The sequence below is a fragment of the Phaenicophaeus curvirostris genome, chromosome 4 (genome assembly GCF_032191515.1).
Source record: "Phaenicophaeus curvirostris isolate KB17595 chromosome 4, BPBGC_Pcur_1.0, whole genome shotgun sequence".
Lineage (NCBI taxonomy): Eukaryota > Metazoa > Chordata > Aves > Cuculiformes > Cuculidae > Phaenicophaeus > Phaenicophaeus curvirostris.
Genome location: NC_091395.1, coordinates 12295952 through 12417847, shown reverse-complemented (window position 1 = coordinate 12417847; position 121896 = coordinate 12295952). Strand labels below are relative to the sequence as shown.

Genomic DNA, 121896 nt, shown 5'->3' with positions numbered 1-121896 from the left:
TTCTGTGAAAAATTTTTCCCTGATGTCCAGTCTGAACCTCCCCTGGAGGAGCTTGGCCATTCCCTCTTGTCCTGTCCCAGCTCCCTCCTCTGCACAACCTCCTTTCAGGTAGTTGTAGAGAGCAATGAGGTCTCCCCTCAGCCTCCTCTTCTCCAGGCTAAACAACCCCAGCTCTCTCAGCCGCTCCTCATAAGACCTGCTCTCCAGCCCCTTCACCAGCTTTGTTGCTCTTCTCTGGACTCGCTCCAGAGCCTCAGCATCCTTCTTGTGGTGAGGGGCCCAGAACTGAACACAGGATTCGAGGAGCGGTCTCATCAGTGCCGAGTACAGAGGGAGAATAACCTCCCTGGACCTGCTGGTCACGCCATTTCTGATCCAAGCCAAGATGCCATTGGCCTTCTTGGCCACCTGGGCCACTGCTGGCTCATGTTCAGTCACTGTCAGCCAACACCCCCGGGTCCTTCTTTCCCACTTATGAGCCGGTTTTGTGACTCTTAACTCAGTTGGTCGAAGTAATGCCGTTCCCTGAAAGCTAACTGCACGTTTTTGATAAGTCTTTTCATTTAAGCTAAATAAAAAAACATACCACCTTTTGCACGAACCCCTCCCCGTACCGGCGGGGCGGGGCGGGGCCTCCGCCGTGCGGGGGGGGGGGGGGGCTGGGGCGACAAGATGGCGGCGGCGCTGAGGGCGGGGGGGGGGCGGGTGGGGCTGAGGGGGCGTGGCCTCCGTCCGCCTGGGCGGGGCTGGCGGGGCAAGATGGCGGCGGCGCTGAGGGCCGCGGGGCGTTTGCGGCTGGTGTCGCGGTCGCCGAGCCTCGGTGAGGCGGGGGAACGGCTCGCGGTGATGGGGAGGCTGCGTTTGGCGAGGGCGAAGCCGTCGCTTCTCTGACCCCGGGGCGTTGGGCGGTGAGGGGAGGTGGTGGTGTTGTGCCTTGTTACCCTTGTGGGAGGAAGGGTGGTGTGGACCTTTAGGTGGGAGTCCCAGAAGGAAAGGAGGGATTTGATACAGGAAGCGGTTCCTATTACAAAAAGTGGAATGTTTTTGATTTAGGCTAGAGTCAAGTTTCATCTCGGTAAAGGGTTGGTTTTTTTTAAGTTAGGCAGAATGTCCCTTTGGTTTGTATTGGACGTTAGGAAGAATTTCTTCAGCTTCCAGGGTTCTCAAGCACTGGCAGAGGCTGCCCAGTGAGGGGGTCGAGTCACCATCCCTGGAGGTGTTTAAAAGGTGGATAGATGAGGCGCTTAGGATGCGATTTAGTAGTGGGCAGGGACTGTTGGAGCTGATGATCTTAAAAGTCTTTTCCAGCCTAATGATTCTATAGCACCGTTTCTGTCAGTATTTTCCCAGACACTGTCCGTTCTCTGGAGTTGATAACACCTTGTGTGCAGTGTGATTGGTGCTGAGCAGGTGTCTCTGCTGCCATCACCTCTGTTTGCAGCCTTTGCCCATCTCAGAGGCAATGTCGGGCAGAGTTGGCTCCAAAGCTCCTATCAGCAAGAGTTTTGACTCTTGGGAAGTTCGTAATAACATTAAAATTAGCCCTTGGGAAGTAATAGAATATGCACAAGATTTCTGGGAAATCTTATCCATATGCATGCAAGCAGGAAATCCATTCTGTCCCAGCTCTTGTCTTGCTGTGCACGATTTATGGAGATCTCTCCCCCATGTTGCCCTGGCCTGATAAAGGGTGCTTGCTTTCTAAAACTCCAAAATGAATCTTCAGTTTATTTGCTGGCACTGCACCGAGGGTGGAAGCTGTTTATAGGAAACACCGGGAGATGCTGCAGGGTGAAGGGATTTTGGCAAGGGGAAAGGCACTGCTGTAAGATTCCTCTATCCCCTCCTTCCTTCCTCCTGGGTCAGACAGTGCGTGCTACAGTGTGTCTGCAATGAGTGAGCAGTAACAGTGCCACGGGGACCACTTTCTGGAGAAGTGGGCCAGTGTGAACCTCATGAGGTTCAACAACGCCAAGTGGAAGGTCCTGCACCTGGGCTGGGGTGATCTATGGCCAGCAGGTCAATGGAGGTGATTCTGCCCCTCTACTCTGCTCTTGTGAGACCCCACTAGAAGTTCTGTGTCCAATTCTGGAGTCTCCAGCATAAGAAGGATATGGAACTGTTGGAATGGGTCCAGAGGAGGCCACAAAGATGATCAGAAGGCTGGGGTACCTATGGGGTGAGGACAGGCTGAGAGAGTTGGGGTTATCAAGCACTGGAGAAGAGAAGGCTCCAAGGGGAACTTATAGCGATCTTTCAATACTTGAGGGGGCTACAGGAAAGCTGGGCAGGGATGTTTTCTAAGGGCATGCAGTCATAGGACAAGGGGGAATGGCTTTAAATTGAATCATAGAATCATAGAATAACCCGGATGGAAGAGACCCACCGGATCATTGAGTCCAGCCATTCCTATCAAACACTAAACCATTCCCCTTAGCACCTCGTCCACCCGTGCCTTAAACACCTCCAGGGAAGGTGACTCAACCACCTCCCTGGGCAGCCTGTGCCAGTGCCCAATGACCCTTTCTGTGAAGAATTTTTTCCTAATGTCCAGTTTTTCCTAATGTCCAGATTTTCCTAATGTCCAGGAAGGGGGAAGATTTAGATTAGACGTTAGGAAGAAACTCTTCATAATGAGGGCGGTGAGGCACTGGCCCAGGTTGCCCAGGGAAGCTGTGACTGCCCCATCCCTGGAGGTGTTCAAGGCCAGGTTGGATGGGGCCTTGAGCAGCCTGGTCTGGTGGGAGGTGTCCCTGACCATGGCAGAGGTGTTGGAAATGGGTGGGCTTTAAGGTCCCTTCCAACTCAAACCATCCTATGATTCTATGACATGGTAATTTGGTTTATTCGAGGTTTGTGTTGTAGTTTGTTTGTTTGTCTTTTTTCTTCCCGATAGTGTGAGTGTCAGTGATTGACTCTATTGTCCAAACCTGGAAAATGTTAACGCGTTTGTTATTTTCTGTCTTTTTAGCTTTTACTCGCTCTGCATTTGTTGCAAAAAGACGTAATTATGACCAACCAAACTGGCTCGGAGTTGGCCTGGCTTTTGGCACCAGTGCTGCTTTGTGGGCTTTTGTAAGTGTCGTCATTTGGTTTTGTTGTACTCAACAGTTCCCACACCACAGTGATCCGCAGGCAAGGACTATGATCCACTAGGTGATGGGGTTAACGGGTGGTCAAAGCAGGTGTCAAGACTGAAGTACGATATGTTGAATAGTTATATTTTTCCAAATCTGCGTTGCGCTCTTCTTTATATAAATGAACATCTTATGAAGCTCCTCTCTGCTGCAAGCTTAAAGCCATAAGAGAAGATTTAATTATTCAAGCCTATTGGTTTGAGGCTTTAACACTGTTTTCCACAGTAGATCTTAAAAAAAAAAATAGAAACCACCTAAGGATTTGCCTAAATAACGTGTTCACTAGGCTACTGATGTATTCTCTTCTCCCTTTTCAGCTGTAGTTAATTGACTAAGACCCCCTTTTCATGAGCAAAATGCAGAGAACTTGGAGGCTCAATGTTCATAAAGCAAGGAGGGTGTAGTAGCTCTCATAAAGGAATGTGCAGAATAAGCAGCCCTTCCATGGTGACAACACTTTTCAGGGTGGAGTGGTTTCCCTTTGGGGTTTTCCCCATTTTTGGGGTGTTGGTGGATTGATTGACAGTTGGAACCTCCACCCTCTCTCCCAATCCACCAGCAGAAAATGTTTGAGAAAGTTCTGGAAAAAATGCCTCGCTGGACAACTGATAATTCACAGATAATTTACTCTGTATTGTCGCAGTTATGTATTGGTTCGTGCTCCAGTAATAGGCATTTTATATTCTATAGGAATCTATTTGTTCTCTGTTTACAGCTTGTATCCTATGGCTGTTTATCATATACTGTTCTTTCGTAGCTTTTCAAGCAGCATAACGAAGATGTGATGGAATATGAAAGGATAAAACAAGAGAGACAACATAAGTGTACAGGATGTTCGTAGCAAGTACGTATGTACAGATGCTTTGACTTAGCTGAACACAAGTCCTGCAGATCTTTGACTTCTGTTAGAAACCAAGATTTTGGACTGATTTATTTTGTTCTCCTATTACTTTCCTTCATACTTTACATCTTGGCTTTTGCTATTCTTCTGGCTCATTCCCAGTTTTGGAGTGATTTATGTATTCATTTGTGTGCATATTCACTGCTGACTTTCTCCATTGGACATAAAAACTTTTGGAAAACAAGACATCCCTTACTGCGTCTATAATAAATTTATGTTGCAAAGAGAATGCCTTGCAAGCGCTTTCGTGGCAAGGAGATCAAGGACACTAAAAATAGCTTAGCTTTACCTCTTCTTTTATTTAACAGGTCTACAGTGGGAAACATTCTTTCTCAGTTTCACGATACAAAATCAGTGCCCATAGACTTGCGTTAAAATGCAAAGTGCATATGGTGGTTGTCTTTTTCAGTGTAAAAAACATGATTGTGTTTCTGCCAGCTAAAAATTCTATTAGGCATTGTGGCCTCAGAGAAATTAATATCCCACATGAAAGAACTGCTTAAACTCGGTATAGAAAGACTCGTAATGTCGTGGGTTTTTTTCCCCTAAACATTCCTTTCCAGCTAAATATGGAGTATGTTGTGAGATGTTTCTAATTTCATTTGTTGTATCAATTTTCCTTGTTGCTGAGGCTTTTTTTTTCTTTATTAGGTTGAGGATATACTCAGAAAGAAGTAACCTGCTCACTGGTTGACCTACAAATAAATGTGCACAGCAGAAATAGAATGTATTTAAATACCTAGATGTTGATACATTTAATGTGGAGACCTATGAAATAAACTGAAAGAAACTTCCAAAGATGTTTCTCGCTGATTATATTTGATTCTGTTGTCCTGAAATCATTTATGTGGTGTTTCCGTTTCAAAGTGTATCAAGGTTATGTTTAAAACTCACTTTATTTTGGGAGGTATATTGCAGATTTGGTTCAGAGCAAACTCAAGAAATATTCCTGAAGTGTTCTCTTGCCTTGCCATCATTTTCATTGCTAAATTTATAAAATAAAAGATAAATAAGTAGAATAATGGGAGTTATGGGAAACCATGAAACTAATCTGTACAATGCTGAAATGTGCATTTGCTACTTCACATATCAAAGAAACAGCTTTCAACTTGGTCTTGACAGGATAGGCTTTCACAGCTTGACCCAGTGACTTAGAGATGCTGTAATTAAAGTTACACATTTTTGCAAGCTAGACCTAATTCCTCGAATGCTGCTGTTTTTCAGTCTTCTGTGGTCTGGATGGGGTTTTGTGGTGGTGGTTTTTTTTTTTTTCCCTAGAGCAGAAATTAAGCTTTGTTGGAGGCAACAACAATCAGAGGTGGCACACCTTTAAATTCCATGTAGGTCTTTATTGTTTCTCCTTTACAGGAACTTTACTTTGCTCTTTGCGAGTTTAAATGTGTTCTGTACGTTCAGAAAGTGAGGATGAAAGCTCCCTCTGGAATCCTGGTGACAGTTTAGCTGTTCTGCAGCTCATTGCTCTGCCCTTTCCTATTATACCCAGGGAGGTGGTCGATTTACCTTCCCTGGAGGTGTTTAAGGCACGGGTGGACGAGGTGCTGAGGGGCATGGGTTAGTGTTTGATAGGAATGGTTGGACTCGATGATCCGGTGGGTCTCTTCCAACCTGGTTATTCTATGATTCTATGATTCTATATACGTTCGGCCGAGAACAGCTGGTTTTCTATCCTACAGCTCTCTGGGCATGGTCCTAGGTGGAGCCACGGCCGGCTCTTCCCCACAGGTTTGTTCCTTGGAAGTGCGGTAGTTCGGAGCGGTGGAGGGGGCAGTGTCTGAGGTGCCTTACGCAGGGATCATCCCTACCAGCGTTTCTGGAATGACCGAAGGGTGTCCCTGACCGCGGAGCTGCCGGGCCGGGCTGCAGCCTGAGCGCTGCCCTCGCGCACCAAGGTCAGTCAAGGACAAAGGAGGGAAGAAGTGGGTAGCGACGCGCGGCAGAGCAGGGCACTGAAAAATCACCGAGGGACCATCAGAGCCACCTCTAAAGAAGGGACCAAGGGCAGCAGCGAGGAGGAGAAGAGCTGTGTCCCCCGCCGACCCCGGCCTTGAGGCGCCCGTGACACCCGCAACGTCACCCCCTGCTCGGGGCCCGACTTCCTCGGGCGTTTTACTCCCCTAGGGGCGACCTCCCGGTGCTTAATCCCCGTGTCCTTCGCTGCGGGCGCACTCGCACCCCCCCTCCGCCTTTCCCGTGCGGTTCCAGCGGGGGGGGCGGGGCTGGCGGAGGCCGCGCCCCCGTTATAGACCCGCACAGGGGACCGCGCCCCTTTCCCACGTAAACCCCGCCCCTCACCCACAAGGCCACGCCCCACCCATAGCCCTGCTAAGGGCAGGCCCCGCCCCCTCGTCCCTAGGCCCCGCCCACCGCTCGAGCCTCCGCCCCCTCGCCGGTGCCCGCAGCCCCGCGCCGTCAGGCAGCCCGCAGTGCCCGCTCCGCTGCCCGGCTCCTTCGCCGCCGCCGCCATGTACCTCTGCAGGGCCGCCTCGCAGGCGCTGGCCTCCCGCCTCAGCAGGGCTCCCTCCGCCGCCACCCGCCTCAAGCAGCGCGGTACGCCGGGGGAGCGTGACTGCGGGGACGGCGAGAGGTCAAGGGGACGGCGGCCTTGGGGGGGGTGGGCAGGTGCGGCGGCGGTTGGGGGGTGGGGGGGGGGGCGGCGCGCAGGCAGTGCGCGCGACAGCGGCGCGAGGGACGGGGGCGCGTGCACCACAGCGGGGCGGGATGGGGGGGGGGGCGCGAGGCGGGGGCGCGCGAGGCGAGGGCGGGGGCGGGGGGGCGCGAGGCGGTGGCGCGAGGGCGGGGAGGGGGGGGCGCGAGGCGGTGTGTGAGGCGAGGTGGGGGGGGACACACGACGACGCGTGAGAGACGGTGGCGGTTGCGTGTGGGGTGTGTTGCCCCCCCCCCCCCCCACCTCGTTGTCCCCCCTTTCCTCACACCCCGCTCATGGAAGGGGAGCCGCAACCCCCCACAATCCCGGTTCCCCCCCCCCCCCGCCCCGCTCCTATCGAAGACCTGCAGGGATAAAAGCGGCCGGGCGCCCCCCGGTGCCGCCTGGCTCGGGCCCGGGGCTCCGTGGCGCGTCGCGGGTTGTGTAACCGGTGGCAAAAATACCCTCCCGCCGCCGCCCCGCGGGATCCCGGGCTCGCCGGGCGCTCTCCTGCCGGCGCGGTGGCCCTGCAGAAGGCGTTCGTGAGAAAATTTTCGTGAGAAAATGCCGCAGAAGCTGCCTCTGCGTGCGGGATCCGTTCGGATGCGTTGAAGAAGAGTCTGGAAAGTGTGTCGCGAGGCAGATGATGCCAAACGTAATCTGGCAATATTTTGAGATTAAGACTATTTTTGTCGCTACCGATTGCAGTGCCCGGAGCTGGTTTTTGTTCAACGAGGCGCTTCTCGTCCGTACTACTTACTCATCTGGGATAAAGTCATGAAATTCAGCTGAAAATTTTGTTGACCGAAAGAATTACCGGGTCTTTTTGAGATGTACCAAAGCCCCAGGCTACTGCAGGCATCAAAATGACAGAAGCGAGGCAGAAAAATAAATGGCCAGAGCTGCCATTTTAGCAAATATGTACTCGATCAGGGATAAAATTGTGTAATCCTTCCTGTCTGCCCTGTTGGCCAATATTTGAGGTTGTGGACGTGTATTTGAACGCCAGCAATCAATTTGGGAATGGAAGATGAATTCAATTTGAGAGTGGAAGGTGAATTCAAAGGAAAAGGCTTTTCCTCAAAGTGCTCTGTTATTAAACTGGGGAGGACTCAGTACCTCTGTTGATCATGACCGCAGCAAGACTGAATAAAGACTGATTAATTATTATCTATACCTTAAGCAGGGACTTTCTTACATTCCTTTTTTTTTCACATTCCTTAGGTAGTTCCTTGGTCTATACAGGCTGCATCCAGTACTTGGAAGCTGATCAGCAGGCAGTGTAGTTCACAGAAAATCATGTACTGTTAGGAAGAGCTCAGCCGTGTTCAGTTAGGCACCACACCCTCCATTATTCTTATATTAAACATCGCTAACCTCTACCTCTCTGTTTTGTTACATCTTTTTAAGTCATCCTTATTTGTATGGGAAATTTGTTGGATGTTATTTGTTGGATGGGACCTTGGGCAGCCTGATCTGGTAGGACATGTCCCAGCCCATGGCAGGGGTGTTGGAACTAGATGATCTTAAAGGTCCCTTCCAACTCAAAGTATTCCATGATTCTATTTCATCAATTAATTTTGTGATCATATATTAACAGCACTTTACATCAATGTCAATAATGTTTTTTATAGCACCTCTTCGCCAGATGTCATCTGGGAGCGTTCCTGGCTCTTCTGGAGAGACCATGATTTACTATCTCCTTGCTGGTGTTGCTGCTTTTGGTGGTTTATTTTATGTAAGTGTTTGGGGACGTAGCTGCTTGTGCTTTCTGAGTTGGCACGGTGTAAGGGATGTTCTGGATTAAAGAGTATATCAAGACACAAACGTCATTAGAAAGTGGGTGAAGTAGCTTGCAGTTAAATACAGCGTAACTTAAAAATGAGTTCAAGAGAACTCATCGAATGCCTGTTGCTCACCTTACTGTTTACTTTGCTGTCTCCTGCTGTTGTCGTTCTTAGTGGAAAACATAATCATACTATGTGAAATGAATATGTCCAAAGGTGGAGTAAGGCATCTACCTCTAAGCCCTTGCCTCCTCTTGTCAACCACAAACAGAAAGAATATCTCAAAGCTGGCAAGACAGATGTGAAGGAAGCTGGCTGAAGCTGCAAGGGGAAGATTATGAACCTCGTTAATTGAGGCACAAAGAAAGAGAAGAATATTAGTTACTTAGAAAAAACATGTTAAAGTTCTGTAAACATCTACTTTTGTCAAGCTTTTCAGTAATCATTCTCTTCCCTGCATCTAAATATGTGAGAAACTGCTTCGCATCCCTAAACTCTCCATTTCATAGCTCCTTCTCTCGACCCTTCCAAGATTTGGGATAGTGGCTAGCACATCCCAGAGAGGTACATGTTTCCTTCTCCCACAAAATAATCCTCTTGAACAGTAAGTAGCTTCTACTTGTTCAAATTATCAAACTTGTGTGATTGCATACCTGGAGGAATAAAAAATTATCTTGCTGTCACAGGTTTTTCATAAAATAATCTGACTCTAATTGTCTTTTGAAATACTGTGTGCCATTACTGAAACACTGCAGCACTTGGAAACCCGCACGGTCTATTGTAATTGCTTTTTAACAATGGAGAAATATGAAACGTATAAACATGTTAGTATAGCAGAATACTTTTTTTTTAGCCTTGCTTAGCATGATCTTTTTAAGATGAGCAGCGTTAAAACCCCTTCTCTCTCTGTCCCTCTCCCTCTCTGTTCTTTGTGTTTGGTAACTTTGTAGGGATATAGCAATAAGTTTAGGTATAATTTCCTTTCAGGCCTACAGAATAGTCAGTTCATCTCGCAGCAACTATATTGAACATTTGAATATTCTCCATGAGAGAGCTGAGGGGCGGAAAAAGGGTGAGTTGAGCTTTTCTCTCTTGTTCCCTGGGGTGCGTGAGGATCTGGAATGGATTTCTAGATTGTCTAATCAGGCCTTGACCTTGCCCAGGTCATTGTCTGAGCCCTCTGAGTGGGAGTAAAGAAAAGGGTGGTTGTGCAGTGTTCTGTTGCAAAGCTAATTCTGCACAAAAGTTTGGGAAGAGACTTAATGTTTAGGCAGCGCCTCTGGTGTGTGATCAACCTGCAGGATGGAAAGAGTTGATATGCAAACCATTAATTGTGTATTGGGTATTTGCATTTGATTTACTGTAAGCTTAATGAAACTTGACTAAGTGCATAAAGCTGTCAAAATCACTTTTGTTCTTTTGTTTGTTGCGGGGAAGGAGATGATAATTTTTTCTCTGTCATTGGAATGACTCCAGGCCACATGCTATCAGGGAACACAGTTTAATAAGAAAAAAAATACGTTTTTTAAAAGTATAGTCATTCTTGTTCCACAACTTTTATTTTGTCCTTTTACATTTAGGATTAAATGAAAAGCAGACACCACCTAAATAAATGGCAGATCCTTACTTAGCTCTTCATGCTTAAATAATTAGACCGTGTTAGTTCAAATACTTGTAATGGAATGTTGTCTCTGTCTACATTAATTAGTGTTACAGCAGCATTAATATAAAAGATAGAACTTTGGCAAGCGTGGTCTTGCTAGGAAGAGCGATTAGAAAAAGTGACTTCTTCAGGATCTTTATATTTTTATTTATTTGTTATTTAGAACATAAATAAATTAATGAAGTCATAGCACTTGAAGCTCTTCGTTATTTCTTCTGGTGCTGACATCTAGAGAATTGGTTTAATTATATTTGCATGTACACAGAGCATAGATTTGAATAAAGTGTGCTGAGTTTAAATCTTTTTTTCAATGCAAGAACATGCTTTTGAATTGTCTGTCTGTAAAATTATTTCTTCTGAAGTTCAGTCTTGAAGTTCCACTATGTCTCCATTACATTCAGAACTTTAAAACTGCGGATTTTAAGATTTAAAATAGCAGAACACTCTTAATTTCCTTTCTCTTATGGAGCTGGAAGCAATGCTGTTTTTAAATCTAATTCTTTAAATGCTGAGATTCCAGCTGCAATTTTAATGCAATCATTCCCTGTCCCTAAAATAAAAAAATCAAACCAGGGCCAAAGTAGCTGTTTTCTTGCAGTGACCTCATCATCTGCTGTTCAGGGAAGAAACAGGGGGTTACGCTCATTATGTTCTGACTGACATGGTCAGAAGAACGTGGTAGATGTGAAAACATTAAGCAAACCTTTCAGGGCACTGAAATGATGCCAGTATATTCCCTCTTTTCTCTTAAGGTTCACTTCTGCAAGGTACTGAGTTCTAACCCTAGTCTAGCAAAATGTTTTGAGTGGGATGCCAGCAGTCAGTGGTGCTGTTGGCCCACTGAAGGCTATGACTGAGACTGGGGTAAGAGTACTCAGTGCTCTGTAACTTGATTAATTCTGACTTCGGGTACTCTCCAGACATCCCATAATCTGACACCTCGTGCTGCTTAGTAATTTACGTAAGTGTCACAGCCAGTGGCAGTTGATTGCTGCCACCCTTGTTATTCACTGTAAGAAGTCCAAAACACGTCCGGCAGCACATTTGAAAGGTGTTTCCTATATTATGTTCTGTATTGGACTTATGAATAGTTGCTCAACCCAGAGTTTTTAATTGGATTTCTGAATAGCCAATTCCAATTCACAAGGCACAACTACTGTTGAATCAGCTCTTTTTTAAATCCTTCTTCATTCCCAACTGTATTTTCCCAAGAGAGGTTTCTGTTCTTACTTTTCCTATGGAATCCTCTCTGTGCTTTCTCAAAAGAATTAACGTGTCCTTTCCTCCCCTTTTTTCCTGTTCCCTGTGTAGTCATATATTTGTGTGTATCTCGTCACAAGAGTGTTACCATAGTACTGCTTTTCCCAGAAGTGCCACCACAGGTTTTTTCCCCACTCTATCTTTAGATCGAGTTAGTCCTTACACTTTTTCAAAGTAAGCATTGCTGATAATGGCAATTAAATTCTGTTCTCAAAGTAATCTGATATTTTTTAGGGTTGCATAAAATCAAGTTAAAAATAAGCTGTAGAACAGTGCTGGTAACAATATGAAGTGGTGGATAGAAGAGCAGCATGCCAGACAGCACATTCATGGCATATTTGCTACATGTCCTGTGGTAAGAGAACTTTCTAGGTAGAAGAAATTAATGCTAGGGAGCAGCTGATCAGAGAGAGACTCTCCTGATGGGAATGACATTTGTGGTTTGTCATCCCGAGCAAGATTCTCCCCTTGTGTTCAAACCCCAAACATCTATTCTAAAGAAGTGCATGTAGCAAACAAGGCTATGAAAACAACGGGAACAATCAAATGCTATTCTACACTTGTTAGAGGGTTGAAGTGATATTCAGTTGTATTTTAATTAATGGCATTGGACATTTTAAAAAAGATCTAATGGCAAATTTTCTGTAGCTCTTGTTCACTGAGAGCTACTCTCAAATTTATAGAGGGATTTTAAAAAGCCCGTGGCAGAAGCCCAATTCGAAGTAGCAGTAGGAAATCTGGGACATCATTTGAGCTGTAAAATGATGTTTACCGTGCAGAATGTTCTACTTGCTTATTTAGTAAATATTGAGTTTTGTCTTCCATTTGCATGTGTCTCCTTTAAGCTTGTTCCTAATCTCCTTCTTTTTTAGCAATGACTTTTCTTTTTTAACTTGATGCAAGCTGATTCAATCTTTCTAATTTATACTCTGCTTTTACACTTTCCAGCCTAAAATACCAGGGAAATCTCTTTCCAAACCCGAGGAAGTTAAATACAAACAAAGGACAGTCGTTCACCATTGCGTACCTTGCAGCCTACCTTGGGATGACTTTATACCTTCTCTTGTAAAACTCCGTACTTGTGAGACTTTAAAAGAACTACCTGTGTTTGCAAGGCCAAACCATATTGAGCTCATTACTGAACCTGCTTTGTAGAAGGCAGTTCTGAGACTGAGAAGCTGGCCGTTGGAATGAATGCACTCCATATCTGACTGTCCAATAAAGTGTTCTGAATGCTGAGCTTGGCTGTTAGTCTGTTCTTTGTGGAATCGATTTAGTTTTTTTGAAATACGGCATTCTCTTAAAGGGACATGGTCAGATTGCATAATGGAAAGCTTTGATTTTTACTGAGCAATAAATGATCTTGTGTTTAATCCTGAACACAGAAAGATAGGCTTCACTAGCATGAGAAAACCAAGAATTCAGATTGATCTGGTTAGTCTTTAAACATATATGAAAGAATAAATTAAATTCTGACTATGTCTCTTTAAGCTCTTTCCTTTCTTTTCTCACTCTATTACAAACTTTATTTCCACTGCTTTTTTTTTCACATGGTGAGTTGGTTCTAGTGGTAAACTTGCAAAGAACTCTAGATATATAACTGTTGTTAACTTGGTCTTAGTGCATGTTTGGTGATTGTGCATCTTTGTGGCTTTGTGCTTAGTTTTTAAATAGTTTGGAGTAGTGCATGACTGGGAAGCACTGGATTTTTCAGATTGTAAAGATTCTGACCCACATCAGTGTAGACAAGCCTTTAAAAGACGGCTGGGACACGTAAAAAGAAAATGGTCAGTCATAAGTGGTTGTATCTACAGTAAAGTGAACACTGACCACTTAAAATTAGCAAGTTATATTCTTACATATATACTCCTGTTATATCTACTGTTTTCAGTAAGGCCCCCCTGTTTTATTCTGCCTCACAGATCTTGCGTTTCTTACTTGAGTGCTGTGGCTCTTAGAGTGGTCACAGTACATTCCATATAGCTTTAAAAAAGGGTGAATAGGGATAGCAAAGTACCTGTGCCAGCATAGACTAAGAGATAGCACAAGACCCACCTGAAAACTAGACCCTTGTGGGGCTCGGGTTTGTTGTAGCTGTTGCCAGCCAAGATAGCCACCTTGACAATAGTCCTGTGCGAACTGAAGGCTCGTCTTGGCTTAGAGCGTTTCTGAGCTGTGAGCCTGATAGATAGTAAACTCCATAAGAGCTTCCAAGCAAATGTCTTATTCCCAGTGTGGTAACTCCACTGCTGGGTGCAAACTGGATCTAGCTCCTTGTGGTGCCTGTGGTTGCACTATCACTGGCCCTTTCAGCAGAGTGGGTTTGGAGCAACACTTGTTGGGGTCTGTTTTTATCTGTCTGCACTCCCACCTCTTGCAGTCACTTGCTTCAAGCCACAGTTTCTTTTCTTATTACACTGACGCACTTACAAAGCTCAGTAATTAAGAATATGGTTTCCTCATCTTGTAAACATCTGTTTTGGTGCCACACTAGACAGTACTATTACACATATATTTCTTGGCTTTGTTTGTAGATTCTGATTCCAAAGCTTAGCTTCCCATTTTAAATTTAAATGAGGATGATGGTAGAAAGTAGTTGGTGAATTTGTGTTGCATGCATGCACTTTACTCTCTTTATTGTATTAAATAAATCCTTAAAAGGTGATGAAGAAGAGACGGCTGAAGTCACTGAAACAGAGACAGCCACGGAAGAGGCTGGTGCAGTAGCTGCTGCTGAACCTGCAGCACAGGATGAGAGCACTGGGGTATCCCCCGAAACTGGAGGGGAGAGTGACTTACCGGCTTCAGACGCACCCCCTGCTGTGGAAGAAGCACAGCAGGAAGCTGCTGCTACTTTGGAAGTTGCTGCTAATTCAGAAGTTGCTGCTAATTCAGAAGCTGCTGCTAATTCAGAAGCTGCTGCCGTACAAGGTTAACTTATAAATGCAATTTGTGTGTCTGTGTGTGTGTGTTGTGGATTCTAAACCTCTGCCTCTTAATACAGAACATTAAGAACAAATTCACTGTTCCTAATTGAGTTTGTCCTGCAGTGATAACTAATTCAGGTGTTACTTTGACATATCATGAGCATAAAGTAATTAAGTTTATTAAATCACTGTCTCTAGAAGCGTGTAGCCTGTGGCACTGGTCTAAAACCAGCAGAATGACAGGTTCATTTTACTACACCATTCTATTTCTCTTCTTTAAGACCTGACATTAAGGTGAGTGTGTAGTATCATCAGTTAAACAGTTGCTTCAGTGACCTAGTTCAAAGGTGTGTTAAGGGAGCTAAACACTTTATTTCACTGGCCATTTCTAAGATATTCACACTGAATAATTACAGCTGTTCTAAGTAACTTCAACAGAATCTTGCATAGCAACCAAAACGCTGTCATGATCTCAGTGTTAAGGATACACAAGGTTAAAAAGTTTGAAATTCAGTAACACGTCAAACTGGTATTAAACATGTATAAATTAGTGGCTACCTATTCAGTATTTTGAACTGTCAGGGTGTTTGGAATATTTTGGTTTATTGTACATTTAAAAAAAAAATCACAATAATACAAAAGCAAACCTAGCCATAAGTTGCAAAAACTACAGGATTAGAATTTAAATCTATCTATCTATTTGTTTCTGTCAACCTGTAAGGATAGCACAATGGCTTATCTGCTTATCACAAGCATAAAGCAGTTGCAGTTTCTCAGTTGATAGGAAAGCATCAAACATTTACATCTGGTGTCTTCAGTTAAGAAACAAATGAAACAAAATCCAACAAAAAACTTGCCAGCCTGTCATGAGAGAGAAAGTTCACTCCTTGCTTTGAAAGGGAAGATTTCAGCGTGGCTGGAGAAGATCTGAAAACCACTGAAGCGGTTTTCCGCTTGATTTAAACATGGAATCTTGACTGCACACCTATGTTTGACTTCCTTTGAGAAAACAAACCACCTGCTTGAGAGGAGATATCTAAAACACCGGTCAAGAGATTAGAGAAGAGAGATTAGAAGTATTTTGACTGCTAGTATATGGGAGGTTATCATAGCAACTAGAAGGGTATTAGCAGATTCTGGCATTATTTTCGCCTTTTCCCTTGGTGGCTTCAAGGAGGTATGGATGCCTCCTAACTGCCTTTTTAACAAATGAACTCGAGAAATGGTGCAGCACTTCAAAGAGCTGGCTTCGGTGAAAGGTCTAGATATGAATTTTTAATTCAGGTGTGAATAGCTCCTCCGCTTATCTGCAAAACAATCCACTGCAAATAACATTTTAAAACAAGATTTGATCCGACCTGCTAAAAGTAATATAACTAAGAAAAGGTATAGGTAAGTATATTTGTAGTGACTATTAGTGTGTATATATAAAAATAATTACAAGGTATTAGCTAAAATACCTACAGCCTTAAAAATTTCCATTTCTATGGAATATTTAAAAAGGAAGTCTGGTGTTAAAGTTAGTGAATTAGAGCTATTAAGAGATAGAATATGTTTAAAAATGTCTTGCTACGTTTACCTTTTGCTTTAGGCAGCAATTGCAAAATTTCATTTCAGGGAGTGGGCGCTTGCTTGTATCTAGGAGGGGTTGAATATTCCCATCACAGTGCTCATCCAGGAATATTTTTTAATTGTTGGATAGGATCTTCTGTGTGGAAGTTATTTCTGCTGCTCTGTTGAAGAGAAAGCAGCTATCATCTACCCTGAGAAATGTTGTGCGCAAGTGGATTAAGTCAGATAATCTAATTCTAGACTTCATGTGACTTCATGTAGTCAGTGGCCACTATTTTACAAGAGGAAATGGGTCTTATAACAGTTAGTACTGGTGTCGACTGGGAGCAGGTGGGGTATTCAGAAATGGATGATTTCTAGATCTATTTTGTCTGGCAACAGTCACTGAGGAGAACAGCACTAGAACACCACTGCTGTTACCTTGATATTTATAAGGGATTCTGAAGGTCATTTCAGGTGTCCTTTGTCAAGACTTGCTGCAGTGGTTGTTCTTTGCTCCCTGGTAAAGCCGGCAGAAACGACCCTGTGGGATGTCACATGGTTGAGAAGCTCTTGCATGTTGTGTCAGCTCTCTTCCTTCAACCCCTAATCAGGATATGGCATATTAGCTTGATATTTCGTATCAAGGAGCAGAAGCCGTACTTCCACTCAGTAATTACTAGTTTCTAAAGGAAGGGAGTGTGCTCCTTGATCTGATCTCTTTGGCATTTCTGGGATGTAAAACAGTTCTCTCATGGCACAGGTCACCTGTGAAGACTATTGTAAATAACCGTTGTGAACAGGTGTGCCTGAGGCAGGCGTGAACGCTGTAGATCCCGTAAGCAGTTCATGTGAGGTTCCCCCGGGGCTCTGTCTCACTGTGGCTGCGGCGTAACTGGAGTCCTGCCCTGGGCAGCTGCAGAGGCAGCAGAGGCCCTGCCACCAGGTCACCTTGGCGTTTGGCCGCTGCTCTCCTCCAGGCCTTATTCAGAACTTCTCTGCTGTCCATGTGCCAGTTTGTTCAGCGTTTACCTACAGTCAACAGCTACTTGTGGTTTATTTTTATTTTTTAAAGAATGTTACAATTAAAAACCTTCCAGTTTTGTATTTAAGCATCTTCATCATTTGTCTTCCCTCCATTTAGAGGGGGAAAAACTGTATCTGCATTTTAACTGAGGTAGACAGTTATTTTTCTTTCAGAACTGCCAAGGGAAATGCAGGCTTACTTTGAAAAAGAATACTTTTAATAATTTTTATTAGTATTCTTGGTAGCTCGACGTTACTTCTGCAGATGAAGGTGCAAGTATTTTTATCATTACCAGTAAACCTCTGCTTATTCAAATGCAATTGTTTCTTTTAATCTATATGGCCTTCTGTAATGTGTTTGAAAGTGCAAGGTGCCAGCAGAGGTTTGTCTCCAGCTCCAGGACACATGCATGCATATATATGCATATATACATACATATACATATAAAACAAACATGTGTTTACACATGGATGTGCAAAAAACCTATAACAAAACAAAAAAAACCCCACCAACCTTGGAGGTAGATACTTAATCAGGTATTTTTCAATTTTAGGAAGTTCAATTACAATTGTATCTGGCTGGAATTTTATCTTTGTCTCAATTTAAGCAATTTACAACTCACTAATGGTATCTGAGATTTTGTGAAATACTGTTGCCAAAAAAAAGTACTGCGCATGTAACTCTGTTCCCAAGGTTTTAAATTCCTTTATATTTGAGTTTTCTGTACCTGCTTATTATTTGAGCTGTTGTGCTGTCACTCCTGCTTAATGCCTGATGTTGCTAAGTTCTCCTGATGATGCTTTTCTCCTTTTAGTGTATTCTGTGTCTGGGGACCATAAATTAAGATCAATTAGTCTTCAGATAGAACAAATGCTGTGAAGTGCAGAGACTGGCAAGCTGCTGCTTGGATTCAGCAGTATTATTGCATCTGTGACTTCTAGTTTTTGAATTGCCGCTATAAACTTTTCTCCAACTCTAGTATCGAGGCTTGAGGTTTTGCTTTATCAACTGGAATACCAAAAGCAATTAGCCTAAACCCCTGCTTTACTGGACTCCTGGTTTCTGTAGTGTGGGTTCCAATTTTGTAAGTATTGAAGGATGTGGTTTCTCCTCTGTTATTTCAAACACTGTCTGAGCGAGTAACTCGGTTTGGGGAGGATTAGTGCGCCAATGTGCCAGTGTTTTCCATGTTAAGCTTCAAATGGCATTACAGTGCTGGTTGTCTGCAGCCTAGAGAAACAAATATAGGCTTTACTGGACAGGAGTCACTGCTTTCGGGACAGGATTTTGCTGACCCAATCGCACAACGGTGCCAAGCAGACAAACCCCCTGGACACGATCAGAGCGCATTGCTTTTGCTTGGTAAGTTACCAGACTCTGGGTGCGTATTGAAATGCTCTGACGCCAGGAGTATTTTGATTATTGCTGAAAAGTCCTCAAAGCAATTTGCAGTTGTTTGTGCTTATTCAGAGGCTTTCAGAATGAGGTTGCTCAGTAGAACAAATGCATCCTTCTAGGCATTTGTTTGTGTGGTGGAAGGAGAAGCTGTGCAACCTGCAGCTCTTTACAACCTTGGGTCGTGGGTAAGATGCAGCATGGATAGGGCTGGACAGACCTTACCTCTTTTGATTCATTGGTATCACTTGTTCACAGTTGGACCCTGTGAAAATAACTACAAGTTTTTTCTCAGCCTTGCTTGTATAGACCACAAGCACCTCGTAACAGGCCCCTTACCTGACACTCTCATACATTTAATGTTGTGGCATGAAATGGGCCTCCAGGTGCAGGCTGGTGTAACACAGGACAGGATCAGGGAAACTGCTCATATCACCTAATGGAATCTGTGATTAATTACCTCCAAAATAAAGGTTTCCTATTCTGAATCTCCTTTTAGAGGGTTTTTCCTGCTCTTCATTGATTGCGGTAGACTAAGCTAGCTAAATTAGGCTCTTGAAAGTTGAATAATGTGAAATTATCCTACTGGAGAAGTATCCATTTCTGTGGAACTTCTGTTGGATATTTCTGCTTTATGTTTATCACTGTACTTATCTGCCCCTTGAGCTGCTGCCGTTTATCTTGCATCTCTCTGATTGCCATACGCTGGCTGCTAGTCTCTTCTCTCTTCCTTCTGTTTTTCCTTCACAAAACTGAGCTTGTAAAGGAGTCGTCATAGCTTAACTGGAAAATCTCTGTAGGAAGAATGTGAAAAATGTTTAGAAGAGGCTTCTGTAGAAGTTATGAGCACCTAAAGACACAAGTTGGTAACTGAAAAGAATGTTCAGTTCTGATCAGTTTAGCTGAAAATAAAATTTTACAGCATGCACTGGGCTGGGGAGGAAGATTCCAGTAAAAAAGGAAACCCCTCTAGAACGTCCCAGTTAAAAGTGCAAACAAATAAGTGAGGGAGAAGGGAGAACTAAGTAAGATAACTTTCTTCCTATCTGTCTGTCATAGAAAAAGGGGACAAGTAGCTTCTCAAATAAAGATTAATGCTGGTAAAAGGATATAGAGTGAATAATGCTGAAATGATTGTCACTGGGAAGGAGAAAATGGACTTAGTGTTTCTTACTAATGCAGTATTTATAGCTCATCATCAAGAGTTAAAATGAATCCTAAGTAATGTTATTTCTTTAAATTGGAAAGCAAGAACTCCCTTTGGTCAACAAAGCCTGTTAGCACTTACATTGCTTAAAACTCTATTACCTGTGTAATTTGAAATATTTCTGTAAGTACAGCACAGGAAAGAAGACAATTAGTGTCCTACTTCAGAGAAAATAGCTTTCTGTGTTCCTGGGGTGGCAGTTCAGACCAGAATGGGGATGATGGGCATTTTTGTGCTAATTTTTGGGCAGTGTTTCTTATTGCAGAGAGAAGCATCCTTTTCAAGGAACAGCATGCTGAGCTGTGGTTGCTCCTTTGTAAACAAATAAGTGGGTAAAACTTGGTGCATGAAGAGCATTAAAGAAAATGCCTGACTTTAATTAAAAGTTTTTTTGAGAACTTCTGAAGAATTTCATGCATCAAATTAGTGGTGCGCTTTCACATGTGCTGTTTGTGCTAACTTGCAGTAGCTTTCTTCATGATCCATTCCAGTCAGTGGGTGTTTTAAACAACCGGCCAACCACAATGTCAATTGCTTCTCATTGCTTCAAATCCTTGTTACAGAATATAGAACTAAATGCTTGAAATTATATGAGGTGTTATAAAGTGTTCTGGATTAATGTGGTATGCACTGTTATGTTTTTATTCGGACCATTACAGACATCTCTGAATCTTTTAGCCATCCATGGTAGAATAAGCTCTCTTGAAATGAGTCTTCTGGTCATTAGTACGAACTAATGAGGCTTTTCTTAGGAACTGGTGACCTACATTAGGCACAAACAACCTGTGAAATATTTGGTTGATTGAAATTGTTTCTTTTTTTGCTGTACACTGTGAAGAGGATACATTTGTTTTCTTAAAAAATGTACTTTGTAATGCCGTGGTTTATGCTCTCAGCTGTACCTCATGGATTTTTATCTGGATTACTTATGGATGGCTTGCAAAAAGAAAGCTGTCATATTTTTATAGTGGCAGGATTATTAGAAATCCCAACATTCCTTTGTTCATCAGTTTCTCAAAGACCTTGGGCTCTAAGCCGCTGGTTCAGCTTTCACTTATGGAATAGATAAAATACCTAAGAGAGAGAACTCCCGATGCCCACAGACTAGAATGATCTTGCTGGTTAGGAAAGGCTGAACCCTCCATGTCCAAACAACAGGGTTGTCAAGCCAGAATAGTTCTGCAAATGATTTCTTGAGAGAACTGTGGGCTTCTAGCATTGCCGTTCCAGTCCTGTGTGTTCAGGGACCTGGTCAGACTGAAAAATGATCAGTGCTTTTCTAAATAATCATTAGATCCCTGATTTGGTTTAGCATGTAGAGCTGATTAGTTTATTTTTTCCTGTCTGAAGCTCAAGTGCTGAATTCGGTGTCGATGAGAGGCAGTGCTCTGTGGTTAACCATCCAGTAGGTTTTTTTTTCCCTTTTTAAGCCCAATGCTTAAGTGTTAAGTGTTTTTTTCCTTTCTGAAGCGATCAATAACTTACTCTAGATGGTTATAATCTTAAACAGTCACGGAATAAAATGCCAGTGAGCAAAGAAATAGCATTTCAAGTAGTCCTGAGTGACGTTCCTGGTGTTCAGGATGTTCCTGGTGTCTTCCTGGCCACAGAAACCTGACACACTTGCTCACTTTACAGTGACACATCCACAGTTTTGCCTGTTTTGTCCCAAACTGACATAGTAATTACTATTTCCCCTTCTTTCTGCTGCTGAGGCGGCTGATGGTGGTTTGAGCCTCTGATAGTGGAGGGAGGAGGTGCTGAACCCCAGTCAGCAGTACTGAGCGTGGCAGGTGGCTTTCGATATAAGGAAGGGGAGCTTAGCTATTGCCACCACCTCAGGCTTTTGATCAAAATTCACTGCTGAATGAACTTCTCTTCCATTTTCCTTAAAGCCGATGATGGAACCAAAATACATTAAGTTGATCTTAAAAGGGGTTGCAGTTCCTTACTGCTGCTGCTGTGTTCTCCCCTGGGCTGGATCTGAGGGTACCCCCACCTCTTGTGCTCTATTTTGAAGTCTCTCTCAAACATATTCTTGAATTACTCTTGCAACGTGGCAGAATTCGACTTTTAAAAAGTGAATTCTGCTGCCAGTGCCTCACCACTCTCATCATGAAGAAATTCCTCCTTATGTCTAGCCTAAATCTGCCCCAGGTCCCGACACCCTCAGTGGACCATGCTGAGGAGAAGCTTTATGTAAATGAGAGCATCACATTCTAGTACGAGTGCTTCTCAAAAAGCCTGTAAGTGAAATACTGTTTCTGCTTCCACAATCAAATTATTATATTCAATTACTTTTCTTTTTTCCCCATTGAAATTAGCGTGTGACACTGGTTATGTTATGGGCAGCTTGAAATATCAAAGCCTTGTTTTGCACTCCGGCTTTGGTTTGTGCGCTCCAGGCAGATTCCATTCATATTATGCCGGCTAACTTGTATTATTTTAGCTTTATAAAGCCAAATTCTTCTGCAAAGAGTATTTTTTAAAGTAATTGAACCTGACGTTCTGCAGTGCAGATACCAGCCTCATCTTGACTGCCTAAAGAAAGAATTCATGATGTGAAGGTGCTGCTTTAAGTGAAATGCTTCACTCTGAAAAGCATATTTCTAAACATCTTTAATAATAGCAGGAGACCAGTGCTTGCACAGAAGTTTTGTTGTTGTTCCTAACTGGAGATATCACTTCTAAAATGAATCAAAGGGATTAGGATTAGTATCACAATATTATAGTTTTAAATATATTGGTAAAGAAATGCACCATGGGGGGAAAAATATAGGCTGCATTCTTGAGAAGGCTGTGATGATTTTGTATGATCTTGTCATGAAACTTCCGTCCTGGAGTGAGGAGAAACCCACCTCTCCCCATGAAAGAAAAGAATTGAATATAGCTTTCATTTTAAAATCTGGAACAGGTCTCTTCTCCATGTTTATTCTAAATAAGGAGAACATGCTCACCAAGACACTTAAAAATACCCGGTAAAAGCTTAATATCCAGTAAGATTTAAAAGTATAACATACAAGTTAAATTATGCCCACAGGCTATTTATATCAGTCATCTATAAAATGATAGATACTAAAAATAATAAAGTTTAAACCCAAAAGCACACTGAGCAAGGAGAGCGTTTGTAGTGGGGCTGGGCTGATTGGCCAAAGGGGGTAAAACTTAGAATCATAGAATCACCAGGTTGGAAAAGACCCACTGGATCATCGAGTCCAACCATTCCTATCAAAACTTGCTGTAGGAGTGAAATTCTGAATTCTGAGAACCACCTTCCTCCCCCTCTGCTTATTTAAAAGTTTTGGCTTTTGCTTCTTTTACTGCTGCTTTCCTTCCTCTGCTTTTGCACATTAAAAAGAAAGGTGTATTTCTTTTACAGGTTACAGTGCTTCACCTGCATAAGGGAGGAGGAAGGCAGTTCTTTATCCCGATAGAATTTCATTCTATATGTATGATGAGTTCATTTGTATATGTATGATATATATAATAATAAGTGTTTTGTTTTCTTAACACTTCATTGCTAACTACCTGCTAGGTCAGTGGAGGTGGGAAGACCGAACCCTGGCGTTAACATGGTTGATTATTTTGAAGTCGATTATTTTAAAGCAGTTGTTTACATTAGCAGTCTGGAAGCTTCAGTGTTGTAAGGGAAGGTCCCTCTCTCCAGAGCAGCCCGAGCTTGCTTGGACAGCGCGGCAGAACTCCTCACTTCCATTTTCATGCCTACTTCTCTCAGCCATGCTGAGGTGACTGTAAATACACAGAATAAGTAGTCAACTATTTGTTTCTTCTCCTTCTTAATCTCATGTATCCTACTGGTTTCTTCAGGAACTCTGGTCAGGTAATCCTGACGCTTGAAATAATACATAAATATTGGACAATTGGTAGTTTGCTTTGTTAGCTGTCACGCGTGGTGTGTGGTATGAAACACAGCTTGGAAAATCCAGCTTTCTGAGCACTGAGTGCTGAAGTCTGATAATACGTACCCTGTAGAAATGCTGTCAATCAGGAATAGTATTTTCTGCAAAAATTCTTGCAAGAACCAAGTCCTTGGTGCATTTCAGATTCCGCTTCTCATCATCGGTGCCAGCTTGATTTGCTCCACACCTCCCTTTCACCTGCCTGCTTCAAGATCATCCTACAGCAGATTGTTCCCTAGAGGATAGGACATGACTGCCAGCATGAGCTGGTTTAATCTCAGATGAGAGCTTTGCATTCTAGACAAAAATCGAGCCTAATTCTCAACAACGACTTCCCCCCAAAAGCTGGAAAGCTTGTTTTTAAGTGCTTGAAACCTCTGGGGGAAGAGGATAGGCAAGCAGTAGAATCTGGGTTCTCAAAGTCAATTCACGTACATCAAGGTTTATGATGTTTTTATGATGATGATGAAAAAATCAGTATGGGGGGAGTGTTTTTTATTATTAGCTGGAACAAAGATGAGTCAGGGCATGCAAGTCCCTGCTTATCGCGCTTCTCTGTTCTGCTGGGGGAATGCTGAGCTCGCTAATATTCAGATAATTCAATTGGCCATCACGAGGATGCAGAAGCGCCCTGCGTTTGGAATGGTTTCTGTTCTACTGTGAATGCACAGAAATGCAGGTTCCTGCGCCCTCAGTGCTGCAACTGTGGCACTGGTAAGAGTGAAAATTGTGTCTTTGAAGACTATAGACATAACTATTTTTATACAGGAAGCAGTATTTTCTTTTCTCCCACTGCAATGATAGGGATAGTACCCTAAAAGTTGTATTTCTAGGTGGATATTGTGCTAATAAGCTACTGGGACTTCCTGATGCTGCTGCCTTGTTTAAAAAAAAAAAAAAAGAAAAAGCTTAAAACCGAAAACTTAATTTCCTTTTCTCTGTGAAATCAATTTCCTTTTCTATATTTACTGAACTCAAACCAGATGTGTTTTCATAACATAAATGGTTTGGTATTGTTTGGTGCATATGTAATGCGCTGCTGGTGCTTGCCCAGTCATGTTTTGTTCCTGCTTCTGCAATTTGAAAGGATGTATTTCTTCTCAAAATGCTTGTCTCGTAGAGCAGAGGAGCTCAAGAGCACTCGAGAGTGCACGTAGCTGTCCTGGGCAGAAGCAGGCGATAGATTTGTTTGGGTTCAGTGTTGCACGTAGGCGACGGGTATTACAAAGATCTTGAGTCACGTACTGATGATTGCGCAGTGGAAACATTTCCAGGGGGTCTAATGAGCCTGAGGATGTTTGTCTTCAAGATCCTTAGCATCCTAAAATCCCTTTGAATGCTTTCAGAACATCTGCTGATGCAATACGTAAAGCCTAACCCCTCGCCTACAGGTGGTAAACGTGATCAGTTTGATTTCTCAGAGGCTTGGAGTTCTTTTATATTATCTTTTGTTGAAATGGCGAGAAAGTGAAGCTCCTAATTCAGATCTGTAAGTACAAGAGTATACAAATGCCTCATGAAGTTGAAGAAAACTGTAGCTGTGGATACTGGGACTTAGCGCCTTATCTTCCATGATTATGAAAAACTAGTCATTGTTGTACCAGGCGTAGATTAAAATAATTTTTAAGAGAAAGGGTGTTAATGCAGGATTTTACATGGAACAACTGTGAGAGATTAAACTGGACTGAAAAAATATGAAATTAATCCAGATTTGAAAAAAGGAGCGAGGGGAGGAGGGAGGGGGAATAGCAGCAATATTAAATTGAACATCTAGGGAAACAAAAAAAAATAAGTACCCAAGCTTCATATTGCTTTGTGCTGCCAGCTGATCAAGGAATGGGTGTGAAAGCCGTTTGAATAAAAGCATCGGCTGGAGTTTTCTGCAGTAACCAAGGACAATTACTCATAGGTACAGGCAGGGGTTTTCAAAACTGCAAGGCCTGTCACAACAAGGCCCTTTGAATTTTAGGGAGTGACAGCTACTCTGGAGCGACCTGGATGGAAACGTTGGGAGGAATTCATACTTCGTTGCAGTAAATTGCCTGTCTGATAACTATAAAGAATACTGCACACCAGAGACAAATCGTTCAACACAAGTGATATGTGTTAACGTTTGTTTTCAAGGCAGGTATTCCTGTAGGCAGCAAATAAACGAAATCCCCAATCAAAGGAAATTAGTTTGTACCAAGAAGCGGGAAAGTTCACATTGCTCTTTCTACCTTGCTAACTGATCTACTCTTCTTAGTGCAAAAGAAATTAAAACACTGAAACATCACAACAAATAAAGAAAAATTAGCAAGATGAAGAACTATAAGCTGGAGAGCAAGTTTTTAGTAATAAAAACTGAATGTTTGATGCTACTCAAACCCAATAGCCTGTTAGCACAGCAAATATATTGTATGACTCCAAGTCATGCTAGCCACAAAATATCCGATGTTCTGATTTTCAAATGTGCTGGGTTTATTGCAGAGCTGTTCCCTGTAAAGACAAAGGTAGTGATTCCTGATCTATTTTTCTGTTGCTTCTTCAAAATTCAGTCAGTACTCTCCAAAGTAAAGTGACAGAGTTGAGGTTCAGAATATGTTATATTCAAATAGGCGCAAGTTGGTATTTGGAATAGATAGGGTGCTAGCTCTCCAAAACTCCTACTTGCTGCATTTATTGAAGCTGTTTAGTTAGCTGTATTTAATATACAAGTAGCTTAGCACAGGACACAATTTCTAACAACAAAGTCCCTGCAGACCTTATCCTGGTGAGCACTTAAGGTGTGTGAGGATGGAAGGCATGTGAGGTTAGAAGAACATGGTAAGAGAGAATTTACTCAAGTGAAATTTAACATGTAACTGCTGGTTGATGTGTTTGTTCTCCCTGTAACTCTTTATTATCTGTATTATCTTGTCTTTGTAAGGTTGAGTGTATGCATAGTGCTCAGATTAGGATTATTTCCGTGGAAACTTTACCATTGTTATCTTGCACATCATTAAGAGTTTGGCAGAAATTAGAAGATAAAATGAGAGTACCTGCAGGAGAATATACGTGCGAGAGGTTACGTAGCTTTGTCTAAAGGCATGAAAGTAGCTTATGTTTGTAGCTTTCTGCTCCACGGTTGGGGAGAGTCAGACTTTCCCTGGAATTCCACTTGCAAACTTTCATTTGCATGGTAAAATTTAATCATCTGATAGATCCTATTGTCCTCAGTTACTTCAAACACATATGTTAGGCAGGTACTTTGTGCTTTGTGAGCCTTGACTGCTCGCCCTCGTTTATGCCAGTGAATGGAAAGACGAGACAATTATCTCTTTAATTTGATTCATAGAAACTGTGAGTGAAGTCTTGGATGTTGCAGCTTCTGCCCACCAGGAAAAATTAGACAGTGTCGAGGAAAGCGTAGCCTCAACAGCTCAAGAGATTTCCGACACAGCCTCAAGGAGCCCGGACGCTGAAGCCGAGGAGTCGGGGCAAACCTCAGAAGGTGCAAGAGTCCTGCTGGGTCTGAAATGTTTTGTCTCTGTGAAGCACGAATGGCTGTTTGCACTGAACTAGCTGGGAGAGTGTGCAGAGCTCAATGTGGCTGCTAGCGATGACTGTGTTTGGCTTCATAGTTAGCAGAAAACGTAATTTTTAAATTAGATGCCGTGCAGTAGAGTAGATATTGCTAAGCTGGATCGCAGAGCGGGGTGAGCTCAGTGCTCTGCTGAGTGGCTGGATGTCAAGTTCACCAAGAACAAGGAATTCTCTCATGCTGCATGTGATGTAACACACTTTTTAAATGTCTGACTTAATCTGACAGATAAAATTTTCTTAAATTACATTGCTGTAAAGAGAAATACAGTGCATGCGATATCTGTAAACGGTACAGCGTTTCAGTGAAGCTACGAACGATCTTATATTGCCATAGAAGTTGAACAATGTAATTGAGTGTAGAGAAAAATGTGTGTTAAAATCATCACTGCGGAGAATTTCAAAGGAGTTTAGAAGTTTGGCCTCTAAACTCTTTTACAATTAGAGTTAAAAAGCCTAAGAGGCACAATATCTGTATACCTAATGTGACTTTGTAAATTGTATCCCTTTAGTCCGAAGGATCCTTTGGACTGAAGGAAACAACTTACTCTACTATTTGTCATTGAATGAGTTGTTTTCAGTGTTTCTCATTGGTGTTTTGTCTCTGTTTTCAGATTCCGTAGAGGAGAAGACACCTGACGAAGTTGCTAAGGAGTCCTAAAGGTACACAGTATAATTGCAGTATGTGGTTTCCTGTTCTTCACATTTCTTTTTTCCTCAGTTAGTGGCAATTGCAGCATGTGGTAATTCTGCACATGCACACTGGTGGTAAGGTTGTATTTCTGCTCCCAATACGTATATTATAAAAAAGAACTTAACTGAAGCGTTTCTTATGGGTTGGGAACCATTGCTGGCATCTTATAGAGGCTAGGGAGCAAACCTTTTCTGTATCAGTTGTCATGCTGAGTGTTAATTTATGGCTTTATTTTAGTCCCATGGAAACTGGATAACGATGCAGGAGCTGTAGCTTTCTTCTAGGCAAAAATTGCTCTTTGGACATCGGTTTAAATTATAGATGTACTGAATTTCTGGATTATTGCCCTGTGCAATGGAACTCTTCTCTTGTTACCCTCAGTGTAAACGTGGTGAAGTTGTAACCTTCCGGAGCTTCTTTTTAAGACATTTTTTTTCACAACTAATCTCTCTGCACGTTTAGTTTGTGCTAATGAAAATCACTCTCAGTTAGCTTTATTACTTTTTAGAATAAAAAGCTTTATCCACAGTATTCTTCCTATTTTGCTATTAGTGTGACTCCCCTTTTCAAAGTGGACTGTAGGATGGTGATAGAAAGCTGAGGGAATAACAAGTTTGGTTGAAATATGAACATGAATCTTGGCAGAAGAGATATTAACTAGAATAGAAACAACTGAAAGTTAAGCAGCTCAGGAATTCTCAAAATTACTTGCTGCTAGTTACCAATTCATGCACTAATTATTGAAGCAGCAGTGCAAGAAGATAAGGGAAGAGGAAAGAAAGTTATTTTTCATTATATTCTTAAAACATGTGTTCTGAATACACTTAGGCAATCCTATCATTATGTTCCAAGTCCTTTGCAAATGTATGTTTGCTTATTCCATCATCCACTGCAGTAAAAAAGAAGATAATGCCTCTTATCTTCTTGTCATAGAAGGTAAATATTGTTCTTAAACTGCACAGTCTTCTTCCACATTGTCTTAGCATGCATAAATAGGATTAAAAAATCAAAGTGAAGCCAATCCCACAGTTATAAAATAATTTAGGAAATGCTAGCATAAGATATATTCCTCTACTAAGTAGACTTCTTGTGCTCTATTGGGAATAATCTGATCTAGTGGGATGCCTCTCCACATGGCAGAGGGGTTGGAACTACATGATCTTTAAGGTCCCTTCCAACCCAAACTATCTTGTGATTCTATGATAATGGTGTAAAGGGGAGCAAATATTTAATGAATGTGAGTGAGATGTGCAGAGAAGGTGCGCCTCTCAAAGCCGTTTTTCCCTCAAAGTGAAAGCTAAGGGTGCCTGAGGATATCACATCAGAAAAATACGTTACTGAGAAATTCTTCCTCTCTGGGACACATCAATGCAGTGATACAGAGAAAGCAATAGAGTTAGGAATCTCTAGTTTTTCCTGTAAACACCTTGCAACCCTAACAATCGTTGCATTGTTATTCCAGATTTTGATTTGGAGAACAAATACCCAATGTATCCAATTGAATTAGTGAAGGCAGAGATGGTAACAGGAAGGGGTGGCCATGGGAGGGAAGGCAAGTTAGAGGAAGCGCCTTTGATGGAACAAATTGAAAATAGGTGAAAAATAGATAAATCTGCTCATAGCAGAATACGCATCCACTGAATTCTGCTTAGGCTTTTTTTGGCCAAAAAAAGGAAGTCTTTTTATGAATATAGCATCACAGGGTTACAAAAAATGTCTTTTACAACAATCTGATTCAATCTTGTTGGGGGGGAAATGAAAGAGAAATGTTTATAAAACATTTTATTACTTAGTGCTGGAAGGTTGCTGCTGAATTGAAAGGCAGGCTGACATTTTCCACTTTTCAAGTCAAGAGCCATAATGCATTCCCAGTTAGGATAGAACTAATTTTTTTTTTAGTGCATGTTTTGATTGTAAGCACTTTAGGGTACGGACCTGAACGTTCGGTTTTCATTAAAACAAATGACCTCAAGTTGCACCAGGGGAACTTCAGATTGGATATTAGGAAAAAATGCTTCACTGAAAGGGTTCTCAGGCACTGGCAGAGGCTGCCCAGGGAGGTGATGGAGTCACCAGCCTTGGAAGCCTATAAAAGAAAGGTGGATGAGGTGCTCAGGGATAGGGTTTAGTAGTGGACACAACTATGGCTGGGCTCGATGATCTCAGAGGTCTTTTCCAACTGAACAATTCTATGATTCTGTGATATTTGGGGGAATTAAACAAAAAAAATCCAAAGAATTTTGATGTGAGAATCAAATAATTTGTGAGAATCGAATTATTATCCAGTTCACTTTTTACAAAAAAGATACTGGTTATTCAGTGAAGGGATGGAAGTGGTAGTAATGGATGAAATCCCCAGGTGAAGCCTTGAATAAATGCTGAGAGCATGCCTGAGTAAGTATATGCTTGTATTCCCCTTTCCTTTCACAGCACAGCAGTTCTGTGTGCGTGTGGCTTTTGGCTCCAGATTCACACTGCTATGAAGCTACTTATGCCTGTAATCTCAGCAAGCAGAGTTGTTTTACTTCATGCCTAAAGTTAAGCAAGTTTGTAGGAATAAGGCTTAGCGAAATGTGTCCAGCACGCAGGGAAATCCACTGATGCCTGAGCAACGTGGCTGGAGATGAGGGATTCCTTGGAACTGGGCTTTGTTGGTAGCAGAGCAAGTTTTCACAAGCCATCAGATAAGCACCATTTACACACAGTCAGGTTTATATGCTGTAATTCACTTAGCTGATAACCTGCAGTCAAACCTACAGTGTGCTTTGAAAAATGCTGTGTCTGTTGATAAATGTCATGTATTGTTGCTTCCTCTAAACCAGATTCTTTCTTTCTTTTTCCTAGTAAGCAGTGCTGAAGGCTTTGAAAAGTTTAATGGAAATATTTGTGGCAATCAACCAGCTGATTCCCGTGTGAAACCTCATACTCTTCCTTGGAGACATAAAAGAAATTGTGCAGTTTGTGGTTCCATGCACTGCTCATTAGGACCAGTATTCATTGCTGCAACAGAGAACCTAATACGATTTAAGTGGGTTAGAGAGACGCTTCTGTGATTAACATCTTTGCTTTAGGAAGTAGCATCCAGTAATAACTGTCAGAGCACCACCCAGCATGTAATAAATACACGTGCTAAGAGAAGCAGTAGACCTATCAGAAACCAGGTCAGGTGAACTTTAGGACTTCGTTGTCTCGTTACGTAGATTGTTTCCTTACTTTCGGTCCAAACTGTGGTGCAGAATTATACCATTGTAACATTCCATGCTAAGATACAAGCGAAAGGTTTTAACTAAGTTAAAATCTTAAAAGAAATACCTGTTAGTATTATTTCTAAATTGGGTCACGTGGAAAATAACAACCTTGTTTGCTCCCAGGTTTGGATTTGCATTTGTAAGCATAGGTTATGTGCCTGTACAAGACCTAATTTCCCCTGCATAAACATTTTAGACGCTACCCTTCTGTGCACAATAACACCCAGGAGTGAACATTTTTAAAGCTCCTCCTTCAAGAACAAAACCTGTTTGCAAGTAGTAACAATAGGTACTTTATAGCATGAAAATCAAAATAACACCGGTTGAAGTTATTGAATGAGGCGGTGGCTCCTACCTTGGGGGTGCCGGGCGCCGTTCCTACCAAACCTTATTCAGGTTGCTGTAGTCTTTCTGTGTTGTTCTGTCTTAGCAGTGATGTGCAGTGGTGGCCTAACAACACGGAGGTCTGAGAGAACACTCTTTCTTGTTCAAATCACCAGCGATTTAGGCTGTGGTAAAGCAGCTCCTCTCCGAGCGCTCGCAGATGGGCTGCAAAATCCCCGTGGAAGGTGATGCTGCAGGTGTTCAAATGGACAAAGATTCTTAGGGACTAATAAAGAACAGAACAGCTAAATAATCTTATCATCTTAGTATCGTCTTACTAATGAACAGTTCTAGCATGAATAATGGGTTTGCATGAATCCTTACTGAGACCCCACCAGCCTAGAAGCATCACAGCCATCACAGAAAGGCGATAGTTCTAAACCAGGGCCAAATAAGGTTATATTATATACAATTAATGTGGGAAATGTGAACCGTAAGGTGTATCTGACTGCTTTCTCTTCAAGCAGAACTTTGGAAGAATGTTGAAAGGGAAATTACAGTGTTATGAGATTCCCACCCATGGCACGAAGAAACACATGCTACTTTCCCCCATCATAAAGCAAATTATAATAGCATTCCAACAAAAATACAGCCTTTGCCCCCGTACCCGCTTGGGAATAACTGGAATAATGCAGAGGCAAAACGAGGCTCTTGAGCTTCAAGAAGCCATACCACAGCCTTCTGCCTAAAGGATAAAGCCACTGTGATTAAAAGCAACTTTTGTAGACAAAGCTACTGGAATAAAAAGTCTTTACTGATATTTTGTTGGATTAGAGTCTACCTTTATTTATCTGGTCGATTAAACACCCTGTGACAGATACATACTCGTAATAAGAGTTCCATTTCCTCGTTTTCACCAACTCCCAGTGAGATAAACTGTTTCTCACCTCTGCAGCTGGCAGGAGGGCTTCTGAGATTGTAGGCTTCGCTGAATCACTGAATCGTAGGATAGTTTGGGTTGGAAGGGACCTTAAAGATCATCCAGTTCCAACCCCCCTGCCATGGGTAGGGACATGTCGCACTAGATGAATGTCCCCTTATCTCTGTAACTGCTCTGGTATGTGGCAAAATATGGGAACAGATGCCTTAAGCCCAGCCTGTGGGGCGCTTTCTAAAGCTTTTAATCTTCCGGATTTCAAAAAGCAGAAGCGTTGCAGGATAACCTGTGCATGTGCTTTATGGCAGAGATGTTTTTTTCCCCCTTTCAAAATCCCCATTACTCTTGAAAGCCAAAGGAGCAAGGAATATACTACAAACTCTAGGTGTGGTGACACACAGGACAGCATGGTCTGCTTCAGCACTTGATTATATCCTAGATGAACAACAGAGATACTTTGCAACTCACAGAGGGCTGCTCTTCAAAATAAACAGCCAATAACTGCATGTAGAATGCCTTGTTGCTCAATCAGATAATCTCTGTCTTACTGGTTTTGTTGGTCCATAAGCATCATTGATTGCCTCAGTGAACAGTCCCTCCCCAGCTTTCTTGTAGCCCCTTCAGGTACTGGAAGGTCGCTATAAGGTTTCCTTGGAGCCTTCTCTTCTGCAGGCTGAACAAGCCCAACTCTCTCAGCCTGTCCTTGTATGGGAGGTGCTCCAGCCCTCACATCTTCTTTGTATCCCTCCTCTGGACCCATTCCAATAGTTCCGTATTGTTCTTATGCTGAGGATTCCAGAACTGGACATGGAACTTCAGATGAGGTCTCACAAGAGAGGAATAGAGGGGCAGAATCCCCTCCCTCGCCCTGCTGGCCACGCTTCTTTTGATGCAGCCCAGGACACATTTGTTCTTCTGGGCTGCGAGCGCACATTGCCGGCTCATGTCAAGCTTCTCATCGACCAGCACCCCCAAGCCCTTCTCTGCAGGGCAGAGAAAGAGGAAGAAGGAAAAGGCTTGTTCTTGACAGTATGCTTAAAGGTCTGAGTAAAATTTGAGATATCCCAATTTGTCCAAACTGCTTCTCTGCAGTCAACCAGTATCCGTGAAATCAGCAGGCAAAGCATTTCACCTCCCTCTAGCACCTGTCCACGGGACAGATGACAGCCAGTGGCTGCTGGCACCAATTCGCTTAGCTGAAATGCTGAAGACAGGTGAAGTCCATCTGACTGTTTCAGTTTTACTCTTCGCCTGATATGACGTCAATATAGAATTGCCGTTTTATTCTCATTTGCTACTTAAAAACACAAGACAATTACCTAAAAAAATAATTCGAACTGCAAATTGGTCAAATCTGGAAAATGTGAGAGTGAAATACTTCAACCAGGATTTCTTGTGCCTGTGTGCAAGCTTTGATGACTTAAAAAAAATAATATTTTTTATCTGTTTTTCTGGAAGAAAACCAACCAAACCAAGCCAAGAACTGAAGCCATGCTTTGTTTTTTTGTTTTTTTGCTTCCTTTTTTCCCACCTGCCAGTCTCCCTCCTTTTCGCTCCCTGATAAATTTTGAACTTCCCTTTCACTGGAGAGGAGGGAAGGACACAAAGATCCTACCAGCTGAGCAATGACTGAGATCATCAGTAGCTTATTTCACTGTGTGTGTCAGCAAATGCAGACAGATGACATAGCAGAGAAGCACTTTGGTGGTCATAACAGGCTACTGCAGATGCTGGTTCCTCTCTGCTGGTGGTTGTGTGGTCAGAGACTGAACCGGCTGCACTGCAGGAGGAGAGCTGAGAGGGCACAGGCTGTATGGGACTGGGGGAAGCCTGACAGAAGAGGAAAAGCTGAGAGAACTGGGTTTGTTCAATCTTCAGGAAAAAAGGCTTAGGGGACACCTTATCAACATGTTCCAGTAGTCAAAGGGTGGCTACAAAGAAGATGGAGACTCCGTTTTTAGAAAGAGTCACATGGAAAAGACGAGGAGTGATGGGTACAAGTTACTCCTGGGGAGATTCCAATTGGACACAAGAGGAAAATTTTTCACAGTGCAAAAATAATCTTGGAATTATCTTCCCAGGGAAGCGGTGGATTCCCTGACACTGGACACTTCAGATTTATGTGGACAGAGTGCTGGGCCATCTTGTTTAGACTGTGCTTTTGCCAAGAAAGGCTGGACCAGGCGATCCTTGAGGTCCTCTCCAACCTGGTATTCTATGATTATATGCAGGGACGGAAGGCATTTTGTGTGAAAGGACCTGGGAGCTAGTGTCAGTGGGTCTGTGGCCCATGGATTGGCTCTTTCCCATTGCCACACAGACAGTTCTGCTCTTAGGAAAGACATTTCTTGTTTGCATGGTTTGTTCTTGCCCCACTCACCTGCTGCAGAAGATGGAAGATGTGCAGGACAATGCAAATAAAGTCCATCCCAGAGTGGTAGGCATCAAATGACATCACAGGAAACCAGATTCTCTTGCATTATGGTCTTTTCTCCTTTGTCAGGGATGCTGGGGGAGATGTTGTCTCCTCCAACTTCATTGAGATGGGAAGAAAGGCTAAAACTGGAGGTTTCTGTGCTGGAATTGCTCCTGACATTTGTTTGAACTACAGGTAATTAAACAGGTTGTTGAAACAGCATGATTTGCTTAGTGGTTTAGCTATCTGCAAATGTTCTCCACTTCCTCTCCACAATTTACCAAACACAAATGATGGTTTTAGCAAGCTCTGAAATGCTGTTAGCAATTGATATTCACCAGCTCCTGTATAACAAACAAGTGGGAAGATTCTATGGAATATGAGACTCTTCTTCATGTGGTCTGTTAATTATTTGCATTAGCATCACATGCGGATTCATTGTCTCCTAATCACCCAAAACTCTTGCTTGTTTAGTAATGAATGGTTTTCCTTATTTTAAACCTTCATGACAATGATCTTTCAAAAGATCTATGGGGAGCTCTGCTTATACCCTTGGAAAAGCATTATAAATTGCTATATTTGCTGTGCTTCATCTCAGGAAGATCAGCTGTCTGTACGTTGTCTTCTCAGTTTGGCACTGACTGCAGTATGCAAGCCAATTCTCAATTAAAGAGGAAAACAGAGAGAATAACGAAAGAGTAGAGACAGCAATATGTATCCTATTTCTCTTTCCCTCTCTGCAATTAAATTAAATTACTGAAGTCTGTGGGGATTCATTGATCACCTTCCCATAATATGATTTTTTTTCTGGCTGCTTTCTTCCTGCATAAAGCTATTTTCTTTCTCAGGGGTTACCGGGAAATGCTATTCTCCATTGAGGGCTAATTGAGAATAATTAACCATTGGGCAACATGCATTCACATTATCAAGCAGAAGAGGGCACTACATCAAAAGCAGTATGATTACTAAAACCTAGAACAGAGAAAGAATCCCCTATCCCCCAAAACCTGAAGCTGAACAATACAGGAAGAAATGAATAATGTATGCTATTTGTTGGTTTTATTTTTTCACTGAAGAAAATTGGCTCGAATTTTCTGATCTTTAATTGTAGTTTGGAGAAAATCCAAATCATACAGATCCTTTTCATTCTGCTGTTGTAGTAAGTGACTAATTTCCAATGCAAAGTATCTGGTGCCGAGGCTGTTTTAATACGAGAGAAGCCAAACCTGCAGTAACCGTTGAAGGCTTGACAGTTCTTGTCAGTGGGAACACAATGAGGCTGGATTTGAACGTCTTTGTTTCCATCTAAATGATTAATGAAGTTCTGTAAAATCAAAATTGCTGCAGGCTTGCCCTTTTCATTTATTACAAGTATCAGCAGCAGAAGGAGGTTACATGAAGTGTTTGGCCCTGAGAGAAGGACTTTGAAGTGTTTGAAGTTGTTACGTTAGGAGAAAAACCTTAAAGGCTTGGTTTCCACTCCCTGCCATTTGCTTTCAGTGTGTCTCTTCTCAGAATCTTGTCTTTTATACCAAGATATCGTCACTCGGGCACTGTCCACGTGAAGACATTTACTAATTGCAGAGCTTGGAAGTTCCCAAACGAAAAGTAGCTTCCAATGCTGAAATAATAAGCTATGAAAGATAACTTAGCCTTTGATGACAAGTCTTTTTTAGTTTTTCTTGAAAGCCAACAGTTGAAATTAGATAGCCCCTGTAAGAATTTCTTCTCGCAAAACACCGCAGTTTCCGAAGTGTTTTCCTGTACCAGAAGGGTCCCTTGTGAGCATTTTGGTTTCTGCTGTGTTGAAATTAAGAAAATCAACATCACATACATCCCGTGTACTTTTGGAGTGAAAATGAGGTAAAGTCCTCTTTCACACTTATTCTAACTTAAGAATTCTTTTTTTTTCAGAAAGATTGGAACTGCTGTGTTTAAAAATATATGTAACACAGAGCAACAAAGCGCTGTACTATCTTCCTTTATATCCCCGCAATTCCTTCTTTCTTAAAAGCAACAAAAATTCATTCAAGGGTAAAATCCTGCCCCTGAGAGGCTCGTTTCGGCATTGCATTGCTCCCCTGTCCTGATCATACAACTCCCACATCAGTAGTGGCATTACAACCCCTACAAAGCTGAGGATCAGAGGCTTCTTGTGCTTATCTACTTCACAAGCACGGTAGCATTGTAGTTGTAAGGAAAAGGGGTTTGTGCATTTGTTTCTTTGGTTTGAGGTCTTGTCTTGTCTTGTCTTGTCTTGTCTTGTCTTGTCTTATCTTATCTTATCTTATCTTATCTTATCTTATCTTATCTTATTCCTATGCAATTAAGGGGAAGTTATAAGGAAACGGAGTTATAAAGGAGACGGAGTTATAAAGGAGATGGAATTCAGGAAAGATTAGGATTAGACATGCAATTTAAGGGACTTTACTGAAAAATGTAAGCTGCTTTAGTAGCCTACAGCATAAATAAAATCAAGGAGTAGATAGGAAGTTTAGGTAAGTTTGAGTTAAGCTGGCACTAGCCATGTGTATTCATAGCATGGAAACCTTGCATTTAGGGCTATAAGAAGTCTGAAACTTTTTGTTTAAGCTGTCAGATCTGGAATTCTTCACAGACAGAATCCTTATCTGGTATTTGTGCTTGGCAATAGAAATACGCAAACCATCAGATCTATAGAGCTCAAATTAGGTTCCATATCCCTGCAAAAATAACTCCAAAAGCTGGTGAGCCCTGTTTGCGTGTGCCAAGCTAACCTGATCCCCAGCCTGGGCTCAGGAAGGTGTGTTCCCTTCTGCCCTGCAGGCAGGAGTGGCTGAGAGAAATGGGATGCCTGCCTTTGTGAAGAGTAAATATCAATTTTCTTCCTGGGATTGACTGGTGGTTTGATCAGCACCTTGCAGTGGCAGGGACTGAAAGCACTGGTGCCACCCTCCACTACTGCTCTGTCATGGGTTTGTACCTTTTGTACCAAGTATCCCTGGAGGTGTTTAAGGCACGGGTGGACGAGGTGCTAAGGGGCATGGTTTAGTGTTTGATAGGAATGGTTGGACTCGATGATCCAGTGGGTCTCTTCCAACCTGGTTATTCTATGATTCTATGATTATTACAGGACTTGGGGAAACATACATCACTTTGCCATACATGAAATAGATATCCTGTGGTCTTTTCTGGACTCAGCATCTGCAGTGTTGCTACCTGCAGTTGCCTGGAGCTGGTGCTAAAGATCTGCTCCAGCTATCAGTAGAATGTCAAAATAGCCTTCTCCATTTTGGATCTGTCCAACTTGATCCACTTCATAAAAATCCATTGGCAGGATAGATGAGGAACTGGTCTCCTGACTTTCGTTCCTGCTCTGCGCTGCACTATGAGACTCAAAGATATGACACTGTTCATATTACTCCTGCTTCTCATCATTCTGAGTACTAAGAAGGATATGGAGCTGTTGGAACAGGTCCAGAGGAGGGCTACAAAGATGATCAGAGAGCTGGAGCACCTCCCGTACGAGGACAGGCTGAGAGTTGGGGTTGTTCAGCCTGGAGAAGAGAAGGCTCCAAGGAGACCTTAGAGCAGCTTCCAGTACTTGAACAGGCTACAGACAAGCTGGGGAAGGACTTTTTACAAGGGCAGGGGGGGATAGGAGGAAGGGGAATGTCTTTAAATTGGAAGGGGGAAGATTTAGACAAGACATTAGGAAGAAATTCTTCACGATGAGGGTGGTGAGGCACTGGCACAGGTTGCCCAGGGAAGCTGTGGATGCCCCGTGCCTGGACGTGTTCAAGGGCAGGCTGGATGGGGCTTTGAGCAGCCTGATCTGGTGGGAGGTGTCCCTGGCAGGGGGGTCGGAACTGGATGATCTTTAAGGTCTCTTCTAATCCAAATCATTCTATGTTTCTGTGATTCTATTATTCTATTTTTCTACCAGCAATAATTGTTGAGCTCTCAGGTCACAATGTAATACCTTTTTCTTCCCTTGGTAGGGTCTTAGATGTCACCTCATATAAAAGCAAGGCCATTCAAATGTTGTGCTAGTGAAGTGATGGCTTTTAGGGCAAAGAGATACAACAAAATATCCATCTCAAACAGCCCATTAGGAATTTCCTTCCAGCTGGCAGAGACAGCTTCAGTAATGTGTGAAGCACCAGCCAGTAACATCCCTAGTAGCAATCTGACAATGAATATCCTAGAACCCAACTGTTCGTTTTAACAGGCATAGGGATTGGATTTGGGCCCTGATTTCTACAGACTATCTTTATTTTGGATATTTTTATGCTTAGAGCTTCCTTGAAAATGCGGAGTTCGTAGTTTTACAGTCAAATGGTGACATAGTATGCACAGGGGAAAAAAAACAGTGCTTCTATCAGGATGCCTTTTAAGTGCTATTAACATGTGTCCCACGGCTCCACATTCCCCGTAGCTATATACCAAGAAAGCTCTACATAACACTTGGTTTACCATGGATTTATGGTCTATATGGAAGTTCCATTGCTGTCTTTACCTCTGCAATCCCAGCTGTATCTTCTGTGGTCCCTGTGATCCTTTTGTTTGTTTGACAACTGAAATTTCATATTGCTTAATGTAAACTAGCAGCAAATTCCCTAATTAACAGCGTCCATGTGTATGCTTTATTAAATGTCTGACAGGCTGCTTAGCATATGGTAAGACCATAATTTTGCTGCAATGTGTGCTTTACTACAAAGCGACTGATAAGTCTGAGTTTACACTTCAGCAGTGGCCACTTAAACCAGAGGCTGCTGGTGGCACCATGTATTATTAATATCGCCTGACATGTCTTTGGAAGGAAAGAATCTCCAATGTTTCCATGCTTCACAGCTCAGGCCTGATATTTTTAGGGCTCTCTTTATTGCAGGGAGATGTTTGTGCCACCCCTGGGGAAAAATAACTGTCCACGTCATGTATCATGGAAAACTGCAATTTGTGTGTAACCTGTAAAAGCCACTGAGATTCCAGGTCATAAAGACAGCTGAAAGATCCTGTTTCCTTAGGAAAGGAACCTGACGTCCTGAAGATGCAGAGGAAAGAAATACCCAGATCAAGTGCATAAGCAACAGGAGCCAGACCTGTAGAGCAGCGGGTGGTAGCGTGCCTGAGGAATCGAAATCAGACGTTGTAGAGAAGGACACAAAAAGAAGAGCCAAGTAGAGGTGGGTGGTGGGATGGAAACCGAGGTGTAGCAGAGGAGTACTTTTGGTCACTGATGAAGGTGAGGAGCCTGTGCACATGATCGTTGTGTACCGCTGCTCTGACCTACAAAGGAATATCTCAGAGTTTTGCAATGTATGGGCACAATGAGGTCCGAATCAGTTTGAACAGAAACCTTCAGTCAAGAGTTCCTTTTCAGCAATGAAACTATAATGCTTCCTATTCAGCTAAAACTCTTCTGTTTATTACTGTGAAACATGAAGAAGGATATGCATAATGGTTAAAGCCCAATATTTGTAAAGGAGAAAGCTAATTTTGTCCTAAACCACTCAGACCAGGCTAGATCAAGACTGTCTCGATATGTACTTGGTTTGTCAGCAGACTCTGATGATGATGTATCTCATATTGACAAGGGAATGACAAGTGCTACATTATAAATTCGTCTAATTTAAAATCCTACATGGTCTGAAGGAGATGGCTGTGACTGAAGAAAATGGGAAATGGACATTTCAGAATTGCCCTTACAGGTCACTGGCTGCAATGAGTTCTGTACACCTAAGGGTCCACAGCTGCTCAGACACATGGACAGCTCACTCCCTTGCGTACCAGCATCAGCCGTAGAAAACAATTGTACTGCTAGAGCTCCATGCAAACCTTGGAGGGATTTCATAGAATCATAGAATGTCCTGAGCTGGAAGGAACCCGTGAAGATTATCGAGTCCACCTCCTGTTCCCGCACAAGACAGCCCCAACATTGAAACCATGTGTCTGAGGGTGTTGTTCAAATGCTTCTGGAATGTTGTCAGGCCTGGCACCATGACTGCTTCCCCGGGGAACTGTTGCCGTGCTCCACCACCCTCTGGGGGAAGAACCTTCTCCCAAATAACCAATCTAAACCTGGCACATCTTCCTGCCATTCCCTTGGGTCCTGTCATTGGTCACCAGAGAGAAGAGATCAGTGCCTGCTCCTTCTCCTCCCCTCATGAGGAATAGGGGGGACCACTGGGCTGAGACCAATAGCATGAGGTTTAACAAAGCCAAATGCTGGGTCCTGCACTTGGGACACAACAACCCTGTGCAGCTACAGACTAGGAGAATAGAAAGCTGCCTGGAGGAGAGGGACCTGGGGGTGTTGGCTGACAGTGACTGAACATGAGCCAGCAGTGGCCCAGGTGGCCAAGAAGGCCAATGGCATCTTGGCTTGTATCAGAAACGGCGTGACCAGCAGGTCCAGGGAGGTTCTTCTCCCTCTGTACTCGGCACTGGTGAGACCGCTCCTCGAATCCTGTGTTCAGTTCTGGGCCCCTCACCACAAGAAGGATGTTGAGGCTCTGGAGCGAGTCCAGAGAAGAGCAACAAAGCTGGTGAAGGGGCTGGAGAACAGGCCTTATGAGGAGCGGCTGAGACAGCTGGGGGTGTTTAGCCTGGAGAAGAGGAGGCTGAGGGGAGACCTCATTGCTCTCTACAGCTACCTGAAAGGAGGTTGTGGAGAGGAGGGTGCTGGCCTCTTCTCCCAAGTGACAGGGGACAGGACAAGAGGGAATGGCCTCAAGCTCCGCCAGGGGAGGTTCAGGCTTGACTTCAGGAAAAAATATTTCACGGAAAGGGTCGTTGGGCACTGGCAGAGGCTACCAAGGGAGGTGGTTGAGCCACCTTCCCTGGAAGTGTTTAAAGGACGTGTGGATGAGGTGCTGAGGGGCACGACTTAGCGACTGACGAGAACGGTTCGACTCGATGATCCGGTGGGTCCTTTCCAACCTAGTGATTCCGTGATTCCCCCTCTCTCCACGGCCTCGCACACAGCCCCTCTAGCGCTGCTCTGACGCGTGACCCTCAGGGCGCAGCCACTACCCCCCGAGTCCCCGTCCCCCTTTCCAGCCCCCCCGCGCATGCCCCTAGCGGCGGCGGCGGCGCGCGCGGCGGGGCGGGGCCGTTTGCACCGCCCCCCCCCCCCCTCCTCGCCAACCCCCCCTCCCATCCACCTCCCTCCCTCCCTCCCTCCCCGGCCCCTTCGCTCCGGGTCCGGCTGTGCCCGGGCGGCTCCCACCGCCTTCCCGGGAGCGCGGAGGAGGCAGACGCGCGGATGTACGGCGTGGGAAACGGGTAAGGTGGGGGGGGGGGCTGCCCCACCGAGGGAGGGGTGCGCGATGCGGGGCGAGGAGGGGGCGTGGGGATGCAAGAAGCGATTCCCACCCCCCCGCCCCCCTACCCCCTCAACCGCGAGGGGAGCGAAGTGCTGCCCGGGGAGGGGGCGCGGGGGCTAGCCGCGGGGTGCGAGGAGCCAGCCCTCCGTGTTGCTGGCCAGGGGGCTCGGAGCTGCTTGGGGGGGGGGTGCGTGGGGGCCCCGCAGCCCCGTCCCCCGCTTGCGCTTTCGGTTTCGCGCGGCGCTTGGGCGCGGCGGGGCCGCCCCCCCCCCCCGCCCCGGGTCCCCGTTCAGTCTCGCCCGGGCGGCTCTCGGTGTAAACACGGCCCCGGGGCGGTGTCGGGGGAGAGGGGGGGAGCGCCTTGTTTACCCCGGGAGAAGATGGCAGCCCCGGCGCAGCGCCCTGACAGCGCCTTTTGCCCCGCATCCCGACGCGGGGCCTCGTAGCCGAACGCGGTGCCCCGACATAGCACCCCGCATCCCAGCACAGCGCCCTGAGCCCCAACACGGCACCCTCACAGCGCCCCGTGCTCTCATACAGCGCCCTGAGCCCCAACGCTGTGCCCTGACAGCACCCTGAGCCCCAACACGGCACCCTGACAGCACCCGGTGCCCAGACACAAAGCTCTGAGCCCCAACATGGCACCCTCACAGCGCCCCGTGCTCTCACACAGCGCCCTGAGCCCCAACACGGCACCCTGACAGCACCCCGTGCCCTCACACAGAGCTCTGAGCCCCAACACAGCACCCTGACAGCGCCCCATGCCCTCACACAGAGCCCTGAGCCCTAACATGGCACCCTGACAGCACCCCGTCCTCTCACACAGCACCCTGAGCCCCAACATGGCACCTTAACAGCACCCCATGCCCTGACACAGGGTCCTGAGCCCCAACACAATGCCCTGACAGCACCCAGGGCCCTGAGCCCCAACGTGGCACTCTGACAGCGCCCCGTGCCCTCACACAGCGCCCTGAGCCCCAACATGGCACCCTGACAGCACCCTGTCCTCTCACACAGCGCCCTGAGCCCCAACATAGCACCCTGACAGTGCCCTGTGCCCTGATACAGAGCCCTGAGCCCCAACATGGCACCCTGACAGCACCCCGTGCTCTCACACAGCACCCTGAGCCCCGACACAGCACCTTGACAGCACCCCATGCCCTGACACAGGGTCCTGAGCCCCAACACAATGCCCTGACAGCACCCGGTGCCCTCACACAGGGCCCTGAGCCCCAACATGGCACCCTGACTGCGCCCCGTGCCCTCGCATGGAGCCCTGAGCCCCAATATGGCACCCTGACAGCACCTCGTGCCCTCATACAGGGCCCTAAGCCTCAGCACAGCACCCACTGTTTCAGCACAGTGTTCTGAGCCCCAACACGGCACCCTCTGCCCTGTGCCCTGACACAGCACCCTGACGCACCCTGAGCCCCGCCATGGCACCCTGACAGCACCCTATGCCTCAAACCATCTCTCTGTGCTCCGCAGTGCCCCGACACAGCTCCCCGACAGCCCCCCGCATCCCCAACACCCTGCCTCGTATCCTAACAAAGCACCCTGCACCCCCACACTCGCCGACCCTTTCCCCCCTCACAGCGACCTGACACACTGCCCTGAACCCAAACATTCCCCCCTGTCCTGACACTGTGCCCTGACTACAGCACCCCACATCCCAATGTGCTGCCCCGCATCCTGACACTGCACCCCCAACACACAGCCCCGATGCGGTGTCCTGCATCCCGACACATGGCCCCGACGCAGCGCCCTGCGCCCCAAAACCACCCCGTGCTGCCCGTGCCCTCGTGGCTGGAGCTGGGCATGTTTGTAATCGTACACGACTGCCTATAAAATGCTGTGCTGAGGGAGCTTTAGTGGTCATGTTTATCTTTTAGCTTTTTGAGTGCGTCCTCTCATGTCTCTTCTTCCTCATTTTTATAATACAGTTCGTCATCTGCGTGTCCTCTCCCTGTTGTGTTCCCTGTGACTGTGTTTTTTAACCATTCAACTTATTTAGTGAAGACTCCTCAAGCTCACCAGCTGTGAGCTTAAAGACAGTCAGTTTGTGAGGAGGGTTCTCTGTCCGCTGAGTTCATCTCTTGTCACGCTTTGAGTTGTCTGCCTTCTGTCTGCTGATAATTACTCAGCTTTGTTGCAATTTCATCATAAAGCATTTTGGCACTTTCTGATTATCGTATACATACATGAAACTTTGAGAGCTTCCTGGTCAAGAAATGAAACTCTGAGAGCTTCCTAGTCAATACCATGAAATGAATCATAGAATCATAGAATGGTTTGGGTTGGAAGGGACCTTAAAGATCATCCAGTTCCACCCCCCTGCCACAGGCAGGGACACTTCCTACTGGATTGGGTTGCTCGAAGCCTCATCCAACCTGGCCTTGAACACCTCCAGGGATGGGGCATCTGGGACTTCTCTGGACAATGTGCCAGTGCCTCACCGCCCTCACAGGAAAAAATATCTTCATTGTGTCTGCTGTAAATCTTCCCTCTTTCAGTTTAAAACCATTTCCCCTCACCCTTTCCCTGCACTCCCTTATAAAGAGCCCCTCCCCAGCTTTCTTGTAGGCCCTTCAGGTACTGGAAGGCTGTGCTAAGATCTCCCTAGAGCCTTCTCTTCTCCAGGATGAACGACCCCACCTCTCTCGGCCTGTCCTCGTATGGGAGGTGTTCTTGCCTTTCTGATCATCTTCGTGGCCTTTCTCTGGACTAGTTCCAACATATCTATGTTGAGCCCAGGGATATAGCAATGTAAGTATCAGAGAATTCTTGAGACTCAAAACTAATGCTCTTAACAATAAAATTTCAAAGCAATTCAGGTATTTTTGTAGCCTAAAAAATGTAGAAATAGCATGTTTGCGTGTTTCATGCTATGACTTTGAAAGGAGGCAAAAGCGTGAGCACGTGATTTGGGGAAAGCTTGGAGAATGTAAGAATTTTAGATCACTTTATGGAACTGTCTGTTATTAGGGTACGTTGAAAACCTCATATCGTTGTTAGAGAGGGGAGGACACAGAGCCATCCATTATGTTAAGTACTCCTGGAGAGATCTGGGCAGTGGCTGTTACCACAAAACCTCACTGATTTTCAAAAGTCTTAAATGAAATATGTGTCCACAAAACTGAATGTGATGAGTCTGATCCAAGATCCTCTTCCTCCCTCTCCCATCACTCCATGTCTGAGAGAGGGCAGGATCAGTTGCTTTAGGGAAGGTTCAGGGAACAGGATGGTTGGTTTGTATAGTACCTTCGGTGACATACTCTTTCCATCTCTGAGGTTTCAGTTTTACCTGGTTTGGAAGATCCCTAAACTTCAGGCTTTGTGTGTGTCTTTGTGTTTAATAGTCAGGTAAGCCATTCAGGGGCTTTACCTCCATAAAGCTGTTTAACTTAAATCTTGTTCTTTTGACCTCTAGACTATCCTATGAAAATTAATTATATACTTTATGTGCCCTGCTTCCTTTTGTCTGTGTTGGTTTTTTTTTTTTAATCTGCATCCTTACTACTTAATTTTGTTGGTCTCTGCTCTGTTGATATGTAAAATGATGAATAATTGCTCCCTACTCTAGCTTCTGGGGGGGTGGAAATGGATGTGAAGGACCGACAGTTGACATGCTGGCAAGAGAAGTGCTGGTACAAAGTAGGGGTACGGATATGAGGCTTCCTATCAGAGAGAAGAGGAGGTTTAGGGGATGTTTAAATAGAGAAGCAGTGGCAAGAGAGCCTGCTAATAGGATGAAATAGGGGACAGTTCAGAAGCCTGCTGAAGTCACAAAGCTTTTTTCAGAATATTAGTAGCTTTTAAGTGATTATAAGCTTACAAGTTTTGGGGCTCATCGGCTTTAGCTTTTGAGGTTTCAGAGCAAACTTTGGATGGTCAGATTACCAAACCAAATATACATGAAAGGAGTTCCTCTAGTTTCTTACTGGATTTTTCACATCATTTGTTTGATCCAATGTAGTAATTTCTGTGCGTTCAGCAATAAAGTTATTGCCTTGTTGTATGGAAACTTCTGAAGTGTGATGTGGCCAGCACTCCTTGCTTTGACAATTCCTCATTTTGATTTCATTTTCCATAACTTTAAGCGATTGGTGTAATTTATAAGGCGCTCTAAATTGCATGGATTGAGGGCTTTGTTCCCCTAACGTTGTGGATGCAGAGATGTACTGTGTGTCCTCTATTTGAGCATTCCCCTGATTCTTAAGCTATTTACTAGTTAGGTGTGGTTTTGGATTTTTTTTTCTGTCAGGTTTTGCAGTAACTTTTTCACTTTTTAGACTTGTTCTGGGTTTCAAAAAAAAAAGATAATTCGCCGTTTCTTCTGCAAATGTCAGTGTGGATCGGTTAGAGCTGTAAAAGTTACCTGGGAAAATGTCTTGAAAAAGAACTTTAAGTCAACATAAAAAAAAATTTAGCAGTGTACACTATGGTTTATACGTACTGGAGGGGTAGTAACGTTTACTGGTATATTTGAGGTGTTGCCTATGCAAGAGCACCTCTGTGCCCTTGGAAGCGTTCATGGGATTCTGCAGTGATCTTGGCTGATATATTTCTCTGTGTATAACTAATTCCACGTTCAAGCTGACTTCCTTAACTTTGTTTTCTGATTAAACCACAGGGAGGCCTTTTTGAAAAAAAGTTGTGTGTGATGCTACTCTGGCTGCAGTCTTGCTTTTGCGGGTGCATCTGTGTAGGTATTGGCATAAACCTTTAGGATCCTATCCCTATCCCTAGGATTTGCCATGCCAGCTGAATAAAAGGGGGACATTGTTCCCAGTACTCTGACATTTCTTCTGAGTGCTGGGGGAGCAGCTGCCTCTGGTCACTGCTGTTCAGTCGGTGGTGCATTTGTCTTGTTTTCATGTGTGGATAGGAGTGCATGCATTTTATTTTTTTTCAGGTGTTGATTTTGTTTGTTTGTTTGTTTTAGAACTTAATGAAAGTGCACTAAAACTATTCGCAGATTTATATTTAGAGGTTTGTTTTGAAGCCAGTACTAAATAATTTCACTTTGAGTCTGGCCTGGCAGAGGTTACTCTCTGCTGTCCTTTCCACTCTGTTTTTTCAATTATTATTTTTAATTCTGTTGAACTGCATGTTTACTTCTCTATTAACTTGATAGGTGCTTATGCACAGAAGGGTCGACTTAAGATTCTGGGGTTTATGGCACTACTGTGCGTTCATCGCGGTTGTGATCTGAAGGGTTTTTAAGCTCTGGTAGCTGCTGAAAACGTAAGAAGATGGTTTGGATTTCTTGTAGGCAGATGCTCGGGTACATAAATGTAGGCCATATAAATGTACTGCTAAACATATGAATAAACTGATAGGTATTTTTCAGCCTTTATGATGACTGTGCTGTAGCCTCTACATGCTGTAATGTATCTTCTTGACCACCTGGCCACATGAAACCTATCAAAAAACTGAATCTTCTATCTCTTGAAGTGGTGAACAGAAACTTCTTGCTGTTGGGCAGACACTGTGGCTTCATGATCTAGATTTTTGATTTTTTTTTTTTTCGGAGTGGGAACACCTAGGTTTATTTTTGTTTCCCAGCAGATGTCTATAAAAATAACAGATGATGCAGCAAAGCTGTTTTCCGTGTTGTAAGGGATATTCCAAATGTTTCAGAACTAGTTTCTTTCTCCATTCTCCCTGACCGGGAGGAACAGGAGTGGATGTCAGGTCTGTAACAAAATGGTTTGGTCATCTCTTTTGGAAATGTTAGGTGTTTTTTGGTTTAGCTCTGATTTAACTCTGATGTCATTCTGGTTTTGGCTTTGTTAAATTTGAAGTATGTGCTTTTCTGTTGTGATTTCTTTTTTTTTTTTTTTTTTAAGTCCGTCTGCTCAGTGCCCTATAATTCAAAAATAGTCATGCTTTGAACCAGCTTCTATGCTGGCATATGGTATCACTGGGGTATCACGTCTTATAAACCTGAACCGTCTCTTACTTTAAAAATCTGAGTCTAATTGTCTTTTGGCCACTTCTTTTTCTCAGTCAGCCTTGGGAAATGTGAATTTTGGAACTCAATTCTGAAAGTGGCTAGGCAGTTTTTTACAGAAGTCAGATTAATTGTGACTTGCTAGGGAGAGGATGGGAAAGAGATGCAGTGTTGTAGTGAAATTTGAGGGAGAAGCGAGAAGAATTCCACAAGGGCATAATGTTTAGGGAGCGGGGAGATGCTTAGCTGGTTCATTCAAAACAGGGTGCATCTGCAGGGATCTAACATACGCTTGGCTGTGTGAGCTGTGTTTGTCTTAATTTAGGACTTCTAAACCAGACTGATCCGAAACTCTTTCGACTTCCCACCTGCTGGCCTTTTTCCCCACCCTATCAAGTTCTAGAAAAGGTTGCTGAATAGCAAGACTCTGCAAGAGTTTCAAATCCTTTTATATAAAGATTCTGTGTCTTTTGTTTATTCTTTGCCTGGACTGTTCTGTGCCATAAGGCTGCAGATAACGTCCTTTTAATGAATGTGGAGATGTAGCATCTCACTTATTGTTCTGTTTCTTTTCCCTCCAAGGTTCTCGCTATGAATTTCTGCTGGAACTGGAAAATGAGCATTACGATTTATGTTTTTGTATTGCCCTATCTTCACTTCTGTAGGTAATTGGTAATTCGTGTAGAGATAAATCAGCGCAGGAGCCATCTAAACTCCTCGTAACCTAGGAGACAGAGAAATAGCAGCTTTCTGACATAATCTGATCTGGTACACAGTATTAAGTGTTTTCAGTTGCTACAGTTTGGCAGCTGTTTGGCCACCTGTGTGGGATTATAGTACATAAAATATGGATATACAGTACATTTGGTCTAGTATATGATCGTTTTATTTGCATTAATGTACCGCCCGAGAACCAAATTAGCTTTGTGACGTGCTTAAGCTATGCAGAGATGCTACATGAAGCGCTGTGTGTTCTTTCATAGATCCACGTTCGAGTTACGGGAATAATGGTGATGCATTAGTTGGAGGCTGGGCTTCCAAATTAAAATATAATTTCCATTCTTTGGACTTCTCTTTTAGGTTGTGATTGCTTGACAGTGTTTCTAATGTAGATGGAAACCTGTAGAAGTGGAAAAAATTCTGTTTCAAGTAGAAGTGATTTTTTTTTTTCCTTTTTCGTTCTGATTGATTATTCTAGTGCATTCAGCTTTTTTTCCTGCTTTATGTATTCTTTTGAAATAACATGGTAATTGACAGGCGGGGAAGGAGGAAGCTTTTTGTACTAAAGGCCTGGAGGGTGACAGGCGTATTTGGCTCCAAGGATACTTGTTGAAGACTTTCCAGCTTGAATCTTATTTGGGGAGCAGAGGAGGTCTTTGTTTCCTTTTTCATCAAGGAAAATATTGATAATTAAAAAGTGGTGCTAGCTTTACAAATGAAATAGTGGAAAATAAAGTATTACTGCATTTTTTTTTTTTTGTGCTATTACAAGTGAAATTTTTTTTGGTATGAATCATACTTTCTCATGTTAAGTTGACTGCCTGTGTAAGCAAATAATGCCTTAATTTTCTTTCTTTCTTTTTTAATACATTGCGGATTTGTTTCCTTTCTTTTGGAATATATCTTGTGCCTACTATGACTGATTTAAGACAAGCTTATGTTCTTCAGCTTTCTTTCACGAGGATTAGTCGCCTGAAAACCTGCTATCAGAATTTATTCTCTTTTTTTTGTGTGCAAGAGTGAAAAACATGAATAGCTTTTTCTGTCAATATTTTTTGTTTGGTATGGTTCTTTTTGTTTTTTGTTTTTTTTTTTTTTGCGTTGTTCAATGTGTTTTTATAGTAAGCTGCCATCCATTGAGTGGTTGCTGACTTTCTGTGCTAGGTTAGTATGGTGACATAAACGATGCCTTTCTGGGCATATTTTTATGGCATACTGGAACATCCATAATAACTTGGTCAATGAAACTTTTAAAACAGTTTTTGCATGGTTTTTTGAGTTGACATCCCACTAGAGAAAATAGTAATAGTAATTTTTGCTAGTATACCGAAACTACTATGCTACGGAAGATTTCCATGCCTATTGGAAGTCCAGTTATTCTGCATGAATCTGAGCTAGTTTTTCCCTGTATGTGCAACATGAATTTAGTTTAAGCTGGCAGCTTGCTATTGAAAAACAGGCTCACTGAGTTTACCTCCTGGAGTATTAACGATAAAGTTTTTTCTTCAGTATGTATTGGAAAATATATTGGAAGATCTTATTTTCTTGCAGACCTTGGTGATTGTACTGGCTTTCTAAATGGATGGATTTTATTAAGAGTGTTGGGCTCAATTCTGTCTTCTGTTACAAAGCATTGATCTCAGTGGAGTGACTTGCAAGGGTAATTGATATCAGATTGGGTTCTTACATCTCATGTGGACTATGTGCTTTCTGTTGAATGACTAAGAAGCCAAACTTGTTGGTTTGCATCTTGAAATAGTAAACTGCTCCTCACAGCCCAAGGTTTATGAACACAGATTATTTGTCTCTTCCAAAGACAGGATATGAGTAATAATATTTATTCAGAATAAATAAATAGCAGTTGTTTAGAAACAAAGCTCTGCTGTTAATCTAGTTCTAAAGAGATTCACAAAGATGGAGGTTATATGTCTTTTGGGTCCACAGTATACCCAAATCAAAGTATTATGTTGAGGAATTACTTTTTTTTTTTGACTCGTAAGAATTTATTCTCTAGGAAAGAAAAAAGAAGGAGGAACTGCTACAGTGCTTTTTATTTCAAAGAAAACTGTGTATTGGAAATTAGATATGTGTTTGTGAGATGTGTATTACATATGCTTTGATTTTAAAAGGCAATATGTTTGAAAGCTTTATGAAAATAGTTATGAAATGTTATGAAACTATAGCTTTGTGAAGTTATTGTGAAAGCAACAGAACAAAGACAAAAACGTAATTAAAAAAAATCCCAACCTGCTAACTCAAATGTGCGTCTCAATAACTTAGTTGGTGTTTGACATCAATGGGATATTGGCTGATGGGAAATACTGTAGGAAACTATTTGTTTTTAAAATTGTGTGAAATTTAACAAATTGCAAAGAACCAAACTGAAACCTTATTATTTTAGTATTAAAAGTTAGTGTGAAACTTGTGTTGTACAATGGCATTCGGTGTTAACTTTGAAAAGGTCACATCTGTTGTGTTCACCCACTGATGCCCTCTTTTGATGCAGGGATGTAGCATGCAGTTTCTAAATGTAGGAAGACTTTTCAATATAAACTGCAAATAACTTAACATTATTTTGTGTTTCAGGCACTGCTGCCTAGCTGCTTAACAGAAGCGGATTGTGGATTTGAGTCTTTGATCATCTGAGGCTATCAGCATCACTGTCTTTGGGATAGATAACAGCTCTCAAAGCATCTTCGGGGGATGCACCATGACATCAGCAGTGATTGACACTGGAGGTCCTGGCCGGGAGTTGGACAGCAACGGCATAAAAAATGAGGAGGTTAGAAAAATAAATAGCATTTATTTACTAACAAGTGTTACACCTTTTATCTTAATTGGAAAGAAAAATCTAGTGTTGTTTTTCACAGAGAAGTGGAAGCAGTAAGTTTTGAAGTCTGTAGTACAACTGTAGACATACAAACTGTAGGTTTACAAAATGAAATTCTGTACTAAGCACGTCATTAAAGACCTCAGATGTATCTTGTTGTGTAGAATGTGATCAGGAGAACTATACAAGGACTGCTCTCAAAGTTAGCCAACACAATGTATTTGTTTCTATTTTGCATCCTTATCGGCAAATAATAAATACATTCCACTGTGCTGTAGCTTGTAGTAAATTGAATCTGGCAGGGTTCCACTTCTGCAAGACTTTAACAGATTACATATGTTGTTAGAATTGTATTCATCCTTAAATAAATAGCAGTGGGCATATGGGCTTTGAAGTAGCCAGTTCTTTTGTGATAGCTTACCTGCTTAATCCTGAACATGAGAGTTCATAAGGTACAGGTCAGATACAGGTATATTGCAATACGCATCCAAAGCAATAATGATGATTCGTGGAGCAGAGGGAGAAAAAATACTTTCCACGGCTGAATATCTTACTTGGAAGGCTTGCTCTTTTTCAATATCTTAAAGCTGTCTGATGGTTTAAATTTTAAATGCTTAAAGCCAGGAAAATGTCTTTGAGATTCAGGAAGGTCCTTTTGATAAGCTATCTCTTGGTTTTTACCTCTTGCTTTAGAAGAAAATTTCTTTAAGACTCTTTAAAATTATTGTTACTATTCCATAATATATGTGAGAGCAGAAGAGGAAAATATCGATGTAGAGTTCAACAGTGCAGTACTTAGTGTTTTCTTGGTTTGTTTTGTGTTTTTTTTTTCTTTCTGTAGGAAAAAGAGCCAGTCTCTGAATTCCCAGCAGTGATTGTGGAGCCAGTTCCTAGTGCCAGACTAGAACAGGGTTATGCTGCTCAGGTCCTGGTTTATGATGATGAGACTTACCTGATGCAAGATGTAGCAGAGGAACAAGAAATTGAGACTGAAACTGTGGAAACAGGTAGACTTATTTTAATCTTATTTTCCATGCAGTTGTCTTTCCTTTAGAAGTCCGTAAGGAATATGACTTTGTCTTTACCCACAGAATGGAGATCTTCACCTGGGTTCACATTCCTTCCTTTTAGACTCAGTCTGGCTTAGCTTCAGTGATGGCAGGGTCGAGGCTTGGCAAGTAAAAATGTCACTTTAGGTTTAGGGCGTAACACCCTGTACCCTCATGAGTAGGCAGATCTTCATTTATGTCTTCGTTACCTGTTTCTGCAGGGGGTTAGCTGGGCACTGAACTGTGTGGTTTTAAAAATCAGCTGAGCCAGGAAGCCGGTTAGAATTCAGTTTTACGGTGTGTCTGAGCCAAAGAACTACAGAGCAGTGGGCAATATGAACTGCACAGCTGTTTGCTCTCTCTTCCAACTCTTCCCCTTTCCCACGAGCTCTATCCTCTGTCCCTTGCTATCCTGCCTTTTTGATCCAGGAGTGGTTTTATTGCTGGTTTAGGGGCAGGAGCATGTGGCAGAGCCAGGGGAATGGAGCTGGACTGTCCTTTTATGGGCAGAAACCCTGGGAGATTGAAATTAACTCAGCTGTGTGGTAAAATAGCAGGTTACTAACGAAGAAAGGAGTAGAGCTTTGGTGTTAAAGCCGCTGACCTGTTTAGAGATGAGCATGTATCTTGCTGTAAACCACTCTCCAGAGAACACGATCAGGAGCTTTGAACTTCCCAAGGGAGAACAAAGTCCATTTAAGCTGTTGGAACAAAAAAAAAGCTGTGCTTCTGTGCGAGCCTAATGACATCTGACTGCCAGGCTGCTGCTGTGCTGCCATTCCTTTTATCCCTCCCACTTGCTTTCTTGTGCTGCTTCTCATACTTGTTGGATCCTTTTTATCCATTTCGGTGTGCTAATTTGGCGAGGAGAACTAGCAGAGAAGCTTTCAACTGTCTTTTTGTTGGGTTAACTTTCTGCTGGATTAGCACGCTGACATGGCTCAGCCGAGGGCCTGAGGGGTGGGGAGTACACAGAGCTGGAACCCAAGGGAGGACAGGTCCTCTGGCGCTTGATACTGAACTGGTGAGACCACTTGACAAGAACATGGATAGCGTATGTTCCTGTCCTTGGGCTGCCTAATTTAGAGTTGGAGTTTGCTTTCGTGGTGTCAGGCCGGCAAAACAAAGCTGACAGACTCTTCTCTTAGTCGCTTGACTTTCCAGCCCAGTAAGTATGTGCCTTTGCATCAGATTGGGTAGTTTACATTCAGATTTCTCCCTAAGCAGTGGATGCAATTGCTCATACATTTTTCTGAATCTGGATGTTAGTCTCCTGTAGCACTGCATCGAAAATCACTTGTCAGCTTCGTAAGATGTACGTGATCTAATGGTTCAGGTTTTGGGAGAATACATGCAGTTCCTGTTTACTCAGATGTGCTTTGGATTAAAGACACTAATAGAAGTTCAACAACATAATATAAAGAAAATACACCAAGTGTGTGTGTATGTGTGTACATATATATATTTATTTTTAATTACGGTAATAAAACTTCTAAGGCTGTGGTAAGTGGGAATTGAGATTATATTTTGTTTTCCAAGAGACTGAGTTTTATAAATTTGAAAACTTTTAGTAGCTTGTACTTTGAATCCTTTTGCGTTCACATGTGTTGTTTTTATAAACTTTTATAAACTTTAAATATGCTGCTTCTTGTAAGATTTTGGTAGATTAATGGGTAACACAACAGTTGTTCTAGGATAAAGAATTACTGCAAATGAACTTGGTTTTTAAGTATCGTTTTGTGGCTCCAGTAAACTGGTCGCAGGGACATTAAAAACTTGTAGGTCTTTGGTAGGAGTTGTATATTAATTTATTGTTCAAAGAAAGAAACACGTGGCTGCTTCCAAATCTTGATATTTCCAAGTACAGCATAGGATAGTTTATGTGATAATTTGGTGAGTTTATGACAGGCGATGGTAGGAGAGGTTGTCTTGACTGCAGATAGTTTGGTGGAGTTTTGTGTGTGTTAATTTCATAGTAACTTTCACTTTAATATGCCCTTAAAAATATAGTATAACAACATAATATTAAGATCAGTTAGGATATTTAAAATTTCGTTTTAATAGTTTTGATATAAAAATTAATGTGCACTAAAAAGCCAATTTACAATAGTATACAAGAGAAATTCAAATTGCTGAAGATTTTAAAAGCTATTAATGAGTATTATAATTTGTGAGCCCAGAAGGTCTTTGGAGAAAGGTAATCTTCCCTTGCGTAGCCTTTTCCATGTTTGCAAATTTTAATTAGTGTTGGTATAGTGTATGCACCATTAATCCAGTGCTGTTTACATGGTGTAATTACACATGACAGCAAGTAATGATTCTGCAGCGTGCTTGTGTCTGATGTTGGTGAGAGAAGTGCTCAGCCTCGTCTGTTCTGAGAGGGGCAGTCTGGTGGGGCACGGGTTCTCACACGTTTTGGGACTGTCAAGACTCTTTCTGAATTAATTGCTCATACACAGAGGTAGAAATGAGTGGAGGGAGCATATGAAAGCCCTGAGGAATATTCATTTTGGTAATGCACTGTTAGTAGCAATGAGTTGCAGGAGTGTGAATCTGAGTGTATTTTTTAATTCTTAATTTTTGTAGGGGAAGAGATAGATCTTCTTCTGTGGGTAGGAAGCAATTTGATGTTGGAGGGGTGGTAGAATGTGCCGTAGTAAATGTTAACAAGAAAGCAGGCTAAAGCAGAAACAAGTATCAAGGTATAGGTAGATGCAATGATAGATATTTGTGTATCTTGGGAGAAAAATCCATTGTTGTTAAACCAGTCTCCATTCTACTCTGTGGTTTGCTGTTCTGTGATTGGATTTGAGGCTGTGTGGGCTGTAAGGACTGTCAGCGCTGATCCGAGGGCAGAATCAGGACCTGTAATGTTGTTTTGTATTAGAGAAGTTCTTGCATTTATGAAAACACAGTTCAAATAAAAAGTGCTATATCATCATTATAAATAGCCATATCTATAAATACTGATGGATTTTTAGTCAATTCTAGGAGAATATGGTGGGGGGGGGGTTGCCAATCAGACCCCTGGCAGGCTTTTTACCACTAATCTGTCTAGTTTCATTAATCAAGAAGGATCATTAGTTATAATTAATCCTTTAATTGTAAAATTAATCCATTAACTATAAAATTAAAACTCAGGAGTCTTTTAGCAAACAAGAAAGACTTAATGGTTCAAGTTATGTTTTTTTTGTCCTAGTCCAGAAATAAATGCTGGTCTGCTTGGAATAGAAAAAAATGTTGACAAAGGATTTTTCTAGGACAAACAAAAAGTGGGAGTTTTGATTTTTTCATGTGACCTTATGACGTTGTCAGTGGAAGGAGGGCCTTTTGTAATATTTGAAAGAGAGAGTATAAGCTTCAGATTGTCACAGTGTTTAAATATCTTTTCCTATGTGTATGACATCATTCTTAGGAGCGGTACCTTTATAGACTGCTGGGGACTGAGTTACAGTCTTAACATTTTGTTTACTGCAGCAGTGTCATAAACAATATATCCTAGTTTACCTAACAACAGAAGCTGCTGTTTTTAAAGCGACAGTCACTTTGAAATTATTGGTTGCTATAGTGCTGATTGTCTGTCACGACGAAGAACCCAGAGCGTGGATGAGTAGGTGTGTTAATGGGATTATCTCATCTTTGGATTTAATGTATGTGCAGTGCTGAGGGTACCACAGTTGTGATCTGCAGATCTCATACATGGATGATGCCTAGTCTTTTAGTTAAATAAGGCATTAGATGAGTATTTAAGTAGGATAATGCTGTTTTAAAAGTGCCGAGTTATCTGAAGCGTTGTCGCTGAAATTATATAGTAGTTTCTGAACACCATTTGCACTGATCTCATGCCTGCACTGGTCCTGCTTTTCTTCTGTGTTACCTCACTTATGATGAATTTGCAAAGCCAGTGTTGTTTGTTGCTTACAAATCTTGTTGAACAGCAGACAGCTATTAAGCAGATGTCACCTAGTGTAGTAAAGCTGGATGCCTACGAGAGGGATACCAACATCATATTGCCAATATAGACCTTGATGTAATTAATTCAGTGAATCTGGCTTCTCGTATCAGTAGTATTTTCCCCCCTTATTTTTTTTATTAATTGCCAAATTGGCAAGTACAGGTTTGGAATTTCCTTCTCACAGCTTTAAAGAGGAAACAGTAGTGCTTTTGAGAAGCTGAGATATTGTTTGACTTGTGAACTGTCACCACGTTTTTAAACTTGATGTTCCATCAGAAATCCTCCCTGTGATGCAAGTTGAAAATTTGTTTTAATTCTAAAAATGTTATTGCCACAGGGAGGGTAGAAGATCTGCATGAAAAAATGGGGATCTGAAAATTAGCCCCTCCAGGATTATGATCTGATGGAAAAATATTGAGCTACAAAGACAACAACGATGGTATGTTTGTCTATAATCTCTTAATTTTTTTTTTTTTTGCATCAGAAGTTCAGTTGAAACTGTTGTGTAAATTGATAGTCGTCCTTAAGGAGGGAGGAGGTTGAATAAGGTGATTTAGGCTTAGCTCCTCCTCTAATTTAAACAATTGCATGAATAAAAGATGTTCTTTAAGACAAATCCTCTTTTACAGAGGAAGTTTCAGGTTACTGCTTATACTGTTAGCGCTGTGGGAACCACTTTTGTATATCTATGTAAAGTCTGTAGTTATTACTTGTTCTTCTTTCTGCCTCTATATGTCTTCTTTGTGATGTTTAAAACTGCTTCCTTTTTGACCTCTTTTATGTGAATTTGAGCATATGAACTCTTTTGTTTATCTCGGATAAATTTTCATCAGTTGTTAAATATACCAAGGACTCGATATTAGATCTGGTTCAAATCTTACCTTTGATCGTAGCACGTGTGTGTAGGGGATAAACAGAACAATGTTATCATCCATTCTGTCCAGTCATCATTTGATTAAAATGCCTGTTACGAAAAATGAGTTAACGCTAACATCTGGTGTACCTTTGGTTAGTGCTGACGTATCCTGTCGACTGAACTTCATTTCCTTGTCTTGATTAGAATTTTACAAGTGGAGAGCAGTTTGCTTTTGAAGACTATGCTGCTTACAAAAAAGAGTTTGGACATTCTAACAGCTTGATTAAACTCTCAGCTAAAGTAGGTACCGCCTTTGTCGAAGAGCTAAGATGAAGCCCATTAGCTAGACAAAAGCAAGATAAAACTTTGCGTGTAGTACTTGCTCTGCTGCAAGAATTAGATGTCTCGAACGCATTCATGGGTTAAGAATTTATCCTTTGAATGTGACTTAATTTTATTTTCAATGCCATGCTACTGCTACACTGGTGTGAGTTTGCACTCTGGCAAGAAATCCATTGTAGTTTTGCTGGTGAAATATTGGTGACCGTGAAAGAAAATGATCCCGCTGCCGGTCTGTGTGCTGTTGTATAGCACTTGGAGCAGTTATGCCAGGGGTGTATACATTTGTTCTCAGTAATGTTCATAATTCAGGAACAAAATTCACCTGCAACTTAAAGTTTAGGTCATCTTTGCTGATGTTTCCTTTAACGAAAAGAGCAGTGCGGCTGCTCTATGGACAGTAGTGTTTCTGCGTAATGGTAACAGCCTGGTTGTGGTGTCCAGTTCTTCATAGATTTCAGGTTTCTGCCATGCTGTGTTCAGTGCTTTGTACTGAAAGAGCACCGCAAGACTTGAGTATGTTGTAATACAGCCTGATTTAAACACACACCTGAGGCATGAATTTTATTTTCTGAGCCTGATGTGAGGCTAATCAAATGGCTTGCTAGTGCACGGCATTATGGGTTGGACTTCAGATGTACAGACACGCTCTTTCTCTAAACTCCCAACTCCAGCAGCAACTGGGATTGGGAAATGGTAGGATGTTACTTTGAAGATTCAGCCACAACATTTTACTAATGTAAGCTGAAAAATGTTGTGGTTTGTATCTGAAATTGGAATGCAGCGTGCCATGCCAAAAGCATCGTGGTATGAGCACACGAGAGCTAGTGGTCTTTATTGATCAAAGCTACTGTGACAAGCTTGAAAGGACTAATTTTTAAAGGTGATCTGCATGTTAAAAGGGAGATTGTAGTTGACGAAAAAAAATTCTAGGGTCACGGTAAAGCCATATGTGTTCATAAGGACTAAAAGTCCTGCTCAAAGATTCCTGCTCAGTGGGCTTCTAGAGTAGACATTTATTTATCAGAGAAGTCTTAAGGAATGGTAAATGCTAGATTTTGAACTCCTTGGTGCTCAACAGTGGCACAGTTTGCTTGCCAGCCTGTTACCAATCTCAAATGCTGTCAGTTTTGTCAAATCATGCAACATGCTATGCCTGATTTTTAATCATCTGCCCTGAAATGAAAGCATTTCATTATAAGGCAGGAAATTGCATGTGTCAGTATTTTCTTTTGAGGCAACCAAGTTTTTCTCATTCCACGTTCACAAGTAATAATGCTGAAATTTAGGCACTTGCTGCTTTGAGTAATTCCTTTTCTGTGTGTCAGAGACAGTATCAAATACTAAGAATGTGTTTACGTTTCTGTGTGGAGTCGCTGATTGCCGTAGGAATGGTGACACCAGGATCCTGGGTACACTTAAAGGTGCAGTTTGTCAGAACTGGGGGAAAAGCAACTTTACATAAGAGAATATGGGACAGGAGACTGACAATTCCTCAACAGCCCTGGAATGCTGTGTTAGTTCTGAGGACTGTTCGGGGAGGTGTGTAAGATAACGGGTGATCATGTTGCCGTCCACTTTTCCAAATCAGAAACCTTCCAGGATTTCATATTCTTGAGTTTCTAAATCCACTCTCTTGCATACAGTTAATCACATCCAACTTCTTCTTCTCAATTGTTTTCAGTCTGACAAAGAATGGTGCTGTTGAGGGGATCTGTTCCTGTATATTTTTTCTACCTTTTTCATGGCAGAGAAACATAAGTTAATCTGCAGTTTCATGTGGTCCTTTTATATTACAGTAAATATTTCTTGCCAACCACCACTCTTTAAGTAGGTTTTGTAGCCTTCTTTGTTAGCCTTCTGTCTGGAAAGGAGGCTTTAAAAGAGATTGAGAAGGTAAATGCATGCTTCCGTCTTTTCCTATTGACTGTCTTTTTTTCCCCTGAAATAGAAAGATTTTATTAGCATGACAAATCAGTGTTCAGCATCAAGTACTGGAAACCACATAGTGTAAACACGCAGAGCTTCAGGGGGAAATCCCATTCGTGCTTAAAGACAGTGTTGTGCTGTAATACTAGTGTAAATAAGTTGGGCAGAGGTCAAAATTATCGCTTCATAGATGGATTGTAGTTGCTGACATTATAATCTTGAAAGACTTGGTATTTCTGCAACTGACTGGAATCCCTCGGGCAGCCAGAGATAGTTTCCCTCTGTGCGATCAGAGAGAGTGAAGTATCAGAATAATGTGAGCAGCTGTTCAAGGCTGTGAATTGGCAAATACTGCGCTACGCCTGTGCTCGCAGTAGTAAATAAATGCCGCGTAGAAAACTGATATCAAACCAAGACCTTGATGTTTTGTACTCTTTATTCATTTTGGACTCATCATGTTGGTCAAAAATTACACACGCAGATTCCTTGAATGCATTTATTCAAGGAGTCCGCATATCTTAGGCAAAACGTCAATTCTTAGGCAATTCTGCCCGTAGGGGGTAGAGAGAACAACTTGGATATGAGTCAAACACTTCAGTTTGTGGCTGGCAGTAAACAGTCCTCACTGAATTACATACTGACAAGTTAAGGCAGCAAATGCATCTTTTCCAAAGTATGTCAGTTTGAATTCCTGTTGACACAAGTCTGGATTTTCAAAGGTATTCAATATCTTGGTGCACCTCTTGATCTGGATCTGAACTGACAAAATATTCTGAACTGTGTTTTATTGCTGTGGACGTAACTGCTTGAAGAGAGAAGTGTGGGTAAATTAGGATTTTGAACAACACTAAGTACACAGGACAAAGCAATGTGAGCACACAGTGGTTTCAGCATGTAAGCTGTTCTCCCCAGACTACAGTGTGTGAGGATTATACTTCCAAGTTGAGTATGTTTTAAGGAAGGGCTATGAAGTTTTATTGCGCGTTTAAGTGTTTACCTACTTAAAATGCATTTACTTGTCCTCGGGCTTGTCTCCACTAGAAAAACGTCTGCTAGGGAATACAGCAGAGTCCTCTAGTGGAAATATGCTGACAGAAGGAATTCTTGTTAACGCTGCTGTTCCACCTCTCTGAATAACAGAAGCTGACAGGAGCACTCTGCTGTTGGCAAAGCTGTATCTGCATGAGAGCGTTTTGCCGTCACGGTTGGCTGGAGAGTGCCTTTTTTGTCCATGCTTCTGGCTGGAAAGAGCTCTGCTGGCAAAACTTTAGGACACACTTACCCTTAGATACTGTGGCTTGAACGTGAGCGTGAACGATGTTGTTCATGGGTCCCGTTCGTTATCTGATGAGATGATGAACCAATTCAGTCCTTACAGCCAGGGATAGATGAGTGAAGTCTACAAACTGTGCCTGCATTTTTATTTGTGTGTATAGTTATTAAGTTTGTACTCCTGGAAAGCCTTTAGCGTTGTGGTAGGAGTACAAGGTACCTGTTAGAGGTGATTCGTGATGGGTGTGCTGGGGAAAGTGCTTCTGAATTCTTGCTTGTGATCTAGACCCTAGGACTACTAAAACACTGGAGAGGGGAGAGAGATTCCTTCTTGTCAGATTTATGCAGCTGGTGCCCTTGACCTTTTTCTAATGGAGCTGTGAAGCTGGTGTGCACGGGGAAATCTCTGGGCAACAAGTGGTTGCTTGATCCTTCTAACAGTGGCTTTGCAGGGTCTGGTCAGGTGTACAGGGGGTTGGTTAGTGAAGGAGTGCCTGGGCCTGATCTCCATGTGGGACATGCTTGGCTTTTCTTGGCATAGCTACTCTTTGTGTGCAGCTTGGAGGTTTTAATCGGAGAATAAGCTTGGAGAACACTTCCTTGTGGTTGTTGCTTCTGTCTGGCTGCAGGGACCTGGCAGGGGAAGCTGTGGCATCGCTCAAACTGGTTGTTCTTCAGATGGGAAAGAGCACAACCCTAAAAAGTGGGGGGTTGTTGGTTTTTAATTAAGAGAACAATGCAACTTCTTTCCCACAAATCTGCTTGGAGGCTAGATTTCATAGAATCATGAGGTTGGAAAAGACCTTGGAGATCACCAAACCCAACCACGCCTGTCCCCTACCAAATCATATCCCTAAGCACTTCATCTACCTGTCTTGTGAATGCTTCCAGGGATGGTGGTTCAACCACCTCCCTGGGCAGCCTCTGCCAGCGTTTGATAACCCTTTTGGTGAAGAGATTTCTTTCCTGATGTTCGGTGCTTGATAACCCTAGAATGACAGAATGGTTTGGGTTGGAGGGGACCTTGAAGATCACCCAGTTCCAACCCCTCTGTGAAGGGCAGGGACACCTCCCACCAGCCCAAGGCTCCTTCCAGCCTGGCCTTGAACTCATCCAGGGGTGGAGCAGCCACAGCTTCCCTGGGCAACCTGTGCCAGCGCCTCACCGCTCTCACGGTGAAGGAATTCTTCCTTATGTCTAGTTTATATCTCCCCTTCTCCAGTTTATACCCATTGCCCCTAGTCCTACCACTACAAGCCTTAGTCCCTCAGCCCCTGCGGGCGGTGCCGAGGCGCTGCCCCCCCACCCCTTTTTCCCTCCCTCCTTCCCTCCGCGCGCGGGTGCCGGCGCGGCACTTCCTGTCTGCGCCCGGCGGCGGAAGGATCGCGCGCGCGCGCCGCCCATCAGGAAGCGCCTCCGCCGCCGCTGCTGGTGCCGCCGCCGCCGCGCGCCGCTCCATGGTCCGGACCTTTTCTCCGGCAGCGCTAAAACATGGCGGCGTCCTTACACGAGGGACCCACCAACCAGCTCGACCTCCTCATCCGAGCCGGTAAAAGCAGCGGCGCCGCCGGGGTTGGGGGGGTGGTGGGGCAGAGAGAAAGGGGACGGGGAAGGGCGATCGCTCTCCACCGGCAGCCCCGCGGCGGAAGTTGTGGCGGGAGTTTTGCGCGGCGCGGGGAGAACCAGGAAGTGCGAGAGCCTTATTCCCCCCTTCCTCCTCCTGCTTTCTCCCTCTTCCCCCCCCCTCCCCTCCCGTGCCCTTTTAAACTCGGCGGGGCCCCACGTGTGCGTGGGGTTGGGGGGGGGGTGGGGGTGGCGCCCCCTTCTTCCTCTTCCCCCCCCCCCCCCCGACTCGCGCGCTGCGTAGCGGAAGCGGCGCCTTTGGCGCGCGCGCGCGCGCGCGCGCCCCCCCTACCCCGCCAATGGGGGGCGGGGGCGTGGCGAGCCGGAAGCCAATGGGCGCGCGGCGAGCGCCTGGCGCGCTCGCCGCGCGCCCATTGGCTGCCGGCTCGCCCCGCGCGCGCTCGCCGCGCGCGTAAACACGGAAGTGGGGGCCGCCCGCACGTGGCCGCCCCCCCCTCCGGGTTCCGCGTCCTTCCTCCCTCCGTGTCCCTTGTGTGTTCAAAGACGAGGCTTGAGAGGCTTGGTGTTCCTTGTGATAGTCGCATTGCGGTCAGGGATACAGTTCACGCTATCAGGATGCCCCATCTGTTTAGTTATTTGTGGGTGTAGGTGGTATCACGTGGATTTAGGAGAGGAATCCTTTATCCTAAGGGGTTGTATGAATTATGCCTTGCCTGCCGGCCTCGGTGTTGACGAAACTTTAGAGTGTTTGACAGCTGTGGGAGGAAAACTGTATCAAAATTATTACTCTATAGAGTTATAGAATCATAGAGTCACTAAGTCCGAAAGGACCCACTGGATCATTGAGTCCAACCATCCCCATCAACCACTAAACCATGCCCCTCAGCACCTCGTCCACCTGTGCCTTAAACACCTCCAGGGAGGGTGACTCAACCACCTCCATAGGCAGCCTGTTCCAGTGCCCAGTGACCCTTTCCATGAAATATTTTTTCCTGATGTCAAGCCTGAACCTTCCCTGGTGGAGCTTGAGGCCGTTCCCCTTGTCCTATCCCCGTATCATTTGGGAGAAGAGGCCAGCTCCCTCCTCTCTACAACGTCCTTTCAGGTAGTTGTAGAGAGCAATGAGGTCTACCCTCAGCCTCCTCTTCTCCAGGCTAAGCAACCCCAGTTCTCTCAGCCACTTCTCATAAGACTTGTTCTCCAGCCCCCTCAAGTTATCTCAATTGCTTATTGTAAGAACAACTCTCAAATGACTTTAGGAAGATGTTTTGGCTTTGTAGCTAATGTTTTTCTCAATATTGGTCTGATAACTTACATTTCAGAGGGAAACAAGTGTTTTGAGATGATTGCATCCATCTTACATTAGTCATGTCCGTTACGCAGTGGGTTATATATCATCGTTAACCTGTGTGCAGCTGGAAGTCCCTTGAACTCACAAAGCCAGGCTTAGGAAATACTTAAAACCTCGAGGAATTGTTCTTCAGTTTTTGAGCAAATGTGTGCCATAAAACAAGCAGTAAACTGAAAATGCCCTCTTTACCAGTCAAGTGTTGCATACTAGAAGATTTCTGGGTATTACCTGCATAGGCAATTCAGCTGTTTTTAATTAAAGTGTGGCTTAAGCACTGCGACTACCTTCCACTGCTGTTTACTATGGTGTTTAAATGCTGAGATAAAACAAGCATGTGAACACCAATAAACTTTAATGAGGGCTGTTTGTGTGTAGTAATTCTTGACTGAGTTCCATGCTTGGAATTGTGAATTCTTCATTAAAGTGTTGCTTTGGTTGCCTGATAGTATTAAAGGATAAGCTATTATAAATCAGGTGCTACAGTTAAGTGTTGACCTTGTAAGTGCAGACATTGATAGCTCTTCGGGTAAAGAGATGGGGAGGTGTAGTGCAGTTTTGATAAGTACTGTTTTGAAAATTTCAGTTCCATTTTTTTCCTCTCATCACTTGCTTTAATTTGTTTCGCTGCTCTTTATGTTTTAGGTTAAAACTTGGGGCATTGTTACAAAATTGATAGGTTGCCAGTATTCTCTTCTATAAAGCTAAAGTATGACCCTGTCAGACTTAATTCCCAAGTTTGGTATTTTGAAACAGCTGTTGAGAGCCTTGGATAATCTACTGTACATGGTATTTGTTTAGAAAGTGGAGCTAGAAGACACTAGGTCAATAGTGAAGATAGACACCAACTATCCTAGTTAACTGTTTGTGTTTTAAAAATTGAAATTATTTTCCTTCCTAAGAGGTTTAATTCTTTTTCTGAAAACAGACCAGAAGCATTTTTAATTAACTGTTTAAAGTAAAGTGTCAAGGCATCAGATTGTTTCATAAAAGCAGTAAGACGGGATTCGATTTGAAAGAATGAAAGATAAGTGGTGTCATTGGCTTTGATGTGTTCCAGATGGATAAAATGCAGTTCTCGTGTTTCTCAGTTACCGAAGTCTGAAAAATCTGCTTCCATCTCTTTCTACTTTGCTTCATGTCTGTATGTGTTTTTCTTCCTGAAATGAGTGTATAAAGTAGCAGCTACATCTGAAGTTGCTTACTCAGGCAATACTGTTTATTTTACCTTTGTGAGTCTTGTATGTAGAATCATAGAATGGTTTGGGTTGGAAAGGGACCTTAAAGGTCATCCAGTTCCACCCCCCCTAACGTGTGCAGGGACACCTCCAACTGGATCAGGCTGCTCAAAGCCTCATCCAACCTGGCCTTGAACACCTGGAGGGATGGGGCAGCCACAACTTCTCTGGGCACAGTGGCCAGTTCACAGGAGTTCACGGTGCAAATACAACAGAAAATTTTTGAATTGGGCATTATTAAAGAAATGGCTCATACGCAAGGTTCTTTAGTTAGAAACTTTTCTGCTTGCTGCAGTATGGTACTTGTACATCGCAGCCTTGGATGTACTGAGAGAAGATTAAGGTTGTTATGATGTGTGTTTGTGTGGCACAAGATGTGTGAGCCTGAAAGGTACTGTGTGGTGATAACTACCAGGGATTTTTCTTTGGTGGTGGCTTTTGACTGAAATCGGCTTTTTTAAATTGCACAATTCTACTCCTTCAGTTTGCATTTTTTCCCCCCAGTCTTTATTGTGAGAAGAGCTACCAAGTGTTGCGATACCAGCATCGTTTGTTGATGACACTTGCTTTAGTCCTCCAGCAGCCACCCGATTCTCCCTTGTCCCATCCACTCTGAGGGAACCGGTTTCCTCACTTCATCTTTTCGGATACCTTTCCTAGCTGTGTTTTTCATTAGTATCACACCTTCAGACTTAGCACTCTGACTTGCTGTCTTCTAGTAACTAGGCTTTTTCTAGCTTGGCAGAAAGACAGTTTATGTAAAATGCATTGAGATAGGAATCTGCAGTTTTCTTTTTCCAAATGCTTTGATGCAGTAAGGTTTCCTGAGCACAGCTGAAAACTCCTGATGCTCACTGGATCAGCCTCTGAGGCTAAAACTGTGGGCTGGCTAAAGGAGAGTGTAGCTAGCTGAGAAGGCTTCAAACTTGGTGGCAGCGCTCGTGTTAGTAATTATTTTACTAGCTTTGTTTTTGGCCATGTTAGTTTAGTTTAACTGCTGTGATAGACAGCCAGCATGTGTGGTGTTTCAGCCAAAGCCAGAAGTGTTACTATTTTTTGCTTGATGTTTCTTAGGTGGCAATTTTAGTGGAGCCTTAAGTAACTTACATTGGAAAAAATATTTGTGAAGTTTGTATTATCAAATGTCAGGGGCTTTTGAGGAGCACATCATGCTGGTTTTGTTGGAAATGGAAGGGTTATGTTGAGCAAAGGTCATGTGGCTCCGGTGTACCTTGGCTCTGTTGTTAGAGCATTGCAGCTGTAGTCCTCATATAAAAAGTAGGATATGAAAAGTAGGGAAGTAGGAAAATTTTGTATGTTTTTAAGCATTTAGGAGTAGGTGACTTCACTAAGCTAATCCGGTACTCTCTTACAATAGAAACTTGGGAACTGCATTTGAGTTTCTTTATGGAAGTCCTTTATATACTGAACCTGGTCTCTGCACAAAAGCAAGCTAGCTAGTTGTCTCAAAAATGGTAACCAGAAACAGAACTGAGAATCATACAGTGCTTGCTGTGGGGGAGGCAGAGGGGTTGGTGGAAAAGCTTTGCTGACATGCTTTCAATCTCCTTTCGTACTTCATAATAATAGTATGTTAAATGCGGTTTGTGCTCTCTCATTTTGATATTGGTGTAGAATTGATACGCTTATAGTGACTAGCTGAATACTGTTCCTGTCTTCCGATGTTCAGTGGAAAGTTGTATCTGGTAGATGAGGGGAGACTTAGCAATCAATTCCTGTGCAACTGAAGCGCTTCTTTAGAAATTAAAATTTAGAGGGTTTCCTGCAGGGCCACTCAGTTTTAGTGCAGGTGTTCAGCCTCCAGACAGCCTGCACTGCTGCTTGGGAACAAAACGCCTTCCCCTGATATAGGGAGCACCCAGGACCTGCAGCTGGGGCAAGGGCTCACAGTCTGAAACTCTTCCTGATTGCCACTGATTGTCCAAGGGACAGTGTGTGCGATAGAGACCCTTTCCTTTAGAGTGATTTTTCCTCGCTCTTAGGCTTTTGTTGTTCCCAGCCTGGGGCAGAGTGGTGGTGGAATGTCGGCTTTATCATGCAGTTACTATTCCAAAAGATAAAGCCCCCTAAATAGCATCCCAGGAGAGGGCTGTGGTGGGAATCCAGCACCCAGCCAGCGGGTGGGCAGGTTCAGCGAGGTGTTTCATTTGTCCAGAATTTGACATTTGTGCATCTTCCAGGTTTTGTTCACTCTCAGCTCCTGGTTTAAGTGTTCAGTCTGCTGGCCAGTAGGTTTTGCAAGTTGTTAATCTTTGCATTTAAATAAATTGCAATATACTGGAAGGTTTTTTTCCCCATGTGAGCTGTGTGAATCTGCTTGTATCCAGTATTTTCTTAAATCGCAAGCAACGTCAGCAGTATTTTTCCTGCTTTTCACTAAACAAACCTTAAGTTGTTTCTTAGGCGTTTTCAGTAGCTGGATAGGTGCCTTGAAGCTCTCCTAGAGAATTATTGCCGAATCCTCTTTAGTTCTCTGACGCTGGAGATAGGTGACCCTGCTGACGCTAAAGATAGATTTCCTGGGCTGCCAGCTGCCTCACTGGAGCGGTTCAGCTTTGAGCAGATGGCCATAAATGGAAAGAGCAACTGGAGAGAGCTGGCGTACCTTAGGGAGAAGTGTGGATGATGTGCAACAGGTGTTTCTGCAGTCACCTCTCTTAAGAACCTTTGCAAGGGTGAGGAATATTGAGTTGTCCCTGAATAAGGTTGTAGCTTTAATTGCTAAGTTGGGGTTTGGTTGTTCTTTTTGGTTTGTTTTTTTTCTCTCCCGTTGCTGCTGTGTTCAAGTTGCTGTGATCTGCACTGTATCAAACTTATATGTGCTCTCTTGAAGTTGCTTTAAATTGTTTTTGATGAATTACTTAGTTTTCATAAACTTTCAGAACTTGGCAAAAAAGAGACTTTTTGGCCTCTTCCTTAGCTATGGCTTAAACCCCTCCTAGTCCTGCGTACTGTTTATTATGCTTTGTTCTTTTAATTTTAACAGCCAAGCCTGCTAAACCCAACTGACAGATATTTTTGATGTCAGAAAATGAAACTGGATATCTCTGTTCTGTAAAGTGATATTGTATTTTTATATGTATGCGTATTTATTTATCCCGATAGACTGAAAATCTGAGGAGAGGTGACCTTTAGATTTTAATGGGACAATATTTGGAGATGGTACAGCTTCCCTGCTCTGTTAGTTTGTAACTGTCCTCATTACAATCTGGTTTGTTCTGGTTAACTTGAAGGCAGAAGACAAATCCCAGAAGCTCTTGAACACCTCATAAAATGAGGTTGGTTGCGAACCAGCAGTCTAGTTTAAGAAGTGGCAGTGTTGTTTCTGCTTGTCTCGTGTCTTTCCTATACATTTGTGCTGACAGGAAGGTGTAAAAGTTGTGAAGACACTTGACAATTTTTGGATTTTCGTCGTTGAGTAGCAATACATATGGACTTTTATCAGTAATCTGTTCTACGTGGTTTTTTTTTTTCAATCCCTCTACAGTGGAAGCATCGGTTCATGGAAGTAATGTGCACTGCACGGATAAGACAATCGAAGCTGCAGAGGCCTTGCTTCATATGGAGTCTCCTACCTGCCTGAGAGATGCCAGGAGTCCTGGTATGTCAGCCGCAGTTTCTGCTCTGTGAGCCATTTCTCCTTCCTCTAATTAATTAGTAAAACCAAAAAAAAATGGAAACCTGCTTCTGTGGAGAACTGTGTGCTGTTTAAAACATTTTGCTTACTTATTTCAAAACTTGATTTCTTAAAGAGTTTTTACGTGATTTCTCCACCCTGTAAGAAGCATGCTTACGTATGAATTAAGAGATTATTGAGTACAGATCCTTGAGCAGCTGCACATTTAAACTTTTCAATCTGAACGTCAGGAAAGAGTTTTTGATTGTGTGGGTGACCAAGCACTGGCACAGGTTGCCCAGAGAGGCTGCAGAGTCTGCTTCCTTGGAGACGCTCAAAGGCCGTCTGGACGTGGTTGTGGGCAGCCGCTACTAGGTGGCCCCTGCTTCAGGGGGTTGGACCAGCTCCCTTCCAAAGGTCGCTTCTAACCTGGACTATTCTGTGATTCTGTGAATTTGACATTTTAAATTGGTAAAACAGAGAGTTATTTTAAGGGAAAGTACTTTTATCGGTATTTTAGAAAGAATATCTGGATACACTGTATTGCAAAGTGGTATCAGTTTAAAAACCCCAAAACTTTCTCTCGATGATTACTTGAACTTGATGTTTCTTCTTCAGTTACTTAATATAAATTGGGTGAAGTAATGGTCAAACTGGAACCCAATAGGTACAAAATAAGAAATGGAGATCAGATTAAGGATCAAGGATTAGGCTCCGATTTGTTTCACTTAAAGTTGAGTTTAGTTCTAAAGAATATTGGTGCAATACTTGTCTCATGGCTAACAATGCCTGCAAGTGTCCATGTTTTTGGGAATTGGATTAACTTTCTAGGTGGCAGGTTCTTGGAGCAGTCTTGCTATACTATTGCGTATGCTTTGTTAAAAAATAATTTTGTGTAAGAGACATTCAAATAATCAGATAGAAACTTTATCAGGTTCTCTGTTTTTTCTGTCTTCCCTCATAGTGGAAGTTTTTGTCCCTCCTTGTGTGTCAACCCCAGAATTCATCCATGCGGCCATGAGACCTGACGTGATCACAGAAACTGTGGTGGAGGTGTCAACGGAGGAATCTGAACCAATGGATTCGTCTCCTGTTCCAACTTCCCCTGATATCCATGAACCAATGAAAAAGAAAAAAGGTACGTGTGGCTCTTTGTAGAAGCAATCTCAGAATTTATTTCTCATGTGCGCTGCTGCGGATGATGTGGTTGGTACTGGTAGAGATAGGCTAGATGATCTGACGTCTCTGCTGATAGAATCAGACTGTTTGAGTCTGAAATACGAGTTCTTGGAAAATGCAACAAGAAAAAAAGTAGCAAGAGAATGGGCTTTGCTGAGCAGTGGAGGAAAATGATGTTTTTATTGCTGTGTTTTTTAAGCACAGTTTCTGAACTGGAGGAAAGGTAGAGAAGGATTCAAAGAGGATTTGTGTGGGTAACTATTGGTGTCTGAAATAAGGATATATTTGACTCAAGTGTTCTTCCAGTGAAACGGCAGGCTAAATACTAATGTAAAAAACCATAAAGCAGTTTACAAAATCAGTACAAGCTCTGCCTTGTGAGGTAAGTATCTCATTTGATTGGCATGTCTTGGAGGAGAAACTATTCACAACAGTGTGTCAAAGTGTTCAGCTACCACATGAGAAGCTGGCATCTGCTGAGGTTTCTCCCTGGTCTAACATTTTTCTTGCAGGCATCAATACAATTCATATAACTGTAGGAACACTGGTTTTAATAGAACTTCCAAGCATGCTAAGATGGAATATTTATTTATAATTTAGATTAAAAAAAAGCAATATAGTGATATAAATTAATATCTGCGAGTTTTAGATTCAATGAAAACACACACAACAGGTAACTAACTCTACTGGAAGTTACATCAGGAAGAAAATTATACTTAAAGATTCGCTGTAGCTATAGTCGTACACTAGATTGAAACTATTTCTTTATATTCTGTTTATGGTCACTGCTGGTCAGATTGTGTTACAGGGCTGCACTCAGGAAGGTTTAGGAAGATTATTTTGTAAATATTTTTTCCTATTAAACAGTCCAAATTCCCACTCTTGTGTGTAAGGTTATTCAGCTGTAGTTACAGAGCTTTAACTTTGGTCTTCATTATTCATGCTTTTTGAAATACAGCGTGTAATGAAGACATTTTTTATGAGCAACAATTAATGCTCCTGTGGCTGAGGTAGTAAATTTTCAAATTTACATTTATAAATTTGAAAATTTGAAGATTTGTAATTTTATATTTAAATTTATAATTTTAAAATTTGAAATTTTAAAATTTATAAATTTGAAAATTTGTCCAGCAAGCTGGGCCAGCAGGGAGCTGCAGGTAGGCTCCCAGCACAGCCCACAGTGGTCCTGCATCCCTGAGGTCGTAGGTACCATTTGTAGCCCTGTGAATCCTGTGCAGCACCACCTGCATGCCCAGTGGAAGCTTTTATCTGTAGCGTTTAATGTAGAGGTGCAAGGTGGAAATGAACGCTTATGACTTCAGTAATAAAATTCCTTAGGGAAACTGATTCCCATACTAGAAAGCCAAACCCAAAGCTGAACAGGAAATAATAAATTTCAGAGTAAAACAGGCACTGGGCTGAAAGAGTGCAAATAAATTCAAGTTTACTTCATACGTTGGATGCTTACCTCACTTGCTATTAACTTGTCTGAAATCGAGTTAAATCTGCCTATGAAATAAGCAACCAAATCTTGAATTAAACTACATGTGCAATAGTAGTAGTTTAAGAGTTTAAGTTTATCCATATCTGTAGCAAGGAAATGGCAGGGGGAAAAAAGCAAGAACTGCTTCTTTCAGCAAAGACAAAACTATAAAATACTTTTATTCTGCATATGATTAATATTTTTTCCCCCATGTTTTCTGCGCAGCTGGCCGTAAACCGAAGACCCAGCAATCGGGTATATCTGATGGATCTCCAGATCTAGGCATAAAGAAGAAACCTAGGGAAGGCAAAGGTATATTTTTCCATTTATCAAGTCTTTAAAATCATGCAGTACGTGTGTATTGTATCTGTCACAGGAAATACGCAGACCTTTAATAGTTTGGCGGATGAATTTGGACTGACTCTGTTAGAATTTTATTTTTATTCTATGTTTGCGCATTTTTTTGTATAAGATCTGGCACAAGGATGTGTGGAACTGCTCTGCAAGTGCCCTGTAATGCATTCTGCAGTCTAATCTTTCATTAGCTTTGCTTTGTGCTTATTGACTTGTGCTGGCTTTTGTTAAATTACTATTAGGCACAGAATTTGTTAAGCCGCTGCTGAAGGAAGGCTTCTCAAGTAGAGGCAGCTTATGGGTGTTCGTAGTGGTGATAGCTGAAAATAATGTTTTCTTAGTTGATTCACAGACTTCAGTGGGAATATGTTGCCTGACTAATAGATTCAGTTTGGCATAAGGGGAAGAACAAATGATGATAGGTTTCTTTACTGGTTGAGTGAGGGATTTTGTGCAGGAGAGTTATACTTCCTTAATGTTTTTCTTGATAAATAGTGGGTCCTTTCATGGGCTCCGAGGCCCTGTGATTCACCCAGCACGGCGACACCGGGTTATTTGCTCACAGGTTACCTTTGAGATGGCATACAGCGTATCAGCTTTTCCCCTGGTTATAGGTGCAAAACTTGGATCTTTTCCCCAGTCACTGCACTGAAACTTGTTTGGAGATGTTGCCGTGGCTAGGAGAAAGAAAGTTGAGTGACTTCCAGTGGCAGGACACTAGCTGGAAGAGCCTGCAGCGTCAGCTCCACTATGATTTTGCAATTTGTTTGAAAGCAAGCTCTCTGCTGTTTATGTAATTCCTTTTATAGCTCCTTAGTTGTCAGTAGGGCAAGGAAGAAGGGGTCTGATGTCATGCAGATGGTAGCTCATGAAGCAAACTGCACAAACAGTAATTGAACGTCCCTGCAGTGGTCAGTGTTGCTGTGTTTGACTGGGGGTAGTGGTGGACCTTAATGAAGTTCTGGAGCTTTTGCATCTCCTGCACTTAAAAGCGAAACCAGAAATTCTATTTATGAGGAGCTGAGGGGGAAACAGAAGGTACGAGTACTTGAAGCAAGAAGTTGTACTAGCTTTGTATCTAGAAGGATGCGGCATACATTTCTGCAACATATGTTTGGGAAGAGTCAGAACAAGGGTTTGGTGTGAGAGGCCCAGATTCTGGACAGGAGGTTATGCTACAAATTTAGCACAGTTGAGTTTCTTACTGAAGGTTATGTGCCTTTTAAAAATTACTTATTTATATCCTCCTGTCCTTCAGTGTCATAAAATGCAGTGGCGCTTCCATTCCCTGTTTAAGCCCATATGAGAAGAAGATTCTGAGCTCTCCTCCTGCCTCTGCTGAACAGACGTAGGTTGTAGTGACTTGGAGTGCCCTCCCACACTTCTTTTCAAGAACTGAGAATGGGTGCTGGATTGAAGAGGCTCCTGTGCTATAAAGCAGATCACTTGGATTAGCTCCTTTCAGAATGTAAATATTTATGGAAGCTTTACTAAACTTACCTGAATGAATGAGTATGTGCAGGTTGCATTAGATATTGTCCTCCGTGTAGCATTTGCACGTAATGTAGGACATTTGGAGTTATCTATATGTGAAGAACTTTGTTACCTTTGAAAGTGGGTTTCTAACGTTTAAATGCTTCCCCTTATAGGAAATACAACGTATTTATGGGAGTTTCTTCTGGATCTTCTCCAGGACAAAAATACTTGTCCTCGATATATTAAATGGACTCAGCGGGAGAAGGGAATCTTTAAACTTGTGGACTCGAAAGCTGTCTCCAAACTATGGGGAAAACACAAAAACAAACCTGACATGAACTATGAAACTATGGGAAGAGCTCTGAGGTAAAAACTCCTATATCCTTAAGTTATCTGTTGTAACTTTCAATCTGGTTATTAATTTTGCTTATAGAAAAGTAACGGTTTTGAAATTATAGATCTGCTCTCTTGCTGACTTAGCTGTTTAAAAAGCATCTGTCTTGCAGATCCTATTGCTTTTTATGTTGCCCCACCTAATTTGTATTGTAATTCCTGAAGTACAACTTTGAAAGGTCAGGTTTTTTTCAGCTAGATCCTTTAGATGCTTTGTCAGTGTGCTCTGCCAGCTTCTTTCCATACCTTCTCACGTGGTGGGTTTTACCGTGATTACGTCAGATTTTATTAGCTTAGAATAAGATTTTCTTCAAAATCTGTTATTGTGTTGGTTACTACTTATTGCACTTTCTTGCAGATATTACTATCAAAGAGGAATCCTGGCAAAAGTTGAAGGGCAGAGGCTTGTGTATCAATTTAAGGAGATGCCAAAAAACATAGTTGTCATAGATGATGACAAAAGCGAATCTTGCAATGAAGATTTGTCAACGCCTACAGATGAGAAGTCATTGGAAAGAGTATCTTTATCTGCAGAAAACCTTTTAAAAGCAGCAACCTCTGCACGTGGAGGGAAAAATTCCTCTCCGTTAAGCTGTACCAGAACAGAAAAAGCAATCACCAGAGTTGTGAATATCGCCTCACCAGCGCATGATACATCGTCATCTCGTCCCTCAACTACCACTACTACTGTCCCAGCAACGACAGCGCCCAGGTTTGAAGTCATGGAATCATAGAATAGTTTGGGTTGGAAGGGACCTTAAAGATCATCTAGTTCCAACCCCCCTGCCATGGGCAGGGACACCTCCCACTAGATCAGGCTGCCCAAGGCCCCATCCAACCTGGCCTTGAACACCTCCAGGGATGGGGCAGCCACAGCTTCCCTGGGCAACCTGTGCCAGTGCCTCACCACTCTGATGGTGAAGAAATTCTTCCTAATGTCTATTCTAAATCTGCCCCTCTCCATTTTATACCTGTTCCCCCTCGTCCTATCACCACAAGCCTTTATGAATAGTCCCTCTTCAGCTTTCTTGTAGGCTCCTTTCAGGCACCGGAAAGTAGCTATAAGATCTCCTCGGAGCCTTCTCTTCTCCAGGCTGAACAAGCCAAACTCTTTCACCCTGTCCTCATATGGGAGGTGCTCCAGCCTTCGGATCATCTTTGTAGCCCTTCCCCAGTCCTGTTCCAATAGCTCCATATCCTTCTTATGTTGAGGATTCCAGAACTGGACACAGTACTCCATTTGAGGTCTCCCAAGAGAGGAATAGAGGGGCAGAATCACCTCCCTCAACCTGCTGGCCACGCTTCTTTTGATGCAGCCCAGGATATGGTTGGCCTTGTGGGCTGCAAGCGTGCGTTGCCGGCTCGTGTTGAGCTTCTGATCGACCAGCACCCCCAAGTCCTTCTCTTCAGGGCAGCTCTCAATCACATCCTCCCCCATCATGTCCTGTAAATGGGGATTGCACTAACCCAGGTGTAGGACCTTGCACTTGGCCCTGTTGAACTTCATGAGGTTCTTGCAGGCCCACTTCTGCAGCCTGTCCAGGTCCCTCTGGATGACATCCCATGTGTCTTGCGTTCAAATGTCTTGGGTTCATCATTTACTATCGATAAGCAATATTTTGGTTGGGAAACTGACTTCTAGTTTTTGCTTTACATTTCAGATGTTGGAAACGATTTCTGATTTGGAAGCAGCAGTGTAGCATGATAAAATACTATAGAAGTCTAGCTTATGATACCAGAGCCAAGTGTCTATATGCTTGCCCTCCTGCAGATTCTCAAATTCTGTAGAGAGAAGGAAGGGAAAAAAGATATGAATGCTGCTGAATTTTTGAAGTCCTGTTGCAAGATGTGCCAAAATATTAGGTGTTTTTGGGGGTTGGATTTTTTTAATGAGCCTATTAAAAATCCGCAAATCCTGGATTTGTTTATACCTGTTGTCATTTCTAATGTATTTTGGCTTAAACGCACACATCTTTTATTTTGCAGGACTGTACGTGTGGCAATGCAAGTGCCTGTTGTTATGACCTCTCTGGGGCAGAAAATCTCAACCGTGGCGGTGCAGTCGGTAAATGCGGGGTCACCGTTAATCACCAACACCAGTCCAACAACAGCAACAACTCCAAAGGTAGTAATCCAGACAATCCCTACTGTGATGCCAACCTCTGCTGAAAACGGAGACAAAATCACAATGCAGCCTGCCAAAATCATTACCATCCCTGCTACGCAACTTACGCAGTGTCAGTTACAAACAAAAACAAGCCTGTCTGGGTCAGGGAGTATTAACATCGTGGGAACCCCGTTGGCTGTTAGAGCACTAACCCCAGTGTCTATAGCTCATGGGACACCAGTAATGAGACTATCGGTGCCTGCTCAGCAGGCATCTGGCCAGACTCCTCCCAGGGTGATTAGTGCAGTTATAAAAAGTCCAGAAGTTAAATCTGACACAGTGGCTTCAAAACAGGAACATGAAGTGAAAACGCTGCAGCTTGTAAAAGAAGAGAAGCCGGCAGATGGAAGCAAGACTGTGACCCACGTAGTAGTAGTTAGCACGCCCTCAGCTATTGCGCTTCCTGTGACAATGAAAACAGAAGGAATCATAACATGCGAGAAATGAACAATAAGTTGCTTCCAGCATGGACTTGGAGACTCTTACGGTTTTAAATATACTGACATAATTGGGGGAGGGAAGTGGATGTGATCGCCAAGTCGAAAAGGAGAATTTTGAAATGTTAATAAATGTGCATATATTGAAGACTTACTGGAAAAAAAATTATTTTCCCGTGTTTCAGTGGGAATTGAAAACCACATTGATATGCTGACAAAAACTGCCTCTTCCAGCTGGGAAACAGCTGAACCTACGGAGAAGGAAAGATAGAGGGACTGAAAAGGGACCAAACAGTTAACTACGTTACCTGTTGCCGAGTCACACTAAAACCTGGAACACTAAGAGAGAGTTGTGTGAGAGGTTTGCCTTGGTTTTTAATTTTCAGGGGGAAAAGAAAGTCTCATTGTTACAAATGGCAAATTTGATGCATTTTATATGCATACCAGCAATTAATACTGTGTGCCCACAGTACTCCACTGGTGCTATGTGAAAAACTCTGCTACTAGGTATTGTAGAATGTGACATAAAAGAGAAGATTAAAGAGCTTCTAAAAGAAGACAGAGCCCTAGAGGGATTTTTTTGTATCATACAGCTTAAGCAGATTCAAAATGAAAGCCTTAGACTGATTTTCAGTTATCTTTCTTGAAATAAGCTAATGGCTTGTTTGTGTAAAGCTTTTTTATTAAAACAAATTTTTTAAAAATCTTGTACCTAGCACAGTATTGTTATAGAACTACATGTAACATATTTTGTATGGTAGTTAAAGGTCTGTCGAAATTTCTTAATTGTGGACAAAATAGCAGCAGGCTTTCTGCCTTCTGCTGTAAAATGCCTGCGTCTCTCACTTAGCCTCGACATCCGTCATACATTTCAGTTTCAGCTCTACTCTGTCACTTGGAAGGTCACGCCCAGCATGAGCTTTTGTCAGGTAGTTCTAAACCTGTACTTTTTTTTTTTTTTTTTTTTTTTAGTTAAGAGGGAAATACCAGTGTTCAGAATGAACTATAATAGTTTGTATATTCAACATTTGAAGTATATTCTATTTTGTTGTACTCTTGTTTCAAAGTGTATTCAAGTAGGTTTTGCTGAAATATAGAAATGAAATTTAATGGTGTTTGGTCTATTTTTTATTTTTTCCTTTCTGCCTATTAACTTTCTTTTCTGCTTATTTGAAATCTTTCAGGCATTCAGCCTAAGATAGCTGATAATAGTGTGGAAGTTTGGAACTCCTCACTACGCTGGTACTCCGAACGACTGACCAACTCTCTCACACAATATGCTGAAATATCTTTCATTGAAGTATCTGAGAAGCTTGCAGTAGTTGCTGAGGTAACCTTTGACAGGGGTCTAGATCTCTTACGCAGTTTCAGGACAATGCGGTGTTCCTGCATTGTCCTAATCACACAAATATTTGAATACTTCTGGAATAACCAGAGTAGCTTAAGAAGTTACTGCCCTTCAGCTGACAGGTTATAACTTTGTGTGTGCTCCCAGTTATTCTAATGCAAAGAAGAGAGGGTTTACTTAAATGACTCTTGAAAATCAACTTCTAGAGCTCTGGGAACTACCTAACTACTCCTGCAGCTACACCTTAATTTCATAAGGCTGCATTGCAAAGGAAAGGTAGAAATGAGCAGACTTGGCTACTGCAGATCTTTCTGATGATCTCATAGAGGCAAGCTGAAAGTGCTGGTGGGTAGAAACTGTTAAAAACTGCTGCTTTTGATTAAGTTGCCATTGATGTTTCTGACTGTTAATGTTTTGTCTTCAGCACATATACGTGACTTCAGGTAGATGGTATTTTCTGCATGAAGCGTCTTAAATAGGTTTTCCACTGCAGTTATGGGTATCACAATATATTATCCAGGGTAAAGTTCAGGTGAGAACACACAGTTACACAAATTGCTCCATAGCTGCAGTCCATGAGCAAGTTTGGCTTAAATAGATGCAGGGCAGCTTACCCTATTTTCATGGAAACCACACTGGCACTACAACAGTTACTAGAGAAGCAGCACATCACCTCGTGGGGAGCCTGGTGCCCTGGAAAGTCTTAAGAGTGGAAACCTGGGTAATCTTGAGGTGATTTAAGTACTTCGTACCTGGAGGAGCAATTTTAACAGAAATCTGGAACTGAGGTCTTCAGTAATGGTAAAGGAGACCAGAATTAAATAGTTATTTGAGTTCATTTTTTCCCTTTAACTTTTAGTACTGGAGCATGAGTTACCTCTAAAGTTCTAGCAGTAAGGGCCGTTCTTCCCTTCGACTGATAAATGTGGGAATAGCTCTGTACAGGCAGGCCAGCATGTGGGGAGCTTCAAAAGTGTTCTGAAAAATGGGTTACTTATCATACTCCAAGCAGGGAAGCAGAGTTTAAGAACGAATGAACAAGCTGAAGCAGGTGAAGTGAGGTGTGGAAGGCAGCAGTGCCTCCCACCAGCAGTTAACCCAAAGAAGCAAAGGTTGTTACAAATGAGCTATGTTTTTGGCCTGGGGTAGAGGACAAAGACTCCTTCACAGGAGGAGATGTAGAAGGAAGAGGGTTTGTCTTGCCAAGAAAGAGGTGGGACAGAAAGGGAATCGGGGGAAGCTGAGCAGCATGTTGACTAATGTGGTAGTCTGGGAGGCACTGCTGTTCTGGTTTAAGGGAAATGGAGCAGTGTGAAGAGAGACAGATAGAACTAATTTGAGCTAGAAGATAAAAGAGGAAAGTAGTTGCATTTTTAAACCAGATTTGTAAGTCTTTTCTGTAAGAAATCCTTTTCTAAATGGCTGTTATTTGATCATATGTTGGAGGAGATGCTGTATCTCAGTGTCTCCTCTCTTGAGTATTTGTAGTTAAGACCTTTCTAATACCCAATTTAGATACACTGGAAGTCAAATGGGGACAAACTGTTCCTGGAAATAGATAAGGATTTCCAGCTGATGAACTCGTCCTCTTCAAGTTAAAGCCAAGACTTCATCATGTAATGGCAAAACTTAAAGGAACGAAGGCGTGTGTCTCTGCTACTGCCGAGATAGGCAGCTCGCAGCTGTGCCTGAGACGCTGCTGTTGGTCTCAGTGCTGCGTCTTGCCACAGACCTGGTGACAGTCCTTGGGCTCTCTCCCCTGGCCGCCCGGCAAGCAGCACAACACCCTAGAGGCTGCCAGAGGAGATTTATCAGAAGCTTGTTAAGCTCTATGAGAGTCTTAGTCTGTATGAGGATGCACTGTAACTGTAATGGAAAGGGTACTTAACCCATCTTCAGTGAAGCCCCTTTTTATTAACCTTCCCTTGAAGTCCTTTGCACTTCTCACTTCTAATTTTTTCTAATTTAGCTGCTAGTTGGAAGTACAGACAGGCTTTTTATCACAGTCAGGTGGCTATTTCAGAGTGTGTGCTTAAGCACAGCTCTTCAGCATCACTTGGTGTGTGTGTGGTTCCTTTGAGCTGTTCTGAGATCTGGTGGTTCTTCAGCAGTGGTGTGACACTTAGGTAATGAGTCATGCTTCTTCCAAGAGGCAGCTTCTCCCTGGAGATTTCTACAGGGATATATCAGAGGGGCAAGATTCCCACCTCTAATTTGAGGTCTGATCATTCTCTAGGTCTGTGCCATGTTGCTTTTCAACACGCTACTTTATGTTGACATAATTAATAGGTCAAGACCAAGAAATGTTTTTATTGGTGGTGTGGGAGGACAGTGACCTCTGGATGAGGGAGCTTTGTTCAGATTTGTAACCTCTGAAACAGATAAAGGATGCTAAAACACTGAAGAAGTTAGCATCTGGCTATACTGCTAGGTTTTTGCAATGCTGTTGAAAAAGCTGTTAGTGTGTTCATGTGTGAAAGCAGGACTAGTTTTTACATCTGGAGTTGGAGGCTTGTGTAGAAGAGTCCAGGCTTAAATCATCTTTGGCAAGTAGTAACGAGATGTGCGAGTGCAATGAAACTCTAAGCTTAACAATTTTACTTTTCAGGTAACTGAAGTTATAGGAAGGACTGGGTAGTGCTGTGTAATCCCCAGGAAAAAAAAAAAATCTGTGAGTTGCAACTCAGAATGAAGATCTGAATATCAAATCTTCTGGGTTTTGGCAAAAAGGAGCTGCTGAGGGAACTGGGGTTGTTTGGTCTGGGAAGTGGAGGCTGAGGTGAGACCATATCACCCTCTACAACTACCTGAAAGGAGGTTGTAGTGAGGTGGGTGTTGATGTCGCAAGTAAGAAGTGATAGGATGAGAGGAAACTACCTCAAGTTATGCGAGGGGAGGTTTAGATTAGATATTAGGAAATGTTTCCTTACTGAAAGAGTGGTGAAGCATTGGCACAGGCTGCCCAGGGAAGTGGTGGAGTCTCCTTTGCTGGAAGTGTTCAAATAATATGTAGACACAGTACTTTAGAATATGGTTTTAGTAGGCACTGTGGTGTTGGGCTGACAGTTGGACTTGATCTTAAAGGTCTTTTCTAAAGTTTATGATTCTAAGAAATGTATGACCACTGGTTTTGTTACTTTCTCTTGGACAAAGTCCATCTTGCTTAGCACTTAAGTGCTTTGACGCAACTCAAGTGATCTGGGTGAAGGTGCTGCAGGGAAGGCTGAGCTCTTGGGATCCTCTGCTAATTGATTTTATCAGCTCTAAGACTTTAGAGAATTACATCTGAGCTGATCAAGGATCAGTAACCCACAGGCAGTCAAGAGTTGATGAGAAAGTGGAGAGGTGCCTGAAACCTCAGTTCCTGGTCCCTGTGATATGTGCAGCAGGGATCTCAGTTACGTGTGAGATAGTCTTAGCCAGAAGCAGCTAAATTCAATTTGTGCCTCGTAAGAGACAGTTCAAATAGCAGTTATTAAGCTTATTAAGTGAAGAAGATCTAAGTGACGCTATCTACTTCTGATCTAGTTGTTCTCCAGGAGAGAGAGAGTTTTAATAAGGTTGCAACAGCTTCTGCCTTTCAGCAAATTAAATAAATGGGTCATTTCTTCCTTCAGCTAGCTTGAGGGTGAGAGGAAACTGTCACTGCTATAGCTAGTGCAGCCTTTATTCAAGATTAGAGCGAGGGATCTGAGACCTTTTCTAACCTTGGTGTGCTTAGTAGGCAAACGGCCGCAAGAAGAGTTTTGAAGATGTGTTTACTAAGAGTCATCGTCCTACACAGGAGAAACTACAAACCTTCCTGCTTCTTCCTATGAAAAATATTTACTGTACTGATACTTAGAGCTGGCAAAAGCGTTTTAGTGCTGCAGGCCTGCCTCTTGCTGAATAAAACAAAGCAAGGGCAATATATCACTTAAGATTTCCAAACGACTCATGTCTGCAAAACACATTTTATACCAAGTATGGGAATAAAAGGGTGAAGCTGCCTGGGAAGTTACCAGCTAATTTCTGCATCTTGTCTACCTTTTATTAAAATACATCAGGAAGGGTTCACTGTTGAGCTATAGCAGATGTTTGCTTTCCTATGATAATATTAAGAATTACATTGTGATGGGGAGAGTCCCCAGCCTTTGCACAATTATTCCACCCTCCCCTTGCCTTTAGAATTGCCCTTTTAGGGCATGAAGCAGTGAACATCCACTGTCACGTGTCTGGGGTGAAATAAGAATCCCAGCCCCTTCCACTTCAGAGGAGCTCTGCGGTGATGGTAATGTCGTCACAAATGGTCCTGTTTCCCTGCAGTGTGCTTTCTTCTGTAGGAGACAGAGTGTTGGAAGCAAAGGTCTGAGTAAAATGGCATAAGAATTATCCAGCTATTAAATATCATCATCCTGTGAGAGCTGTAGCTGCGATATTTTAGCTCATGGTGGTAAACAAAGCCTAACATAATCGGTGCTGTGGCTCTGTGCCCTGGCAGTGGTGAAACAGTACCATGCTGATGGACACCCTCGGCCGTCCTTAGGAAAACAGAGCTGCTTCTGCAAAAGTAAAATGGAAATTAAGGGTTATTTTTGTAGACAATGGGGTTTTTTAATTGTTTTTGTTTGTTTGTTTGGCCTTTTTGGTTTTGTGGGTTTGTTTAATACAGCTCTGAGTGCAATATTATCCTTGCTCTCCAGTCACAACTTTCTACCACAAGTGAAGTTTCTTTTAGAAACTGCCAAAAGGGTCTGAAGGGAAACCCCAGCTTCTGCTGTGACTTTCTGTGGCAGATGAGCAAGGTGTTGGCTTGTTAAAGGTACCACCTTATAGGTCTTCATTGTGGCGTTGCGTTTAGAAGTGTTTACCTGCAGATGGCTAGACACCTCCATTAACGGGCAATTGTATTATTTCTCCTCCTTGCAAAGACTGTTTGAGGGAAGATCTGAGAGAAGACAACCCTAAAGGAGAAGTGCTGCATCTCAGCCCCTCAGAGACCAGTTGAGGGCCGCCAGCACCTTGAAAAGGAAGCTGTCTTGGTCTAGCTGGTATTAAATGCTTGCGGTGGGGATGCTCAAAGGTCTGTCTTTCTGTGGGGCATTAGGAGCATCGCAGCTCTGGCCCAGAATTTCCTGAAAAGGAGCCACCTTTCTGGCTTCCAGGGACACAAGGAAGGTTAGCTCTCTCTGAAATTTCAGCTGCAGGGGGCCGTGTCTGGTAGCAGTTGGTGTGTCACATCTGCCCGGTAAGAATATTCACCAAGACAGCCAGACTTCTTGGTAGTAAAACCCTTTCTGTCTGGGGAATTTCACATCCACACTTCCTCGAGGGGTCCTGCATCCCGGGCTGGTGAAAGGGGCCTCAGTGTGGAAGCAGAGAATCACCCCCATCCAGCAAGGGTCAGGAGCGTGCAGGGCACATTATGGCTGCACAACACAGCACTTTGTTTGCTTGAAAGGGAACGGCTTTGTCTGGGAATTGGGGGACTTCCAGTTGCCAGACTCTGTGTGTCACTTACCAGTGACGCGAGTACAAGGATTTATGGGCTGTGTAAAGCACATACCTGTGGCATTTCTTGCTCTCCAAATGACGTTTCAAAAGAAGGTGATAAATTACAGCTGCCTGTTGTGAGGAGCAAGCTCAGCAGTCCTCAGGGTGGGGATGCTCAAAGGTCTGTGCTTGTGCCCTGCTTTACAGCACTGGCCAGGTTTGTAGCTCCACACAACTGCTGGAAAAAGGGTAATATCTCCAGTAATACAGAGTCTAGGCTTCATCTTTATCTTGGGGAGAGAGCAGCTTAATGTTGCTAAAGGTAAATACCCTTCCTATGCCACTTGCTGTGGCATTTGGGCATTTCAAATTTGAGGAAAAGTACTTGCCCTGAAAGCAAAGGAGCCAGGCCAGCTTATAAGATAAGATTATGACCGCGGGGCTGGGGGAGAAGGCTGGAATGGGTAGCATCACCACTAACTTGAAGCTTGAACAGTCACTAGTTGAGACAGATTACCTACCTAAGATAGGGAAAGGAAAAAGATGGCAGCAGAGACATGATGTTTTTTTTCCAAAGACTTTTATTAATAAACACCTGAAACATTTAAGAGTCACTATGGGCCTTACTATATACGGAAGTACTGCTTTATTTGCTCTGCCTCATCTTTCCCAACTATCTAAATGTCAGCTGAACTCCAGCTGTTGTCCCTCTTCCTGTCTCTCTCTGTACCTCGTTTTCCAGCTTAGGGGCATGTTTACAACCCACGTACGCAATACCTACCTCATACCACTCCACACACAAGAGTTGCTACACTAACACAGCTCAGTTGTAGCCTAGGTCCTTAGCCAGAGTGACCCTGGGCAACAGAAAGAGGCTCCTGAACATCGCTGCTGTAGGATTTCAAGTCTGATGCAGGATCACTGACTTCTGTCAATAAATAAATTATCTTCTAACAGGTTCCAGTGTAGCTTTAGATTCTGAAGATAAATAAAACAAAGTCTTTCAAGGTGAGGATTGGCCCTTTACTGAAACAGCAAGATTGACAATACTACAAATTTAAACCATTTAGAAAAGTAATAGTTGAAGCAGAGGAGGAAAGAATCCCTGGTTAGGTGTGTTCTCTGGAGGGAAGCACAGAAGAGATAAAGGTTAACAGTCGCTGTGTGTACATAACTACAGGCCATACGTGTGTAATGGACACATGCACATTCATCTCAAAAATGAGGATATTCCTATAGCGGTAGAGTTGTTAGCCTCTATTTCTTCTCCTGCTCTTATGGGAAGGGGCCTTTCTCACACTGTGCTATCATCAGTTCACTTTTAATGAAGCTGTCATCTTGCATCATGTAAAAATGTAATATGAGCTGAGATTTGTTCATATCTAAACTGCATTAAATTTCCTTCGTATTGCAACAGAGAAAGATTTAAGAGGATCTCGTGGAGTAGTTGAGCCTTGTTCCCTTTGGTACTCGCAGAAGCTTAACATGAAATAAATAAAATTGGCATGCTGTCAGGGCAAGTTGTTTTACAAACACAAGTGTTTTGATTTAAATACTAAACCTTCCACATTCATTAGAGGATTAAATCCTTAACCATGAGGGTTAGTGAAGGATAAAGCTCATTTGCCTTCCCGTTTTCAAACTCTGACACGGCAAGAACACCACAACAAGAACACTGAGTCCTTTCTTCCTCCCTTGGAGGCCCCAGATGAACAAGTGCTGAATGGCAAGTGTAACCCCAAACAAGTGCCTGAGATAACACTTAGTCAAAGGCATTTCCTCATCCTTCATAAGCTTCCAGCTTCAAAAGTTTTCTCTAAAAGGAAATGGGGGCGAGTTAAGACACTGGGATACCGGGTGGCATCCCACCACATTATAGCAGTCTGTCAGGGTCTTGGTTGAAACTAAAGTCACACACCAGAGAGAGGTGATCGGAAGGGTAATTAAATGATGGCAGCCTGTTGGGCCCTATCTGCTCTTCAGTCAGCAAGCCCAGGGCTGAGTTCACGTTCAAAGCATGCTGGGAGTACCAGATATAATCCAGTGTGTGCCGGCACTCTCCCGAGGGCCGGATCTTCCAGGTGGTGTAGGGGGGCTCCGACTGCCCATCAGGGCTCAGCAGCTTGTAGGCGCTGTTTAAGTTGAGGCTGGAGTTGGAAAATTCTTTGTAGACCTCTTCAGTTGGCTCCGCATTGAAGTCTCCACAGATAATCAGAGGAATCTTTGCACCTTGGGTAATACTCTTGAGGTTCTGGAGAAGATCGCAGCCTTGCGCAGACCGAAACCTCTCCCAGCCCATACGGGCTTTCAGGTGGGTGACGGCAACGCAGAGCAGCCGTCCAGTTTCAGTGCATTTCAGCGTCTGAACTATGGCCACTTGGTTGGTCTTCAGCTTCATGGCGGTTAGCCGGATGTTAGCGCTGTTGATAAGCTCAAAGCGGTCTTTGAGGAAAAACAAGGCACAGCCGTCCGGCCCGTTGTTCTGCTCCACGTCTAGGCACGGGGACCACGGCTTCGGGAAGAAAGTGCACTGGTAGCCAAGTCGGCTGAGGAGGGGCTCAAAGGTGTCAAAGTAGTGGTCGACTTCTTGCAGGCACAAGACATCAGGCTTGTACTCGAGGATTTCCTCCAGGATGAGGCACTTCCTCTCTTCCCATTTCAGAGCTTCCATTGGGCACTGAACAAAGTTGTCTTTGCCTTCTCCGAGAGCTGAAATTAGCAGGAAGGGAGAGAGGGGGGGAAAAAAAAAAGAAAAGGTTACTGAGAGCTAAACCAGTCTCTCTTCCTCCAAGTTTGGCAGAGGCCAGAGGTGAGGCTCGGCTTCCATGAGCCAGCTGCCACCTCGCAGCAGCCAGTGGCTGCTCACAGCTCCGCACGAGCAGTCACAGTACAAGAGGCTACAATGGGAAGCAACATGAGGCTTTTGCAACACTTCATTTTCTCTACAAACTGGGTGCACATCACAGGTGATGGGTTTTTCAGGAGTAGCTGCTGACTTTAGCAGGGCCAGGCTTGTCAATGGGTGCGAGAACCCCTTCTCAAAAGACTTAAGTCTCTCTCAAAAAAAAAAATTAAGTTTCTTTTACAGATGAAAGTTAGGTTCTTCCCCCTCTACCCAAAAGTCACTACACGGTGGCAAGTGCTTCCACACGTGGTTGCCACAGCTTAAACCCAAGAAAAAAAATGCAGTGGCATAGGAGTGACTTAACTGCACAATGTTAAGGCAATGCCTACGTGGGAGATTTCCCACCCCAAGATTTTAAGATGAGGCTGTTGCACAAGTGTGTTTACAGCCTTGACTCTAGAGGTCTGCGAAAAAAATCAGTTAAAATTATTTTGAAGAATTAAGAATTAGCACAGCAGATCTGGATCCCTGAATAGTTCACCAATAAACTGATCAGAAAACTGTAGAGTAGCTTTACAAAGAAAACTTGTGGAAGGATGAGTCTTTTCTGGGGATTAACAACTATTTAAAAGTGATGGTCACAGCTTTTTTTTAATATGCTGTATTCAGTTAACATGGGCATTCAGAGCTACCTTTGGCATCACAATTGCAAAGATATATTCTGTCCTTTCCTATAGAATGGAAGGCGAGCCACTATTTCAAGTGCTGAAAATCCTACCCTCCTCATCCCCCGGTCAATTGTACCTCATGTAATCCATCTCTCTCCCTGCCTCTGCCAATCCCAGTCACATCTAACTGCATAGACAACCTGCACTTAAAGGTTTCCATCACTGTGTTTGATCTCAAGGTCACACCTTGAGCTTAGAGGCAGCTCCTACCTTGGGCAAGGATGTTCCACTGCATGACCCGAATGGGGCGCTGGTTACTGGCAGCGTTTTTCCTCAGGTCCACGAAGTTCCTGTGAAACCGGGGTGGCCGTTTCTGCAAAACCATCTGACATTCCTCCAGCAAATCCTTGGGGTCTATAGGATCCAGCTGTCCTGAGTCTGCCTGCTCCAGGCAGTCCTGGTGCTGGGAGACGGCACCACTGCTCAGCGTCTTGGCAAGTGCGCTGTAAAGCCGGCTGGTGCTGTTTCCCATGGAACACACTGGAAAAGAAAAAGAAATGGTGTCAGAGATGTCCACCGCATCTCTTTGCAGCACACAGGTGTCTTACAGATAACCCTGTTACAGTGCCAGCAATTTCACACTCGTGCAAGGACTTGTTCCTGAATCCAAGACAAAAGAAGGATGCAGATAGGGTTGGTTCTGTCCGCAGTCTCACTGTGGTTTGCTTATTATCAGGGGCTGCAAACTCTGCAGCACGTGAACATGTGAATGTTCAAGACGTTGTGCAGGTGTCTTCTAAAGGAAGAAAGGAGTCTTTCATTCAGAACAGCAGGGCTAAGATTAACTTCTGCACATGTTAGAGGAAACAAAAAGAGAGTGTACATTTTCCCCTCCTCACAATGGAGAGGGCCCAGCAGGCAGACAAATTTTGCCTGCTCCGTATTTCACGTGCAGCATTTGCCTCTAATGGGGACAGCACTGCACAGCCTGGTACCCTGCGTCTATTTGGGACGGTGCTGAGCTGTGGGCCTCCTGCCCGCAGAGCGGCAAGCAGGGCGACTCCTTATCTCAGGTTAATATTTAATTGGAATCTCTGATCAGCATTTCATTTGCCCCCAAAGCAGCAACGTTTCCATGAGTGTGCAACAGCCAGATATTTCTGCTGGCTTAGACCTCAGGATGGTGATGGAAGAAGGGGGTTTTCCCCTTTCAGGCCCCTGCTGCTCATTCCCCTCACCCTGCTTTCTCCCTTTGGCTCCTTCGTGCTGTGCCCCAGCTCAGCACCTTCCAGCAAATCCTGCAGTCCTCCCTAGGTCCCACTGGCTTCCTGCTCCTTTGCCCATCTTAAGCAGCTTTCCCCTAGCTCTCCCTGTTAATACCTGCTAGCAGTCAGTCTCCCCCTTGCTCCGTGACTCCTGCAGGGAGGTCCCCCCCGTCCCGCACACACCCACAACAGGGGCATAAGCGTGTCCTCTGACTCCATTTCACCCTTTCACATGCAACAGGTGGCTGCAGCCCTTTCCTTAGCAGAGGCTGAGCAGCAGAGCTGTCAGACAGCAGCCCTCTCGTGCCACAAAACACCTCCTTTTCCCACTTTGGGGAGAGCGTAACCAGCACCACAGTGCAGCAGTTAACACCCCAAGACTGGCTTTCTGCAAGCACCCAGGAGATGCTTAGTGATAAGGGCCAGGCTTCAGGGCAGCCATGGAGGAGTTTGCACAGAATTCATTGTACTCCTACGCATCTCCAGAGCAAGTCCTGGAGATGCAAGTCCTCGGCACAGCCGAGCACACCCCAAGATCTCTTCCAACACTTCCCTGGGGGAGGGTTTTGCTCTGAGGTTCCAGCCCTGCCACAATGCGTGGGCAGCGCTTGAAAGGAGGGTGTGTTTGCGCTTTTTCACACTCAGTGCTTTGCCTGGACACTTGGTTTCCCTTTTAATCACAGGCAGGAAGGGCAGTGCTCGCACGGCAGCAGTTTGCGCAAGAGGCAACGCTGACGGAGTTCCGGTGTTGTCTCAACTCACTGACTCCAAAGGCGTTTTGCGAAGGTAATCTTGAGCAAAAGAACGAGTTTATTTGTACCTTTGAGTTACTTAAAACGGAAGAGAAGTGTTATCTCACGCATCTGTGGCAGGTCTAGGGTGTTCCCCAACACAGGGGCATGTTCAGCTTTTACTAGCCTGAACTACAGCATTACCAGTTATACAGGCTGCTGAGAGACAGACCTGGCTAGAGGGGAAGGTGGGAAGATGGAAGCTCTAACAGTTAAATAAACATACTTAGAAGGAGTAAAAGAGAAAAGACAGACCCTGCAGCGGAAGCCCCATGTCCTTGTCTTTATGTAAATGAGTACTTTTAAAGACACTAAAAAATACTTGCTTTAACATGCTTAAGCCAGTGGAATATTCTCTTTTGAGTAGTTCCAAGAAAGCTGTAAATTGGGAATTTAAATTGCACATAGGATGGGTCTCCCCATCTCCATCCTTTTAGCTGTAGTACCACCTGTTCCTCACACTGAGATGGGAGCTTGGGCTCACAAGCATGGATGTCTTTCTAGGAGAACTGTGTTTAAACTGTTGCGGTTTCTGCAGTCTCTCATACTTTAGAATTCTTGTCAAGAAGCCACGTACAGCTGAGGTAAACAAAATGCCATGTAATAGTGAGGGAAGCGGGCCCAAACATGAAATCCCCAAACAGGACTCTGACACGGCTGCGAGGGGATAGAGAGCAGGAGCAAAAGCACACTCTGTACTTGTTACAGACGGGTCCAGCTTACACGCTACCCGACAGCCTTGCAGAAACCCAAAGAAATTAATAGAGCTTTTAATGACAACTCCATAGGGAGCTCCTCACCTATTTTGGGGGTTGGTACAGCCCATGGTTAAGCGCTGCAGCTGTAGGGAAGTACACAGTGCTTTCTGCTACCAGAGGGATGCAGTTGGCAGCTGAAGAACAGCCATGAGCCCTATGCCCTGCACACCCATGCTCTCACTTGGGCTTCCCACCACCGGGCTAGTGCTGTGCCACAGGGGAAGCCTAGGTTCTTGCTAATGGCTTCTTGAAGCAGAATAACTCCCCATCGCTCCTTTGGAGAGCACTGCAGGATCCATGTTCATTGCTGGATCTGACTCAGAGGGAGGACGTCAAAAAGAACAAACTAGGTGCAGCGCAGCTGGAGCCAGAAGTCCACCCTCTGAGCAGCTCATCTCTTACAGGAGGATGAAGTCTAAGTTCAGTCATGTACCTGCCAAGCAGCAAACAAAGCCAGAGTATTGCCTAAATCTCATCGTTCCTGGGGTCACAGGGTATCCAGCTCTTTAAACAAGCCAGGCACAGCCTAACCTGTGCAGGATGTGCTACAGCCCAGCTGCAGCACAGATCTGGGAACTTTCAAAGTCAGTAACATCTCAGGAAGGAAGAAGAGCTTCTGTCTTCTTTCGAAAGCCCAAAGAAGGCTAGGTGAAGGAGGCTCTAAGCTGTAAATCAGACACTTCCAGGCCTGTTGTAGATGGCCTGGGTGTCCTTGGCTGAAGGGAGACTCCTGCAGGAAGACTCTAGCTTAAGATGACTGAGATCAAGTTCTGTGTCCATAAAGTGCTGAAACTGGCAGAGCACAGACCAAACCGTTCTGCAGAACGGGGGCCAGACCAGCAACCTGACCACTGAAACTCCAAACACCAAATCCATTTGCTCTTTTTGCAAGGCTTAACAGGCACTGAGGCAAATGCAGGGCCACTGATCAGAGATCCTTACAGTCCAAGTTAAATGACCTGTAACTCGCCGGGATAACATCTGCTGCTGGTGATGTGGCACTATGGTGCTGGTATAAGCAGAGGAACCGGTGGCCTCCTGAGCTTGCACTTTAGCAGAGGGTTATGATCATGGACACAGTTCTCTTGGTGTGATGTCGTAATACGGAATGCCAGCTCAGCAATTAAAATTCAAGGTACTTGGGGAAAAAAAAAAAGAAAAGCCATTCTCTCAGCAAGGGCAAGCCCTTAGCACAGTAAGGGCAGGGGAAGAATTTAAACTGTTCATTAATCCTTAGAAGAAAAGGGTGCAAAGTTTGTGGTTTCTTGTATCATCCATCAAAAGCATAGAAAAGATGAACTTCTAGGATCTCATGCAACGAGCAGTCACAGACTTAAAGGATTTTGCTTCAAAGATGACGGCTGCAGCATGCAGTCAGGTGCAGAGGGGTCTCAGGGCCATGACCCTTACCTTTTGGGTATGGTAAAGAGCATTCTAGTTTCCTGCCTCCTAGTGCTGCTTTTGGCCGAGAGCCCCCACCTTGTTCACTGCAGGGATTCTGCTGCCAAGTAAACGGCTCAACCACAACTGCAGCCTGGTCTGTAGCTGCATCAGCCTCTGCAGACAAAGATGCCCTCCCTGCAACCTCAGTTCTAGAAACAACTTGGCAAAGGCCATACCCATGTGACAAATCCTATGTACAGGGCACCACTCTACACATATAGCCTTGTCTGGGCCAGCAACAGGATTGCAGCTGGGTCACTTGCATTCAAAGCAAGCTCCTTGAAGCTTGAGTCCTGATTTTGGCATCTAGGCCAGCGTTACACACAGTGTTACCCTCATATGCAAAGTTGGAGAGCTTGTCACAGCAGCAAGGGAGGTGTTGCCTAGTCAACAGGCATCACCAGGAAGAGGAGGAAGCCTCCAGTCCTGCCCTGAGTAATACAAATCAGTATTTGGCACAAGTTCTGGAAACCCTTCTCCTCACGAGTGCTCTAATCATGAGCTCATTGGTGCCAGTTGCCAGCATACAGGCACATACGTTCCTCTTCCCTGTAGCTCCATGAAGCTTCAATCCTGCCATTTGGCATCCTGGCCTGGCTTCTATAGGAGAAGTAGAATCATAGAATCATTAGGTTCGAAGAGACCATACCTGTACACTACTAAATCATGTCCCCAAGCACCTTTTAAAGACAGCTCCAAGGTTGGTGACTCAGCCACCTCCCTGGGCAGCCTCTGCCAGTGCTTGAGAACCCTTTCTGTGAAGGAATTTTTCCTAATGTCCAATCTAAGCTTCCCCTGATGCACTTTAAGGCCACTCCCTCTTGTTCTATAACTTGGGAGAAAAGACCAATACCCACCTGTCTGCAACCTCCTTTCAGCTAGTTGTAGAGAGCAATAAGGTCTCCCCTCAGCCTCCTCTTCTCCAGGCTAAACAACCCCAGCTCCCTCAGCAGCTCCTCATAAGACTTGTTCTCCAGCCCCTTCACTAGCTTCCAGTAGAAGCACCCTGCCCAAGCCTGGCTCATAAAGCCCTCCTGTAAACAGCATCAACAGGGAATGAACACACTTCACCCCAACCCCAGCTAAGGACAGTAGGGAAGAGTGAATCTCCTCCATGCCAGATAAGTAATATGGCCTCAGATGTTGCATAAAAGGTGTCAGACATCTCGCCTCTCCCACCAGCACCAGCCTGGAGCAAAGGTGGTTGCTGCCCCAGCTTTCACCAGGAGCTTTGCCTCTGGATGTCCTTTTTTAGCAGTAGTCAAAGGCAAGGTGCTTGTTGAAGACGTGGCTTAAGGCTGTATCTGAAATGCAGAGGCAGGGCAGGTGCGTCACCACTCTGCTCCGAGCCCCCCTGCAGGTCAGTGGACAAAGGGTGGGGAGCATGGTGTGTGCCTCAGTGTCATCCTCACATGGACTCCAGGCATCCAAGAATGTGTGGGACCTTCAATACTTTCCAAGCCTCATTTTGAGAACAAAGAGCAGGGCATAATCATCTACACCCAACAGGCAAGTAGGAACCTGATGTCTTAGCATTTTTGCTTTTGCGTGCCTGAGGGTAAGCTGGGCTTCTCCAGCACACTGCCTCTAGAAGAAAAAACCACTGTGACTCAAGTACTTCCTACACAAAGCGCAACACAAGAAGAGACAAGACCAGTTCAGCCAGAACAGTCCGTGTCTGACAGTGGGATAAAGATACTGACCCACCTGGACGCTGGAAGAGTCACCCCACGAGTATCTGTTTATTCTGAGCAGCCAGCCCGCATTTGGGATGTCATTTAGCAAAAGTCACAGCTACTGCTCATTTCCAGGGAGACCTTATAGCAACCTTCGGGTACTTAAACGGGGCCTACAGGAAAGCTGGGGAGGGGCTTAATGGCTTTAAATTGGAAGGGGAAAGACTTAGATCAGACGTTAGGAAGAAATTCTTCATGATGAGGGTGTGGAGACACTGGAACAGATTGTGGATGCCCCTTCCCTGAAGTGTTCAAGGCCAGGTTGGGTGAGGCTTTGAGCAACCTGATCCAGTGGGAGGTGTCCCTGCCCACGGCAGGAGGGGTTGGAACTGGATGGGCTTTAGGTCTCTTCCAGCCCAAGCCATTCTATGAATTCTCAGGGTACTGCCCAGCACAGAAAGGCGGTTCGCGGAGGAGCCAGTACTGATACTGAAAATAAGCCCTTCAAGACTGGTTCTGGAGTTTTAGAAAGCGAGCACCCTTTATCAGGCCGGGGCAACAGGAGTGAGTGATCTCCACCCATCATGTGCAGCGAGACAAGAGCTGAGACAGAAGGGATTTTCCACTTACATGCAGATGTATTAATTTTCCGAGAAACCTTATGCATATTCTATTACTTCCCAAGGACTAATTTTAATGTTACTATGACCTTCATAACAGCCAAACTTCTTTCTTATTTGGAGCTTTAGATCCAGCTGTGCCTGACCTTGCATTTAAGATGGGGAAAGGCTGCAAACAGAGGTGATGGCAGCAGGGACACCTGCTCAGCACCGATCGCACTGCACACAAGGTGTTATCAACTCCAGCGAATGAACAGTGTCTGGAAAATACACTGTCTGAAAGGAAACATGCTGTCAGAGGGATGTTCTGTCAAACCTTCAAAAAAATACAACTACTGAAATGAAACTTTACCTTAGGTTAAATAAAAAAACTATTCTGCTTTTTGTAATTGGAACCACTTCTTGTACTGATATTACTTGAAACAAAACAACCTATGCTACATAATGCATGCTGTCAGAGGGATGTTTTGTCTAACTTGCAAAAAACACAATTACTGAAATGAAACTTAACAAAACTTCTGCTTACATCACAACTATTCTGTTTTTTTTTGTAATAGGAACGACTTCTTGTATCAACAGTATTCAGGGGAAAAAAACCTCGAAACATGCAACAAAAACCATGCTGACAGAGGTACCTTCTGTCTAACTTCGAAAAAAATACAGTTACCGAGGTGAAACTTCAGCTTGAATCTGCTTTTTGTAATAGAGACCACTTCATTTATCAACACTATCTGAAAGAAAACCAAACCCACACAGTAAAACCCCATGGTGTCAGAAGGACATTCTATCTAACTTAGAAAAATACAGGTGCTAGGATGAAAACCTAACTGTGCTTTAGCTTGAATAAAAAAATATTCTGCTATTTTAAATAGGAACCATTACTTGTACCAGAAGTATTTGAAAGAAAAGAAAACCATGCTACAAAAAATCATGCTGTCAGAGGGTCATTGTGTCTTACTTCCGAAGAACACCACCACAGAGATGAAACTTTGTGCTACTGTAGCTTGAATCAAAAATATTCCACTTATCGTAACAGAAACCACTTCTTGTATCAATGCTATTTGAAAAAACCCAACTCATACTATATAAAACCGTGGTTTCAGAGGGGGATTGTGCATAACTTTCAAAAATTCAGGTGCCCGGATGAAAACCTAACTGTGGTTTAGCTTGAATCAAGAATATTCTGCTATTTTCAACAAGAATCACTGTTTGTATAAGTAGTATTTGATAGAAAAGAAAGCTATGCTGCAAAAAAATACATTGTCAGAGGGACATGGTGTCTAACTTGCAAAGAACACAATCTCCGAGATGAAGCTTAACTCTTCTTTAGCCTAAATAAAAAATATTCGGCTTTTTTAAATAGGAACCACTTCTTGTATCAATGCTATTGTGGGGGAAAAAAAAAGCTATGGTATAAAAAAATCACACTGTTAGAGGAACATTCTGTTAATTAAACAAAAAAATAATTACTGAGATGAAACTCTAGCTTAAATCAAGATCATTTTGCTTTTTGTAATAGGGATTAGTTCATTTATCAACAATATCTGAAAGAAAAACAGGGAGATTCTGTCTCAGTTTCAAAAACAGAGGTGCCCGGATGGAAACCTAAATGTGGTTTAGCTTGAATCAAGAATATTCTGCTATTTTTACCAGGAATCAATGTTTGTAGAGGTGGTATTTGAAATAAAAGGGAGCTACGGTGCAGAAACCCCCTGCGGGCAGAGGGACATGGCGCCCGGCTGGCACCGACCGCGACCCCCGCGCCGCCACCCGCACCCACCTGCTCGGGGCGCCGCCCGCGGGGCCGCGGGGCCTCTGGGCAGCGGGAGGGCGGCGGAGAGGGAGCGCAGGGCCGGGCAGAGGCAGCGAGCGGGGCTGTGGAACATGCTCCCGGCGGGGCTGCGAGCGGCGACACCGGCGGCACCGGCACCGGCGGCGGCGGTTATAGCGGGACACCCGGCACCGACCAACCCGCCCCGCCGCGCGCGGTGGGGGGGGGGGGGGAAGGAGGACACGCGCGAGCCGCGCCTCACGCCCAGCGGCGAAGGCCTCGCGCGCCACCCCCTCCCAACCCCCCCACAGGCCGAGCGATGGGCTCGCCCGGACGGGGTTTTCCGCTGGTGGCGTCACGAAGGGGAAGCTCGTTGGCTTTCGGTGCGAGCTGCTGCCGCGCAGTCTCCTTCGGCGGAGTCTCCTGCGGCGGGGTCTCCCTCCACGCCATCTCCTCCTTCCACAGGATATCGTTCCAGGCGATTTCCTTCTCCTTCCAGGCGATCTGGAAGGATCATTGTGGGAAATGGTGTGAAATCCAGCTAGAGGCCAGTGACAAGTGGGGTTCCCCAGGGCTCAGTGCTGGGTCCAGCCCTGTTCAATGTCTTTATCAATGACCTGGATGAAGGCATCGAGTGCACCCTGAGCAAGTTTGCGGACGACACTAAGCTGGGTGGGAGTGTTGATCTGCTGGAGGGTCGGGAGGCTCCAAAGGGATCTGAACAGGCTGGACCGCTGGGCTGAGACCAAGAACATGAGGTTTAACAAGGCCAAATGGCGGGTCCTGCACTTGAGACACAACAACCCTGTGCAGTGCTACAGACTAGGAGAAGTCTGTCTAGAAAGCTGCCTGGAGGAGAAAGACCTGGGGGTGTTGGTTGACAGCTGACTGAACATGAGCCAGCAGGGGCCCAGGTGGCCAAGAAGGCCAATGGCATCTTGGCTTGGATCAGAAACGGTGTGACCAGCAGGTCCAGGGAGGTTCTTCTCCCTCTGTACTCGGCACTGGTGAGACCGCTCCTCGAATCCTGTGTTCAGTTCTGGGCCCCTCACCACAAGAAGGATGTTGAGGCTCTGGAGCGAGTCCAGAGAAGAGCAACAAAGCTGGTGAAGGGGCTGGAGAACAGGCCTTATGAGGAGCGGCTGAGAGAGCTGGGGGTGTTTAGCCTGGAGGAGGCTGAGGGGAGACCTCATTGCTCTCTACAACTACCTGAAAGGAGGTTGTGGAGAGGAGGGTGCTGGCCTCTTCTCCCAAGTGACAGGGGACAGGACAAGAGGGAATGGCCTCAAGCTCCATCAGGGGAGGTTCAGGCTTGACTTCAGGACAAAATATTTCACGGAAAGGGTCGTTGGGCACTGGCAGAGGCTGCCCAGGGAGGTGGTTGATTCACCTTCCCTGGACGTGTTTAAGGCACGGGTGGACGAGGTGCTGAGAGGCATGGTTTAGTGTTTGATGGGAGCGGTTGGACTCGATGATCCAGTGGGTCTCTTCCAACCTGGTTGTTCTATGATACTATGATTCTATGATCTCCTTCTCCTTCCAGGCGATCTCCTTCTCCTTCCAGCGATCTCCTTCTTCCAGGCGATCTCCTTCTCCTTCCAGGCAATTTCCTTGTCCTTCCTGGCAATGTCCTTCCAGCGATCTCCTTCACCTTCCAGCGATCTCCTTCTCCTTCCAGCGTTCTCCTTCTCCTTCCAGGCGGTCGTCTTCTCCTTCCAGGCGGTTGTCTTCTCCTTCCAGGCGATCTCCTTCTCCTTCCAGTCAATTTCCTTCTCCTTTGGGGCGATCACTTTCCAGCGATCTCCTTCTTCTTCCAGCGATCTCCTTCTTCTTCCAGGCGATCTTCTTCTCCTTCCAGGCGATCTTCTTCTCCTTCCAGGCGATCTCCTTCTCCTTCCAGGCGATCTCCTTCTCCTTCCAGCGATCTCCTTCTCCTTCCCGTAACCACCTTCTCCTTTCTGGTGATCTCCTTCCAGCGATCTCCTTCTCCTTCCAGCGATTTCCCTCTCCTTCCAGCGATCTCCTTGTCCTTCCAGGCGATCTCCTTCCAGCGATCTCCTTCTCCTTCCAGGCAATCTCCTTCTCCTTCTAGCAATCTCCTTCTCCTTCCAGCGATCTCCTTCTCCTTCCAGGCGATCTACTTCTCCCTCCAGCAATCTCCTTCTCCTTCCAGGCGATCTCCTTCTCCTTCCAGCGATCTCCTCCTCCTTCCAGTGATCTCCTTCTCCTTCCAGTAACCTCCTTCTCCTTTCTGGTGATCTCCTTCCAGCGATCTCCTTCTCCTTCCAGCAATGTCCTTCTCCTTCCAGTGATCTCCTTCTCCTTCCAGGCGATCTCCTTCTCCTTCCAGCGTTCTCCTTCTCATTCCAGCATTCTCCCTCTCCTTCCAGCGTTTTCCCTCTCCTTCCAGCGATCTCCTTCTCCTTCAAGGCGACCTCCTTCCAGCGATCTCCTTCTCATTCCAGGCGACCTCCTTCCAGCAATCTCCTTCTCCTTCCAGCAATCTCCTTCTCCTTCCAGCGATCTCCTTCTCCTTCCAGGCGATCTCCTTCTCCCTAAAGCAATCTCCTGCTCCTTCCAGGCGATCTTCTCCTTCCAGGCGATCTCCTTCTCCTTCCAGGCGATCTCCTTCCAGGCGACCTCCTTCCAGCGATCTCCTTCTCATTCCAGGCGATTTCCTTCTCATTCCAGGCGATCTCCTTCTCCTTCCAGCGATCTCCTTCTCCTTCCAGCGATCTCCTTCTCCTTCCAGGCGATCTCCTTCCAGCAATCTCCTTCTCCTTCCAGCGATCTCCTTCTCCTTCCAGCGATGTCCTTCTCCTTCCAGCGATGTCCTTCTCCTTCCAGCGATGTCCTTCTCCTTCCAGTGATCTCCTTCTCCTTCCAGGCGATCTCCTTCTCCTTCCAGCGTTCTCCTTCTCATTCCAGCGTTCTCCCTCTCCTTCCAGCGTTTTCCCTCTCCTTCCAGCGATCTCCTTCTCCTTCAAGGCAACCTCCTTCCAGCGATCTCCTTCTCATTCCAGGCGACCTCCTTCCAGCAATCTCCTTCTCCTTCCAGCGATCTCCTTCTCCTTCCAACGATCTCCTTCTCCTTCCAGGCGATCTCCTTCTCCCTAAAGCAACCTCCTGCTCCTTCCAGGCGATCTTCTTCTCCTTCCAGGCGATCTTCTTCTCCTTCCAGGCGATCATCTTCTCCTTCCAGGCGATCTTCTTCTCCTTCCAGGTGATCTCCTTCTCCTTCCAGCGATCTCCTTCTCATTCCAGGCGATTTCCTTCTCATTCCAGGCGATCTCCTTCTCCTTCCAGCGATCTCCTTCTCCTTCCAGCGATCTCCTTCTCCTTCCAGTGATCTCCTTCTCCTTCCAGCGATCTCCTTGTCCTTCCAGGCGATCTCCTTCCAGCGATCTCCTTCTCCTTCCAGGCGATCTCCTTCTCCTTCTAGCAATCTCCTTCTCCTTCCAGCGATCTCCTTCTCCTTCCAGGTGATCTACTTCTCCCTCCAGGAATCTCCTGCTCCTTCCAGGCGATCTTCTTCTCCTTCCAAGCGATCTCCTTCTCCTTCCAGCGATCTCCTTCTCCTTCCAGCGATCTCCTTCTCCATCCAGCGTTCTCCCTCTCCTTCCAGCGTTCTCCCTCTCCTTCCAGCGTTCTCCCTCTCCTTCCAGCGATCTCCTTCTCCTTCAAGGCGACCTCCTTCCAGCAATCTCCTTCGCATTCCAGGCGACCTCCTTCCAGCAATCTCCTTCTCCTTCCAGCAATCTCCTTCTCCTTCCAGCAATCTCCTTCTCCTTCCAGCGATCTCCTTCTCCTTCCAGGCGATCTACTTCTCCCTCCAGCAATCTCCTGCTCCTTCCAGGCGATCTCCTTCCAGGCGACCTCCTTCCAGCGTTCTCCCTCTCCTTCCAGCGTTTTCCCTCTCCTTCCAGCGATCTCCTTCTCCTTCAAGGCGACCTCCTTCCAGCAATCTCCTTCTCCTTCCAGCAATCTCCTTCTCCTTCCAGCGATCTCCTTCTCCTTCCAGGCGATCTCCTTCTCCCTAAAGCAATCTCCTGCTCCTTCCAGGCGATCTTCTTCTCCTTCCAGGCGATCTCCTTCTCCTTACAGCGATCTCCTTCTCCTTCCAGGTGATCTCCTTCTCCTTCCAGGCGATCTCCTTCCAGGCGATCTCCTTCCAGGCGACCTCCTTCCAGCGATCTCCTTCTCATTCCAGGCGATCTCCTTCTCATTCCAGGCGATCTCCTCCTTCCAGTGATCTCCTTCTCCTTCCAGTGATCTCCTTCTCCTTCCAGCGATCTCCTTGTCCTTCCAGGCGATCTCCTTCCAGCGATCTCCTTGTCCTTCCAGGCGATCTCCTTCCAGCGATCTCCTTCTCCTTCCAGGCGATCTCCTTCTCCTTCTAGCAATCTCCTTCTCCTTCCAGCGATCTCCTTCTCCTTCCAGGTGATCTACTTCTCCCTCCAGCAATCTCCTGCTCCTTCCAGGCCATCTTCTTCTCCTTCCAGGCGATCTCCTTCTCCTTCCAGTGATCTCCTTCTCCTTCCAGCGATCTCCTCCTCCTTCCAGCGATCTCCTCCTCCTTCCAGTGATCTCCTTCTCCTTCCAGTAACCTCCTTCTCCTTTCTGGTGATCTCCTTCCAGCGATCTCCTTCTCCTTCCAGCGATCTCCTTCTCCTTCCAGCGATCTCCTTCTCCTTCCAGCGATGTCCTTCTCCTTCCAGTGATCTCCTTCTCCTTCCAGGCGATCTCCTTCTCCTTCCAGCGATCTCCTCCTTCCAGCGATCTCCTTCTCCTTCCAGCGATCTCCTCCTCCTTCCAGTGATCTCCTTCTCCTTCCAGTAACCTCCTTCTCCTTTCTGGTGATCTCTTTCCAGCGATCTCCTTCTCCTTCCAGCAATGTCCTTCTCCTTCCAGTGATCTCCTTCTCCTTCCAGGCGATCTCCTTCTCCTTCCAGCGTTCTCCTTCTCATTCCAGCGTTCTCCCTCTCCTTCCAGCGTTTTCCCTCTCCTTCCAGCGATCTCCTTCTCCTTCAAGGCGACCTCCTTCCAGCAATCTCCTTCTCCTTCCAGCAATCTCCTTCTCCTTCCAGCGATCTCCTTCTCCTTCCAGGCGATCTCCTTCTCCCTAAAGCAATCTCCTGCTCCTTCCAGGCGATCTTCTTCTCCTTCCAGGCGATCTCCTTCTCCTTACAGTGATCTCCTTCTCCTTCCAGGCGATCTCCTTCCAGGCGACCTCCTTCCAGCGATCTCCTTCTCATTCCAGGCGATCTCCTTCTACTTCCAGGCGATCTCCTTCTCCTTCCAGCGTTTTCCCTCTCCTTCCAGCGATCTCCTTCTCCTTCAAGGCAACCTCCTTCCAGCGATCTCCTTCTCATTCCAGGCGACCTCCTTCCAGCAATCTCCTTCTCCTTCCAGCGATCTCCTTCTCCTTCCAACGATCTCCTTCTCCTTCCAGGCGATCTCCTTCTCCCTAAAGCAACCTCCTGCTCCTTCCAGGCGATCTTCTTCTCCTTCCAGGCGATCATCTTCTCCTTCCAGGCGATCTTCTTCTCTTTCCAGGTGATCTCCTTCTCCTTCCAGCGATCTCCTTCTCATTCCAGGCGATTTCCTTCTCATTCCAGGCGATCTCCTTCTCCTTCCAGCGATCTCCTTCTCCTTCCAGCGATCTCCTTCTCCTTCCAGTGATCTCCTTCTCCTTCCAGCGATCTCCTTGTCCTTCCAGGCGATCTCCTTCCAGCGATCTCCTTCTCCTTCCAGGCGATCTCCTTCTCCTTCTAGCAATCTCCTTCTCCTTCCAGCGATCTCCTTCTCCTTCCAGGTGATCTACTTCTCCCTCCAGGAATCTCCTGCTCCTTCCAGGCGATCTTCTTCTCCTTCCAAGCGATCTCCTTCTCCTTCCAGCGATCTCCTTCTCCTTCCAGCGATCTCCTTCTCCTTCCAGCGTTCTCCCTCTCCTTCCAGCGTTCTCCCTCTCCTTCCAGCGTTCTCCCTCTCCTTCCAGCGATCTCCTTCTCCTTCAAGGCGACCTCCTTCCAGCAATCTCCTTCGCATTCCAGGCGACCTCCTTCCAGCAATCTCCTTCTCCTTCCAGCAATCTCCTTCTCCTTCCAGCAATCTCCTTCTCCTTCCAGCGATCTCCTTCTCCTTCCAGGCGATCTACTTCTCCCTCCAGCAATCTCCTGCTCCTTCCAGGCGATCTCCTTCCAGGCGACCTCCTTCCAGCGTTCTCCCTCTCCTTCCAGCGTTTTCCCTCTCCTTCCAGCGATCTCCTTCTCCTTCAAGGCGACCTCCTTCCAGCAATCTCCTTCTCCTTCCAGCAATCTCCTTCTCCTTCCAGCGATCTCCTTCTCCTTCCAGGCGATCTCCTTCTCCCTAAAGCAATCTCCTGCTCCTTCCAGGCGATCTTCTTCTCCTTCCAGGCGATCTCCTTCTCCTTACAGCGATCTCCTTCTCCTTCCAGGTGATCTCCTTCTCCTTCCAGGCGATCTCCTTCCAGGCGATCTCCTTCCAGGCGACCTCCTTCCAGCGATCTCCTTCTCATTCCAGGCGATCTCCTTCTCATTCCAGGCGATCTCCTCCTTCCAGTGATCTCCTTCTCCTTCCAGTGATCTCCTTCTCCTTCCAGCGATCTCCTTGTCCTTCCAGGCGATCTCCTTCCAGCGATCTCCTTGTCCTTCCAGGCGATCTCCTTCCAGCGATCTCCTTCTCCTTCCAGGCGATCTCCTTCTCCTTCTAGCAATCTCCTTCTCCTTCCAGCGATCTCCTTCTCCTTCCAGGTGATCTACTTCTCCCTCCAGCAATCTCCTGCTCCTTCCAGGCCATCTTCTTCTCCTTCCAGGCGATCTCCTTCTCCTTCCAGTGATCTCCTTCTCCTTCCAGCGATCTCCTCCTCCTTCCAGCGATCTCCTCCTCCTTCCAGTGATCTCCTTCTCCTTCCAGTAACCTCCTTCTCCTTTCTGGTGATCTCCTTCCAGCGATCTCCTTCTCCTTCCAGCGATCTCCTTCTCCTTCCAGCGATCTCCTTCTCCTTCCAGCGATGTCCTTCTCCTTCCAGTGATCTCCTTCTCCTTCCAGGCGATCTCCTTCTCCTTCCAGCGATCTCCTCCTTCCAGCGATCTCCTTCTCCTTCCAGCGATCTCCTCCTCCTTCCAGTGATCTCCTTCTCCTTCCAGTAACCTCCTTCTCCTTTCTGGTGATCTCTTTCCAGCGATCTCCTTCTCCTTCCAGCGATCTCCTTCTCCTTCCAGCAATGTCCTTCTCCTTCCAGTGATCTCCTTCTCCTTCCAGGCGATCTCCTTCTCCTTCCAGCGTTCTCCTTCTCATTCCAGCGTTCTCCCTCTCCTTCCAGCGTTTTCCCTCTCCTTCCAGCGATCTCCTTCTCCTTCAAGGCGACCTCCTTCCAGCAATCTCCTTCTCCTTCCAGCAATCTCCTTCTCCTTCCAGCGATCTCCTTCTCCTTCCAGGCGATCTCCTTCTCCCTAAAGCAATCTCCTGCTCCTTCCAGGCGATCTTCTTCTCCTTCCAGGCGATCTCCTTCTCCTTACAGTGATCTCCTTCTCCTTCCAGGCGATCTCCTTCCAGGCGACCTCCTTCCAGCGATCTCCTTCTCATTCCAGGCGATCTCCTTCTCCTTCCAGCGATCTCCTTCTCCTTCCAGTGATCTCCTTCTCCTTCCAGGCGATCTCCTTCTACTTCCAGGCGATCTCCTTCTCCTTCCAGCGTTCTCCTTCTCATTCCAGCGTTCTCCCTCTCCTTCCAGCCTTTTCCCTCTCCTTCCAGCGATCTCCTCCTTCAAGGCGACCTCCTTCCAGCGATCTCCTTCTCATTCCAGGCGACCTCCTTCCAGCGATCTCCTTCTCCTTCCAGCGATCTCCTTCTCCTTCCAGGCGATCTCCTTCTCCTTTCAGTGATCTCCTTCTCCTTCCAGCAATCTCCTTCTCCTTCCAGCGATCTCCTTCCAGTGATCTCCTTCTCCTTCCAGTAACCTCCTTCTCCTTCTAGCAATCTCCTTCTCCTTCCAGCGGTCTCCTTCTCCTTCCAGGCGATCTCCTTCTCCTTCCAGTGATCTCATTCTCCTTCCAGTAACCTCCTTCTCCTTCCAGCGGTCTCCTCCTTCCAGGCGATCTCCTTCTCCTTCCAGCCATCTCCTTCTCCTTCCAGACAATTTCCTTCTCCTTTGGGGCGATTTCTTTCCAGCGATCTCTTTCCAGCGATCTCCTTCTCCTTCCAGCGATCTCCTTCTCCTTCCAGCGATCTCCTTCTCCTTTCAGCAATCTCCTTCTCCTTCCAGACGATGTCCATCCAGCAATCTCTTTCGCCTTCCATGGATCTCATTCTCCTTCCAGGCGGTCTCCTTCTCCTTCCAGCGTTCTCCTTCTCCTTCCAGGCGATCTCCTTATCCTTCCAGCCATCTCCTTTTCCTTCCAGGCGATCTCCTTCTGCTTCCAGTCAATTTCCTTCTCCTTTGGGGCGATCTCTTTCCAGCGATCTCCTTCTCCTTCCAGCGTTCGCCCTCTCCTACCAGCGTTTTCCCTCGCCTTCCAGCGATCTCCTTGTCCTTCCAGGCGATCTGCATCCAGCAATCTCTTTCTCCTTCCAGCGATCCCCTTCTCCTTCCAGGCGATCTCCTTCTCCCTCCAGCAATCTCCTGGTCCTCCCAGCGATCTCCTTCTCATTCCAGGCGATCTCCTTCCCGCAATCTCCTTCTCCTTCCAGCGATCTCCTTCTCATTCCAGGCGATCTCCTTCCAGGCGATCTCCTTCTCCCTCCAGCAATCTCCTGCTCCTTCCAGGCGATCTTCTTCTCCTTCCAGGCAATCTCCTTCTCCTTACAGCGATCTCCTTCTTCTTCCAGGCGATCTCCTTCTCCTTCCAGCGGTCTCCTTCTCCTTCCAGCGGTCTCCTTCTCCTTCCAGCGGTCTCCTTCTCCTTCCAGCGATCTCGTTCTCCTTCCAGCGATCTCCTGCTCCTTCCAGGCGATCTCCTTCTCCTTCCAGTGATCTCCTTCTCCTTCCAGTAATCTCCTTCTCCTTCCAGCGATCTCCTGCTCTTTCCAGGTGATCTCCTTCTCCTTCCAGGCGATCTCCTTCTCCTTCCAGCATTCTCCTTCCCTTTCCGGCGTTCTCCCTCTCCTTCCAGCATTTTCCCTCTCCTTCCAGTGATCTCCTTCTCCTTCAAGGCGACCTCCTTCCAGCAATCTCCTTCTTATTCCAGGCGACCTCCTTCCAGCGATCTCCTTCTCATTTCAGGCGATCTCCGTCCAGCGATCTCCTTCTTCCAGGCGTTCTCCTTCTCCTTCTAGCAATCTCCTTCTCCTTCCAGTGGTCTCCTTCTCCTTCCAGGCGATCTTTTTCTCCTTCCAGTCAATTTCCTTCTCCTTTGGGGCGATCTCCTTCCAGCGATCTCATTCTCCTTCCAGCAATCTCCTCCTCCTTCCAGCGATCTCCTTCTTCTAGCAATCTCCTTCTCCTTCCATCGATCTCCTTCCTGCGATCTCCTTCTCCTTCCAGGCAATGTCCTTCTCCTTCCAGGAGATCTCCTTCCAGGTGATCTTCTTCTCCTTCCAGGCGATCTCCTTCTCCTTCCAGCAGTCTCCTTCTCCTTCCAGGCGATCTCGTTCTCCTTCCAGCGATCTCCTTCCAGCAATCTCCTTCTCCATCCAGCGATCTCCTTCTCCTTCCAGGCGGTCTCCTTCTCCTTCCAGCGTTCTCCTTCTCCTTCCAGGCGATCTCCTTATCCTTCCAGCCATCTCCTTTTCCTTCCAGGCGATCTCCTTCTGCTTCCAGTCAATTTCCTTCTCCTTTGGGGCGATCTCTTTCCAGCGATCTCCTTCTCCTTCCAGCGTTCGCCCTCTCCTACCAGCGTTTTCCCTCGCCTTCCAGCGATCTCCTTGTCCTTCCAGGCGATCTGCATCCAGCAATCTCTTTCTCCTTCCAGCGATCTCCTTCTTCTTCCAGACAATCCCCTTCTCCTTCCAGGCGATCTCCTTCTCCCTCCAGCAATCTCCTGCTCCTCCCAGCGAACTCCTTCTCATTCCAGGCGATCTCCTTCCCGCGATCTCCTTGTGCTTCCAGGCGATATCCTTCTCCTTCCAGCGATCTCCTTCTCCTTCCAGCGATCTCCTTCTCCTTCCAGCGATCTCCTTCTCCTTCCAGGCGATCTCCTTCTACCTCCAGCAATCTCCTGCTCCTTCCAGGCGATCTTCTTCTCCTTCCAGGCAATCTCCTTCTTCTTCCAGGCGATCTCCTTCTCCTTCCAGCGATCTCCTTCTCCTTCCAGTAACCTCCTTCTCCTTCCAGCGATCTCCTTCTCCTTCCAGGCGATCTCCTTCTCCTTCCAGTGATCTCCTTCTCCTTCCAGTTATCTCCTTATCCTTCCAGCGATCTCCTTCTCCTTCCAGGCGATCTCCTTCTCCCTAAAGCAATCTCCTGCTCCTTCCAGGCGATCTTCTTCTCCTTCCAGGCGATCTCCTTCTCCTTACAGTGATCTCCTTCTCCTTCCAGGCGATCTCCTTCCAGGCGACCTCCTTCCAGCGATCTCCTTCTCATTCCAGGCGATCTCCTTCTCCTTCCAGCGATCTCCTTCTCCTTCCAGTGATCTCCTTCTCCTTCCAGGCGATCTCCTTCTACTTCCAGGCGATCTCCTTCTCCTTCCAGCGTTCTCCTTCTCATTCCAGCGTTCTCCCTCTCCTTCCAGCCTTTTCCCTCTCCTTCCAGCGATCTCCTCCTTCAAGGCGACCTCCTTCCAGCGATCTCCTTCTCATTCCAGGCGACCTCCTTCCAGCGATCTCCTTCTCCTTCCAGCGATCTCCTTCTCCTTCCAGCGATCTCCTTCTCCTTCCAGGCGATCTCCTTCTCCTTTCAGTGATCTCCTTCTCCTTCCAGCAATCTCCTTCTCCTTCCAGCGATCTCCTTCCAGTGATCTCCTTCTCCTTCCAGTAACCTCCTTCTCCTTCTAGCAATCTCCTTCTCCTTCCAGCGGTCTCCTTCTCCTTCCAGGCGATCTCCTTCTCCTTCCAGTGATCTCATTCTCCTTCCAGTAACCTCCTTCTCCTTCCAGCGGTCTCCTCCTTCCAGGCGATCTCCTTCTCCTTCCAGCCATCTCCTTCTCCTTCCAGACAATTTCCTTCTCCTTTGGGGCGATCTCTTTCCAGCGATCTCTTTCCAGCGATCTCCTTCTCCTTCCAGCGATCTCCTTCTCCTTCCAGCGATCTCCTTCTCCTTTCAGCAATCTCCTTCTCCTTCCAGACGATGTCCATCCAGCAATCTCTTTCGCCTTCCATGGATCTCATTCTCCTTCCAGGCGGTCTCCTTCTCCTTCCAGCGTTCTCCTTCTCCTTCCAGGCGATCTCCTTATCCTTCCAGCCATCTCCTTTTCCTTCCAGGCGATCTCCTTCTGCTTCCAGTCAATTTCCTTCTCCTTTGGGGCGATCTCTTTCCAGCGATCTCCTTCTCCTTCCAGCGTTCGCCCTCTCCTACCAGCGTTTTCCCTCGCCTTCCAGCGATCTCCTTGTCCTTCCAGGCGATCTGCATCCAGCAATCTCTTTCTCCTTCCAGCGATCCCCTTCTCCTTCCAGGCGATCTCCTTCTCCCTCCAGCAATCTCCTGGTCCTCCCAGCGATCTCCTTCTCATTCCAGGCGATCTCCTTCCTGCAATCTCCTTCTCCTTCCAGCGATCTCCTTCTCATTCCAGGCGATCTCCTTCCAGGCGATCTCCTTCTCCCTCCAGCAATCTCCTGCTCCTTCCAGGCGATCTTCTTCTCCTTCCAGGCAATCTCCTTCTCCTTACAGCGATCTCCTTCTTCTTCCAGGCGATCTCCTTCTCCTTCCAGCGGTCTCCTTCTCTTTCCAGCGGTCTCCTTCTCCTTCCAGCGGTCTCCTTCTCCTTCCAGCGGTCTCCTTCTCCTTCCAGCGATCTCGTTCTCCTTCCAGCGATCTCCTGCTCCTTCCAGGCGATCTCCTTCTCCTTCCAGTGATCTCCTTCTCCTTCCAGTAATCTCCTTCTCCTTCCAGCGATCTCCTGCTCTTTCCAGGTGATCTCCTTCTCCTTCCAGGCGATCTCCTTCTCCTTCCAGCATTCTCCTTCCCTTTCCGGCGTTCTCCCTCTCCTTCCAGCATTTTCCCTCTCCTTCCAGTGATCTCCTTCTCCTTCAAGGCGACCTCCTTCCAGCAATCTCCTTCTTATTCCAGGCGACCTCCTTCCAGCGATCTCCTTCTCATTTCAGGCGATCTCCGTCCAGCGATCTCCTTCTTCCAGGCGTTCTCCTTCTCCTTCTAGCAATCTCCTTCTCCTTCCAGTGGTCTCCTTCTCCTTCCAGGCGATCTTTTTCTCCTTCCAGTCAATTTCCTTCTCCTTTGGGGCGATCTCCTTCCAGCGATCTCATTCTCCTTCCAGCAATCTCCTCCTCCTTCCAGCGATCTCCTTCTTCTAGCAATCTCCTTCTCCTTCCATCGATCTCCTTCCTGCGATCTCCTTCTCCTTCCAGGCAATGTCCTTCTCCTTCCAGGAGATCTCCTTCCAGGTGATCTTCTTCTCCTTCCAGGCGATCTCCTTCTCCTTCCAGCAGTCTCCTTCTCCTTCCAGGCGATCTCGTTCTCCTTCCAGCGATCTCCTTCCAGCAATCTCCTTCTCCATCCAGCGATCTCCTTCTCCTTCCAGGCGGTCTCCTTCTCCTTCCAGCGTTCTCCTTCTCCTTCCAGGCGATCTCCTTATCCTTCCAGCCATCTCCTTTTCCTTCCAGGCGATCTCCTTCTGCTTCCAGTCAATTTCCTTCTCCTTTGGGGCGATCTCTTTCCAGCGATCTCCTTCTCCTTCCAGCGTTCGCCCTCTCCTACCAGCGTTTTCCCTCGCCTTCCAGCGATCTCCTTGTCCTTCCAGGCGATCTGCATCCAGCAATCGCCTTCTCCTTCCAGGCGATCTCCTTCTCCCTCCAGCAATCTCCTGCTCCTCCCAGCGAACTCCTTCTCATTCCAGGTGATCTCCTTCCCGCGATCTCCTTGTGCTTCCAGGCGATATCCTTCTCCTTCCAGCGATCTCCTTCTCCTTCCAGCGATCTCCTTCTCCTTCCAGCGATCTCCTTCTCCTTCCAGGCGATCTCCTTCTACCTCCAGCAATCTCCTGCTCCTTCCAGGCGATCTCCTTCTCCTTCCAGGCAATCTCCTTCTTCTTCCAGGCGATCTCCTTCTCCTTCCAGCGATCTCCTTCTCCTTCCAGTAACCTCCTTCTCCTTCCAGCGATCTCCTTCTCCTTCCAGGCGATCTCCTTCTCCTTCCAGTGATCTCCTTCTCCTTCCAGTTATCTCCTTATCCTTCCAGCGATCTCCTTCTTCCAGCAATCTCCTTCTCCTTCCAGTGATCTCCTTGTCCTTCCAGGCGATCTCCTTGTCCTTCCAGGCAATCTTCTTCTCCTTCCAGCGATCTCCTTCTCCTTCCAGGCGATCTCCTTCCAGCAATCTCCTTCTCATTCTAGGCGATCTCCTTCCAGCAATCTCCTTGTCATTCCAGGCGATCTCCTTCTCCTTCCAGCAATCTCCTTCTCCTTCCATCGATCTCCTTCTCCTTCCAGGTGATCTCCTTCTCCTTCCAGGCGATCTCCTTCCTGCAATCTCCTTCTCCTTCCAGCGATCTCCTGCCCCTTCCAGGCGATCTCCTTCTCCTTCCAGCGGTCTCCTTCTCCTTCCAGGCGATCTCCTTCTCCTTCCAGTGATCTCCTCCTCTTTCCAGGCGATCTCCTTCTCCTTCCAGCGATCTCCTTCTCCTTCCAGGCGATCTCCTTCTCCTTCCAGCGATCTCCTTCTCCTTCCAGCGATCTCCTGCTCCTTCCAGGCGATAACCTTCTCTTACCAGGTGATCTCCTTCTTCTTCCAGGCAATCTTCTTCCAGCAAACTCCTTCTCCTTCCAGGCGATCTCCTTCCAACGATCTCCTTCTCCTTCCAGGCGATCTCCTTCTCCTTCCAGTCGATCTCCTTCCAGCAATCTCCTTCTCCGTCCGGCGATCTCCTTCTCCTTCCAGCGATCTTCTCCTTCCAGGCGATAACCTTCTCTTACCAGGCGATCTCCTCAGTTTCCTTCTCCTTTGGGGCGATCTCTTTCCAGCGTTCTCCCTCTCCTACCAGCGTTTTCCCTCTCCTTCCAGCAATCCCCTTCTCCTTCCAGCGATCTCCTTCTTCTTCCAGGCGTTCTCCTTCTTCCAGGCGTTCTCCTTCTCCTTCCAGCCATCTCATTCTCCTTCCAGTCAATTTCCTTCTCCTGTGGGGCGATCTCTTTCCAGCGATCTCCTTCTCCTTCCAGGCGATCTCCTTCTCCTTCCACCCATCTCATTCTCCTTCCAGTCAATTTCCTTCTCCTGCGGGGCGATCTCTTTCCAGTGATCTCCTTCTGCTTCCAGGCGATCTCCTTCTCCCTCCAGCAATCTCCTGCTCCTTCCAGGCTATCTTCTTCTCCTTCCAGGCGATCTTCTTCTCCTTCCAGCCGATCTTCTTCTCATTCCAGGCGATCTCCTTCTCCTTCCAGCGTTCTCCCTCTCCTTCCAGCGTTCTCCCTCTCCTTCCAGCGTTCTCCCTCTCCTTCCAGCGTTTTCCCTCTCCTTCCAGCGATCTCCTCCTTCAAGGCGACCTCCTTCCAGCGATCTCCTTCTCATTCCAGGCGACCTCCTTCCAGCAATCTCCTTCTCCTTCCAGCAATCTCCTTCTCCTTCCAGCGATCTCCTTCCAGTGATCTCCTTCTTCTTCCAGGCGATCTCCTTCTCCTTCTAGCAATCTCCTTCTTCCAGCAATCTCCTTCTCCTTCCAGGCGATCTCCTTCTCCTTCCAGGCGATCTCCTTCTCCTTCCAGGCGATCTCCTTCTCCCTCCAGCAATCTCCTGCTCCTTCCAGGCGATCTCCTTCTCCTTCCAGTGATCTCATTTTCCTTCCAGTAACCACCTTCTCCTTTCTGGTGATCTCCTTCCAGCGACCTCCTTCTCCTTCCAGCGATCTCCTTCTCCTTCCAGTGATCTCCTTCTCCTTCCAGCGGTCTCCTTCTCCTTCCAGCGGTCTCCTTCTCCTTCCAGCGGTCTCCTTCTCCATCCAGGCAATCTCCTTCTCCTTCCAGGCGATCTCCTTCTACTTCCAGGCTATCTCCTTCTCCTTCCAGGCAATTTCCTTCTCCTTCCAAGCGGTCTGCATCCAGCAATCTCCTCCTCCTTCCAGCGATCTCCTCCTCCTTCCAGCGATCTCGTTCTCCTTCCAGGTGATCTCCTTCTCCTTCCAGGCGATCTTCTTCTCCTTCCAGTGATCTCCTTCTCGTTCCAGTGATCTCCTTCTCCTTCTAGCGATCTCCTTCTCCTTCCAGGCGATCTCCTTCTCCTTCCAGTGATCTCCTTCTCCTTCCAGGCAATTTCCTTCTCCTTCCAGGTGATCTCCTTCCAGCAATCTCTTTCTTCTTCCAGGCCATCGCTTTCTCCCTCCATGTGACCTCTTTCTCCCCCCACGCGAACTCTTTCTCGCTTCACGCAAACTCCTTCTCCCTCTACACAACCTCCTTGACCTTCCATGCGATTTCCTTCTCTCTCTGCAGGCTCAGGACATTGTATGATTCTATGTGCAGCCTCTTTCTAAGCTGCCAGCGATGGAGATCTCGGACCCCTTGGAGCTCCCAGGAATCTGCAGCTGCTTTTGTTGTTGGACACGCATGCAGGAATGCCTCAGGAAAGGGAGTTCTCACATACCTGGGGACTATACTGGCCTTCTGGGGCTGAAAAAGAATGCCAGGTGTCATCAGAAAAGTGAGACTTCTCTTTCCCAGTAGGTTGCTGCTCTGATGTGATGAAAGCTCTGACTTTCTAGGACAACATAGGTGCTTATCTGTCTTAAGTGTAACGGCTGATCCTGATTTCCCCAGCACAAAAAGAAGATTGCATCTTGACTTGGCTCTGGGCGACGTGAAGAACAGTTGATTGCTGCCCTTGTTCTAGCAGCCTTTTAATCTACTTGAAGTCTGTCACAGGCCTTTTGCTCTTTCTTTTTATCCCCCTAGTAAAAAAAAAACTTCCTTCAGATACCTTCTAAGTTTGTTTTGTTAGTGCTCTCTCCTCGAGCCTGCTCTTGCCTGCCTGAGCCCAGAAGCGAGGTGCCCGTGGCAGGCACAGAGCTGGCAGGGCCTGGAGCAGTGCAGTGCTTCCTCGCCGCATCCTGCAGCCCTCCCAGTGCTCAGCCCACCATGAATTTGCCCTTATTTCTTCCATGGCCATGCTGTGTAACTCTCCATTCCAGCCACAGCCCTTTGTATTTGCCTGCTCCAACCCTATGGCATCAGTGGGGCATTATTGTCATCATTGCTGCAGGGTCAGCTTTGCATAGCACAAGGGTCCCTGCAGTAACTCTTTCCTCCTTCAAAGGCATCCTTTGTCTTTTTTCCATCACCTGAGACCACTCTTCTTGCCTGGATTTTGGAAGGTGCTTATTAGGGGTTCAGAGATGTTTTAGGAGAATTTCTAGAGCTTCCTGGGATGATGGAGGTATCTGTTAGCTTTCATTCTGCCCACCCTTTACATGCTTTGCTTCTACACAACAGACTTTTTTCTGTGTCTCCATCTCATTTCTAGAGCTGTTTTTTATGCCTTGTACCATTTTGATGCTTTGAACCCTCTTGGCTCTAACTGATTTCAGTTATGAGCTGCCCTGATTTCATCCCTGAAGGCTTGTGCTAACCTATCCTTCTCATCTGTAATTTTATCTCCCTCTCTCTCTTTGCTCCTCATTTCCTTTTTGATTATCAAAGCATAGATGGTGGCAGTCTTACAAGCTCTCTACTGACAGTGTTCTTCTCCCTATGCAGCTTTTCTTTTAAAAAAAGAGAGTAAGTTGGACCATGTATAGAGCTGCTGTGGTTTCCAAGGTGAGACCTAGAGCTAGGTGCTTAAACTTGCTCTCCAATCTGGACAACCTTACTGAAGGGCAAACTCGTGACTAGGAGTTTATTTCCATGCCTGCGGTGTGTGCTGATGTGTCACCAGCTTTTTCCCCCCAACCTCCTTCTGGAAGACCAGATGCTTCTGGAAGGAAAGAGTGGTTGGTGATCCAAGTGATCCGTGAGCGAGTCTGATGGCCCCGCCGTTTCTGTCAGGATTTGGCAAAGAAAATGTGTAACAGCAGTGACCTTAGGGGTGGTTAACCCAGGTTTTGTTGCATAATCCACACCCCCTCTGATAGTTGATAGACTTGTTGGCAGGGAAGCTGCTGGTTGACTTTGTGGTCCGGCTCAGCAGATGAGCTCCGAGCTCCATGTCCTCAGCTCCTGTCAGACAGTCGCTGACGCTGAGGTGCATCTTAGCCTGGTGGTTCTTCATTCTGCTTCTCCTGCCCCATGGGAAAACCCTTTGCCCCCAGAGCTGCCGCTCCCCAGCTCCTGCTGCAATAGGTTTTATGGAGCTGCTCACTGCCCAGAGAGATAAGCAGTTGTTAAGTAACTGATGACTGGGAAGTATGAGACATTTATTATTCATTTTATAACTCTGATGACTCAAGTAGCTGGGTTTTGGCCAAACCGCCTCACGTAATCTGTGAGGAGGAGGAGGGAAAGAAAGTTTCCTGCTCCCTGCTGTACTGAATGTGCTTTTCTCTGCTGTTTTGGGTGTTGTCTTTCCGCAGCCACATGTGACCAAGCCAGTGTGACAACAACAAAGGAGATTTTGAAAGAAAGAAAAGTTCCTGATGATGCACAAAGCTGTTTTCCACACCTACCACTTTGTCCCTGGCATTTGAGAAGAATGGTGATTTAGCTCCAAAATAATGAATCAGTGTTTACTTGGCGTCCCTTGGGGTGATTCAAAAGTCCTAACAGCCTGGCCATGGGACATAGAATCCTTCTGAAAATACACAAAAGATGCAATTAATTTTAGGTACATGTGACTTAGAAAAAAGCGAGAAGTTGCTTTGGAAAGCAGTCTCAGCTATCTTGTGCACACCTGGCTGATGTTTCCAGCAACCACAAAGAGAGCAAGGGGAGAGAAAGGGTTGGGCCAGAGTCTGCCTAGACTGCAAAAAAATGCTTTTTTCTTAACTTTTTGACCTGTTCTTACTCTGGAGATGCTGATGTTTCAAACATCTCAGTGGACAGACTGTTAATCCTTTCTCAGTGCTGTGGAAATCCCAGGCCTGCAGAACTATGCTACTTATTTAAAAAATACGCATATGACTAATGTTTTTCCAGCACGTAGTAAACCCAATGCTTTCTACAAACTCCGCTTCCTTGGGATTAATAATGAGCTGAGAATAATGATCCTTCCACCTCCTGGGTCAGGCAGCTCCTACCAATCCTTCATCCCTATGTCAGGAAAGTGCTTGTGCTGCGTTTGGTACTGCTTCCCGAACAGTGCCAGCATTTTCAGCCTGAAGAAGTGTGATCAGAAAGGAAACTATGATCCTGGGGTTGGGGGGATGGACAGGGATCACTGAAGTATCACTGGATTAATAGGAGAAAACTGTGGCAGTTTGTCTCTGCGCAGCACGGGTGGCTGTGAGCGTGGTGGTTTCTAACTTCATGGTGTGCACATCCCAGCACCTTTTTACTTCTCCGACAAGCGAGGCCATCACCTGAGGTGGTGGCTGCTTTCCCAAGGGATGCCTTGCACCCCCAGGATTCCCCTTTACCCTGCCACATCCCCAGCAGCCCTTTACCTCCCCACCATCACCCTATTGTGGGACATCCTCCCTCCCCAAGCAGCAGGGCTGGAAGTGCTTGCCCGTTCTCCCCTCCTCAGTTTTAGGCACCTTGGAAGAAGCAAGGAGCCAGGACTTGGTGCAGACATGGGGATCTCCATCGGTTTGAAGGAGATTCCCAGAAACAAGTTCACCTGAGGTGACAGCAGGGCAGAGGATGGATGTTTAAAACAGGCATCGTCACCACAGATGGCTAAGAAAGCTTTCCAAAGCACTCAGCTCTGATTTCTCAAGCATTTCAGTGACTAAAGCATCTCAGAGAGAGGAGCTTTGCCACTTTAACCCAATATCTGTCTCACTGAGAAATGAGTAGCAATAAGTCTGGGCAGCAGATGGAAAAGTCTTCCACGCAGCTGAGGAGCACAGAAGGAATGATAGTGACACTTCTGACACCTCGTTAAATAAACACGCATGTCGCTTCATCTCAGATATGAACATACACTGCCTGTTGAGGATTAAATAGAGTATTGCATAGTTAGAAGTAGGTATCTGCCTAAGAGGTGTCTGCCTGTTGAATCAAAATTTTCAAGACATGCAGCAGCCAGCCTTTGGCTTGACTTGCTCAGTGAGTCTGAATCTGCTTCCTGACACTAAATAATATTTGGAGTAACTACTTATGCTCCAAAGACCTGCAGTTTAGCTTCTTGGGGCAAAACCATTTTAATTTCCTTTTATAATGCTAGCAGCGTTGAAGAGAATTGGTGTGTGGATAGTTCTCCTTAGAACCACTGCACCCACTTGTGCTGCCAGGCTCACCTGTGGCTGAAGAAGGGGAGGATAAACGGTTTCCATTTAGCACATGGGGGAAAATAGTTCCGTTCAAACCTTAGCTTGTCTTCTGAGAGACAGAAAAGGGCAAATTGTCTGTTCAGGATGTCAACGTGACCATCAGCATTTTGAGGGTAGCTTCTGAACAGCTATCAGATGGTGACGTGATTTTCAGAGGACTCTGGAAAGGTCAGGCTCTGAAAAACCTGGCAAGGCTGTCGTGTCCCCCCTGAGTCACTGGCAGTTGCTGCAGCCCTTACCCAGTGGTCTGTGTCGATTATTGGTGATGCAGGAGTTGTTCACCTGTGTGTGCTTCCCAGCGTGAGGGAAATGGGAGCTGGGCAGAGTGAGAACTGTGAAAAGCCTGGGATTCACAGGGTGTTGATTTTGATAGATGCTTTTCCAGAACCCAGCTTCGTAGAGGTGCTGACTCTGTGGAACTCTGGGCAGAGAAGTACTTCCTAGCACACAGGCGTTTAGGGGCTGGAGGAGTGGGGCTGGTCCTGCCTTTTAGCACCATTCATTGCACCTGGTGCTGGGACCAGCCTTCTGATGTCGTCTATAAATGCTGCTCTTTGCTATGTGTGCCAAGGGGCAGAAGATGCAGTCTCCTTTGCAGTGACTGCTTCAAAGTGAGTGTTTCTTAGGCAAAGAAGCTGGTGAGGGGCCTAGAGCACAAATTTTATGAGAAGCAGCTGAGGGAACTAAATTGTTTAGCCTGGAGGAGACTGAGGGGTGACCTTATCACACACTAAAACTACCTGGAAGCAGGCTGTAGCAAGGTGGGTGCTGGTCTCTTCTCCTAAGTACCCAGAGATGGGATAAGAGGAAGTGGCCTCAAGTTGCACCAGGGGAGGTTTAGATTAGGTATTAGAGAAGAATTCTTTATCAAAAGAGTGGTGAAGCATTGAATCAGGCTGCTTGGGGAAGTGATAGAGTCACCATCCCTGAAGGTGTTCAAAACACGTGTAGATGTGGCACTTCAGGACAATATTCAATATGCATTAGTTAATAGGCACAGTGGTGTTTGTTAAGTTGATGGTTGTATCTGATGATCTTAGAAGTCTTTTCCAACCTTAATGATTCTATGATTTTGTGATTGTATTTCCTTCCTTTCTTTTCTCCTCTCTCTCAAGGTGCAAATAAATCTCTCTTGGGAGGAGCGTGAACTCCTCTATTGTATTGGATTAAGCATAGTTTTTAGCAGCAGGCTACGTAGAGGATTTTCTTTCCTACCCTCTCCTCATGTTTCCCATTTCAGGAAGGTCTGACTGGGATCTGCCTTCTTCCTGCTTTCAGCAGACTGCAAAAGGATGTGTTTGATTCCTGCACCAAGAAAACAACCTCCAAGCCGGGGCTGAAATTCTAGCTTGCCAGCACAATGAGCCTGGGCTGGGAGAAGGGAGGAAAGGGCCACGCCAGAGAGCTTTAACTCTGGTTTTGTACAGTTTTGAATTATTTTGTTATAAAATCTCACCCTGGTGTTGCTATGGAACAGTGAAGGAACTTCCTATACTGCTGCACCTGTGGTCTGAGGCGGAGAATGTTTGCATGGCTTTAAAAGTGAGTATCTTAGCCTCCTGACTGTGTCCTGCAGCAAAGCCAGGTGCTGCTTGTTAGCAGGCTGTGGCCTGAGAGGTGAATTGTAACAGGGACCACCTGGGGACCTGAACATTTCACCATGTGACCCTCGAAGCCCTTGAGATCATCCAGTACCCTGTTTTCAGTCCCATTTGAGCAGGCTCAGCTGTTTTCCCTTGGGTTGGAGTGCAGTACTTGTGTCTTGCAGGTCTAAACAGTTATAAATCAGAGTCTTAGGGTTTTTCTATTGGAGTAACTGTAGTTTGGAAGCTGCTCTCTAAATCACACAGGGGATATTTATGCATTAAGCTCTATTGCTGCTGTTTGAGCTCCTCTTGACAAGCTAAGTGATGAGTACTGATGGAGGGCTGTTGCCTTCATGGTGATGCTGAAGACCCTTGGCTGGACGCTGTGCTGCCCAGGTAAAATGGTGTTAATGTTTATCTTAGGAAACAAATGCAAATTCTGTTTTTCACACTTTACTGCCTTGGTTTCATGGTACCTTGGCATCTTGGTACATAAACTTGTCAGTCATCAGTTTCTAGACAGTAAACTTGTAATGGATGAGGTGGGGCCAGAAGCCAAGCCTGCGGCTGGACTTTCACCCTGGGGGTGTGTTCGGCCGCGGGGTGGTGGTTGGACTACCTTGGAGGCAGGGCTGCAGGCATCTCCCATCGCCTGGCTTGCCTCCAGCCCAGGCTGCCATCCAACCCTGCCTCGCGTCACTGGTCTTGCTGGTTATGTAAGTGCCCCAGTACCCGTGTTCGCCCGGGATGGGTTTTGTAACCCAGCTGGTGGGGTTTTCAGAGTTCTTTGCCCTCTGCCCTGCCAGGCACCCTGGGTCACCCAGCACAGAGGCTTTGCTCTTTTTTGACTGGCCTTGGCAGGAGTTGAGGAGCACTAAATTCAGGCTGGGAAAGCTCTTGGTGCTACAGGACACACCGAAGCAGAGGCTCCAATGTGGATGTCTGATGGGGTTCTGGGCTTTGTGCTTTTTCTGCAGCCACCCTGGGCACTGTGTTGCACACAGCTGAGTAGCTCCTGGCTCTCCTGTGAGCTGGCAAAGCCTGGGGTCTTGCTAATCCCGAGCCATGAAAGCAAGAGTTGGTAGCTGGCAGCTTCCCAGATGGCCGGCTGGGCTGTCTCCTCTCCCCAGCTGAGCACCAGAGGGGTTGCTCTGCAGAGGTGATGCAAACAAGTCATGGTAAATGCTGCCTGGCTTGTGCCTAGAAGAAATTTTGCACATGGCAAAAAAGTTCTATGTAGTCAATAGCAAATTCCTCTGAGAATTGCCTGCTTGCAATACATCAAACATAGATTTAATTATGAATAGATTTTTGTCCTTCCAGGGCAGCTTTACAATGTAGAAAGGTATTTTCCCCTCTGCAGGTACATGCTGGAATTTGGGTGAAGTTGCTGCTGTTTTCCTCTGAGAGCATCTGGATTTTCTGAATTAATTATATTGAAATTTCTTTATTTGGAAGAAATTCTAATTTTACCTCTGGATCCAAGTGATATTAGGGGACTGATGGAGGCTCTTTGTAACAGACTTTCAGTAGCTCTGAGTCCAGAAGACAATTTTCACAGAAAGGCACAGTTGGATGCTGATCCTTGCAGTGTGAAAGTGTCACTCTGCCTAGCACTGCTGGCTTTGGGGGAAATACTGAATCACACTGTTGTTGTGCACCAATCTCCCCCAGCTTCTCTTCAGCCTGTTTCTTTCAGTGCTTTACTGCTGTGGGGTTCAGTGATGCCACCTCCACTGCCTGCTCCTGGGGTGAAGGCACGGAGGGGGCAGAGTGTGACTTGCAGAGCCGGCTGGAACCCCAGAGGTGTTCTGAGGTAGCAAATAGTGTGAAATGACACTGGTTTTATTATCTCTGGACTACTTGGTGGAAGTGTTAGTGAGTTGTTTGGGACCCTCCTGAGCTCCTGCTGAAGGTGTGTGTTGTGACATTTCAGCCTTGGCTTCTTGAGATGAAGTAGTGATGTGCTCAACAGCTGAACAGGCAAGGACAAGGGTGGAATCATGTAATACATCCAAGAATGTGGTGTTTAAAAAAAAAATATAAATGACTAGACTTTTGGGGTGGCTTTAGGATTTCTCTATGTGGACAAAGGGGTGTTTTTTGAACAACTCGTCCTTTGCATGGCAAGAGACTGCCCTGTGAAAACCCCTTCACCTCAAGAAAATAGGACCTTGTTCAAGGCAAAAATCCATTTCCCCTCCACTGAACTGGGACCAGGACAGCAGTAAGTTCCCCTTTAGCTGAGCAGCACAGCCCTGGGAACAGAAGCTCATGGAGGGAGGATGAGAGGGTGATGTTGACACGGCCCAGTGACCTGGTGCTGCAGCGGGGTGGCATGGAACAAATCTTTGGACTCAAAAACACGCTTGCAAGAGCAACGAAGCTGAGGTGGTTGATCATTAGTGACTCCAGCGAGGCTTGAACTCATATCCTGAAGGGGAAAGAGTGGCTGTTTCCTCTTCTGTGACCGAATGGAGCATCCCTCCTGCAGTGCCATTCAAGATTCAAAGTCTAGTGAAGTAAAGGTCTGGTTTTTGTTCCAACTCAGGGGGTTTAGGGCACTTTCAAAGGGCAGCATCCTGGCCTGAGATTAGGAATTAGGACTCCTGGCAGCACATATTCCTCATTTAATACAAGATGGACACATACAGGAAGAAAAACCCACTCGCTACCACTGACTGAAACCTTGTCCAGGTGCTAGTAGTAGGCATAGCTGACTTTACTTTGTTATCAAACCTTCTGTAGCTGCAATACTGACTTTTCTCGTAAATGTAGGAAATTACCTTTTGATTGTGTTGGTGAAACAGCACGGTTGTACCACTTCAAGTGGTAATGGCCTCACTCCTCTTGAAGGAAACCTTATCACCTATGCTATCATCTTAATTTAAATGCCAAGAGAAGACACCAAGGCCAGCTCTGCTTCTGGTTTTGGAAAGTAGCAGGATAAAAGAAATGCTGCTGCATTTCCAGGTGAGGTGTTAGGCAAAAGGCAGAGCTGGACCTACTTGCAAAAACTTAGGCAGGCTCTGCGCATTTTTCCTCACCTGGAAAACAGTGGGGTTTGACTGAAAAATAAATGCAGCCCGAGGCTGTTTTAAAGGGAAAAAACACAAGCTCATGTGTCTCATGGCTTCGGATCATGGGATGCATTTTGCCTGTGTTTTTTTTGTAGCTTTCAGCATGTGAGCACAAGCCCTGTGTTGCTTTAATTGTGTGATACTGGGGCCAGAGCTGGCCTGGGGAGCTTAGCACAGCTGGGCTAATTCCACAGCTGCACATGTAGGCATATGGCAAAGCAGGGACTTTTCCAAAGCACCTTGGCTTAATAAACACTGTGGCTTTTCCAGCAAATTGTGTCCAAGTCCTTCCATGCCTTCCACTGAGACAGATGGTGAACTCAGCAGGAGCTTATTGTTAATTAAAGAAAAAGCTATATATTTATTATATAATAATCAACTACGAGATGATGATTTTGGGTGATGGCACTTTTTATCTGCTATGTTACTTACTCAGTGTCTGCAGCATCAGTGCTGTGTGTTGCATGTATTTGCTCTGATGAGGTGGCTGAAGTGCCCTGCTTGAGGCTGCTTGCAGGGAGAGGTGGTGTTGCCTTAGGGGTAGGTGTGGGTGTGTGTGATGGGTTGGGAAGTGCTGGGAATCGAGAGCTATTTGTTTTTCACATAATATTTGTGGCAGTTTCTATTTCATGCATTTTCCAACTAATGTCCAGCTGTTGGGTTGCTTTGAGACAGGTGCTGTGCTGCTCCCAGGTCACCTCCTCCCAGAGGAGTTTTTGGCGCTGTTGTCACCTACTGCAGGGATCCTGGGCTCGCCCTGAAAAGTGGATGGGCTTCTGCTTGAATTGGAGAGAGATGTGCCAGCAGCGCCTCACAACCTGTGACCCCAGCGATGCTCGCTGTGCTGTTTGCACAGATGTCAGGGATAGCGAGGTACACGTTATCGATTCTCCTCATGATTCCTGTGCTTTATTTTGCACTGCCACAAAAGTGGCCATGCCTGTGCTTAGTCCTGTCCTTTAGGTTGGTTCTTTCTCTTTTGACTCTTCTCCCTGTTCTTTTTAGCGTGTTTCCTTGCAGTAAACCCCTTCCTGGTGTCTTTCTTCTGCCGCTACAAATATATTCCCTTTAATTCCCCCAAATGCTAAGAGGTTATAGTGTTTGTAAGAGCACCTCATCGTGTTGGTGACAAACCCGGCATCCACTGCAGGTGAATTTGCCAACTATTTCTTTTTATTTTGGTATCCACCACCATGGCTGTTGTTTGAAGGCAGTGGGCTCTCAGGTGGGTAGTCGGTATGGTGTCCACAATCTTACCCTCCTTCCAGCATCGGGAGCCTATTCTCTCCTCTCCTGAACCTTTACTGCTGCTTGAGGGGACCCTACGACAGAGGTGGGATCAATTTCTCATTTCCATCACTAACTCATCAGTCTCGAGGGCTGCAAATCCTTGTGGAGGAGGTAGGGCAGAGCTGTTCTCTGTTCCGGCTAATTGTGGTGCTGAGCACTTGAACTGCTGCTCTGAGCCCCTCTGAGTGCTGGTGCCAGTTACCTAGCTCATAGTTCAACTACCCTACTTAGTTCCAAATGTACACACCTTTTCTCTCAGAGAAATGCTTCTTGTAACATGAAAAAAAAAAAAATGTGGGCCTCATTAGGAGCTGTTGGCACCCCAGGGTTCAAGGCATGTGTTTGGGAAAACTCGTATGGCTGCGGGGTAGTGAGGGACATGGCTTTTTTTTTTTTATAGCAGTAATGAGAAACATTTGGGTTTTTGTTTTCTGCTACATCTGATCAAGTTATTCCAGGCCTCATTCCCTACAAAATTAGCTCCAATAATTGCAGCTGTGGGGATGGAGGTTTCACTACGTTGGTCAGGGTGCAAAAGCTGGGCTTGCCACGAAATCTGTTGGCACCGCAGTACCAGATGTACCTGTCACAAGTATAATTATTAAGGTGGGATCTACCATAGCCTCCTTCCATGCATTGGTGGGCTTCAGCCGGTGCTTGGCAGCCCCTCCAGCAATCAGTGGTGTCCTGTGAACTCAGTCTTGCTTTCTATTTCTAGTTGTTGTGTTTTTTTTTTTTTTTTTTAGGCAACTGAAGTGCAGTGCCTTGCAAGCACTCAATTTTTGTTGCTAGGTGAATAAATGAGTTTCTGCTGGGTTGTAATTCAGCCTCGTTTGCAAGCGACCCTTGGTGATCTCCATTCCAGCATTTCCTAATCCCCATCTCAGCACTCACAGGTGCAGCCTTGTTGTCTGCACAAGTTCAGTTTTCCTTCACTAGATGTCACTCTCTATACAGAGAATCTCAGAAGCTGGCAGAAAGGATGATTAAATTAGAGGGAAAAAAAGTGCGAGCTCTTTTGAGAGGGTGTGTAAGTGACTGAAAACCATATTTTCAATTACATCTGAAATAAGATGATTTTCCTTTTCTCTATCGCCCTGCAGTTTGCAAGAGACATTCAGTGCTGCTTGGGAAAATAAAGTCCCTGAAAGTCTTTTCTAAGCAAGGCATGGGAGGCTGCTGGCCATCTCGCCTTCCTCTGTCCTCGCATTTGCCAAGTGCAGGTGGTAGGATTGAATGGGCTTTAATCTTTTTTCCATCGGGACACAGACCAAGAATAATAGTCAATAAGAACAAGTCCACTGACTGCAGTGAAGGAACAACTTTCATCTACCTTCTAGAGTTTCTCCTTCTTTTTTTTTTCTTAAAAAAATAATCTGTGTTGTGGAGAATTTTAATTAACCCTTTAATTAAGCTTGCAGGATGAATAGACTACAAAGAAATGAGAGCATGTGATAGGCATTTTTTTCTGGCTACATGAGGCTCTGTTTGTGTTGCTTTAGTTGGAAAGAGTAAATATTTCTTGCATGGCGTAATGTCATTCTTCCTCCTTTCCTCCAGGTTTTTAGTCAGTTCTAAGGATGCTTCAGCCATCTAGTTATGACACTAATAATTAGTGCCTTAGGCAGAGCTGTTAACAAGGCAAATCTGGATTTTGCTACTTTTTATTTG

General features: G+C 45.2%; 4 protein-coding genes across 8 annotated transcripts; 3 read left to right on the top strand and 1 right to left on the bottom strand.

Moving 5' to 3' along the window:
- The first annotated feature begins 720 nt into the window (after positions 1 to 720).
- NDUFC1 (NADH:ubiquinone oxidoreductase subunit C1) lies at positions 721 to 4836 on the top strand. Its single transcript, XM_069854850.1, has 4 exons — positions 721 to 820; positions 2972 to 3075; positions 3895 to 3981; positions 4690 to 4836. The coding sequence occupies exons 1-3, from the start codon at positions 760 to 762 to the stop codon at positions 3976 to 3978; spliced, it is 249 nt and encodes an 82-aa protein (XP_069710951.1). The 5' UTR covers positions 721 to 759; the 3' UTR covers positions 3979 to 3981; positions 4690 to 4836.
- Positions 4837 to 6429: 1593 nt separating this feature from the next.
- Positions 6430 to 31004, top strand: MGARP (mitochondria localized glutamic acid rich protein). 3 transcript variants are annotated; one of them, XM_069855254.1, is made up of 8 exons: positions 6430 to 6606; positions 8338 to 8441; positions 9478 to 9562; positions 14075 to 14293; positions 14330 to 14344; positions 26757 to 26912; positions 27616 to 27664; positions 30540 to 31004. In XM_069855254.1, the coding sequence occupies exons 1-7, from the start codon at positions 6522 to 6524 to the stop codon at positions 27660 to 27662; spliced, it is 711 nt and encodes a 236-aa protein (XP_069711355.1). In that variant the 5' UTR covers positions 6430 to 6521; the 3' UTR covers positions 27663 to 27664; positions 30540 to 31004. The 3 variants fall into 3 exon arrangements, 2 of the variants coding, with proteins under 2 accessions (XP_069711355.1, XP_069711354.1); XR_011337307.1 differs by having other exon boundaries at positions 14075 to 14344; positions 27616 to 27744; XM_069855253.1 differs by having other exon boundaries at positions 14075 to 14344.
- Positions 31005 to 41795: 10791 nt separating this feature from the next.
- ELF2 (E74 like ETS transcription factor 2) lies at positions 41796 to 76277 on the top strand. 3 transcript variants are annotated; one of them, XM_069855248.1, is made up of 9 exons: positions 41796 to 41886; positions 51190 to 51385; positions 52275 to 52440; positions 68512 to 68625; positions 69605 to 69778; positions 71528 to 71614; positions 73306 to 73498; positions 73884 to 74237; positions 75512 to 76277. In XM_069855248.1, exons 2-9 carry the CDS (start codon positions 51314 to 51316, stop codon positions 76137 to 76139), a joined length of 1788 nt encoding a protein of 595 aa, XP_069711349.1. In that variant the 5' UTR covers positions 41796 to 41886; positions 51190 to 51313; the 3' UTR covers positions 76140 to 76277. The 3 variants fall into 3 exon arrangements, with proteins under 3 accessions (XP_069711349.1, XP_069711352.1, XP_069711350.1); XM_069855251.1 differs by lacking the exons at positions 41796 to 41886; positions 51190 to 51385 and adding an exon at positions 56775 to 56876 and having other exon boundaries at positions 52318 to 52440; XM_069855249.1 differs by lacking the exons at positions 41796 to 41886; positions 51190 to 51385; positions 52275 to 52440 and adding an exon at positions 62192 to 62382.
- Positions 76278 to 83517: 7240 nt separating this feature from the next.
- NOCT (nocturnin) lies at positions 83518 to 94941 on the bottom strand. Its single transcript, XM_069855252.1, has 3 exons — positions 94796 to 94941; positions 86733 to 87002; positions 83518 to 85658 (listed from the first exon to the last, which is right to left on the bottom strand). The coding sequence occupies exons 1-3, from the start codon at positions 94899 to 94901 to the stop codon at positions 84823 to 84825; spliced, it is 1212 nt and encodes a 403-aa protein (XP_069711353.1). The 5' UTR covers positions 94902 to 94941; the 3' UTR covers positions 83518 to 84822.
- Between the last annotated feature and the right edge of the window lie 26955 nt (positions 94942 to 121896).

What these genes read in the sequence shown, in the direction of transcription:
- NDUFC1 (XM_069854850.1), top strand. Translation starts at nt 760, where the DNA reads ATGGCGGCGGCGCTGAGGGCCGCGGGGCGTTTGCGGCTGGTGTCGCGG. An exon ending in GTCGCGGTCGCCGAGCCTCG is followed by an intron (nt 821 to 2,971) that starts GTGAGGCGGGGG and finishes CTGTCTTTTTAG; the next exon opens with CTTTTACTCGCTCTGCATTT. An exon ending in GTGCTGCTTTGTGGGCTTTT is followed by an intron (nt 3,076 to 3,894) that starts GTAAGTGTCGTC and finishes GTTCTTTCGTAG; the next exon opens with CTTTTCAAGCAGCATAACGA.
- MGARP (XM_069855253.1), top strand. Translation starts at nt 6,522, where the DNA reads ATGTACCTCTGCAGGGCCGCCTCGCAGGCGCTGGCCTCCCGCCTCAGC. An exon ending in CACCCGCCTCAAGCAGCGCG is followed by an intron (nt 6,607 to 8,337) that starts GTACGCCGGGGG and finishes TGTTTTTTATAG; the next exon opens with CACCTCTTCGCCAGATGTCA. An exon ending in AGCTGAGGGGCGGAAAAAGG is followed by an intron (nt 9,563 to 14,074) that starts GTGAGTTGAGCT and finishes AATCCTTAAAAG; the next exon opens with GTGATGAAGAAGAGACGGCT.
- ELF2 (XM_069855248.1), top strand. Translation starts at nt 51,314, where the DNA reads ATGACATCAGCAGTGATTGACACTGGAGGTCCTGGCCGGGAGTTGGAC. An exon ending in ACGGCATAAAAAATGAGGAG is followed by an intron (nt 51,386 to 52,274) that starts GTTAGAAAAATA and finishes TTCTTTCTGTAG; the next exon opens with GAAAAAGAGCCAGTCTCTGA. An exon ending in GAGAGATGCCAGGAGTCCTG is followed by an intron (nt 68,626 to 69,604) that starts GTATGTCAGCCG and finishes CTTCCCTCATAG; the next exon opens with TGGAAGTTTTTGTCCCTCCT.
- NOCT (XM_069855252.1), bottom strand. Translation starts at nt 94,901, where the DNA reads ATGTTCCACAGCCCCGCTCGCTGCCTCTGCCCGGCCCTGCGCTCCCTC. An exon ending in GCGGGCGGCGCCCCGAGCAG is followed by an intron (nt 87,003 to 94,795) that starts GTGGGTGCGGGT and finishes TTTCTTTTCCAG; the next exon opens with TGTGTTCCATGGGAAACAGC. An exon ending in GTGGAACATCCTTGCCCAAG is followed by an intron (nt 85,659 to 86,732) that starts GTAGGAGCTGCC and finishes TGCTAATTTCAG; the next exon opens with CTCTCGGAGAAGGCAAAGAC.